Genomic DNA, 114,609 nt, shown 5'->3' on the forward strand with positions numbered 1-114,609 from the left:
CACATAGCTCTAGTCTGAAGGGGTCTTATTGTAGCTTAAGGAAACAAACCTAAAGACTTCATGGGATGACATATTGTGCACATTCCACATCCCACAGCTGTAACAGGACAGTTGGATGCAATGAAAGGTGGCTAGAGAGGGCATCTTTGGAGGCTTTGCAGAGTTGTTGCATCCCAGTGGATGACATTCCACTCACTGAGGTTGCTGCCTGTGGGTTTTATGTGCTCAGCGTGTTGAAGTGAGCAGGCTCTGGAGGTAGCAAGTCGCAAGGAGGAGATAGGAGCAGTTCATGCCTCCCCACCCCGTCTTTTCAAGCAGCACATCAGATCAACAAGATAGTTAAGGCACATACGTGTTTCCCAAATGGCTTAAGTCATTTGTCTTTAACTCAAACCTCTTTTTGTTTGTGGAATAAGGGATTTCACTTTTAACAAGATCACTTCAAACAAAACTGTTGGGAGCTGTGAGTGTGCATATTTTGATAGGGGCTTTCTGTAGAGTTGTTGGTAGGAACAACATAAAAAGGAAGGTTGTAGAACTGGTGCATTAGGTGGATTTCTTATGGAGGAGAGGGTATAAAGCTAAAAGGGATATTACTTTCCCCAAAATCAGTCCTCCCACATCCTCTCCCTTCCGATGGTCTTCAACTCGGAGCTGGCTGGTAGTGACAGTGTCCTTGCCATGGTGCCATGCTGTCAGGAGCTGTACATCAAACACTAGGAGAGCAGGCAGGAGACGCTCAGTTTGCCTGGTTGGTTCTGCCAGGACCAGGTCTTCTGCCCTGGTCTTCAGTTCAGGACTAACAGAGTTGGATGCTTTTTTCAGACTAAGAAAGCATAGTACTTCTATTTATCGTTGACACAGGAGCTTTCTTTAATGATTTTCTCGTCTTAGGGACTTAAAGGCAAAGGTCAGGACTCAGCACAGCACTTTATAAAGCCTGGAGCAGGGGACTGCTGACAGCAAGAGCTGTGATCCCTTTCAGGAGTCAGCTCTGGCAGGACAAGGAAAGTGCAAAGCTGGTGGAGTTTCTGCACCTCATCCCTCCCTCGTCCAAGGACAGTTAATTCCATATGGTTTAAAGCAGGGAAATTGAACAAGAAGCAAAAAGGCGTCTTAATTAAAACCTGAGGGATTCAGTACGGACTCAGTGCCACCCAGTGTCAGCCAGAGTTCCCATCCATCCAAGCTCAATTTCCTACAATTTGTTTCATCTCACCAAAATACTGCATAACAAATCACCTTCTCAGACAGCACGAGGAGATAAGCTGTAATTCCACAACACAGCACTGGCAAACAAAATGTTATCGAGGTCTCCTTGGGCAAAGAGCAACCCAAGTAGTAAGAAGATGACTTCTGGTGGTTTTCTTCATGAGCAGAGCAATTCATTTTTTTCATTAATCTTGCAGAAAGAGCAAAATACCGAACTGTTAACTTGATTGATACTAGCACTGTCCAGGCTGCCAAACATTTAGCAGCTGATAGCTAATTTGTACAGCTGCTTTCATCTGACTGATCCGGTAACTTTTCCAGAGTTTTAGGGGGGAACATGACCAGATCCAATTTCTATAATTTTTCAGGGAATTGACAGGAGAAACAAGCCAGATCAAACATGGCCATATCCTTTTTCTACACACAAGGCCAGGAGAGAGTGAACCACAGGAAAAAACATGAATTTTCAATGGTTTTAGAACTGGATGGTTCAGCTAATCTCCATCCAATGAATCAAGGGAAACAGAGAGGAGAAAATGTTTTACTACAGATCACCACTTCCATGGTGAAGACTTACTTCTGTGGGAGAAGAGCCACCTCACTGTGGTATTTGCTCATCTTCTCAAGCTTGGCCCCTGTGTTTTATCTGCTCACAGCTTCCTTGCCATTCAGGTCTTTCCACTTCTCTCTCTATCTGAAATTCAGAAAGAAAATATTTTTCACAGCTGAAGGCCCGTCTGCTCTGCAAGGATGTTTGTGTTTTGTACAATGTTAGAGGTTTGCTCTCCTCTGTGGTTATAACATTATTTACCCTGCACTTACCTGGCCACCATTCCCTGGTGTTATGTACTCGTACTTTGCAGGGGCAACTTGGATACACTTCGATGAAATCGCTTTAGGAGAATAAAAGAAGCAGTTTTATAATTCTCACTATTTCTCAAGACCAGTTGTGAATCTCCCCATTCCTCCCATGCAGGCAGAGACATCTTCAGACATAAAAGCTTTATAAGGACTTACAGATTTCTTTAGGTAGATTAAATAGACACAAAGATGAACTTTGCAGTGATTTTTCTGAGAAGCTGAGCAGTGGATGGGAACAAGAACCTCCTTACCAATTTGAGGTCTAATCATTTTAACCTCTCTGTGTTTTAGAGGCCCGGCCGGCAGATAGAGATGCTGGAGGAAAACCAGGCTATCCTAAACTGTTATGAGGGTCCGGTGAGTGCTCTGCCCAGTCTTCAGACGTTTCTGAGATCAGTGGTGGGACATAGGCTGGTAGGAGTCACAGCAAGGATTAGCCATGGTGTGAGGGACCCACAAGAGTTGCTACAGGCTGGAGGGCAGAAACTTTCAAGGTCACATCCAGGCTGCTCGCTGCCCTGCGAGGGATGGACGGGTGCAGGCGTGGGAGCTATTCACACCACCTACTGCTGGGGCTGCCAGACTATGGCTCTCCAGCAGTGAGATGTCAACTCCTTATTTAGGCAGCCTGTTATAAATGACTTATTTAAGTGCCAAAATAGCCTTTCTTTCCTTCACTCACCTCTTAGAAGAACACAAAGCAGCAAAACTAGCTGGGCCATGAGTGCTATGCCCTTCACCTTCACAGTAAAACCCCAAGTATGTGACAAAAGCAGCACTCGTCGGTTGTGATTTTGTTCACAATCACCTATCGCACAGCCTGGAAGCAAAGCCAATGAGTAATGGCACTCCCACACTCAGATGCATAATTGACCATCTATTTATTCCACACAAGAGGCTTGTGCACACATCCCCCCGCAGACCCCCTCAAAGCAATCTTCCCCATAGGTGTGTCATCTATACGAGTACAATTCGTTTCACAAATAAGCTTGTGTTGCAAAATATAAATGCTTGCTGAATGAAAAAGTCCATCTAGCCTGGTCTTTCCTCTGACACCGACAAGAAGCAGATTCCTGGGGGAAGAGGTAGGAAACATAGCAAGTACCGAGTTACCTATTGCCTGCTTATGCCATCTCAGCCTAGTTGCCTGTAACCAGTGCTTTAAGGACCGTGAGCTATAGGTAGCATCTGAACTATCTTATTTAATAGCTCTCAATGGATTTCTTTTCCCTGAGTTTGTCTAAACCTGTGTAGGCTTTTGGCCTCCACAACATCCTGCAGTAATGAGTCATGATTCAGTTATGCATTGTGTGAACAAGTACTTCCCCTTGTTTATTTTAAAATGAATCTGCTACTTGCTCTTGTCACTGGGCACCCTTCAGTTCTCATGTATAACAAATAATGTCCTGTTGTTCCTCAGCCACCTTCTCCACACCATTTGTAACTGTAAAACCCTCTTTATTACCCCACTTTAAACATTCCTCATGTCCTTCCCATTTATTGCTATTCCGTCCCCCTGGTATCAGGAGTCCAACAAGATCTGTGCCCTCAAATGCAATCCAATATTTTCTGCAGTATCACAGGGGCAGAATAGTCTGGTGTCACCTATAAATGCCAACAAGCTTGGAATTAGACAGTGGCAAATAGATTAGGCTGTTACACCATGAGATACAAGCTTGCTTTCAGTGCTCATTATGGGCAGAATAAAGCTGAGCATAAGATTTATTTGGCTCTGGAAGTGCCCTCATTTGAGGAGACCACCTCGCATTTTCCTGCCAAGAAGGATAAGACCTTGCCTGCTTTGTGAGCTTTTTGACTGGACCCCAAGTCAGACCTGTAAGCTGTTCTTCCAGTCTTGTGCTTCCTGAGGAGCATGCACAGATGCCTGAACCAATAATGATCCCCTATGAAGTGGATTGATCATTTTATGACCCAAAGGTAAAAGTACCCATGAAAAGATGAAAAAAATCACCAAACATATCACTTCAGGATGGTGAAAGACACATCTACTTCTAAATGCACCAGCTCTCATACTCCATTTTGCTACAGTAAGTTTAACCACAGCAAAACTGAGCTCAGCGGGGCTAATAATCTGACCACTGTGGACAGAACTGTGTCTCCTGGCTAAAACAAACCCACCTTGACTTTATTTTGTTCAGTAACAAATCCTTGGACAAATTAGTCCAAAGTACAGCTCAACAGAATTTAAAGGAGATGATTGATGCCCATTTATCACCAACTTGTCTCTGCTTGTCTTTGAGTCACATAAATGTAAGATTTTGGAAGTTTAAGGCGTGGAAATGCTATTGAAACCACACATCCCTTTGGGTTGTAACTGGAACATCCTTTGGCTTGAGGGTTTGCTGAAAGAACAGAATGAACCTCAAACAACACCAGAAATTGTTTACGGTTATAGAAAATTAGCTAATTATCCAACATGGGGCAAGGATTTGTTCATTAGAACAAGCAAATGCTTGCCATGTTTATTGGCATCTCATGACCGGTTAGCAAGCTGTAACGCTTTGCTTTCAAAACAGTTTGACAATGCAATTTGAAATGAGTACAAGTCATGGGACTGACCCCATCGGACTGGTGTAAGATAAGGTTATACCAAAGGAATCTGACAGAAGTGCAGAAGAAATGTCTGCCTACTAAGCGACTGTGTACGTGCCCCTGTGAGGTGGCCATTTTAACAAACCTGGGGTTTTTTTCTTACTTATTAATAGTACAGCCAGGCAGATGAAAGCACAAGTATAAAAATATGAAAATTTTTAAAAAGTATTTATAAATATTTATAAACAGTATTTATAAATACTGGTAGCTGTAGATGAGCCCTTAAAATAGTGTCAGAGGTCAGGTAGCATAATCTCCTAACCCTGATGGCCAGGGACTGACAGGCTCCAGGCCTGAAGTTTGGTAAAGGAATTTATTCTCCAGAAGTGATGGATTGAGGTTACATTTCAGCAGCAAGGTCACAGCAGTAAGATAAGGAAATACAAGGGAATCTGTTACTCATCATAGGTTTATCTCACTGGCCCGCATTGTTGCTACTCCTAATTTGCATCATCGCAAAGGTGAGCTGAAGGGGTTCACCGCGGTGTGAGTGCTTGTGTAAATAAAATGTGATGTGTTTCACCAGCTATGCCAACACTGAGCTCCTCTTCTGTCAGCTTGGGGATTCCCCGCAGGGGAAGGTCAGGCACAAGATCAGAAGGGATCTGTGGTGCCCAAACAGGTCTCCTGCTCCAAACAACGTGGGCTTTAATGGTGATGAGCCACAGACCGACCCACAGCACAGCCTGGGCACAGCCCCGCTCCCAGAGCTCTGTCCTGGTCTCTGAGGAGCCAACCACCATACCACAACTACAACCTGCCGGTGGTTTTTTTACCTGCCTGGCAAGCCATGGGTGAAATCCTCACTGGAGAGCTGTTCCTGGCACCTGCGGCCAGGCAGGCACCCAGTGATCCCATTCATGATGGACTGGGTGCTTGGGCAAGGGTGGGATTTCCCCTGTGGCTTCCTGGAAGGAACCAACTGAGTTCAGATGCTGTAATGATGGGTCAGCTGGAGATTCTCAGCAAAAAATACATTAAAACATATTGCCTTGCTTCACTCAGGGAAACAGAGTGAGTGGGGATAGAAAAGGCACCTAGAAGCAGAGCTCAGATGGTTTCTTCTGTAAGATGGTGAGACTTTCCCCAGAAGTGCATTGATTTCTACACTTTTTGCTCTCCAGCCTTCTCAGTTTTTCTGTGCCTTTCTATGCACTGTTAGCCTGTGGCTCTGGGCAGAGGGAGAGGAACTTCTTTAATTTTCCAAAAAGCAAGAACAGGCTCTCCCCAGTGCTGGGAACTGAGCATATTGACCCTGATCCTGTTCCTGGTGAAGCTGGAGCAGTTAAGGCCCATAAAGTAAAGACATATGCAACAAAAGCAAGGATGACTGAAATAGCACCTACTCTGGATTGAGCTAGAACTGGCGGAGATAAAAATTGCAGCTCCACAGCTTGAGCTGTGAGGCTGGCTATGAGAAATCTGCGATGGACTTACAACTCCTGCTCTTTAGCAATGGAGAAAGATGCCATGTTGGTGTTATGCTTGTATGCCTGCCATAGAGCGATCCCTTATTTCACTGCTCTGGTAAACTGCTGCCAGCAAGGGGTTTTGTTGGTTTTGTGTGTTGTTTTTATCTCCTCTCTGCTTTTTTTGGTGGGGAAAATAATTTTTCTCCTTTCTGAGTTTGGAAGTTTCTGGCCTTTGACCCCTGTCTGCACATGGAGCAGTTCAGGGTCAGCTCCCAGGTGAGGAAGGGGTCAAAGCAAGGGATATCAGGAGGATGGCTCTGGAGAGCATCATTCCAAACATTTTTGAAGGACACTGAAAAATTGTTCTTGTTATGTCTGGTGTGGAGCCACCACAGCCAAAGAAGATGAGCTCTCCTGCTAGAGCCAAGGGTATGGCAGGGAGCTGTCAGATAACGCTGCTCTACAACTGTGAGCCCTTCTACTCTCAAAGAAAAAAGGCCCTTTCCCTTTATTCCTCCTTTCTGCTCTCCTTGGCTGTCTGTCCTCATTCACCCAGATTGTGTGCTGAAGAGAGGAGAGAGAGGGCATACTGGGTTTGGCTGGCGTAGTGTTAATATTCTTCATGGTAGATGGTATGCTTGCTGCCTGCCAGGGTTAAACAGTGACGGGGGGAAAAGCAGCAGTTCCTCTTGCCTCCCCCTGCAGTCCCACACCCCTTCCAGCTCCTCCGGGAGGTCCCGACATCTCTGTTTTGCTGCTGGAGGAAGGTCCCCCTGGCAGCGCCGTGGGGTGGGATAAAGCACCTCACGCCTCCGACTCGCTGGGGCTGAGAGCAGCCGTACACGAAGAAGGCTTTGAGATGCTTAATTTTAAGTCTCCTCTGGGACCTTCACTGCTCTCACCTAAATAAAGCAAACGCTGGCTGAGAGCCCTGCTCCACCTGGGAGCTGAGACCCTGTGCTAGATGGGATGGAAAAGCCTCCATCAGTCTACACTAAGAGTATTTTCTTCGCTCGTGAAAAGTCAATGACCCGCGCAATCGTATTGATGGTGCTATGGGAAGAGCAGCTCTCCAGGAGGAGGGAGCTCTGACAAACCGGCCCTGAACGGTCAGCGCAGGCTGCTGTTCAGCTGAAGAGCAGCTCAGTAGGGTTTTTAGACCCCCACAAGTACACAGACCTATCTGTAATCTGGACAGTGGCATGGAGGGGTGGTAGGGTGGTGACCAAGCATAGGTGCTCCGGGAGGGATGTTTTGCTTTGTGGTCACGCTCGGGCAGCATCTCCCAGGGGACCATGGGTTCCCACGGTGCTCCCTTTCAGTGGCAGCTATACCCAAACCACCACGGGGTTGCGTTGGCCAGGACTTAGATGCATCTTGGATATTACCAATAGTGCTACCTGAATATTTGCTGTAGTTGCCACCTATGACTGACAGCTTCATGGGGGAGGAGGTTCCTCAGACCCACATGTGGTGAGGAGCTCTCTGTAGATGCATGAGCAGCAGAAGAATGAAGCATTAGGATTTTGCACACCTCCATATGTAACTGGCAGTGTCGGAGGGATGGAGGGTCGCAGAGCTCACCGCTGGGACTGAGGTTTGTGGGGGACACCAGGGTGTGGATGCGGCAGAGGGACTTGGTACACCTCCCCAGACAGCACCTGCATCCAGGCCAGACCACGGAGAAGCAGGATGCTGCGGCACCTCCGGCCAGGTCTGTGCAGACAAGCTGGCCCCAGCAAGCAGCCCCGGTGCTACTCACACAAATTGTGGTGCTTTCCCACAAGATCAGAATCAGTCCCTTCAGCCTTGCACTGTCATCTTGTTTGCTTGCTTAGCCTTTCCCTGTATATTGCACAGACAGTGCAGGGAAACGTGTTTTTTCTGGTATGGCCATGCCCATGTGCATCTGAGTAGGCTGACATTTTCCCAGCCTAAGCTTTTGCCATTCTAATGGCTTCAGGTTTAATCATAAAGCACTGTTATAAATAATGAATTGTGAGAGACGACGTCTTCCAGTAAATCCCGCTGTGTCTGCTTATGTTTGGATCACTGCATTATGCTAAAGTCAGCTGTTCAGAAGCTATTAATGTGGGGAGGTACGGAGTGGATGAGGGAGAAAGGGAGAGAGTCATTAATTTGCTTTGTTGGGTGATGATTAAGGGGCAGTGCCGGGGTGACTACTCTGATGCTCAGAGTGGCCTGACTGCTCCATGAGAAACCATGGGCAAAACTAAGGCTAAATCCAGTAGGAGCTGGATCAGACAGTTGTGTGTGCTTTGTTCCCAGTGTAAGGGGGATTTAAATCATTCATGAACTCATCCGGGAATTTTGATAAAGGGGTCATTTGACTGCCAGGTTAGGGACAGATTAGCAACCAGGGAAGCAGGGGAAGGGCAAGGAACTTCAGACAGGGATCAAAGGATATCCCCTTCCACTTTTACAATGGATCCATAGGGATTTCAGGTGGGATCTGCTAACCCCACAGTGGAAATGTTCATATTGCTTGTACACCTGGAACACACCAGTCCTCAGGACCAGGGTACACAGGATCAGCAGTAGGAGCTTGTCCTTGCTAGGAAATGTTTTACATTACACCGACTTTTCTCTGAAAACAATGTCATGATTGGACAAGGCCTGAATCAAATTAAACAAAAGTATTAAATGTCCAAGTATGCTGCCCAGCTCAACTTTGCAAGACCTGCATGACGCTGGTGACCAAGAGCAGACCCATCTGTGTGACAGACGCCGTGCAGAGCCCCTGAACGAGCACAGGCTTTGCAGGCTATAGGATCAGAAGCCGTACAGCTGGGTTGTAGCACTGCTGTACCCGAGGGGAGCATCTCCCAGCGAAGGTGGGCTCCCGGCCAAAGGATGGATGCGTGGGTCTCTCGTCTCCCTGCTCCTCTCTCTGCTCAGTACGTGCTGTGCTGTATCATGCTACCAGCCTGCCAGGCTCACTCACATTTCACTGTACAAAAATGCCCTGAATCTCCTCTTCAAAAGTGGCTCAGTGCAGGTCTCCACCTCCCAAGGTTTGCTCTTATAACACCCCCGCACAGCGAGCCATGGATAATTAATGCCGATGGAAACAAAGGACTTCACAAGGCTACCCAGAAATGGACTGATCGGAGAGTCCTGCTGCTCACTGACCTGTTTTAATGAACGTAAACGACGCTAATGAAATATCGTGCCGTGAACAACCGCATACTGGCTCCAGTCTGACTTAGCACAATTCCCAGGGCTCTCTCTGCCCTGCGTGGTTGAAGATGGCAGTCACACATCCTTGCCTCTGGCTGGAGATCCAGTTCACAGACCCTTTGTTTCTGGGATGTGTACCCTCAGCCAGGCCATCCTGCTGCCCGGCCATTGCCACCGAGGGGTCACTGTCCAGACTGGGGCTGGAGCCACAGGTAATGCTTCAGCAGTGCAACGCAGGGAACGTCTTGTGTCTCCAAATATCCCATCTCCCTGACTTTGACTCAGCCCATCCCCAGGGACCTCATGTGTTATAGAAATCTGGATGACAAATTTTGGTAAGAATCTGAAATATTGTCAGTAAGCAGCACTTCTGAGATAGGAGATTACTTTTTAAACAGCACAAGAGCTCTGGCTATTTATTTACTTGTTCAGCGCTCTCAATTTTTAAGAAAAACTTTATTTAGTTTTGGTGTAGAATGAAACATTTCCTGGTGTTTCAGGATCATTCACATTTTTCACTCATTTAGGTTTTGTGTGGCTGTTTCTCCTTCCCTGCTTTTCCATCCTGAATCCTCCTATCTGGCAATAACAGAACTTGGAGAAAAGGAGGGGAAGAAAGAAAGAAAACCATTCCCTTTTTTGTGTGTTAAATCACATTGAGCCGAAATGAGAAACACAGTTTTACTGCAAATTGGAAAAATTCCATAGGGAAAAGAAAAAAAGAGAAACATAAATTGTTCTAATCATCTACTGACTAAGACTGCTCCCATGTCCACCAGCTTCCAGTTCCCAAAGCCCTTGCTGAGCAGGCAGTCCCCGTGCCTGCTGGGGGCTGCCGCGGAGCACTTGTCTTACACTCCTGCCTGCAGCATTTCAGCCTCCAGCCAAGACGGAGAGTGCTGCAGACCCCAGCATTTAACCTCTCAAAGGGCTCCTCTGTCTTGGAGACACACCGTGCAAATCTTCTCTACTTAATGTGAGTTCTTGGCCTGGCCCTGAAGTATTGAGTGGTGATGGCAGAGAAAGGGTCTGTGATGAGTGATCAATTTAAGATGGTAAACAGGCTGTCAAGGGCTGTTCCAGGAAATAATTTTTTTTTGAGTCATTTTTATGTGAGAACATGAGGACGGTAAGTAGAGAAAGCTAACAAGTGTATTCGCTTGGAATTAATAACATCTGAGTGAGATACACAGGCTTCCCATTAGCTAGCAGTAGCACAGAGACATCCTGGAACCTAGATTTTAGGAATGGATAAAGAATAACAAATGCAAGTGACGTAACTACTGCAGAAAATCAGATTTTTTTAAGACATCATTCAACTGTTAGGCTGGTCATCTCCTTCCAGTTCACTGAGGCAAACTCCTGTTTGGGATGGCATTTTATTCTCAGGTCAAACCGTTCTGGGCTTGGAGAAGCTAGAGCCTCAACTGGTTCAAATCAGCACTATCCCCGTCACCACCCAAAGCCGGGGGAGTTAAGGCATTCACACCTGTGGAGTCTTCCTCTGGAGATCTGTGGGTTGATCTCAGGGAGGATGGAGAGCTGAGGAAGGGCTGGGCAACAGCAAAGGGTTTCTGACCTCCTGTCCTGACCCTGAAAGTTGCACCTAGTGTAAGAAAAACTAAGTGTTAATTTTGTTTCTCTCTCTCTTTTTTTTTTTCCCCTTACTTTTTCCCAGCACCAAGCAAATAGGTGTCCACAAGGGGCCTCCGAGCCTCCCCCCACACCCCAGGGATGCCTGGATCTTCCCTCATCCAGTTTCATGGGACTCAGCCCTTTCCTTAGGGCACAGCCCTGGCCAGCCCTCCAGCCACTGGAAAACAGGGGCTCTCCATCGCTTTTAACAGTGCTTTCTGGTTTGTCCTGGGTGAGAATTTAGCTCTTTGACTTTCATGGGAGTTGTGTGGCCCCCGGGTTATGCCTGAGAGCTCCTGGGCCTCTCTGGTCTTGCTATGGATTTGCTTAGGGTGGGCAAGCTGGTAACACCACTCCTGTCACAGGCTTTGTCTAAATACTGAAGAAGACCTAAACAGCTCCTAATATCCCTCCCATACTTGTTCTCTTTGTTTCCCGTGTTATTTCTTCTCTTGCCTTTTGCTGTGACTCAGTCTGGGAGCCTGGGACGAAAGCAGCATCTAACAGCAGCGATGGGAGTGGGACAGCACTGTTACCTGTTCACTTGGTCCCAGGGGTGACGATAAAATCGCTCTCGGAGGAAAGACACCCCAGAGCCCGTTAACCCAGGGATGACGGCAAGTGAGAGCTGCCCCAGGGCTGCAAGCTGCTGCTCATTTGTGTATCTGTGTGTGTTTAGTAAGTTGAGTTTGTTCAGTAATTGCTACAGTGAAAGCAAGCCAGCTATAATGCGATGTAATGTTCAGAATTATTTTACTATTTAATATTATCACAGGGAGATTTTCTCTTCCATTGACCCTTGAACACTCTTGCTCTTATCCTGTCATAGTTCTTTACCCTCTCTCTGGATTCTTCTCTTGTCCCTAGGTCATGTTTTCCCTTTAGTCCCCCACTCTCTCATATGAGTGCAAGTGTACTGCCTATCTCCTTCACCCTGACCTTGCTTTGTGCCATCTTCCACACCATCCCCTCCACCAGGAACATCATCTCCAAGGTGGGCTGGTAGTTCTTCCATGCAACATCATCACAACAGACCTGCATGCCATTCCTCACTCCTCTCGCTGGTTTGTGCCATGTTTCTCCTGTACTTTTCCCCCTCCATTTCCCTCCCTGTGCCCTTGGATGAGGTCAGTGCACAAGCCAACTTCTTTGAACTCTTCACCGCAATTAGGCAACGACAGAGCTCCAGGGAAAAGAAAGCTCTGGACCTCTTTGGTGAGAGCCAGGGTGCCCGTGGGCAGGAGTACAGGAAAAGCTGAGGGACCCACAGAGCAGCTCCTGGTCAGAGTGGCGCTGAGTGGTGTAACAGGGGGGCTTACTGCATAGGGTCTTGACTGCATAGCGTGCTTTACTCATCCTCCCACTTCCAGGCACTGGTATCTTTGGCTATGAGTAGTTGTGATAATGTTCTGTTCTATTCTAGTCATGTCATGTCATGTCATGTTGCCACACTTACAACTTAAATATACTCCTCTTGGATCAGAGCCTGCTGTCTGTTGGACATGACCCACCCATTGCACATACTCAGAAGTGCTAAAAAAAGGTAATAAAAACATATATGTCTTTTCCATCAGTGGATCTTGGGGTGCTCCATGAAAGATGCCTGGACGGTCTCCTTTGCATGAGAGGAAGCTGAGGCTGTTAAGGGTCTTGTCTGAAGTCACCCGGCAAGCCAGGATGCAAATCTAGGGATGCTACACTTCAGTGCAATGGTCTGTGTCGTAGGTCTTTAAACAAAATGGCACAAAACTCCTCTCCCTCAATTCTCACCTTCCTGGACTAACGAAAATTACTTTGAAGTCCCAGTTCACGTTTCACACATTGCCTGGTGTGTGTCTGCATCCACCCTCCCCTCTGGACTGGGACCAGGAGGATCGTTCAAAGCAGCACAAGAGACTATTCCACGGACAAAAGCCTCTAGCATGGACACACGAGGGTTATTGCGGGTTCAAAAGCCATGTGTGAGTTCTGCTGGCACAATCTGGGCAGGAAATTTTACAAACATGCCAATTTTCCTGTGTAACTTCATTTCTCCTGAAAGTATATGCATTATTCATTCAGGCGTATCTTTACCGCATACTTTTCCCATTCCTTTTCAATTTATTTATTTATTTTATTTGAATTGTGTCTCTCTCTCCCCTTTTCCAGAGAATGCACTGTCATTCCACCACTGCAGAGAAAAAATGTGAATTTTTTAAAAGTAAAGAAAAAAAATCATATTTCAATCTCTTTTTTGACTATTATGATGACAGAAATCATCATCAACAACCCGCAAGTCAGGAAGATCAGTTACTGCCACAGTCAAGCCCTTTACCTCTTATTTTTCTGTTTCTTTTTTATATCCTCATTTATTTTTATAAATCCTTCCTTTTACAGCCTTCTGTTCTTTATAAACACACCTTTTTTATACCTTCTGGATCACGTTGTGGTGTAGGTATGTATTTCTGCCTTCTTGGGGTTTGAAACTGTGTATGGTCTAATGCTTGGTATGGAGTTATGTGACAGCTAGGGGGTTATTAGCAACAAATTAAGCAAGGATTAATTCTTCGCCCACACATTTCTTGCAGCAATCCAATATCTGTTTAGTATGATGATCTGGCAAAAGATACAATGAGCTCTTGGTGTGTTTGTCTGTATGGCTAAGCAGCAGCTGTAGCAAAATGGCCAGGAAGGATTACGGGAGGTGGCCCAACAGCAGAAGACTTGCAAGTGGGACGTTGGTTTGGACAAGTGAAGCCTCAAGAGGTCTAAACAGGGTTAGTCACTTCAAAGGTATTTTTTTAACAGCCAGAGAGGTGACTAAAGGTGTAGAAGCCTTCCATGACAACGTCTTGTTTGACTGATTGCCGAAGATAGAAAGTTTTGCCACAATAATAATTACCGTGTATTGCCTAATGATTTTTTTTTTGGAGGTGGATAATGTCTAGGACTTTGCAAGGGAGAAGCAGGGAGAAGAGGGTTTGGAAAAAGAAGTTACAGCTCCCAAATACACAGCTTAGCTTACGCTGTCAGAAGGATGCCAGAGCATCCAACTGACCCTGGGGCCCGTGCGTGGAGCTGGACTCAGAGGACTGAGGTGCAGTACCTGGTGCTAACCTTTCGCCGCCTTCTGGCCAAGCCAGCTCCTGACTCAGTTTCCCCATTTGTAAAACAGTGCTAATTATATGTTTACTCCCTTTGTGAAATGCTTGGAAGCCTACTCATAGCAAATGTTACCTACAGGGCTGGTAATGGCTATTATAATGAAATTATAATAAAATCATATATATATAATTTGTATATACATCATAATTAAATTATAATTAAAACTGCTATTAAAATTTAATTTTTTCATGACTTGAGACAACATACACAACAGTTCTCAGTAAGCCAGAAGGTCACAATTTCTTTCGGTATAGAGCAAAACTACCATTAACTTGAAGCTGGAGTTTTAGTGTAAGCAAACCAACAAAGGAAAACCTAAATTAAAGTAAAGTATCAAGGGATTCCAGGATTGTTAGTATTCTACTGAGCAGTTAAGTTATTTAAGCAGAGGTGCTTTTCAACATCGTTTTGATAAACACATAAAAGTAGGAGTAACAGAGTTCAGTCCTCTGCATCAAAAGTGAAGATCCAGATCTGGTTTTGTCCATATTTTTGTTCTAAGCTCAGCATCCCTAATTCGTAATTCAGACAGACATGTTGACTTTTTTGAAACTGGCAAAAGGTTTGACTCTTCCTTAATTTAAGTGGCTGTTGGCTGCCAGTCAGAGGCAACTTTGCTCCTTCCCACTGGTTTGCAGTATAAGAATATTTCAAGCTTTGCATTAATTTGAAAGCTCTCTCCTAGAACTCCAACTTCCAGTAGTTGTTCAATTTAATAAAAAAAAATTGAAATGTAAGCCAGGTTGATTTATATATGACTCAAATTCCCTGGGAGCATGATCTCAAAAAAAGAAAAAGAAAAACATTAATATAATGCAACCAATGTCAGATGCAGAGTTCTCAGGACAGAGTTCTCTGACTGAAGATGGAGTGAATTACATTTCCAATTTACCAACACATCAGTCACCTTTGTTTCAGAGGCTCTGTGACATTTAATGAGTTTGTCTTCTTAATGGGGCACTGGATGCATTACAGAATTAGGGTTAGAGCCAGAAATGCATTTAGCTGCTTAATGCCCAATTCCCATTAATTTCAGTAAGAGTGAGGTGCAAAAATACCGCTGTGGGGTCCCTTTGCATTTAGCTGTGATGGCTTTATATGTTAGAGGAACGAGGAACAAAATGCAATCTTTTGCTTAAAGTGTTCAACACCTCTTTTGTTGCTTTGCTGTGGCAAAACTACCAAATCCCATCCCAGCAGTCCCCCTGAGTGGGTGACTTCCCTTCAGACCCCCCAAGCCTGTGAAGGACAGGGCTGAGGACCACAGCCAATAGATAACAGATTGTGGGACTCCCTTTCCAAGGTCACCATCTAAACATCCCCTCAGCAGTGACCCTTCTTCATCCTCCCCACCCAGACCGTCCCAAGACGTACCTCCAGATTGCAAGCCGGGGATTTGTGCAGAAATTGGGCACAGTGGATGGGAGGAGGATGACCGTGTTGTGATCTTGCTTTGACATCTGGGGTCTCGAGTTTGTACCACGGACTGCCCAGGCCCCAGGGCTGAGCCCTTCCCGTCTGGTGGATGTTACCTAAAGGATCTGGGCACATGAAGCCTCCAACAGCAGGCGGCAGAGAGAGCTCAGCTGGACTTGGCTGCCGCTCTCAGGAGCTATTTGTAACATACTTGGCGTGTTTAGAAAGACGCCCTCAGCTCGCCTGCCTTCAAAAGCCTCTCATTTTGCATACAAGTGGTGCTGTGAAATCATGCCAGTTCTCCTGAATTCTCAATGATGGCAACATGGTTCCCATAGTCACAGCCTAAGCGTTGCTCCTACTTCAGGAGAAACTCTTGACATGTTTGTCTCTTTGTGCTGAGACACTATAACCGTGGCTCTGCTCTATGGCTACATGATTCGATAAATTACTGTTTTGTGGAAACTACGCCTGGTGCACACTTCTAGTTCAATATCTGGAGGAAAACTAAGGCTTTATTTAGGCTATCTGCTGCAAGGAGATAAGGTGCTCCGTGCACTTCTCGCTTAGAAATGAAAGCTTTGCCATCATCTGTGGTTTCTGACTACTGTGTTGTGGTTGAAGATATGTTAGAGCCCTGAATCAAAACTGGAACTCTCCTTTGGTGGATGCTGCAGAGGAGACAGGCTCTGCCACCCAGTCCCAACATATCTAAATAAGCAAGAAAGTCATCAGGAGAAAGGGAGGACTGTACCGGCTGGGCCTTGAGGCAGAGGTCTTTAGGGCATACTGACCTACCTCAGTGGGAATTAGGAACCTGGATATTCGAGAGGAAGTTTAGTCTAAGGGACTTGCTGAAGGTCACACAAGGAACCTGGAATACAGTTAGGAACTAAAAGAAAATGCCAAATTGTTGGTCAGCACCTGGACCACAAGGAAATTATCTGATAATATCCTTTATTGTGCTTTTAGAACAATTGCACAGTTGCCCAAGAAAGACAGGCAGAGGGCTTGGTCTGGCATAACTCAGCTCCTGCCAGTTTTGCCCTGTGAGTATTTACCCTTTGGGACCCAAAGGCTTCCTCCTTTCCCTTATCTCTGCGGGTATCTTGGCAGCCATTAAGCCTGAGTAAGAGCTTCCAAGCTGTAATTTCTAGAAATATAGGTAATTATTTTTGCCTTGAGTTGCTTTTGTCAGCAACAGGTGCTGTTGGAGAGTTTTACCATGGCTCAGGTGGGAGAGGTTTCAATAGGGGAGAAGGCAAGGAGACTCCTGGGAGATCTAAAGGGCCTCTGGGCTGAGAGAGGAGTTTTTGAAGAAGGAGCAGAGAAGACTTTCTCTATGGGGAAAGAGTGTGAGCAGGCAGGAGCCATACTGCAGCAAGAGACTGTGGGTAACAACAGTTGATAAAGGGGCTTCATTCTGTTGAAACCTGGTTTATCTTGCTGAAACCCAGTCAGTCGGAAACACCACTCTGGATCTCAGTTTCTCATTCTCCTGTACAACTCCAAGTGAGCCCTTCACAGTGCCACGAGGTTAGTCAAGATGAATGCTTTCAAGGCTCATGGATACATCTGGTGTACCTTTAAAATGGAGAGAGGTCTTGCAAGAACTAGGAGAAATCAAGATTTAGCATGTGAGATAGAGGTGGAAGCTGCTTTAATTATAGATTCAGTGCACATTGCATTAAGGATTACTCAATAATGAGATGACCACTCAGTCCCCATATAACCTCATTAAAGACTGATAGGCTTGTCTTTTAAACATTTGCTCTTCACTGTGCCAGATCTTAAATGGTTCTCTCCCGGTAATGCAGCTGTACCTATTCAGCAGACCTAGCTTTTTTTAGGTTATTGAAGATGCACAAAAAAAATGAATCTGCAATGCTTCAAATCGGGGATCTTAAATGCTGACTGCTTAGCCTCTCAGAGGACCTGTGGAGCAGCTGCTGGACTTCTAAAGATTAAATTCTGCAACCAAATTCCATTAAGTTTTTAGCAACATCATCCGCGTCTGGCTGGCTCAGTTACCGGCCTGATGAGTGCTGCATTGGCAGCCCCACATGGTCAAAGGTTTGGGTCATGCCTCATGTCTGCATTTCAGTTTGCAGTTGCTTGCCCTGGGTCTCCCAGGATGTACAGAATCTTTCTTGGTGGTTGTGAAAGGACCACAGGGGATGTGAACCCGCCGGGATGCTAGCGAAAACTCCAAGGGGGTGGAGGAAAAGTGTTGGAGACTCACCATCAGACAATACCTGAGTGTTTCTGGCAAACTGTCACTCATCTTGAAATGAGCTTAGCCAGTTTCTTATAGGAGGAAAAAAGGTTTATACATCTAAGAGACTATCTGCAGTCAATGCCACCTTTTCCATAGATACTCCTGTGACTTCAGACAAGTAACTTATCTTTTCCTTGCCCCACTCGCAGATAAAATAATAACAAAATTTGCCTATGATTTGTCTCCATCCAAAGTTGAGGTAAGCCAAGAGCATCTCAACTGGAGTCAATGGATTTGCAAGGATGTAAAACCAGGTGAAATAATAGTGATCGATTACAAGTCTGCTTAGAGTCAAGGTGTCCCTGGCTGTGTTTACACCTCACTGCACGATGAGTATATAATAGTTGGCACACTATGTCACAATCTCAGCTGGAGTCATGAGATGATCCTATCTGATAATTAATAAACATGGCCGCACTCACTGTTGTTTAAATATGACATGCAAAACTTCAAACAGCAGAATAATTTTCTTTTGATAGTTTCAAAACACTTTCAGAACAATAGTCTGATTTCTACTTTAAAAATCTGTGCCTTTCACTGGTCTCATGGAAAGAAAACAGCCCCCTCCCTTGTCTCAGTCTAGAGAATGAAGGGGGGAAAAGCATTTATATGTCTTTGCATTCCTGCCAAAGTGATTATCAAAGTCTTTAACATTTACAGCATTTTGAAGTGAATCACCAGCCTGCATCTCATCTGAGCATCTATTTTTTCCCCATAATCTGCTTTTAGAGGGGCTTTTAACTGCATCAGACTTTTCTTTCCCATTAAAATGCTGTCTGGATGATTGGAAAATAGAATAGCCAGTCCTCATTGCTTAGTTTCCATAGTGAATGTCTGGAGCAAAGGTCTGTGGGATTATTCAATTACTGCAATAATGGCCTTTGACCTGGTAAAAACAATCCAAAAGACAGAATTCATCTATTGGATTATTTTTAACATTAATCATATTCTATTTAGAAATCACAGTAGAACAGCTAGCGTTCAAGACAGACTGCAAACTATTTGTGTGTACTTTATTGATGTGGCTTAAATTTTTATGTATATAGTTACACAAATGATGTCTTTAGGGATTCCCCTCCCCCCCCCCACATTTATATACTCTGCTAAATGTGCTTCACATTGCAAAGCCTCCTCTCTCAGCAGCACATTACCAGCATTAAATACAACAACCGGTGTGATCTGAGCAGTCTGTGTAGGTATTAAATTGCAAATAAAAAAGTGTTCTTGATCCTGAAACTGCAGAAGCAAGGCAAAGCAACAACACGTTTTGCTTGAGGCTGAACTGTTTGTTTCCATGGATTTAATGAAGAGTGAAAAGACTCAAAAAACTGCCCCCCCTTAACTTTCCCCCCTGTCCACATGTCATAACCTTCCCCATGATTCCACTTCTTGCAAGACATGACTTTGGAAAAGAGTAAATCCCTGCTCGGAAAGGACTTGTCCCTGGACAGATTCCAGGGAAAGATTCCTGGGATCCCCAACATGCGCACCACCTGGACACGCTCCCCTAATGCCCCCCACGCTGCCGACTGTAGCCACAGCAGAGCCGTGCCACCCCTCCCAGGGAAGGAGGAAAGATACAGGGCTAGCGACGGAGGTCTGTGGGTCTGTAAATCACGGCTAGGTTTTAAGTTCAAGTACCAGCTGAAAAACGCTCGCTGGTCTTGCAAACTAATATAGGATCAGATGCTCTTGCTGAAATTTCTGGAGGTTTTTGTTGGCACTACGCTACACCCATAGCAAGGATGCATTAAGGACACTGGCAAAACAAATAAACATCTGAAAAAGGAATTCGCATAGCAGTAATTCTGGCAACACGTGGCTTCCCACCCAGCCGTTTTAGAAACTACAAAACACATCTGCTTGGAACCCTGGTGACTGCAAGGAAGATGCACAGCTGACCAGGAGCACAGTGGCCTGCTTTAAACACCTTCATCCTACTGTGGGAAGAAATGGATTTATGTTTTGGCATTGGAGGCAGCGGTATCAAGGGCACCAAACCCTCCACACAGGCTCCCACGGGGGAAACCACCACCCGGCTGCTCACAGCAGGTTTGCTGGATGCCTGACGGACTTGCTTGGTACATCTTGCTGGTGGTATAACCATGCAGCAGCAAGTCGATTACTGAAAATCAGTAATCGACAGTAATTACAGTGGTCCCGCTGGGCTGATCGAGATGAAGGGATGGGAGCATCCTTCACACCAGTGAGACCTCCCTCGTGCCACATCCACTCATCCAGCAACCTCCTCTGGCCAAACACTGGCTACGCCTGCTGCTCCCGCACCACTGTGACCACCAGGACTCTCATGTGCTTTAAGTGGATGTTTCTTTTGTGTTGTCTCATGCCAACATACTCATTTCCAGTGAAAACCTCCCCATCAGGAATATATTTGAGGGAGACATGTTTGCTCTCAGATGCACAGTAAAACGAAACTTTTGCTTGTACAAAAGGATAGACATCTGCCCTGGAGCTCCTGAAATGCTAGGTGAGACAAATCCTGCAAATTGCCTACTAAGAGCAATTGTTATGCTGCAAAGTTGTGACTGTGAGGCTGTGCCTTTACACCAGGGCCAAGTCGAGTCCAAATGGATTTAGATGCTTGGTCTGTCCTGGCTCTGCCCCAGGGCTGGATGACTTTCAGAAGTCTGTTTCAGCCCTTATTTTCGATGATGCTCTGATAAAATTTGAGAGAATGAAGAAAAAGTATAACTTTTTTTCCCTTAAATAAAAATGAGTAATTTCTTAACAGAGGCATACCCAATAAATCACGAGTGCTCACTCCGACAGCAGGATATATGGCACCCTGTGACAGGTCAGTTATAAATGGCCCAGCAGAAGAATCTGTTTTACGCTGGGTGAAATCAGAAATAATTCAGTCAGAGCAAGTGACATGGCTTTGCTGAGGGGAAAATCAGATGCTAGAAACATGCTGCTGCGTGGAGGAAGAGGCTAAATGCAGAGAGCCGCTACCTGGAGGAAGAGGCTGAATGCAAAGGAGTTCCTAAAAGCCCAATTCTTCCCTGAGAGCCCTCCAGGTCCCTCCCAACTCGCTGGCAGCTTCCCTGCTGCCTCCTGCTTGGCAGGAATGTGTGTGTGTGTGTGTGCACATGCACGTGTGTTTCTCTGTGTGTGGCCAAGATGCACGAACGGCGTTGCCCTGGTTTATCAGTTAGCCTTACCACTGATAAGGCTCAGTGCTGAGAGCAGACAAGAGTGCTGACGGTGCTCGGCAGCATCCCTTTAGCCAGCAACATGCTGCAAGAGGATTTTCCTGCACCGAGATTTTGCAGCGTCAGTGATCACGGCAGGCAGGGAGGGAACAGGGACCCACCACACAGATGGTCATTGCTGCAAGGAGCACCGTGGGCATATCTGCTGCCCAGAGAACTTGCAGCACATGGGAGGTACGAGAGTGAGGTGCAGCCCAGTGTGGGGCAGTCTCAAGGAGGCAACGAGGATGGATTCACATGATCCCGGGGGATACATGCACAGAGCAAGGCTTTGCAAAAGGTGTTTGTGCTTTACCCCCTCAAAATGTTATGGGATGGAAAAAGCAAAGCAAATAAATTTGAAGCCCACTGCAAAGTGCTGCAGGGACAAAATCCAGGGCAGAAAGGGTGAAAGCGAGCCTGCGACATCACGTCCCTGCCTGAGGAAATGCCGCACAGGCTTAAGTGGTGCAAGGAGTGAGAAAAACAACCAAAGCGCCAGCGGTGGCTGGTACAAATGGAGTGCTGCCAGATGCCAGGCTGAGCATCCCTGGGATGAGCCCCTTGCTCAGCTGAGGATCGTCTTCAAAAACCTGCCCCTGTACAAGGGTTGTGTTGGTTGGTGCAAACCAGGGCTGTGCCCCAACCCATGGGGTGCAGACAACCCTCACAAATGGGGGTCTTCCAACCCCCCCAAAAAATTTGGGCCCCACAACAGCAGCCACATGCCCTCCTTTCATCCACAGGCTGCTTTCCAAACCCAGCTCTGAAAAGTAGACTTCTGTCCCCAGATTGACACAAGTGGGGTCTGAGCTGCTGAGCACTCTTGGTTTCTATTGGGTTCAGGGCTAACTGGGTGTTTCCATTTAGAGTGATGGTAACCCACTGGTCACGGGTAAAAACTCTTTATCTTAGGATTGGGAATTTCCAGTCCCCTGTCTGTCTTGGAGCAATGACTTTGCAGGTCCTCTGCCCAATTACGCAGCAGCACACCCGGCACTTTGGCCATCCAACTGTTCGAAGCAGTATGCAGCTAGCTGGAAAGAAATCAACGACTTCAATTCAGGAGATGTATAGACAGATTATAAAAAAGCAAAGCAAGCACACACTAGCACAGGCTTCTGTAAAAGTGGTGAGAGCTAATACATCTCGCTGTGTAAGTGCTGCTTTTGATAGGGCTCTAATTAGGAATTTTTATTCAGCATTGACTCTCTTTTATCAAGTCCTTGTCTGCACAAGGTTCTTCTAGGCATAGTAAAATGAGATTCATATTACCACCTTTCTGCTCCTCCAGGCATTTTCACATTGCTTTTCCCCTCTGCAGATGAAAAGCAACACAGTAATAAGGGCATTTCTGAGAATATAGTGCCTCTAGACACAAACTGCATTCACAATTACTTCTCCCTATGGGGAAAATAAGGCGACTGAAGACATAATGATAACAGTACCTTACCTTTGCTAGGCTGCTTTGATCCTGGAGGATCTTACAGAGTTCCAGGAAAATCTGATCCTGAAGCAATAAATCATGTGAACTGGGCCCAGCATTTCCAGGATTATTTTTTTGAATACAAACAATGGTCATACATGGACAATGCCTGAGACGTTCTGACTGTCACATCTCTCATGACAGCTTTGCATAAAAAGGGTGAGAGCGTATGAAAAATGCCCGTGGATTACCATACACCCAAACGTTCTGGATTTTCCTTAAAAACTGAGTCCCTTACTTGCATTTCCTAAATCATGGCCATGTGCTGTTGACTAGCAGGAGATGTGCAGGTAGGGTGCATGGCCATTATATGGATGCAGCTGTGATTCAAGCAAAGCAAATGGGGCTGGGCATAGCCCAGAGATCTGAAATAAAACCATTTTGTTTCTTCTGTGGCTGTGAGGGACTGGAGTTACACCCATCTAGCTGTGGGGAGACCTGGAAGCCCATCTCTGCTCCTGGAAAACCCTTCTCCCAAGTATCCTATAGCCTGGACGTTAGGGAACTACCCTGCTAGAGGGATGTTTGCATTGTACCATGTGGAGAAGGGCTTTGGGCATGTGTCTTCTATATCCGTAAGTACAAGCTCTCTAAGAGCAGCTGGAGCCCCATCCCTCTAAGTTCTTGTTTTCGGGGCACAGGCAGTCCTGCACAAACCCAGAAAGAGAAATGTATGTGACAGCGGGGATCAGATTAGGCAAGAGCTGAATGTCAGTGGCATTACACTTTCAAATGTAAGAGTCTCCATTTCCTTCAACCTAGCTTAAAGACAGGTGATGTCAAACAGGTGCTTTGCAGTCAAATAAGATGAGCTTAGTGCCTGGGGTATTCCCATGGTAGTAGTTTTAGCTGTAGTAATTCAGAAAACATCTTAGCTTGAATTACCTAGCCAAGGCACTGACCATACCTAGTATTTTTAAGAGTGAGCTGTAAAGCACGGTAGGGTGATTTAAGAAAAACGGTAGGGGCTCTGGCTCTCCGTATGTAATAAAATAAATACAGACGGCCTGTGTGTGAACAATACACTTCACACCCAACAGGAGCTTGTGACCACGGATTGACTCATGAAAGGTCATGCTAGCAGAGATGCAGAGACGCTGCATACAAATTCTGCCATCGGCAGAGCCACAGGTCCTAAAGCTTTCTTTGCCCTCACTCTGTGTTGGTGGAAAATTTTACTTCCAGTGCCTAGCTCTCAGGCAGGTTTCTTTTCAACTTGGTTCTAAACAGCCTCATTAGACCATTCCTTAGGTGACTTTGGTTGGTGCAGCTTGGCTTCCCGAGCCACCCGCTCAGGGACTGAAACTGAAATGAGAAGGGAAAAAACCAAAAAGTAAGACAGGATGGTTTTGCTTATCAGCTGCAAGTAGATGGTTTCACAGGCCTGACTAGGAAAGTCTTCCCAAAATCTGCTTTCATAAGCTCTCCAATCTGCCCTCCACTGGCTGGCTCACAGATACTTTGCTGGCTCGGTAATGAGCTGTTATAAGTGAGACTCCTGTAAATCAGATGACTCTGTAGTCATTTGATGCTTATATTTGGCATGCTGAGTCATAAGGACAGGGGTTACATCATGTGAAGTTAACCATGCAAAACGAATTACAGATGAAACAGCCAGCACCGGGCTGCGCACTGGGAAGGTGCGTTCATGCTGTACGGGTGGGCCCGAGGCACAGGAGCTGGCTGCCCTTACCCCGTCCACACCTCACTGTCGATGGGGCTTTGTCCCCCACCTTGGCTCCTGGCACAACTCTTCTTCCTCTGGTAGGAATATCTCCTGTAAACGCTATACACAACAGACCGCTACAAGGCCCCAGATAATGGCTGGTCACACACCTGGGTTCAGAGCAGGGTCAGACAGGGTGTCCCAGCATGGACTTACACAGAGGACACTGTATTTTTCTTTAAAACAAAAAAGCCAAACGATGTTATTTTCCAAGGCAGGGCTCCCTTTTAACAGCCTGTCCCTGACCCTGCCTGTTGGCTGTACTCTTCCCTCGCTGAGCTACGGCTTCATCCCTGTGGTCCCTCATTTTCTGCAACTTCGTGCCCCGAGTGGTCCCCAGCGCTGTGCCCTCCGTCTCCTTGTCCTCATACCCATGTGCTGACTCTCACTCTGTGATAAATGCTAGGCAACCTTTAGACTTCCTGAAGGTAACAATCTTCATTTGAGGGCTTAATGCAGTAGCAACCTCTCTCAGTAACCCCTTTGGATAATTATAGTCGCTGTTAAATACTGCCCTGTGCTGCAGTTGGATGTACCCACTTCTCGCATCGAGCTGTGAGATCTCTTTGTGCCTTTGGCTGCTCAGAGTTCACAGCTAAACCATTGTGATGGGTTGACCCTGGCTAGATGCCAGGTGCCCACCAAAGCCGTTCTATCACTCCCCCATCCTCAGCTGGACAGGGGAGAGAAAAATATAACAAAAAGCTTGCGGGTCGAGATAAGGACAGGAGAGATCATTCACTAATTACCGTCACGGGCAAAACAGACTCAGCTTAGGGAAAATTAGCTCAATTTATTACAAATCAGCCAGAGTAAGGTAATGAGAAATAAAATGAAATCTCAGAACACCTTCCCACCACCCCTCCCTTCTTCCCGGGCACAACTTCACTCCCGGATTTCTCCACCAAGCCCCCCCAGCGGCACAAGGGGGACAGGGATGGGGTTTACGGTCATCACACGTTATTTTCTGCCGCTTCACCTCCTTAGGGTGAGGGCTCATCACACTCTTCCCCCACTCCAGCGTGGGGTCCCACCCACGGGAGACAGTCCTCCACGAACGTCTCCAACGTGGACCATTCCCACGGGCTGCAGTTCTTCACGAACTGCTCCAGTGTGGGTCCTTTCCACGGTGTGCAGTCCTTCAGGAGCAGACTGCTCCAGCGTGGGTCCCCCACGGGGTCACAAGTCCTGCCAGAAAACCTGCTCCGTGGGCTCCTCTCTCCGCAGATCCGCAGGTCCTGCCAGGAACCTGCTCCAGCACGGGGTTCCCACGGGGTCACAGCCTCCTTCGGGAACCCACCTGCTCCAGCGTGGGGTCCTCCAGGGGTTCAGGTGGAGATCTGCTCCCCCGTGGACCTCCCTGGGCTGCAGGGGGACAGCCTGCCTCACCAGGGTCTTCCCCACGGGCTGCAGGGGAATCTTCGCTCCGGCGCCTGGAGCATCTCCTCCCCCTCCTTCTTCACTGACCTTGGTGTCCGCAGGCTTGTTTCTCTTACATGTTCTCACTCCTCTCTCCAGCGGCTGTTTCCCACTCTCCCAACTTTTTTTCCTTCTTAAAAATGTTATCACAGAGGCGTTACCACTATCACTGATTGGCTCGGCCTTGGCCGGCGGCGGGTCCGTCTCAGAGCCGACTGGTATGGGCTCGCTCTCTCTCGAACACAGGGGAAGCTTCCAGCAGCTTCTTACAGAAGCCACCCCTGTAACCCCCCCCCTGCTACCAAAACCTTGCCACATAAAACCAATACAGTATACCCTATGCTGGGTGGTAATACCCATGTGGCAATGTCAGCCACTGACAATCACTGAAGAAACCAGTGTGGTTAATGGGCCACTGCAGGTGGAAACCAGGAGAAGAGCAGAGGCCAGGTGGCCGGCAGAACCTCGCCAGCCGCTGGAGAGGGCTCTGTTCGAGCACACAGTTACAGTTTCTGCTTGAATGCTCCCAACTTCTGCGAGGCACAATGCTGTGCTGAGATGCCCTCACTTTCTATAGAGTAGGAGGGTGTTATTAGGGAGTCCAATTACCTCTGATGGTACAGGAGTCTCTCACCAACTGCTTATCCCTCCTCCAGCCACATACATATTTCAGTTATGCGACCACTTTTGTGTTTGGGATCATCTTTTTGCTCACAAGCAGAGTATTTTCCTAGGGAGATCAGTACAAGAGCATCACGAGTTTGATTTTCATCCCTATTCTCCGGAAAACAGCGCAGCCTGCCCGGCAGCATCAGGCGAACCAAGAAGGAGAAAAGCCATCTCTGCGAGTCCTCCTGGCCGGAGACGGTGCTGTGCCTGGTGATGGCTCCTGTTACTGGCAGTGCAGGAACGCAAATTTTTATGGCAGGCAGTAAGCAGTGGCTGCAGCTGATGGTGTGTCGTGTGCTGGTGGCACGGCCGTCCCTGTGTGCCTGGCTGAAGCCGTAAATCCCTTGCAGCAGCAGCAGCAGCTGAGTCACTCTCATGCTTTCCCTTTGCAGATGTACAGCACGTCTGAAATAAATAAATAGCAGCAGCCCTGCTGAAAGGCTCCCACCTTACCGGGGACCAGATGCAAGCTCTGGTGGGCAGCAGGATCAGCTTTTCTGAGTTTTTCCCTCCTCCAAGCTTTCTCTCCCTGCTCTTATCTGTGAGCAAAGAGGGGCAAAAATCCCACGGCCACAGCCAGCCCCCATCCTGGTGGGAGAGGGGATGCCTGGGCATGGAGGGGCACAGCTCTCGCTGCCAGGGAGAGGTGCAAAAGCAGAGCAAGGGCTGCACAAAACCTCCTTCAGGGCTTCAGACTTCGGCCTCTGTGCTTTTAAGCATGAAGAAAAATGCTCTCCCCTCATCCCTGGGATATCCCCCAGGGCGGGAAGGGTTTTGCAAACACTCAAGATGTGGCAGCTCCACCCAGAGAGATCAGCAGATGTCGGCCCCAGAGCGGACCAGAGGTTGGTCTACAGCAGGAGCGAGCAGAAAGGTGAAATCCCTTGCACACAGGGAATGGCGGCAGCGCTCGCTGCAGACCAGACCCTGGCCTCTGGGAAGCTGAGAGCACGCCGTGCTCTGAATATCCGATCCAGTGTGAGTCACGGCTCTCCCCGCTGCCATAATGCCTGGCGAGCTCAACAGCAAACAGCTCAGCCGCATGCTGCAGAGGTTGCAACACCGAAATGATCCTGCAGCGCTTCTCTGTATTGGGGTTTAATAACAGCCCTGGCCGTTTTCCCTCCTCACTCCCCAAGCAGAGCTACTGTGCAATAGGAAAGTGCTCAGGTTTTTGGAGAACACCATGTGCAACTCGATCTCCTGAGGATAAGTAATTATAACATTGTCTGCTGGTGCCTGTGGGGACCAGCAATGCGCTTCTTGGCAGCACTTACATGTTGTTCAAGGCAGATTTCCTGCATAGATCCAGGCACTGGCTGTCAGCCACAGGTAGGACAGAGACGAATGCGCCTGCTCAGGAAATTGATAAAGGAACCGAGCGAATGCTTTTGTTTACGAAGCTGCATCACTTGGAGAGCCGTGAGACCCCCTTCCAGAGGCAAAGGCAAAGCGTGGAAATCGGGAGCAGCTCCTAGCCTCGTGCCACGCGTTGGGTCTCGCTAGGTGAGCGGCGTGTGTGGTAGCAGCATCCCGGAGCTGGCCGTGGGATGGAGCAGCCCCCTGCCCCTCTGCTACTCCCACCCCTGCTGGGGGGGCCCGTCCCAGCCTGGCCACCGGTGGGGATTTGGTATCAGCACCATGAGCCACCCCCATGGAGTCACAGAGGGACACCACTGCCATAATGGGGTGTGTCGGGGGATCCCCAGCGGGAAGGACTGACCCCAGGTCTGTATTGGTTGAGGTTCCAATGCTGAGACCTCTTGTCACCTCAGCAGAGGAGTCCTGAGCAGGAATGAATTTTCTTCCTGATACCTTAACCATCAGACAGTTTTATCCTACATTAGCACTTGCCCTGGAAGCTACTGTCTTAAGCTGTAACAAAGATTTACTTGAGGTGTTATAGATATTTCTAGAATCCTCAGTCACAGAGGATGGCTTCTGATTAACTCAGATGTTAACTTTCAACAGCTTTTTGTTCTTTAGTGCACTTTTCTTCTGGCTTACTGGGTGCTTCTTGCCACCTGATAGGCACAGGCTAAGCGTAAATTGCACACATAGCAAACCAAACCCATCAGCCTTCCTTACCTGGTCACTGAGGAATTACCGTGGCTGCACAAACTGTGCATGCAGGGAGCCAGCATGAGAGCGTGGCAGTCAGCTAACACTCAAAAGGGCCTTAATTCATTGTCAATTCCTTTGGGAATCCAACTGATGGGGAAGGGAGATGGCCACAAGGATGGTGATCCAATTGTTATGAACTCATCTCTGTAAAAAGTAAAAGGCTTTCTTTACGAAGCCAGCCTTGGGAAATCAAGGCAATGATCTTGGCATGGATGAAGCCGAGAGAAAGAGAGAGCAGATGCAACAAAGGCTAATGGAGTGGTAGATACTACACAAGTGCTGCATAAATCTGCAGTAGATAGAGAAGACCTATTAGCAAAGATGGACTGGATGGATTTCAGCACTGTGGAGACCCTGGGGTTAAAAAGCCTTTCTCATGTGGGAGATTACTTTGCAGAGATGAGTCATGGATGAACTTTACAAATCAGGCACCCTCCAAGCCCACAAGCTCTGGAGCAGGGTCTCGGGCAATACCCAGGAGGAAGAGGTGCCCACCAGCCAAAGCATTTTCCCAGAGATGCAAGAGCCCAGTTCAAACACTTTCCCTGCTGGGCCGAAGGATGTTTTCATGTGGGGCACAGTGCCTCTGTTCTCCATGGTGTAGCCAATGCTTACAAAAGGCTCTTGTACAGTGAGAGGTCACCGTCAGACACCCTTCTCCAGCAAATGGAGGGAATTGCTCTTCAGCTTCTCACCTACCAGAGGACTCCTCCAAACACTGAGCTATTGTATGCAAAGGCGGACGGGCACGGCCCCAGCTGTGTTTTGTGACAAAAGTGTGGCTTGGACATGATCTCCAGGAAAGAGTCCATGGTTACAAATCCAAAGTGTGAGTAGGTACCTTTACAGCTCAGAGCTAAGTGACTATACATATTTTCAGGTCCCTGCTACTCTCCTTGCTATTTTCTGCAGGCTAACTTAGGTGATTGCTCCTTGTTGGCTTTGGTGAACCCGACTTGTACGTGCCCAGCTCTCCCAGGACTCAGATCAGAGCTGGATAGGAAAACATGTGAGGTAAAACCCTGAAATACTCAACCCTGTGGCAGCTAAGTCCTCTCATGGTCCTACCTCTATATCTATCTAGGTAACGCATGTCACCCGGGTACCTAATAGATCGTTACTTTTTGGCTGGTTAAAGGAGGAGCACTGATCTGACCACTGTGGAAGAAGAAGTCTTTCTGCACTGATATTTTCTCTTCAGCTGGGAAGAGAAGATTGGAAAACAGAGCTACAGAAAACTAACAGGTTTTAGATAACCAGTGGGCTTTTTTTCCAAGCTCGCAGTACCTCTTCATAGCCCAATGAAAATAACAATGAAAAATGTGTCCTTGTGAAAGAGAAGAAGTTTCTGTAATTGATTTTCTGGGACTCAAATGGCTGAGACAGAAGGAGAAAAATGAACTATCTTTAAAACTGGACAAGTCAGAGTGTGCAAGTAGTTTCATATAAAAATGAAAGCTTTGATATAGTTGAGGTTGATATATTTCACTCAGAAACATTCAGATATATTTCAATGAACCTTGCAAGGTTTTTTTCACAGAACACTAACTAAAAGAGTCTTTCTCAGTAAATTGAGCCATTGCACCTGTTTGTCTCAAAAAAGAGGCCTGAAACTGAGTGTATTTTACTAGGAATACCCGTACTACACTTTTGCATTACTATAGTTTGATGACAGTGCAGGAGACTAAACTGGGCCTAAGGCTTTTCCATGGTTTACAGCAGTGAAATCTCTTCTGCCCAAGCTTTGATCTCTGCCTAAAGGCTTATCAGGAGGAGGCTAAAACAGAAAGGAGAGAGGGGACTGTTGTAAAAGGCACAAAGAGCAATAGTAGAAATTCTAAAAAAAAAAAAGTTGAGGCACAGAGGACCCAGTTACAACAACAGCAAAAGCTGATGTCTTTACAAATAATAAGCATGGAGGGGATCATTCTCTACAGTCTCTACTCTGTCAGCCTGAGTCAGATGCTGAACTATACTGAAAAGTCCAGTATCTAAATGGCTTTGAACAGCTGGTCAGTGGAGCTTGGCATAAGGAATGGCTGAGTCAGGACATCAAAGCCTGACCCTACAGAGTCTCACTGGACACTGCATATTTTCCTCCTCCCTTGCCCCATGGATGTGCCGATACATACTTACATGTATGCACCAAATACACACACAGAAAAAAAAACCCAAAAAACAAAACCCCAAAAAACCAAATAACAAGATCCTTGAAAATCAAGACCAATATTCTGGAGTCTTTGCTCAGTCCAGCAAAGTGGTGTGGCCCCAAGTAACTAAGGCCCCTGGAAAAGATCTCAGGCTACAGAAAAACCAGCAGTGTAAACAGCTGGCCTAAATTTTCTTAGAACAGTTCCATTTTCATGCATCTGGACTGTGCAGGCTAAAGGCCAGTGCACCTGGGCTCCTTCAGCATCAGAGAGGCTGCAGCAGAAACCACGTGGTGTCTCGCATCTTCACTTTGGATGTGCACAGTTCCAACAGCTGAACAAATCATGGACATACTTTAAAAGGAGGCATGGGGCAGGAAGAGGAAAATTGAGAAGGCCTTTTTTTATTTCAGGCAATATATTTTAATTTTTTCTATTTTTTTCCATACACAATTATTAGCTTTGCCTGCCTGTAGGAACAGTTTCAGGCAACTTCTAAACTTGCTTCTAAGTTCTCCATCCTGTTCTTGCAGTACTGTTTAAAGTAGCAAGACTACAGGATGGCAGAAATGAGTGACACCCATTTGGCCCCAGTGAGCTGTGTTGCCTTACTTTCACATTGCATTTGTGCCAGAAAAGGTCTGTGCATCTGCGATGAGAGCAGCTCTCTAAGCAGATTTTTACCTCGGGGAAGTGACTAGCTGGATGTTACCAGCAGAGATTGTATAACTCAGCAGATCCCAAATCACAAAAGCCAAGTGGGAGAAGTCACTGGAACTTGTCCATGCCACATAGACTAGAACACCTGATCATCTAGAAAGTTAAGTAAAACGTCCTAGAAAAAAAGCACAGAGGCAGATATGACTGATAAGACAATAGGTAATTCAGGAGAAGTTGCAGGATCTTGCAGAATCTCAAATAGCTGAACTGGCCAGAGCATAAATCTAAGCAGAAGACATCTTCAAATAAGGATGGGCACACTTCAGGAGGCCATTGAAGGGGAGCAGGGAGGCTGGGGAGGCACTTGCTGGACCTTCTGTTGGACACGGCAGGATGAACAGGTTTCCCAGGACAACGGAGCTCCCCACTGGCCCTAACAGACCTCAGTGGAAAAATCTCCCGCCACCCATTTTCCATGTTTGCCCATGCAGTGGCAGCACCATCTGACGAATAATCAGGAACTGAGGATCAACACTAAAGAACAGAGGGACTCTCACTTTGAGGGGGAGGAAGACGAGAAGGAGGAGAGAGGGATCAGGGCCTTCACAAGAGCAAGGATATTAATTTGGCTGCTAGAGTGCAAACGCAGAGAGGAATGTAGGAATGGAGGCTTGGAGATAGTTGTGCAACCTGGGAAGTTAAAATGCAGAGTGACAGTGACATCCAGTCCCGTGGAAACGAAGGAGCTTCTCCCACTCCAGAAATGTACTGCTGCAGAGCAGCTGGAGGACTAGAGAAGACACTGCAAGTCTCACGCAGCCGCCCCCCCTGAGAACAGATGCCGGTGGCTGATCAGCCCTCCTCCAGCTCGAAGTTTCAAAGGCACTAGCTATGTTCCCCACATTTTGCCCATGTATTTGAGGATCAGGGAGGCATTCAGCCCCATTAACCTTTCAGTGGTATGAAAGCTGCAAAGCGAGAGGACAGCTGGGATTCTTCCTCCCATACGTACTGTTGCTGACCTATAGAAAAGTCATCTGAATGCACCGGTGTGTGGAGATGTGGTGAGGGCTGACCCAGCCGACACTTGGAGAAATTGCTCAGGATACCTCCAGGAAGAAGATTTCTAGCCCCTACTCTCCGGTAGTATTTCTATTTTTGGCAAGACTATGTTGTTATTGTGCAAATTGATGGGCTGGGGGAGGAGATCAGGTGTGCTGCAGCCAACACCGGCCGGCAGCCGGTCCGTGCCCTGCTCTCACCCTGCCGTTGTGCTCCTGCCCTCCTCCGACAGCACGGGGGGAACGAGGTGTGCCAGGCCAGAGCCATAAATCCTACGGGAAGAGCCTTACCTGTGAAACGAACTAGATCACACATCCAGAGAAGGAAGTTTCTAGCAAGAAGCCCAGTTAGTGTTGCTATCCAGTAAGCACGTACAGGGAGAACAGAAACACAAGCGCCCTTGAGGAGCTGTCTTCACCGGTGCTTCAGTGTTTGGAGAAGATGAACTGCAAGGGAAAGAGGAAATCAGACAAAAGAAGTAGGAATGAATGTAGAAAAATAAATAAGCAGCTCAGAACAATTCCAATCTACCAATTATTCAAATTGTCAAGATCCAGAACAGATGTGCTGACCAAGCTTTGACAATGTAAAACTGAAACTTCTTTGGCCAGGTTCAGTTGTCTGAATGTAGGCGAGTGGTGCTCTCTGAGACGACCAGGGTATCCTGCCTTGCCTTGGCTGGCCTCTCTGGAAGAAGACAGTTTATCCCGGTCCTGTGTCAGATCTGCCAGCCCCATGCAGATGTCTAGGGGCACTAAGGTGGCTGGATGGGCACTATGCTTCCGTGCATACGCAGGGAAATGGAGAAGCTGGGCTGAACCCATCCTGCAGGCTCCCTGTGCAGTAATGGAGAGGTGTGTGCTGTGTCTTCAGCTCCCGGCGCTGGAGATGGGGGAGGAATCTCCCCTCAGAGGTGCATTTCTCTTTCCAGGCACTGTAAAAAGATCCTTGAAAATTAACTTACACTGTACATGTCCCTCTTAGAAAACTAAAGACACTTCAGTTATTCCCTTAGTCACGCAAACATACTCCTCCCCAATACCTCACTTTTGGGTCTTTGTCGACTCAGTGGGAAACAAAGGGTCCAGAAATATCACACCACCAACCTCCTGATAGGTAATGACTTTGCCTCTCTCTGGGACATTGCTCAGTTTGTGGCCTGGTCAAGCCTTGCAGCTCTGCCATACCATGGCCAACTCAGCCTGGTCTAGGGGACTAAAGTCACGACAAGCAGAGAAGGGATACGGAGCAGCGTGGCTGCACAGCAGATGGAAAAAGGCCCCCGGACAGGCAGTTTTCCCAAACCACAACCCACCGGGGCACTTTCACCAGCGGCTGCTCTTCCCCCGCCACAACCCTTCTGGGGTACGAAATGTCAAGAGAAAGGTCTAATATTGTCTTTTTTATCTTATTCTTGTTTGCAGCCCCCGAGGGAGCATCAGCACATTGCGATTGCTTTTCCCTATTCTTCTGTCATCTGTCCATGTTTCCATGACACGCTTGCCCTGAGGCCACCAGACCCAGCTACCAGCCCTGAGGACACCTCCACCTGGCTAAACATAACGAGCAATGCAGAGAGGACGTTTTCAGAGGATGAGACATCTGGATTTTACAGAGAAAGGGCATGCTCAGAAAACTGTAGCATTAACTCTATTCACAGGCTGAAAATGCTTGCAGAGAGCGGCAGGAAGGCTGGCAAGAGCCTAGGGAGGACAGCCTGAGCTTTGTCCCTGCAGAGGTTGACCGGCAGGTCTCTCTATGTGGTTGTGCAGCTACAATAAACCAGCAGCCCGGCTCCACGTAGCCTGCATGTGCAAACAAAACATGCTGGAGTCCACTAATTGCAGCTGTGTGTGTGCTGTGCCATTTCCGAGTCCTGGTCCCCTCCATCAGCACCTCAGACAAGCCCATGTTTTAGCAGCGACTGCACTGTGGTGACACCTGGTCCAAAGGCAAGGACCTGCTGATTTCTCGCCATTTCTTTCATGAAGGAATTGTCCCTACCATGTCCCTTTCCCTTCATCTACATTCAGGAAGACTCTGTCTCATGGAGTGCATTCAACAAGCAAAAGGCACAGAGCTTTCATAATGGCCTTGAGAGAAAACGCTTTCCAGACCCAATGGTGCTGTTTATTCATGTTTCTCGTTCTTCTGAGATAAGGAAGATGTGAATCCAAACCCTTACCCTCGCAAAACAGACTGAGAACCAAACCCGGACCATCAGCATGCCAGGAGAGTGCTCCATGGACTGGAGTGTTATGATAAAAGTGGGTACCACCCTACACCACTGCAGGTGGAGAAACCCTGACCTGCTAGTGTGGATCAAGTATGCTCCAAGGACACCTACCAAAACATTTCTGGAGATACAGCGGCTCAGCAGGCTCAGAATTCCAGGTGGACTGAAAATTCTCCTATAGGACAGCTGTGGGCACATGTGGAAGCAGATCCAATCCCTGAGCAACACAAAAGAGATACCTCCAGAGTGTATTTGTGTTCAATACTAGACAGCAGCCCAAGCAGAGAGCTGGGGTGCTTGGCAGCACAGTGCTGGACTAATTTCTGCACACGTCATGCTTCAAGATCTGAAACCTCCTTTGAATCTAGTCCCCAACTATGGATCTCTTCCAGGTCCTGCCCTGCTGCTTCCCATGCCGGAGGGTGACATATGGGTTCATTCCTTATCATGCACACTTTCTGCGTTTTACAGGAATTCATTACCGATATCAGAAGCAAAAATAAAGCTAACCAAAAAAAGAACTGTTACAAGAGGTATTTTGGCTTTGTAGATGCAAACACATGGCTGAAATGAGTAAATAAGGGGAAGCTTCCAGCTGAGCTGTTCTCCTCTGTGTGTGTGTGCTTGCATCTTCATTTTTACTCGTACTGTTGTCATCTTCACTAAATACTTTACTATGTTCAAAAGCATAATTTTTAAAGGGTTGTCAACAGTAGGAAACAACACATGGGTTTTTATTTCTCTGCTGCACTAAGAATAATTTGCTTGTCACATGCCACGCCACTCTCCTGATCAGCTCCTTCTGCAAATAGAGATAAACCACATCCTATGCGCACAGAGAAACCCTGAGTCACCTCTCTCTCTTCTGATTCATCTTCATGTTTGAGCAGCGACAAGCTGGGGGCCTTGGACTGGCTCTGCTGTTCAAGGATTTATGCCATCAGGCATAGGTAACAGAATATAAAGCTTAAGAATATAGTACTCTAGCAAAATGTTTATCAACTGCCACTACTGCTCCTACTCAAGTGGTGTCTCAATAGACCACGCTGAGATGGTGAAAATCCTCTTTTTAAGTCCTTTTGAGTTCCAGGTGGGTGTAAGGGACTCACACAAGCAGAGCACTTGTGACCTTACACTGCCACCCTATAGTGAAGGCTGTGTGTGCCACAGGCACTGGCCCAGCACTGTGGCAGTTGGTTAATATGGGCTAGTGTATTTAACACAAACTTTGGTCTCATCTCTTGATCCTCTGCAGTAGGTCACCTCATCACAGGCATCTACAGTCCCATAGACACCTGCGGTGGCACTCCTCTCACCTAACTGTGGGTAACTGAAGGGTAGGTCTCTACACCTAAGCTTGGTATCTGGTCTCCCAGGGCGTTTGAAGGGGTCAAGGGTCTACAGTCATGGAGTCAAGACTGTAGGTTGCATGGTCCATACAGACAGTGAAGTCAAGAGCACAGTCTCTTAACAACCACATACGGTTGGATGACTACAGTCCTTTGACTACAATGGGACACAGTGTGTAAGCTTTTATTCCATAGACATCTGAAGCCATGGGAGTTGAACCCTAGCCTCAGAAGTCCACAGACCCTACTTCTGATGGGAGTCGGTTCTCCTATGCTCTTCTAGGCACCAAATCCCCACAGTCCTGGCTGGGCCCAGCTAACTGGTGTCATGGGGGTTATGCTCATTAAGATGAAGTAAGGGTTAGGTATGATCTAAGCTGGGTGCCAGAAGCAGTACAGCCACACTTGTTGCCTTCCTTGTCATAAATGCTGAGGAAGCCAACTCTAGCATGAAGCCTTGAAGTCCCTTCCTCCTCTGTGCTCCTTACCAATACCACTGCAATACTCACAATCAGAAAGCAGAGGTGACAGTATGGGCAAATTCCCTGCCTTTAGCAGCACATGCCTCCTGGCTCACACTGGTTGCTCTCATTTTCTCCTCAGGTCCCACTAGGATCAGGGAAACTCGTCCCATTGATCTCAGTGAGCACTGGATCAGACCTAATGCACATTCTTGTACAGCAGCTGGTTTTGGTCCCACGCTGGTTGCATGCGGAACGGGCAGAATGATTTCCATCTTTTGTAAAAATTACTAATGAAAGGCATAGAGGGGCTTTGGGATTTTTTTGTCTGATGTGCACTGCATAAAGGTCTGAGCGCTGTCGTAAGTACAATGCTGAAGACCTACGTATAGTTTATATTTTGCTGGTTTTCACCCTTGATGGTGTCAAGTAGCTGGCCACAAACTAAAGTTCACTCCTAGGATGTGTCTTGAGCCGCTTGCTTTGTTGGGTGACCAGGGTTTAAGTAAGTGTGTGATTTTTAAGGATTGGCAGGTGAGCAGGAATCCTTCTGCTGGCTTCAGGGCGGGTTTGGATCATCCCTGCCTCGCAGGGAAGGGAGAATCCCAGGGTCTGCTCCCCTTTCTTGCACGCCTCTCTGCGTTCTCCCAGGGCGGCACGCAGAAACGTTCCTCGCCATTTCTCCATCCCGTTCCCCCCGGGGCTCTCCTGGCTCTCTCCATCACTGGGAGGCTGCTGAGCTCTCCGTGTCAGCTTGCCCTCTCAACTGGAGCTGAGGGAGCGCAGCAGCCAATCGGGCAGCCGGGCAGCCCGGGTATCCTTCATCAATCTCCCTAAGTGTCTTCGGGCTCTGCTAGGAACATCCACATCACTCCTTTTCTCCCTCCGCAATGACCTGAAGCTCCAGCTCTGCAAGCAGTGATCAGTCAGGCATAATGCAATGCAGAGCAGCCCGGAATAATCTGGTTGGCATCCAAGGATGTATATTCACCGAGAGGCTAAGGAGTGTGTCAGCATTTAGTTTCAGTCTAGCTGCACTTTTCCTGCAGCACAGAATCACAAAGTCTCCGTCTCCTCCTCTGGATTGGGACTGATTCTGCACTGGGATCCTCTGAAAAGACAAAGTTTTCCTCTCTTGTTATTGCTGTACCACCATAATCTACCAAGATGTGTGACTGCTTTCATCTAGTTCTTCCTAACTGGCCAGGATCTCCAGCCAGTGGTGGGCTTACATTTTCTATACTTTTCTGTATTCTGCTTCTGCTTTTCTGTGCTCTGCTAGCTGCGAATCAACCTCCGAGGCAAACCCTGCAGCTTCTAGGGTGTGGCTTTCTCTGATGCTGCATGAATCAGATAAGGAAAAATAGAGTTAAGAAAAGCCTGTCGTTACCTCCTCTAAACTTTCCTCGGTGGCTGCATTATGTTGAAGCTAAGCTTTAGGAAGCCTTTGACTTTGTGTACAAATTAAATTCAGTTGTGTCTAAATTAACTGTTTCGGGTTGCATGCCTTAATTCACATGCTTGCCCTTCATTTCTCATAGCAATTAGGAAGCGACGAGCAGGATACAGTGCATGATACAATCTACCTGGCATTTACAATAGCTAAAAGCTGCGCTGTGTAGTGTATGTTTGCAAATTCAAGGTGTCCTATGCTCTGTATTCAATCTGTTGGCTGAACAATACAGCACTCTGGAAGAAGGGCTTTTTTTCCTGTGTTTCCCTACTGCAGAGCAGAAGGAAATTGGCAATTTAACCTCTTTTTTAAAGGGGAAAATATACACATTTTAATATAAAATATTGCTGAAGCAGAACAGTGATGACTGGAGGAATGACTCAAAAGAGTAATGAAAACCAGTTCTTAGCTGGCAGAAGCGTATCAATAAATTACAAATCTGCTCTTTAGTTTATGTACAGATTAGCCAGTTTTAAAATAAGCAACTCGTAGTCTTAAGGTTGTGTCTACAAAAATGCCAAGAATCTGAAATTTCTACAGTATCTTTTTTTTCCTTAAAATATACAAAACCTATGTTTATCTACATTCTGCAATAAATTTCCTCACTATTTATTCTGGTAGAAGAAGTTATAATCTACAAAACACAGTCTGTAAACACTTCGATAGCCTAAAAGTGGAGTGCTTTTTTTTTTTTTAAATATGCCTGATTATTTCTGCTTTTCTTGTGTAAATAGTTTAGGATTATATTTTCCACAACAATGGAAAGTCAGAAATTGCTTGTCAGACTCCCAGTCATACAAAGTAGCATCTTATTGCTTAAGTTGCCTTGTTGAAATCGAGGAGACAAGGAATAAGTCACTTCACCCAATGAAAAGATACAGTCCAACCCTCTGCTCATTACCTGGTGTTTAGATTAAGTAAATGCATTGGTATAAGGTTATAGCAAATATTTTAGGACTACGCCCAGACAGTAATTTAATATGATTTACTCAAAGTGTACTTGATATAAGTTTTGGAGGAAAGATTTTCTTTCATAAATATTACTTTTTCAGTAGTATCAGTTTTCTTAATGTTTGTCTGCCTGCACAGATATACTTGTTTAGCAAACAAACTAGTCATGTGGCTCTTCCGATTTTCCACATCAGAGACGTTGTTGGGACTTCTAGGTGCTACCTAGCAGAAACAAATAAAAAAGTAACACGAACAGAGCCCTCCAAATAACCACCCTCCAGGCTTTCTCCACTGCTTAGCAAAAAGGTTTGAGGGTGGTTTTTTTTTGCTAAGGAAACAAAATTCTCCCATGTCACGAACATGGGTCGTTCTCTCTGCGGTACCAGCTTTCTGGTGGTGTGAAAGGATACCGCGGTGGGTCACACGCAAGGGGAGCATCTTCTGCACCGGGTCATGCCACGGCACCAACCGGACGCCAGCGCCTGGCCTGGGAGGTGCGGAGCGGGAGCGGGGCCACGGCACCGACAGCAAGGTCCGTGCTGGGAAAGGACGTGGCAGGGAAAGCCGGTTCCACGTGAAACTTGACAGGCATCTATTTTCCAAACAGTTATTGCTGATGTTTCTTGGCAACGGGTTATCATCCTCCGAGGTCGGGGTGTGGCAGGGAAGAGCAGGTCTGTTTTTCTCAGACAGGTAGGCTGGCTGCCTGCCTGGGGCATGTGATACGCGTTTGAGAAAGCCTGCCAAGCCCAGGAGAAAGAGAGAAGTAATATTAGCATGGTGATGAGGCAGGCTCAGCTGAACGAGGGTGGGGAAAACCGCACCATGAATCCCACATCAAGAAGCACATATTAAATCCCTTGTTTCCTCCACAGCATGGAAGGAAGGCTTGTTAAAAATAGGCTCGTTTCGTAAGCTGCTGTCTCTGCTGGCTATATTCATCTGCCCTTGCTTTAGCTGGCTGTCATAATGACACAGGTGAGGAACAGATAAACAAAAATTTGCCAGTTTTCTTTATTAGCCAGGCAAGCACGAGCACGCACTCAGATCTGACATCTGGAGGATGCCGGGAGCATTTTGCAGTTGTTGGTGAACACCAAGACAATGTTTTCCATGGATAATTTTTGAGTCAGAACAACAAATAAGTAGGAGAAGAGAACGTCTGCCTCAGCAAACTGTGGCAATTGGCCAAATCCCAAAATATAAAGCTCTTTCTAACACATACATTTTTTAAACCTATTCTTTACTTTGCTTGGGGAGTAATCTAAATGCCCAGAAATTAATGGCAGTCTTTGAAAGACCCCATTCAGTAAGACACTTGAGCAAGTTTGCATGGCCTCCTGATTGCCACAGGGTTGGAGCACAGGGTCAAAACGTATTTTAGGACTTTGCCAAACGGGCACTTGAACTGCAACTTTGCTGCTTCTCAGCTGCCAGGTTCATCTTTGTGCTGTGTGAGAACAGCACAAAAGTGGGTTCCTGAGATCAGCCAGAGCAGCGAAAGTCCCTGGGCAGGACTCCATTGCAAGCTGGGACATCCAAAAAACGCTAAAAGCACGGTGGTATCCCTTCTCCTCTGTTCTTATCTGTGATGCCAAAGGCGTGACTAGGGCTGGGTGTCCATTCTGTCTTACGAGCTGCGGAACATGTCCCACAGATTTTGAGGATCCAAAACGAAATGCCAGCTGAGCTGCATTTTTTCTTAGAAATATTTTCTCAAGATGTTTGTCTACGAGTTGCAACAGTGTCTACTCCAGCCCCATTACAAGACAGAGATAAACAAAACCTGTAGGAGCCAGACTCCCAGCTCGGGTGAGGAACACCCTCCCCGACTCTCAGGGGAGGCTCTGACCTGACATGCCAGCATATTTCATTTTCCCTCTCTTTACTTCTTTCAGGGAGTATGATGTTAAAATGACACAAGCCGTTTCAGTTTCAGCAGACACTCGCTGTCTGTCCAGCAATGCTTCCCAAACATACGCTCGTCCTGCCCATGGTGACACCAAAATAACTGTGGTGCCAGCACAGACTGAAAGGGAATCTGATTCATCTGCTCTGGCAGAGAGCTCCCTGCCAGCACCGTGAATCAGGCTCAGTAAATTGCATCCCTCTGGCTTCTCTCTGTTCTCCCTCCCTCCAGAGTCATCTCCTTGCCTCCAGAGTTTTTATTTTTGGTTATTAGTTTCACACTTCTATTTCCAATGGGTACGCACGGGCCCTTTGGTGACATATGAGCACCAAGTGGAAAAGAAACATCAGCGTGACAGAGTCCCGCAGGCAACAAGGCTTTCTTTGTCCATCCACTGTGCAATAAAGCGGATTGCTGTTCTCCGTCTAACTGCAAGACACGAGGATGGTATGTACCCGTTAGAGGCATAGCACATTGTGTTTGCCACAGCTTCTGATTCATGTGAGGAAGGGACATACCCTAGGAGCAAACCAAAACCAGCTGAAAAACGTTGATTTTTCTTTACTGCTGCATTGCAAAACTTCAAGGAGGAGGAAGAACTAATAGAGATCTCAAGTCAGCTTTGGTAGAGCGCTTGTCCCTTAGCCATTTGCACTTGTGATGCATTTGCCCAGCAGTTTGTGCACCATCTGTTTCTGTCCAAGGCACTCTGGCTGCTCCAGCCTCTTTTCCAGGGCCCTTGTTTCTGTGCGAGAGGTGGAGGAATGCAAAGCAAAGGCCAGTGAGAGCCCCCGCCAGCGAGGGCCTCCGGGGCTGCTGCTGTTGCTACTCGCTCTGATGAGGGCTGCTGCTGCCAGAGATAAATGACACCCCCGGTTCGATGTGGGGACTCGCTGCCAAGACAAACAGTCAAACAAACAGCCAGGCTGGGCTCGTCCGTACAGAGGAGCAAAATAAGCCTGGATCTGAGCCTGCAGCACACACGGTCACCCAGTGCCGGTGTCCCACGCGGACGGACCCTGCGTTTCCCGGGAGCACGGCTCCGCGCAGCCCTGTCCCAGTCACGATCCCGTCCCCGGTCCGTCTTTCCTGTAGCGTCTGCCAGCGCAGCCGCCACGGGTAACCTGAATCCCTGGGGTGCTCGGGGCTGCGTTATTTAGCAGTGGGATATCCCTGTGGGTTTTGGGTTGGCAGTGAGGTTGCAGGAGGGTTCTTTTCCCCCTGGTCTGACGTCGAGCGCACCTTTGGGGATGATGTGGCAGTGAGGAGGTGCAGGGGAGGGGATAATGAGGAGCAACTAGGGCCAGTATTCCTGTCAAAGAAAAGGCACGTGGAGCTGGTCTTCTGCACGAGGGAGCTTCCTCCACCTTGGCCAGCCCATGCTAGAGCCCGTTCATCCTAGGAAATGAAGGGCACCAATCTATCAAACACCAAAGGAATAGCCATCTCTCAAGGATACATCCCTGCCTTTATGTCAACACAGACAATTACACAAGTATATTCAGTTAGGAGACACAGATGAGTTTGAAAATGCCCACAGGATCCTGATTTTTTTAGGCTTAACCCTATGCGCTTACTACTAGTAGCTACTGCTACTAAATAGTAGTATCTATGTACCAAAACTTACTGGTGTAACAGCTTCATTTTGTGTCGAAGTATCTTTGGGGCCATAAGGGTTGCACAAGTGTAACCTTTCATTCCTGTTTCTCCATTAGTTTGTTCCTGCTAGCCCATGTGCCCGCACAGAGCCTTGCCGTGGGGATAGCAGCCAGGTCTGAGGTTAAAGTAATTAGTCCTGGCTGGCCTTGCAGGGTTTTCTTTAGTACAATTGCACCATTAGATTTCTATCAGTGTGAGTTCCTCTGTCAGAACAGGCTGAAAAAAATCTGTCCAGTTGTTAAAATGACTGTGGGAGAAATATTAGTAAATTTATGCTGGTAAATTAACTGTAAACTATAGCAGGCACTCTTTTACCTGCATTTAATGCTGCATTCATAGAATACATAAGAAGCAAAACTGTTTAATGTGTCCTTCACTGCCACAGGGCTTTCCCTCTCACCTCAACACAAACTTTTTGTAATGAAACACACAGCTGGGATGGACCAGCAGATTAGCCCAGTGTTAGAACATGATGCACACCTGTGCAACAAGAAAAGAAGAGGAAATAGCCCTATCACCTTCACCTTTTTCTTAGGGCAGAGAAGGTAGATGAACTGCATAATCTGGGAATTTTTCCAGACTTGCTCTCTATTATCTTTAAAGTTCACGACACACAGCACGAAGCAGAATGCTTTAAGCTACTGTCGCATCACATGTTGTTCAGGAGAGGTGCTGTGAATGTGGACGAATACAGAACAGATCAGGTTCCCCACGCTTTTGTTTTTGAGGTCTGGCAGTACCAAAGCAGTGCTCAGCTTGGACTGATGATCAACAGCAGTAAATCCCTTTGGGACTCAGCAGTAGCGTGAAAGGGGTAAAACCACCCCAGACTCCCTAGGGACTGGGAAGCCTGCTGCCATGAGCTGGAAGAAGAAATGGGATAGCCCCCAGTGAAACCAATGCTATATGGGGTGGTTTCTCCCAGACATTCATATCCAAGTTCCCTCTGCCTCTATTTAATAAAACAACAAGAAAGGATTCTTCCACTAACCTCAAATTTGATACAACCATGCCATGGAAGACTCAGCACTTCTGTGGCACCCATTTTTTCCAGTGGGATCAATGTTCTGGTAGGATAGGGACAAGAGATGGGGACTCTTCTGTTGACTCCTATTGCTGACTGTGAGGTAATAAAATCAATGGGGATTTCACCGCAAAGCCAGGCTGGACCCTTGGTATGTGCCTTTGAGAACATTGCTGCCTTATTGGTGCCTCACCCTGAAAATGATTACCCTTGTCTTTATTGGGCTCCTATATTTAATTAATGGCTGAAAAGCATCTGGAGAAGGTTGAAGTAGGCAAATTATGCAACTTAAATCCAAGTCTGATGATTAGTATCACCTATTCCCAGACTACAGTCTCTCTTTGATATTGGGAACAACAGCGAGAAAGATGCTGACGATGGTGACATTGGTTTTGGCTCTAGCTGATGGAACGTGCAGTCATCTCGTATCTTATAAACCCAACTACACCAGCAGATTTACTCTGGATTCACACTAGCGTAACTGGAAGAGGTAGTTGGACCACAAAAAGCTTTAGTAAATGGGGGTTAAAGCAATGATTAGGAAAACAAGAAGGATTAAAACAGAAGGTATGGAAAAAGATGAAAAAGGCGAGTCTCAGCAGCAAAGTGTGAAGGAGCGGATCTCAAGCGGTTGTGAAGTATAGAGCAATTGGTGATCTGGCCCAGCAGTCAGAGTTTCTGAGCCTTCAACAGCTGTTCTCTACATTACAGAGAAGGGCCAGCAACCTGATGAGAAGGGAGAAGCAGGGTTGGGTTCCAGTCCCTACTTGGATGAGGAGGAGCAGGAGAAAATATGAGACTTGGAGAGCCACACAGATCCTGCATCACCAGAAAGGCAGCAGCAGCATTAAAGGGAGGAGGAAGGAAACAGCTTAGGAAAGCTTTGCCATGAATGATCATGAAATATGTCAAGCAACCTATAAACACTCTCAGGGAGAAGCTAAATAACAAGACTTTTCTTGCCTCCCTCCCTCCCTTCCCCTTTGTGTTCTCTCTTAATCCGGAGTGACCTTAGCAAAACAGCACAAGAATAGTTGGGCTCCACCTAATTCGGTCTAAGGATAATTTATCTCCTCCCTACCCTGTTTCTAGTTCTTTGCTTGACTTGTGCCACGTTTGTCTCTTACACTCTGATCTCTGTCCTGTGCCACAGCAGGAGTGAGTAGGGAAAGGAGAAACGATAACCTTTTCCTCAATAAGCAGAGCATGACTGCTATGAGGGGGAGCGCAGTGCCTTTGCTTGGCCACTGAATTAGTCAAGCAGGGGAAAAGCTGCCATTGGTGTGCCACTATCCTGATTTCCAAAAGGGAAAAATTCATAAAGGAGAATATGCTCCTCACCACCATCAATCTTGCAGTTTAACTGAACTTTAGCAAAATGTTTGCTGGGTTATGTAATAGAGATGGATTACAACAGCCTGCCACATGGCTGAAAACTGCAGTTTTAACCCCTGGACAGACCGCCTTGTGATAGATAAATATAAGCAACATCATGGGGTTGTAAGATTAGTCCAGCTCAGACAAACCTCTAAAACACAGTTTGAGGATCCATCTGAGAGAACTGCTGCAAACACCTGAGGCCACTTTTCCTCCTGATCTTCTTGGGTATGCATGGCCTTTCTGTCTCTCTTCTCACCTCATCTCCTCAGAGATCTCAGAGCAGGTCCTCCCATTCCCCAGGTGCCTCTTTCTCAGGCTTCCCACCCTTTCTAGCTGCTGAGGACCCCCTGGAGATGTTCCCTTGCAGCCAGTGAGGTTTTTTAGTGTCATCCTCTATGCCCCAGCCATCCCTCCTGCAACTGCAGGTGTTATTAGTTACCTCACTATTACCTTAATTCAGTGACCCGTGCCAGGACTGGGAGCAAAGTTGTGGTAGTTTTCGCCACACAGCACTGTAGAAACCAAGGCACGAACCTTATTATGGTCATTAACCCCAAGCCACCATCTCTTCTCTGATGTTGTTATGTGCATCAGCTGGATGAATCTGCTATAGGCAGAGCAGCACCTTCATTTTTCAGCATAGCTACAGCCTAGGCTTTAAAGTCTCTTTACATCTGATCAGCTATTATTTGGGCAGCACTTAAAAACTGGAGAAACTGAGTATTGTAGCTAATTAACTGAGCCAGAAAGACAAAGAACGTTTGAAACAGAAGAGAAAACAAACAAAGTCTTGGCCAGCATTCAAAGGCAAGGCAGACTGGTTGCAATTTGCTGCTCAACACACAGAGAAGCTCATGAAGGCTTACAGAAACATGGGTGAAGGGAGTTGCCTTTGGGAAGACCTAGCCGTGAAGGGCTCACATGATGCGAGGCGGGGTTTGGAGCCGAAACCGCCCCATCCGCCCCACCCTGGGACCTGGGCCCATGAATGACCCAAAGCACCTCATCCATCACGGTGGGGACAGCTGTCAGCCAGGAGACCGAGACCTGCTCACGGCTTCCAGGTAGGAGCTTACTTCTTGCAGCGCAGCTCTTGTTGCCTCGCCTCGTGCTGCCTTGCCGTCGCTGCCGCAGACGTGCGGGAGGAGAGGTGGCTGGTGCCCTCGGGAAGGTGCAGCTTCTTGCTTCTCTGATCACATACCACATCAAGAGCTTCTACCTGTGCGTTAGGTCTCTTCTCTCTCTTTTCCCCGGCTGCTGAGGTTTGAAAATCTTGCTGGATGTGTGCTAAGGTGATAAACGGGTTTTATTTCCCTTCTCCTGGTACTGCTGTCGTGACAAACACAGTAAAGTAGGGTACCCCCTGTTCTGACAGAGCAATCTACGTGTACATTTGCTTTCTTTACAAACGCCTGCAAAATAGAGAGTGGCAAGGAGCTTCTTGAAATGGTTATGAATCATTGAACTTAACTGGCACCCACCCAGGCCCCCAGATGGGAGAAGAGGAGCTTTTTCTAAGCCCTTCCCACATTCTTGTGCAAATAGAAGGGATGAATGATCACCATCCCCAATGCCAGACAGTTTTCTGGGCCAAATTCACACACGAGTCTAAGAAAGCCAAGGGGAACTGAAACTGGTGTAGCTCTCCCTTCCTTCCGCTTCTCGCAATGACTATATTTCATATGTTCAAATCCTTCTGGGATTGCTTAGACTGACTTTGTGTAATTATTTTCATCCTTGGATTAAACAGGCCAAATATGTAAGCTGGATCTCAGCTTGTTGAGATTTTATTTTACACCATATTTTGTCCCTTTGGCATATACGTTACACAGCAGCAGATTGGATTTAAGTAGTTTTTTCAGAATAAAAGTCTGTCTTTGCTTGAGGGTGTCAATTTTCTAGTAATTCTTGCTGCTCTATCTTGTATGGATATTTGAAAGGATCATGGAAAAGACCTAAACCAGGCATCTACCCACGCTGGCTCTGAGTAAACACTGTCTGACACCCCTCCAGACTCAGAGCATGCACAGATTTCTCAGACTAGAGGTTAAGGGGGAAGGTGTGACTTGGTGCAAAAGCCTGTAACTACAACCTTATTTCTACCAACTGTTCTTGTCCTTCATTGCCTGTGAGCACTGATGAGATGTGCAGATTCATGGACATGCCTAAACTTGGGGGATATTCCTATTTTCAGATTAAATACAGAATGGCACTCATTGAAATTAAAGACAAAAGGATACAAAGGCTGTGGAACCCCCAGGAAGGAGCAGTGGCTTTGAAATCAGCTTTAAGTTGCCTTGTTAGCTGCCAGTAGGTATAGAAGAAAGGGCAGACTTTCAGTGCATCATGCTATGGGAAGTCCTGAGTCCATCCTGCGTGGAGCGGTGCACTATTTATGCATTATGAAACATTTAACTTGTTTCATCTGCTACCAGGTCAGGGTCAACAGGTGCAGTCAAAATTAAAAACAGTATTTTTGATGTGCACCACCTTTCTTTCTGCTGGCAAAGTGCCACTTAAAAGCTTAAATCTTTCATGATTGAAAATTATTTGCTGAGCTGCCAGAGATTTCCAAGCTTTCCAGGGGAATAACAATAGTTTTGAAATTTCCAGCTGTGGGTCTTCTGTATGTTAGTCTTTGTTAACTTTTGCTGTGAGCATTTGGGGTCTAAAATGGGAATTGTGTTCTCTGGCCATCACTAGAGACACGTTGGCTAGAGAAATCTTACTGTCCAGTTTCTACATTACTATTAATACATGCTCAAAGTCTTCCTCTAGGCTCTTCCCTATGAACTTCAGTGCTAGAGGATTTGTGAAATGCAGTTGTGATGGGCAGAAAAAAGCATGAGGGGCAAATCCTAGCTACACACCTGAGCAGACTGTTTCCCACCAGACTCATCTCTCCAAGACTCCCTTCCTCCTTGCTCCACACAATAAATTCCAGCTTCTTCTGCACTGCTGGTATCTGTCTCAAAGAAGTCAGGAGGTTTCCACCAGGCTCCTTGCTCAGTCTAGGTGAAGATGTGCTCTCCTTGGCCAAGCCTTGACTAGGTCCAACCTGTATCTGAGCCTAATCCCTCCAGCAGGTATTGCAGTAATGTTTGCCATAGTTCTTGTCTGCTGTGTCCTCTCTCCAGCTCTACAATCTGTGGGATTGGTCCCAAGCAGGGGCTGATATGCTGCCAACCCCTCCTGCCCCAAGAGATGGATGTACTCAGCAGGGACATGTTTTGTCCAGAAACAGGGAAGTTTTAAGGCGGAACAAACAGGGCCACTGAACTAAGTCAGGTAGCTAAGAAAATCTTGCAGTGGTTGGGAAGGAAGGACCGCTTCAGGCTCCTGTCTGTCTCATGTTGGCTTTTTCAGGACACATACCCAACGGTCTCACCATCCTGGCTCTGGCCTGTTCTCCTGCTCTGCCTATTGCCTGGTCAGTCTGGTCTTCATAAAGTGACTGTTTCTTAAAATTCATAGGCGGTCTTGCTGGTAAGGCTCTAGGTGAAATCTGGTAGGATGACTTTTTCCTTTTTGCAGATCACTGGATGATGACCTTGAGCTGCTGATTCCCAAACCTGTTCTGGTTCGTAGGCACCCCAAGGACTGTTCTGCAGTGCTGCTCTGTTATAACTTGTTCCCTTCTTAAAAGTCAAAAGCTCCCCCAGTTTAAAAAAGTGTAAACTAAGAAAATGAAATATTAATGCTGTACCTGAAATGAATCTCTTTTCCAAGCTGTCTTTTAAGATCTCACTAAGGCTTCTCTGCCATGCAGTTACCCAGGACCAATTCATCCATGCCCTTGCCTCTCTGCCTCACAACCCTTGGTCCTCCTCTCTCCAAGTTTACTGTAAAGTTAGGTGGGTGCTACAGGGTGCAAATAAATCTTCAAAGCTCTTGCTGGCATCCTCACTCTCCCTCCTTCCTCCAAATCAGTGCAGGGAGTTAGATTTGCAGCTTGGTTGAGATTTAGGCATTTGTGAGGCTGTAAATAAAACATTGTTCGAACTTGTCTGCAGTATCCATGGTCGTCTGGATTTGCTGATTTTGCACTAGGCTCACGCTGCTGTTTAAAAGTGAATTGACTGCCCTGTCTCATCTCTTCCTGGATAGCATGACTCACATTAGAAAGCTCCTTATGGTTTTCTAATAACTTTATTATGGGGTTTGCACACACAACATCTTTTTGATGGTCTCGGAGTTTGTGAGATGTGGCTAGATTTTCACAGAGACCACACATGATATGATAATAAAACTGACTAATTGTGCATTTGGGATGTTTCACTCCATTCCTTTGCCAGTTTTAAAGTTTCAGGTTATTGCTTGGGGACTTCCCATTGCCTCGAAGGGCTTCTGATTTTCTGTGGTGCATGACCAGTTTGGAAATGGGGATGGTTAACGGGTCCTTCATTTCTTGCTGAAGAATCTTTAAGGAAGGAATAAAGCTCAAAATCCAGGAGAGGACATCCATTATTTTCCCCAGAGAAAAAAATCCATTTCTCTGAGTGAGAATTCTATATCTGAATATAAACCATGTTTCATTTGCTTTTCCCTGTTGAAATTTTGCTGTTCAGCAGAGGGATGAGAGAACCTTTTCAGCAAGGAGTGAGAGGATACTCAGGAAAGACAATCTTCAGCCTTTCTGCTGTGGTTCCTTGGCAAAATGGGCTATAGAAATAGTCTAAACCAGGGAAAGAATAGTCCTAGGCCACAGCATTACAGATGTGTTTCCAGAATTAGTCTTGAAAATGCTGAAAGCAAGGGAAGCAGAAAGCTTGTGTTTGAGGAGATCACGCTGGAAACACTGAGCACCCAATGTGAGGTGCTCAGTCCCTCCAGCTCCCTCCTGCAGCTCAGCAGGAGGCAAGGTGGTGACATTCATGTTTCTTACTGAACGCTGCCAATGAGAAGGGCTCAAAAAAGAGAGTGAAGGAGAAACCCTCTGAACTCAGTGTAACTGAAGATGAGAGGAGGAGGGAACACGAGACAGATCAAATCTGGTTAATTGTTGTTATGTTGTTGTGTTTACGTGCTAGGCAAAATCTGCTCTGCCATCTTATCCCCACGTTCACAGGGGTAGAACACAATTGCACCTCCCTCCGCCGCCAGCGAGAGCTGAAAGGCACCTGGGGAAACAGATCTGGTGAACAAAGTCTCACCCAGGGTGCACGTGCCATTTTTGCGCATGCATTTTTCAGGACTGAAAGAAAAATATTGTTGTTAATAAGCTAAATTATTACCCCCTGTAGTTGTACTTATTTCTACAGAACTACAACCCTACGCCCAGTCGAGGCCCATTTTCCACACAGCATGAATCGCTTGCTCGTTTTTTGTGCTCGCTAGTTTCACATTTTAATTTTCCATTCCTCTGGCTTTCTTCATGCAGATGAATAATGGACCATTTATAATACATCAACAATATCAGAGCATACGATTATGGCTTCAGTCCATGTAATCCCTTCAGACAGTTCGCAGAGCACGAACGCCTGTCGTGCAAAGCCACATCCTATTTGCACAAAGAAAACAGAAAGGGATGCCAGCCTGGCAGCTTCTCTCCTCTGCCACTCGAAATAGCTCTCAGGAGCTGAGTCACGAAGTGCAACCCAGAATAACGAGCGATTCCTTTAACCCAGGGACAATCATCAGCTGCGCTAACAATTACAGATGGAAATGGGCTTCAGGCAGTAGTTTATCGTAAGACACGCTGAGCCCTTCTATTGCTGTAAATAAATGCCTGGGTAAACGTTCTTCAAGTCCAACTAAATAAGGCTGTGTAATCGAACTTTATTCTGTTGCATTAGGGGCTGCAACATGTAGCTGTGATGACTCCAGTGGGTCGCTGCGCAGGGGCAGCCCCGAGGACTGAGCCCGTGCTCTTTCCCCGTGGCACTGCAGGACCTGTACTGGGTACTGGCACATTCAGCATCCTTGTCTTTCATGGTTAATGCTTTAAGGGTAACGTGCTTCTCTTCACGCATCCAAAGACCTTCAATAAGGACTAACAGCATGTGACAGATGCTAATTGCAGTTCTGCTCTTCTATTTCCTTATCACACCTTTTCCTCTGTCATGTATATGTTGAGTATTTGGAAAAGGAATACTTTCCTGCAGCCAGGGTTTTGAGTTTGGAAACCTGTAGTGCTGGTGCTGCTTAACTGAATCATGCTATACATAGGATGCAGTCAGCAGAAGGTGATGAATCATGTGTCTGTGTAGTGTGAAATGGGAAGCCTTTGCAGAGCTGCTTGTGAGCTGTCACATGTGTTTGCTGCCCGAGTCACTAATATTACTCAGAAACACAGGGATGCAGCAGGCGGGTCTGGTCCATGCAGGATCCTGCACCTGCCAGTGGGGCTCGGAGGGAGCTCAGGACCGTGTGAGCAGGAAGGATCGCCTGAGTGATGCCATAAGGAGCACTACAGGCATCCATTTTAGGTGCTTGAGCAAGAACTTAGCAGCAGCTAAAAACTACGTTTAAAAAATTCCCCGGTAACTTCTGTCTTGCCCAATTATTCATAGGCATACTTATTAAATAAGCAACTTTTAAGGACACTTTTTCCCTTTTTTTTTAAAAAAAGAAAGGTGTTTAAACAAAGCTAACATATAACTAAGCTGACCAAGCATGAGGTAGAAAACAGCAAAGCTACATCCCCTCTGCCTTCTTTTTTGCTGTTGTATTTTTTCACTGGTCAATCTAGGTGGTACTTGGGATTCTTTTAATTAATAACATAATTTTTGGTAACTTCCTATTTGAAAAAAAGATAAAGAAAAAGCTAAACTATCATTACTTCTTGATTTAGCTTTCCAAATACTTTAATGAACATTGTGGAAAAAATCTTTAAAATTCAGTTCTCCTCCTATTCCCCAAATACTTCCAAAACTGCCTTTTTTAAGAAAAGGAAAATTAGTTTTTCTTTCTTCACAAGCAAAGAAAGACTGAAAACACAAGCACTCATGTGAGATAACAGATTATGGAAGAATAGGACTCACTGCTGACAGTGTTCAGTTTGCTGTGCTCCCAGAGAAAGCGCTCTTCTCTGCTCCTGACCCCCCAGCCATTTCGGGCTCTGCAGACTTTCTTCTCAGCCTGTGTTCACAGAGATTGCATCAGAAACTGAAGAGCACTTCTGCTGTCAAAACTCCACAGTATATATAATGTCTCCTCTTAAAAAATGTGAGTTATTTGCTCTTGTTTCATTGATTCCTATCTATGGGCAAATGCAGCCAGAACCAACATAGCACCGTGTACTCTGCAAGACTGAACAGAAACTTTGTTTACCATTAGCATCATTAACAAATTAGGAGGAATTAATTATTAGGCATTGGGTTTGTTCGTTCAACCGAGCAGTTGGCAGCTGAACTCAAAGACATTAGCGCAGTGGTGAGGAAAGTCTTTTTTTTTCAATATGTCACTGGTACCAGGGCTCCTTCCTTCCCTCTACTTTGCACACAAATGCTACCTTGCTACCAAGTACTTCACCGGAACCTGAAGAAATCCTATTCATAGTGATCAAGCTGATTTTCTCTGTCAGTAGCATCAAATACAGTTTAGATTCAGTTTCTGGATGTGTATTGAGGAGTCGGGCAGCTTCTGTACTAACCATCAGTAATATTTTACTCTTCTCTGGCACTGGCCTCCTGAAAGGCAACATGAAGTATTTCTCACCCCTGACTGAGGTCAGTTCCTGTTGTTCCCCCCCGCCCTGTTTAGATGGAGAAAGTCAGGAATGAAGCATTAAAGGGCTCAGCCTTGCTCCCATTAAAGTCGAAGGCAAAACTCCAGCTGATTTTAGGGACAAAAAACAGGGGATGAAAAGGCCTGAATCTACAAAGCAACGAGATGCTAAGGTGCACCTTAATGCCCCGAGATTTCATTGCAAGTTTGAGGATGCTGAGAACTGCACAGGATGAAGCCAACGTTGCACCACAAGCACGTTGTGGAAGGAGCAGTCTTTTTCTTACTCCCTCTTGGCTGCTGTTTCCCACAGGCTTCCTTTCTGGGGCACCAGCGAGCCAGTTCAGCCGAGCAAACTGAAGTGCAGAAATCAGATAACTATGCAGATTATCTGATTTTTATTTACCCTGTACTTCTGGCTTTTCCCTTTCCAAGGGAAGGCTTATGTGTAATGGGATGTAGGGCTTTGAGGTGAATTACGTGTCATTGGAAAATCAGTCTCAGCTCTGTAAGGAAGCAGGAGACCACGGCCCCAGACGGAATTAACCAAATGTATTTTCATCTCTCAGGGATGTTGTTTACACAGCGCAAGCCAGTCCAGAGCGGTGAATGGTATATTTAAAACAAGGTCCTCTAACATTTGGATCCACCCCATCACTCGAATTAGCAGATACTTGATACTGATCAAGTGACTCACTTCATTAAGAAATAAGCCCTGCTGTGTTGCTGACCTGGATGGCAAACAGTGAGCCCCATTGTCATCTGCTGAGTCCTTTCTCTGTCCCAGCCCACACGCCCTGAAGATGCACACCGAGTCACGGGCACAGCAGCAGCAGCACTGGCCTTGTTTTTCCACGGTGGTGTGTGCCAGCCAGGGGCACACAGCAAACCCCTGTGTGCGTGAAATACCCTCGTTTAATCCCCTGCCATGGGAGGGCAAAACCAGGGTGATCGTTCATGATCTGGAGGGAGACAGTTTATTTTATTGGCAAGACAGGAGCTGGTGTTTGCGTGTTCCCAGCTTCAGGGGGTCCCTCCTGTTTTTCCCGTTCACCTGGGCTTCTTGCTTGTGCTCGACGGCAGCATCTGCCAGCTCCTGCCCACGGAGCAGGGGCCAATATTGGCCGCAAGTAATCCAATAACAGGTGGTATGCAAGATGCGTGCAAGGGCCTGGGTTAAAGCAGCCTCAGAAAGAAGTAATTGTAAGAAATGTGCTCCTGTGCCCAGAGCCACTGCTGGCAAACAGCCCTTTCCTGAGCGAGACTGCCTGGGTACAGCCAGGTCCCCAGGTGAATATTTATACCCCTTCTACTACCGAGGACAGGTTTCACCGGGACCCCGGAGCCAGAGGAAAGGGATTATTTCAGTGCAGTTCCCAGTTATTCCTTTATCTGCTCCGCTTCAACAAATGTGCTAATCGCTGGTAGTTCACTAAATGCCATGGAAACCCCAGGGCACATAGTGAGATCATCTGCCAGTACTTTTTTTATTTTAAGATTTTTGTTTAAGAATGGGTTTTAAGGCTTTGGGAAAAAAAAAAAAACAAGGGAGGGTTCACTGAGAATCATTTCCACAGCTGGAAATAGACTTTGTTATAAGCCCTGATCATACAAGCCCCCACAAAAAAGCAAGCGTTTATACCCCTCCATACAGTGAGTGGGAAAAAGGAAAAGAGCCAAAAAAAATCATAGTGAAGCAACCGAAATGTGCTTTGTTATAACAACTGAAAACTTTTGCTTTTTCCAATGGCTTCTGAGCTACTACATGAAATGTTTATACTTGCCTTTTATCAGCTTTTTAGATGAGATCTAGAAACATCAGTGGCAACATCCTTTAACTTTCAATTTGATAGGAAAAAAGTGTCTCGATCAAATACAGCAAATGTCCGACAAAGATTCTTAAAAGTACTGTTCTCTTCAGAAAAATCCAAGTCAGTAGGCAGTCACTTGAAAATACAGAGCTTGTGAACATTGTATTTGCAGTTTGGCAGGCTTTAGGGTTGTTTTTCCTGGATTTCCAAACTGAAGAAAATTTACCATCTTGGTGATAACTAGAAGTACCAAAACTGTGGCAAGAAAAGGACTTAAGGCAGCATAATGACATTGCAGAAAGAGAAATAATTTGGTTCAAATAGTTAATTTTTCAGAAATTTGAGCATTACTACCTAGTACAATCAGGTTATTCATGGGTAATTAACACCTATCTTTTCCAGCTTGAAAAGATGCTTTTGCTCTCATGGTGTTGGCTATTTGTCACTAATACTCACTTTTCAGGGAGTAGCCTGGTTCTGTTTTCTATCCAATGCCATAGGTTTTGAAATGGTAAAATAATAAAGGTCTAGGGTCAGCCAGCTCTGAACTCCAGTTGAGCAGGGAGTTAAAAACAGCAGAGAGAAGGGAATGAGATGGTTGGGGGGAACATGGAGTAAATATTAACTTTTAATTAAAGCCCTCCACAGCACACAGTCTGGAGATGGATCTCCGCCGGCAGAGGAGGAGGATGCTGGTTAGGTGACCTTCAGGCCAGGGTGTGCGAGCTGTTCTGCAGGCGATGGCTCTGCTCCGCTCTGCTCGGAATGAGCTAATACGCAGCTGATGGGGCAGGAAGGCAGCAACTCCACGAGGACCATGGTTTTCTGCAATTCCTGTATGGGCCTTGCTAATTATAGCAGTTTTCCCCCAGGTCTGTGGCCATGGCTGCATTGCCCCTTGGTCTGGTTGGCTCCTTTTTTCTGGCTCGTTCTGTCCGGGCTATTTTGGCTGCAGAAGGTCAATGCCAGCACTGTCAGGGCCAGTGGAAATGCATGGGGGGGACAAAGGGAGATGGAGCATATGCCCTAGGACAAAGTGAAAGAAACTGTCCAGAGTGAATTAGTTTCCTTTTTCTTGTCCTCCTGTTAGTGAAAGGATTGGTCTTGGAAATGTCTCATTTTGTTTAATTTCTAAATAATGCTTTCTCTGTTGTTGGTGGGGGTTTTTATTTATGCTGGTTGCGGATCAGCATTTTTAGCTTCCTTTTTTTTTTCATCAGCAAGAATATTAACCACTAAAGTGAAAAAAAATATGTATTTAGGAATCCTGGAAGAGAATATTTGACTTTCTGAAAACACACAACTCTTCACTGGGTTTGTTTGGGCTATTTTCCCTTGAGTTTGGCTTTTACTATTCCACCCCTGGATACTGTGGAGTTGACATTTGTTTATCTTCACAAAGGAGAAACCTGTTACTACATGAAATACTAGCCGTTGCAGCTTGCTGTCAGTGCAGCATGTGGGTAGTGTTAGTAGAACCTACCAAGAGCAGGTAGACACTGGAGCCTCTTTTGAGTAAATTCTCAGATGAAAACATTATAAAGAACACAAGACTAATCTATTTGGACGACAGACTCCAGTTAGGTTACAAGATACATGAATGACACCCATTCACTTTTTTGGGGGAGAATTAATCTGAATCGACTAACTTCAGAATGAGGTCTTTGAGTCCAACACTGAGGCTTCTTAAAAGAGGCAGTGATGAAACCTCATTTCCATACCTGGCTCTCTCTCTGTTTATGAGGTTATATGCCTACCTGCATCTGGAAGAGTTCTATGCAAAAAAATGTTGAAGCAAATCAATCAAATTAATGGCTTCTGTATTGCAAAAGAGAAGAAATTCAGAAGAAGTTTGTGTGGCTGGCTGACATACCTTTTTAGTTCAAACTAAATGATTGCAAAATATATAAATATATACATTTCCATATCTTACCAAAATGTGGAGTCATGGGAGACAAAGCATAGGAGATGTCTGTAAATTGGTGATTAATGTTATATTTATCTTTCTCTGGGCTTGATCTGAGAGTTGGTGGCCAGATCCCTCCACAGCCATCTATTAATTCCTCTCGTTGCTAGTCCAACATTCAGTTCCATCTATTCCTCTAAATCTTCTGTTCACACTGATCTCTGCTTTCCCTTGCTTTTTCTCTCCTCTGTGGGCCCTTCTCTTGGCAAACCATTTCTCTTTAAGCTGGGGTCTTCAATTTTTTTTAGCTCCTTTCTGAATTGTGCTGACAAGTTCACTCCTGTAGCTGGTCTTCTCTGCTATGGAGTCTTGTCTACATGCAGAAGTTTGTGGCCTCATATTTTTCCCCAAAATGTCTAAAGATTCATAATTGCTAAAAAGGAAAAAGAACAGAAAAGATCACCCTTGCATCCTCCACAGTAGCCTACAGGAATTTCTGTTTCAGAGCATGCATTACTATAATCGCAGTGAACGTTTTGTCTCTCTTCTTTGGACCAAAGAAAACACAAGAAAATTCCCGTTGTTTTTCGTCTCATTTCTTAGTTACTAGTAAAGCAGCACACCCTTATGAGCAGGCCTAACATCAGTCCATTCACAGGTCAGGGTGTGAATAACACTAATAAAAGAAAGCTTGTGTCATTTGATTGTGTGTTCTCAGCCTTACCTGTGAACTGAGTAAAGAAAACAAAGTTGTAATATAGGGAGTTGGGAAATGAGGTTAGAGGTGGGATGGAGAAATGTGAGATACAATGGTGCTCCCTGGCAAGGCAATAAGAGCAGAGAGGAACTTTCAATATTGCCTCAGCATAATTCAGAATTTCTCTTTTAATATTTAGACGTCTATCAAGAAAAGTAAACAGAAAGGGTATTTGGAGTATGGCCACTGAATAAGTCATCTCTGTTGTGCTGGAATCATTTGGAGAATTGGAAATTATCAGCTTGGTCGTATTTTTTTAATAGCTTGGTAGACAAGCAGTTGACTTGATAAATACTTTAAAAAAAGTGAAGCGAGCATTATGCATTCATGTCATTCAAATAATGTTAAAATAATTTGATAATCATAGAACTCCACCACAGTGGCTGACAAGAGGGAAGATTTTAGGCTTGAAGTTATGTGGGGATAACACTCCAACATAGGAGTTGCATTCGCTGGAGTTACAGCAGCAGGGCACTGCTCAGGCGTTAGGGCTTACACGTTCAGTTCCAAGATGAAACTGGAACAAAACCGGTGACAATGAACATAGATTTCCCAATACCTTGAAAAAGAATATAGTCATTTCTTCCAGGTTTATGGAAAAACAGTTGGCTTCTCTTGACTTAGCCAGGGTTTTGTCTCATGTGGGCTTTAAAAATTCTTAAAAGATCGAAACAACGCCCATCGATATATTCAGCAAAGACAGCTGAAATAAAGCATTGAATGGGGATCGAGCACGCTGCTGCTGTTACACCACGGTCTGTGCCCTGCTGAAGTGCTGCTCCTTGCACCGCTGGCTCTGGAGGTAGGAGCCAATTTTCTGCATCCAAACGAGCTGTCTCTGCATCCAACCACAGTGTCGGGTTGGGCTTCTTGTTTTGCATGTCTGTTTCTAAAAATATATGTTGTTTGCCAGGATGATGTTGAAAGATGGTTCAGAAAGGCTGGACCTCGGTATAGTCCCAAGGACTGAGCACAGAAATAGGGACGGCAGCAGAGCAAGCCAAAAACTAGCTATTAGAGAGGTGGTGTTCCCTTTCCCAGTCATCACGGTTTATTTTCCTGCTGCTGACCACACCTCAGGAGGCCTCTATTGCTTCTGGTCACCCCCATCCTTGAGGCAGCTGTGGCAGGTCTTGCTTGAAATGTCTCACCTTGAAGAGTCTCACATCCCCTGTGCTGATGCAGTCCCACCACCTCGTCTCCCTCCTTTGCTACCATACTTCCCTGCACTGGCTACAGCCAACGCATTTTTTCTTTCTTGATACGGATGCCACACTCACAAGATAGAGGTTGCATATGAACTGCATAGTGCTTCACATAATATTTATATTAATTATATATAATTATATATATAGTAGATAATCTAATCAAACATTATATATTATATATTTTATATATATACACACAATATAATCATATAATAAAAAGACACATTTTATGAGGAGTTAATTAGTTCATATTTAGACAAACTGTATATTAATTAGATAAAATTACACATAGTATTTCTAAATTAAACTATATACGTGATCTTATATAATTAAAATATAACGTATAATTAGATATAATAGTCTACATTACTCACACAACAGTCATTACAGAATTTGCTTTAATATAAGTACTATTGTTCTGTTAGGACCCAGCTTTCACAAAATGCCTGTGTTAAATATCCGCACAGGATGGAAACAGAGCTATACACTTGGTTTTCACTGTCAGATTTCCACATGCCCTCTGTAGAAACCTTGTGCACCCATTCTAACCTTGGGTCCAGAAATCCGACATCTATAGAATTGCAGGTACTGAAACATATTCAGAGCCAACAGCATAAAAATCCCCAGCACAACATCTGCCCCAACATGAAATGAGGCTGCTCTGTAAACACAGGGGTTTTCCTTTGGCTGGTGTGTTTTTTACCTGTTCACATCCTGCTCTGGTGTGTTGGCAAAGCAGTCGGAGGGACTGCAGGACACTCCCAGAGCTGCTTATGTGTTGTTTGCATTTTGCACCCTCTCTCACCTCACACCTATTTGACAGTGTGCAAACGAATGGCCAAATACTTCTGTGAAACAAGGAAGCCCAGACTGAAATCTGTTGCTGTGATTTTTTTTTTTTAAAGCTTCAGGGTGGAGGAATCAGAGGATCAGTGGAGTTCCTCAGAAAGGGAGGAATCAGCTGTATTACAAATCTTTCCTTTGCAGGGGGTAGAGAAACAGAAACAGGTGAGAGGAGGGGCTGGGAATTTTAATAAATTCATTTCTGCTGGCACTAAGCGGCTTTCTTCATGTGTTAGTATCAGGACACACTGCAAAGGCAGCACTAAGCACACTGGCACTCCCACGCTGCAAGCCATGATAACGCTTCATTTGGTGTAAGGTCTGTCAGCTCAGCATTTGAGGGTTTTTTCAGAAAAAATTAAGCTGCTGACTAAAAATGAAAAGGAAAAATGAACTTGGAGAGGACACTAGAACAGCCTTGAAACCCGTTTGAACCACGCTGTTGTGACAGACCGCATCCTCTTGTGTGTGCATGCCTGCATGAGAATTTGCTAATACGTATAATGTTAATTACCCACTTATGTCCTGAAGCAAGGCTGGGAATGAATTTCAGGAAAAGAGATGTTTGTTTTGTGCGGGCGCCCACATCCCATATACTTTCGGTCCTGAGGAAATTGCCCCGTATCTCCACCCTGTGTACGCTCGTGCCTGTAGCTGTAGGCAGTAAGCTGGGAGAAGAGACGGAGCTTACGGAAACCCGTGTATCCCCGTTCCTCCACGTCCCCCAGCATGGAAAGCCTGAGCAGCAACAAGCCCGGGGTCTCTCCGCTGCTCCCGCCTGAGCTGAAGCCGTACAGCTGTTGCCTTAGTAGAGAAAGGGATTGGATTTCACAGGCTGTGTAATCTGCGACAGCGCTCTTTGGCTTGGGGATAGCAACAAGCCTCACCCAGGCTTAGCCATCCCCTTTCTGCCCGTAGAGGAACGCCCCGGTCGACATAGAAGGAAAATTGTTTGCTGAATTTCTGCACAGCCCTCCTTCCAATTGCTGGAGAGAGAGGGGGAGTGAGAAAGAGAGAGAGTTTAAGGCAGGCTCTGCACTGGTGTTCTGGGCTATTTCAACTTCAGGGCAACTTTAGAGAACTTCAGTTATTTTTGGTAAGTTCTTTTAAAAAAAAATCCAAACCCTCCTCTTTCTCTCTCTTTCTTTCTTTCTTTTTAATCTCTGATGCAGATTGCACAAGTTTGCAGTAGATGATGGACTTTTAAAATTGCAAAGAGATGTGGGCGTGTGTGTTTTGCGTCCTTTGATACAGAAACTGGACATTCTGTTTATAAAGACATAATGTCGCCAGCTGCTGTACTTGATAAGCGAAACCTGAAGATGATGTGCGTTAAGCGATACCGCCGGGGAAAAGTATGGCCAGAACGTCAGCCAAGGTGCATCCCACCTGGCGTAAAGCTTTGTCTCTTTCTTGTGTATGGGAAGAAGTGAGATCAGGGGTGAACGAACGAGTTCAGCCTGCTAAAAAGTTTCTGATCCACATTTTTAATGCAGGGGTTTCAAGCTTGTGCACTAAGCCTCCCAAAGCTTTCAGAGGGATGTTGGTTCTCAGTCCTATACACACCCCTCCATTCAGTAATCTCTATTCCAGATCATGCACGTTGTTTTTCTTACTTCCTCTGTCTGTATACTTAACCCACCGTACGATCTCAAAGATAGTGAAACTTTCTTTTGTAGTACAAAGAGCCAGTCCCGGTTGTTGCAATGAATTGCAAGGTGCAAGCTGCGATTTACTTACAGTGAAGTTGGTTTCTGATGAATATGAGTTTTCTGTTATTTGTTTGCCCCATAGATATGTTTGGACTTTTATAGTATCTGTGATTCTACGCAGAAGGAATTCTATTTGTGTGGGTATTATATCTCAATAGATACCATTTGCAACATATATATCACAATATACTGACTTGGCACTAGGATCTCTGTATGTTAGTGGTATTTGAGACTAAGATTAACCTTGAAGCATTTAAAAAACAGGTCCATAACCTTGTCAGTAGAAGTGGGATCCTCTGTGTGTTCCCTGTGAGGCTGCTGAGGCTAGTTCACAAAGTGCTAGGAAATATGCTTGGTAAAATTATTCTCTCTGCCTGTCTAGGTCCTTTGCCCCATCCATGTACCTTAATATGTTTCTGAACACATGAATACAGATGATCAGGAGTAGGACTTGCATCTGTAGCCACCTGCAGGGAGAACGCAAAGTACACGTCCTTAAGGCTTTGATAGAAAAGAGAAAAAACATTACTCACATGAGAGAAACCCCCCAAAGTCTACCCCTCTACAACAAAAATAACCATTCTTCTTTATAATTTATGAAACAATAAACACGGAAAGTTGGAAGGTGACTCTTAAGATATACAGTACTTAGTTTATGATCACCTGTTGCATGCACGAGGGAAAACTTCTCAGTATTGCCTTGCTATATCTCTTACTATAATAAAGAAAAAGTATAAGGAATTTTGCAGATCCAAGCAAATTAGAGGAAAAGCAGTTTACGACAGCCAATTTACTTCCAAAATCTGTCCTAACATAGGTCTAAAATCCAGCATGAAAAAGTTCAGATGTTTAACAGCACAGGAAAACTTATAACATCTCAGAATTTATTGGGTTTTATTAGCTATGTTTAAAAATGATAAGCGTGACTGGAACTTTTAATTGCAGTAACTCTATAACAATGGAGTTAACAATAACCCTTCAGCAATAAACTGAAAACTATAAATCTGCGCCAGGCGCTCTGCAGTGCTGACATGTTCCATGATGGCTGTAGCTTTTCTGTAGAAGTATGTAGATTTGTTAGCTAAAATTGCATTTTACTATCTTTGGTGTGGCACTCTTGTAAAGTAAACTCTACTATTATATTACAAGACTTGTGTAAATCTCTGACTGAAGTCGGTTTGACTCTAGTCAGTGCTCATAAGCAATCCGTCGAGGATGGCTGCCTTCCAACCTCCTCTACAGTGAGTGTTAACGTCTTTTCAGTTGGTCGGGGCAGCGGTAACTTCTAGCACTGATTTGCCAGGGGTTTGGAGATGGCACGTATTTTCTGCTTTTAATTGTCTTGGACGCTCAATCTGTATTCACAACTATGAGGTCAACATACCTCTATTCACTTTTGGCTGTACTTGAAGCTCATCAGTGAAACAAAATCCAACAGTCTGTAATACATGGTCAGGGGAATAGCTATGATCTGAGTTAACCTCCTGTTGACTTCAGTGGGTTCAGTGCCCTGTGCCCAGAGGCATCCTCCACTGGGAAGCCATGCCAGGAACTTCACAGGCACTTCATTTAACGTTGTCACTGTGAGCGGAGGGAGTAGGATGTACAGCATCGGGATCTTGCTGAAGTGTCATGTCATGTATGTAGCCACAGGAATGTATATTCCCATGGTTTGAACCTCTAAAGGTGCATAGAGCTTTGGGTTGGTTTTTTCCTCTCATTCTATGCAAGTATAAAACACTGAGGGTTTTAAATGAGATTTTTTTCCAGGATTCCTCACATCAGGAGACCTAAATAATCAGAATATAAGGCAATGTATTTGAAAGCTGTGAAAGCTACTGGCTTACATTATGAGTAAATATTTGAGTAAATAGATTCAATCTATTATTTACATCCGGCTATTTTTGCATTCCATAATGTCTCTCACATCAGGGAGCAGCAAAATATGCACTGGAAAAATCAGGGTTTCCACCTCTGGGAAAACATCTCACTGTGTTCCTGGGCTTTACATTGCAGGTTGAATCTAAACCAGTAAGGTTTTGAAAAGCCTTGACATTAGCCCTGCTCTGAGCGAGGAGGGGGTCTGGCCCTCTGCACCGGCCCAGGCAGACCAAGCAAGGGCGAGCTTTTGCTTTCAGGCAGTTTGCCACGTCCCTGAGCCCTAGTGTGCTAAAAACCTGTTTTCCTGACAACATCATCTAACAACTACTGCCTTTCCTGCTTCCTTCAGCTGTAACTTCCAATCTGCCCAGGAGGCCTTTCCCTCCAAAGCCAAGTGGTGGAGCAGCACCGAGCGATGTAGGGGATTCAGCTCCTGACGGGGCTAAGATGAAACCCTACCACGACTAGGTCGTCATCTCTCCACATGCGACAGAAATCAAGACAACACTTTTGTGGCAAGAAAGATCCTTTGGATGACCCTCAGCTGTGCCTAGCCCCGGTGCAGGAGGATTACAGCTGCACCTAGGGAAAACTTGCTAAATCCACACATTTCCTCGTCTCACTCCGGGTTTTAAAGTCAAGGCTGGAATTTGTTATTTTATATTGGAAAACAAAACTTCAGGCTAGGAGAGGACTTTTCATGTACTAAATACTTCCTACCAACATGTTTACTTCCTGAAAGGAGGCTATAGGTAGCCAAGTATCTGGAAGTAACTGCTGACTTACTGCAGAGAATGGGTCTACAGTTTTCTATCAGAGAAGGGGAACCCGTGGGTTCACCATCCAAATCTGACCGAACATGTAGTCCAGAGTGGCTGGAGCAAGCCAGAGTATGTTACGGTTATTATGGCATGTGAGTAAAAAATAAGCCAAGGTAACTGATAGGGGACCCATCTGCTCCCATGGCATAGGGACGGCAGCTCTGCAGGGAGCGAGTCCCAGGCCACGGTAACAGCCCAAATCCCAGCGAAATTCCATGGAGCAGGAATGCAAGTGCCTGAAGAAGAGCAGGCACCGAGCCCACTTCATCTGCCTAATAAAGATAGCAGTGTCTTCAGAGGGCAAAGTTATCTGTTTTTCAAAAAACACAAACAAGGAGATAAGGTTTATGTGATTTCCAAGCCTGCTGATAAATGCTCGAGACTCCAAAGACACAGTAACTGTTCTTCACTGTTGGGCAAATGTTATTTCTTCTCTGTAGTTAAGAGAACAAACACCACTTGCTTTTGATAGCAGTGCACTGTGGCTGACATTCGCAGAGTCAGGGGAGCAGCTGTTATCCATGCAGCCATCTGATTTTAAATACCTTTCTACCTGCCCACTGACCTCTCAGCTCTCCCTCCTTGAAGAGTGGTGTGTTTGCAGCCTCAGTCAACCAGCACTGAAAAGCAAAGGTTTCAAGCTGCATGTATTTCTTCCCATTTCTACAAGTCCTAGCTAAATAGTCTAATAAACTACTATAGATATAAAATCTTCCACCTTGCAGTGAGTCCTGAAAGCTCACGTTTTACTAGTCCAACTGTCCCTATTTTTCCTAAGTATCCCATACTCTGTACCAGCTGTAGAAAGCTAATGTCATTTAGCTTTCCACAGGTCACCTCTTCCTTTACTTGCTGTGTGGTTTGCCCCCGCACCCAGCCCTTTGACTGTCAGCCAGGCAAAACGCTCTACTTTTCCCTCAAAATATGTACATACATGAGCTTTTGTTTTCCTTGTCATTTCCATGTCATTCTTATTTTAATGCAAAGATCCAGTCTTAGCAGAATTACTTGAAAGAGTGAATTCCAAAGTGGAAATTTTGGCATGAAGAAGAAACTCAAAGGACATGCATGCAGGAGCAAAAATTAGAGTGTAGTGGCAAATGGGATAATAACTTTTCTACACAGCAAAAACTGCTTTAACTGATGTTTGCATTATATTCTGAAGGGAAAAAATGTCTAAGTGGGATTAGGCATCTTTATTTTGAAAAATAGATAGAAATCAGCTTTTGGTGAACCTCAGAGAAGTTAGCAGCTCTCCCTCAGATCAAATAAGCATCCAAAAGGTTGGGCTGGTTTTTTGTTTGAAATGTGTGCAGGTTTATTGGAAGGTATATGAGCCAAAGATCTGTGAAACTATCATGAGAAAGCTAGTGGTTTCGATTGCTGATATTTCCTGGTGTGAGCTGAGCTTTCCCTATTCCTGCTTGTAAAATCAGCTGAAAGCAAATAATTTACAAGAACACAAAAATGTCATTAAGCATTCCCCAAATATTTTCCTATATGTCAGAGCTGATCAGATTTATGATTTAGTGAAAGGTTGCATTGATTTTTATATGAACTGTGTCTTCACACTCCTTAAGGTTGACTTTTTCACATAATGGGCTTGATTATGAGAAAAAAATGATTTGTGCAATGAATAGCTCGGACGACTCAGTGCCTAATTAAAGTAACCAGTTAGTCAGAGCCCATTTTGGAGGCAAACCGGGCATTTTTACATGAGAATGATGACTACAAGTGGCATTTGTACTTGTGGTCGTGGATGGCTACAAAGACGAGTGATGCGTGCAGCTGTGATGTTAACTTATTAACCAGGCTTCCTATGAACAGGCAGTGCTAGAGCGGTCATGAAGGGTAATACAGTTTTAGGCTCTGTTATCACTCTCGTCTTTTGGGGCATGTGTCGGACTAGAAAATGATCGACTGTGTAAAGTGGTGTAAAATAGACTTTTGAAAGTTATTTCACACCCAGGTATTTATAAGGGGACATTTCAGTGATTTACAGGGCTGGACGGAGGCAGGACCCCCCCAGAACTCTTATGAAAGGAATACATTTAGTAATGGCACTGTGATCTTACATCTATATTTGGATTATATGTCCACAGTGGATTTAACAACTGCTTCAGTCAGTCTAGGAGGAATCTGTGAATGAAATGGTTTGGATAGAGATAGCAGGAGAGACAATATTTTTCTTTTTAAAATTATCCTTCCTCCGAGGTTAAAAAGAAGCTTTTGGAAAACTGCACTGGGTTATGCCAGGAAAGCTCATCACAGAGATTAGGGCATTAATTACCTAATTATAATGTATACATTGCATGCTTCACCAACCAAATATATAAACCTTATTTATTCTAAATAAACCCTAAAGCCCAGAGAATAAGCCTAGCACTTGCAGATAAGCTCAAGAATGAATGCAACCTCTCCTAAATATACCAGCTTGTTTCTTAGAAAGAAAACAGGGTGCTCAGTGCATGTGACAACAAATCATCCCTGGGTCTCATGGTGAGGAGATCAGAGCAGCTGTCAGGAGTCTCTGAGGAGCCCAAGCAAACTGTCCACAGCACATTTTCCTGGGAGCTCTGCCCTGTGCTTCCCCCTCCTTCTCTCCCTGTCTCCCTTTTTCTGCTTTGCTGCTGTGGATAAACAGTCCCAGTCCTGCAAGAACCGCTCCCATCCCGACCATGTGGCCAGCTCTAGTCCTTGGGGCTCCTCCTGGAGACCTGGAGCATTGCTCCCCTTCTGCTGCTGCTGAGCACAGCAGGACTGAGAGCATGGGCTGGTACTTGGATGCATGGGGTATGGCTATTCAGAGACCAGGCTGCTCAGCGAGTATTGGAAAATACAACGTCCCAGAGCGGCAGGATTCTCAGCAGCTGTAGGTAGGGGGAATTTGGTAGCACAAATGTTGTTTGGAGGGCAGCAGTGTTTTGTTGTTTTGGGGCCAGCGTGCATAACTGCATGTGTCAGCAGCATTTACTGTATATCCAGTCAGTATGTGGCAAGACGACATCCCATTCAAACTATGGGTCCTGGAGCACGTTGCCGTACAAATGCAGAAATGTCTTTCTCTCTTGATTTAAGAAATGATGCAATCCCTCTCTTTCAGCATAAGACCATGGCTTGCCCAGGAGACAACTGCGCAGTGCAGCAGCCCGGAAGGCTGTGGCAGGCAGATGGCAGAGCAGATGGGTTGATGGTTCGGCAGGTGGGGTGTTTGCATGCAGGCAAATGGTGCTCAGCCCAGCAGCGTGATGCCAGGGGCATTCAGGGCACTCATCACTGGAGGGACGCAAGGTGTTCTGAAACAGAGGGGCTGAAGTAGCTGAGTCAGATTAACTTGTTGGATGTGGACCATAGCTGATGGCAAGGCTTGGGTAGGAAAACCCGTGGAAAAAAAAATTGATTTCCTATTTTCAGTTTCTAGAGTTTTTTTCTGAAGAAAAGTTTAAATTCATATAGCACCCATGAAAGAAGCTTGTGACAAGCCCACCTTGAAGCCCTTCCACAGGCTGGTATCTGTGGGGTCAGTCCAGCTGGCAGAGGCAGCGTTGAGAGAAGATACCCTGGCATAAAGACAGGTTTGGGAGCAGAGGACCCCACAGCACGCCCTGCTGCCACAGCCCACCGCCTCAGCAAGACTGCCTAAAGGCGCCTGCAAACCCTCGTGATGCAGTGGTGGGGTCAAAGATGACCCCAGAGCACGGACAGAAGCAAGTGACAGGGAAAGAAAACCAATGATTTTGGATTATTTCCCAAGGGCACTGAGAAAGCAGCCAGCAGGGCCACACACGCACACGTCCAGCCACAAAACAGTGAAAATCAGCGTGGGTGAGACAACCCCGTGCAGCAAGACCCCCTCCTTGCCGTCGTGGGCAACCACAGCCTTTCCAGCCCAGGAGAAACACCTTGCAGGTGTTGCATCAGACCCAGGTGCTGCATTGGCACGTAAGCAGCGAGACGCGCAGCAGTCCTCACAGCGGTCAGGGTGTCCGGGGTGTTTCTGCTGACCGCTGCCCCAGCCATTCTCAGCTGTGTTTTATTAATTTATTTGCATTTCTTTGTGTTTGGGGCTCGTTGCTGCTTCATGTTCAGTCTCTGCCCTGCTTTGAAAAATGGGGATTGGAGTCAGCAGATCTCCACCCTGCCATGCGATAGGGAAGCAGCGCTTTTGCAATGCTCTGCCGAGTTCTGACATGCATTGAAAACTGGTCTTCTGCCAGCAGCCCTCCGTGTGGGGAACTGCAGGTAAATTCAGGTGCTGCAGGAACACCTCTCCACTATCACACTGTCATTTCATGGCCCGGGCTAACAGAAGTCAGGCCGCTGGGCAGCACACACAGAGACAGCCCGTGAGCCTGGGGCTGTCATTTGCACCAGAGCAAAGGGAGGGCAAAAGAGGTATAAGAAGCCATGAGCATTTTCTTTTTCCCACAAATCCTTCTCTTTTAAATGCCCAGTAAGGGATGGAGAGGGAGGGAAAATCATCATCCTCTAATCCAGAACAGGAGCTGGCTGTCACATCAGCACAAACAGACCATGCTAACTCCTCCACTAACTCGGTTCTTGTGAGGAGACAGAGATGGACTGCGATAAGGTTTTGGCTCTTGGACACACGTGGAACTACGTGCAAGGCTAGCCAGAGCCTGCGAGCTCAGGGGAAGGGAGCTGGGACTTGCTAAGTTGGCACTGAAAATTGCAGCAAGGAGCAAAGTCCTTGACCTGGCTGCAATAGCTTTGAGGAGAAGGAGTGAGAATTTCCTGCTTTGCAGAGGCTCTGCAGAAGGCAATGTCTCTGGCATGCAGGCAGACTCGAATCTGTCAAACTTACTATTGTTGCACAAAAATGGCACAGCCCAGCCACGTTTGTCAAGACTTACTCTTGTCGTTTATTGCTGCTGCAGTCTGATGGCAGATTAAGGTTCCCACCACGTTAAGTGATATATAGCCATCTACCCGGACGTGCCTTGGAGGACTTACAAGCTTTATATCAAGCAAGTTGAGCAAAACAGAGGTGGCAGTATTGAGGAAATAGTGGAAACAGTTTTACAGAGAAAGAAGGAAGGCTTTTTTGGGCTGTGTTTTGGTTTGTTTCATTGTCTAGAAGATCTCCAAAATTCTCAGTCATAACAAATCCCTGTTGCCTGGAGCAAAGCTGTGGATGCAGTTATCCAGCATATGGGTTCGTGCAAAGCCCTTGTGGTGCAGGCACCTAGTATGACTGAGCATGAGCACTGCGATCTTGCTGTGTGTTGGATCTCCTGCTGCTCTCCTGCGGAGGGGCAGAGACCTCTGCTTGGAGATCTGAATGCAAAATGTTGCGTAGATTTGTTTTCTAGTCAGGAAAAATGAGGGAGTTCTGCAAAGAGGAGATAAATATTTTAGGCAACCTTCAGCTGCTAAAGTTTTTGTTCCCACTGTCATGCCTCTTGGGTGTTTGGGGGAGAGAAGGGTATAATGTGCAATGCTGCATTTCTTTTTAACTTCTGTCCAGCTCCCCTGAAGTACCCTTCGGTAGCCAGAGAAACACATTGCCAGTGGAGTTATAGCAACAGCAGCACAACACCTACAACTCCCAGCTGGATTTTTATGATGACAGGCAGGAAAAATGGAATGGCATTCACTTCAAGGGTGAAAAAAAAAGGCAAGTAAGAGTGTGTTCAACCACTCAGAGACATGGACTGACCTTGGGCTGACAGCAGTAAGGATATTCTGCTGACAGGACATGATGTATTCCCATGGAAATGAGATTTACATTGCTTTTGGAAAATACATGGAAGTGGCCCTCCACACAGACACCATAGATAGCTTAATGAGAAAATTTTACATATTTGGACATTGTAGTCACAAAATAAAGTAAGGGAAAATTAATGCTAATTAGCCATCAGTCTTTAAGCAGACCCGAGTGGGTTCAAAGCAAGAACCATCCTGACATACCTTCCTACCTTTTGACAAAGTAAAAAGGCATAGAGGCTTGTTTTAAATCTATACTTGGAAAAATCATGATGCAGGTTTTTGGTTTTTTTTCATAGTAGTAGATCAGTCTATTCTCTGCTCAGCTGAGTTACAAAAATAGTATTTTTGTAATTAGTGGTTCTTTGCAAACTCATGAAATATATATATACACATACACAATGCCTATCTGTATAAAAGTAGTATGTGCTTAGATGAGTTTTGCACTGATAGGCCAGTTGGCAAAGAAATTGCTTTTAGTTGTCCATTAGGGCTGGATTCAATAGAAATGTTGGCTGACTTCACCGCAAGCCTTGGAAACCATCGGAGTATTCAAGGCTTAGGCAGTCAGATGCCTGCTTTAATTTCTATTGACAAAGGAAAAGGAGGGATGAGTAAATGTAAAACATTTCCTTCCAGCGTTGAGCTAAGAGAGGCAGCGTGGTGCAGGGAGGAGGTGGAATCCAGGACATCTGGGCTGTATTTATTGCTGGCTCTGCTGCCAACTTGCTTTGTGACTTTGAGCAAGTCATTTTTTTGCTTTGCTACCTTACTTTCTGTGAGGCAGAGAGAACTCACCTGCTTTCATGTAGTGCTCTGGGCAGGTGCAGGGACTTTCTTGGTGACCATGACTAAATGCTGCAGTTGCCAAGCCGGCATATTCATATGCTCCAAGCAGTGCTGTCTCAGTGATCGATACCCCAGAGGATACAAGGGGTAGCTATGCCCTTTGAGAGCCCAAAGAGAAAGATGCTCATTAAGGAGCACTGTGCCTGCATAAGTACGTATCCATAAGTACTGGTAACCAGTGCCTTCTGCTGCTGCAGATCAGAAAGTCATTCAGAGCAGGAGTTGGGTTGGGAACCTCTTTCCCCTATACTTACGATCCCTTATTTCATTTACTACACAACTCCCAGGGAAGAGCAGTTGCTTTGGGGCTAAGTCACAGGGAATGAGGTGGCTATTTTGAAATGGTCTCTGTATGGTGCTCCCAGTACCCAGAGCTCTTTTCAGGCTCTCAACGTGGAGGAAAGAAGCCTGGCATCTTTTTTTTTTTTTCTTTTCTGTAAGATGCACTTTCTGCCAAATGTGAAGAACTGAAAAAGCATGCGAAAGCAAAGAGAGAGTCATATACGGCCTTCTGCATGTCACCAGCAATTGCTCTGTAGTTCAGAAGTGATATTTAGGCTATAGCTGGAAAACTTCTGCCTATATCTTATTTGCCTTTGTTTTTCAATATATACAACACTGACATCATAATGCTACTTGCAGTATACATCAGTTGAATCCATGGCTAATCTACAAAATGCTTGCATTTTTTTCTGAAAGTATTTTCTCTTAGAAGGATGTAGGCATGATTACTGTGTGTGGTGCTGTGTGGTCTGCTGGATTTTACAAGATGGAATCAAAGCTGATCTCAGTCCATGTCACAGTCTGAATTACAAGATGAATGTAATGTAGCATGCCATATATCAGTTTCATTGAGGCCAACAAATATCTTGCTTGAGTAGGCACACAATGAAATCTCAATACTTTGAGATTTGATCCCATGGCACTAAATGACCAGCAAGTAAGATCTGAGTCGTACAGATTTTTATAAGCTTCCGTTTATGGCATTGTCCTGTTTATCCTACTGATGGGTCAAGATGTCTTTCATGAACATCCCTTTGGAAATAACTGGAACACTAGAGCTTGGGCAGACCTACCTCTCCACAAAGCTGTACACAATCTCTAGACTCTCTGTTGAGTGTTGGGATAGATGATGGAAGAACTTGCCATGAATTGTGATAATCATATACTTTTATGTACGGTACAGATCTGTGAATAAAGATGCAATATGTAGTCTACAGCCGGAGTAATTAATATCAATAGAAAACATTGATGGAAACTGATCTGTATTTATACACTATACAGCAATACTCCTTTATTTTTTTTAACTCATGAAGGAAAGGGGTTATTAAGAATAACAGGGCAACATCAGTATAAATTTTGCCTGACATAATGTAGCTTTGTTGTAAGCTATCCTAGTTTAGGAATCACTTTAGCTGTATTGATTTTCCCTCCTCTGCAGGGTACATAATGTATTCTTCTCACATAACATATTTGGCAACCTGAATCAGTCAACTGAACTGGGGTGCAAGACGCTTGGGTTCAACCTCTGATTTGGTGGGTGGTGCAGTCACGTCGCCTCTCTGTCTTTGCCTCCCAGTCTCTCTCTGTCCATCCTCCTCTCCCTTTGGCTCTCCCCGTTAGTTTGACAGAAAGCTCTTTGGGGCCGACATTGTTCTCCATTGTGTATTTGTACAGCATAATGAGGTGTCAGTCTTGGGACAGGCTCTTGGAAACTACCAAAGTATGAATTGTAATAGAAATAAATTAAGTGAATACCAGTGTCCTAGGTGTCAAGGCAGAGTGTAAAAATGATCTCGAGTAAAGTGGTCTGAATGTTTTAAAGTGTGATCCAAAGCTTCTTCAGACTTCAGAGGCTTAAATCCATCCCTTAACATGCAGCCAGGACTTCCTGCAATGTAGTCTAGTCCTGCACAGGCAACTTGGAGATGTGAAATAAAAGATGTACTTGAATCATCGTGGGTTAAAGCCAGTTATTCCCACAGTTCCCATTTCCTAATGTTTTCCACTCATGATGTTCTTCTTTTTTAATGTTCATAGTAACTTGTGCCAAAAAAGGTGTTTCCTATCATGTTCTCCTCACATTGTGTGTTGTGGTTTTGTTTTTTTTTTTATTATTCCATATTTTTAATCCCCAGAGAGCTAAGGTTAGTCATAAACATGCTTTTGGCTATCAGATTCATGTGTGGTTTGCTATAGCAACAAACAAAAGCATTAGTCAGAAACTGGCATGAAGCTATAAACACATATTTTTTTGTGATATTACCCAGAGTTAGCTTAATTTATGTGGTACACTGTTGCCACAAAAGTGTATCGTAGTTAGACTATTGTGCTTGTTGAATAGGAACTTCATAGAAAACCCGAAGAATATATTACAGAGAAATAAGCAAGTCTGTTAACTGATGTTGTCATCTGAAGATCACAAGCCAAATTCTGCTATTGCACTGGTATAAATCCAGCTGAACTCCTTCAGAATACACATTTAGATCAGAGGACAAAATCTGAATCTATATCTATTGAACAACAGGAAAATTATCATCATGAAAACAAACACTCACTTTGCCTTTGCTGTTTTCACCTCCATAATTTTACTGCAGCGAAATGATTAGAGGTAAGCATTATCAGATTGCGGTAGATGGTTTAAGTTCACTGCCAACACACTTGGAAAACATTATCTGCAGCATGGCAGGGAGAGCGAGGCTTAGTTAAAGATAGTCTCTCTCCAGCTGTGCCTGTGCAGCACTGGGAAGGTGCAGTTTGTGCAGAGCTGGTGTCCTTCCAGCCTGTCTGGGGAAGGGGAGGGGTGGCTTGTGCAGCAGGGACTGACTTTCCTGGGGAGTTGGTTGGGTTTGTACAGCATTCACTGAAATCCCACAGCTAGACAGCTACTGGTCCCTGAGCCAGCTAGTTTAAAGGTTGCTGTGAAGGCTCTACAGAAGCGGTGATTTTTGCCTAGGCAGAGTAGGCGCATTTCTGTTAATGTTTTATTCCAACCATTTGTCTTCTCTTCACTGCACCTTTTCAGGAACATGAGCCGTCCTTTTTTTTGACAGCTGCATTTAATAAAAAACACATACATGAAAAATGTGTTTTCCAGTATCCCTGAGCTGGCACTGCTCAGTGAGGAGAACTTAAACTTCCCTAGAAATTGTTCAGATACATTTTCAGCCCCCTCTCTTCAGTTGTATAGCTGTGAAGTGTTTGTGACCTTCCCTGCTGCAGAGGTGTGCAGAGTAACGTATAAGTCATATACACAAAACCCTCAGAGCCTTCTTGTACCTACCAGTCCAGAAGTTTTTAACTGGGCCAGTGGTTCCAGCTGCAGAGGATAATCCCGCAGCAACATGAAGTTTGCACATGCGGGCAGAGGCCTTCTGAGAATGGGCTTTTGAAGTCCAGGGATCAAGAACAAGTCCTAGCACCAAGCATTGGCCAAGCTGTGTTCCAAAACCAAAGAGTTCTTTTCCCAAACCGAACCTGTAAGCAGAAGAACATGCCTCAGGAGATCCTACACTTTAGCTCTGGCTCTGTTCACTGTGCTTTGCTTAGTGTTGTTGGTTCTGGGTCCTACGTACTTGAGACCCTCGTGTCTTTTCAAAACCTTTTGAGATAACCTCAACATGGTAGATTTACCTGGTGTGGAAGTGTAAAGGGCCTGGTTTTCAGTTAGTAGCTGCTGAAGTAGGACTTACTCTGGCTACACGTGGGTTATCTTTGCCCTTTTCCTATGTGGGCCCAGTTGCATCAAGCCCTGCATTGAAAGATGTCAAACACTTGATTTCTCTGAAAACAGGAGAGCTCTGGCTGTTTGTTTCTTTTTCAAAGATCAGCCCAGTGCTTTTCTGTTTCCTTTACTCCCTGTTGGTCAAATGGGGACAGACCTTCCCCATAAGAGTGTTCAAAGTGTGATTAAGTAGTGTTCAAAGTATTTGCAATGAAGAAAAACCAGTGTAGATGCAGAATGCTGTCAAAGCTGACCCCAACAGCACTATATAGAGCAAATATTTCAGTCATTGCTAAAATGTTGTTGACATCTCAGTTCATGAGGACTTTGGGACTGTAGTATTTAAAAATGTCACAGTAAGGTGGTGGTGGAGCTTTTTGTTTGTTGACAGTAAAGTGAAAATTATTCGACCTTGTAAACAGCAGACAGGATAATTTTATGGTAGCAATCGTTCTCCTTTTCTGGCTTTATTGACTGCAAGCTCTGTGTGGTGGTGGGGCAAGGAACGCAAACACACCTTCCTTAGCAGACAGCAATAGTCTCTCTGCTGCACATGATGAACTGCAGCGCACAGACAGAAAGCAGAGTCCTCGCTGGGGCCATTGGATGAGGCAGGGTACAAGAGAGCATAAGTAGTAAAACACCATTGGTTTTAAAATACTCTTTGCAAGGATGTGCAGAAGAACCTACAGATGGACTGAGGGGCATCTCCAGGTGCCTCCCATTTTATCCACTTCCACTCAAACTCTCCACAGCTCTGCAAATCGGGTGGTTGTTGCCATTCTGCAAAGTGGGGACAAGCCACTGGATTGTCCTCCTGTTGCACAGATTTGAATTACTCTAAAGAAGCCACCTGAGAGAAGAATCAGATCCACCTACTTGCAGTAGATCTCAAAGACTGTAACTGAAGCCCCGGGGTCTTCCTTTTCCTTATGCTAGCTTTGTAGTGGTACAAGTCTGTTGATTTCAGTAGAGCCCTTGATCTAGCTAAAGGTCAAAATGTAATTTACTCTCCCTTATACATTAGCCTGAATCTAGTGCAGCTGTTCATCGAGAAAATCACTACCATGTGCGTTCAAAGTGAATGCATCCTCTTTTAACTGAGTTAAAGAATATTGAACTTGTGTGTGAATAGACCATTATGATAAAGAAACAGTTACTCATCTCCATAAGATATCATTATTTTCTTATGACAGAGATGCTCTGAATGTTTGGAAATGTTATGAATCAGCCTTAGGGTTGATAATCAAATCCAAGAAATAGTCATCTTAGTGCTTTCAAACAACTCCACCCAGATCAATTCATTCACCAGCTACCACATGGACGAACTGCAGTGTAGTTACTTTCTCCCCACTTGAGTGTTTAATCAAAAAGAAATCCAGAACTGCAGTAACGAGTCTTCAAAAAAATGGTTTCTCCCTATCATTTGTGCTAGCCTCTGTGAAACCTAAAACTGAAAAATATTTCCTTAACTAAACTGTGTTTTCCTCTAATCTATTAGGCAAGCATGATGGTTTGTTATTTTTGGGTGCCTCAGAACTGGCTAGAAGATGCAGAGAGGGAAAATGAGCACTGAATCATTTAAAAACCACATGCAAAGATTCAAATATTCTTTTTTTCAAAAATACAATGTAACAGAAGTTTGTCATCTTCAGGTTTTCCTTCTGTAACTTAACATGCACTTAAAATTCCAATGCTTTTCAGTCTTACATATCTAATTATTTCTAATGTCAAACAGTAAAGATTAAGTTCACAGATTTAATTTGTAAAAGAAGATAGTTATCAAATGGCCAGTTTAGAAAATGCTGGGATGAGGTATACATCTGCTAGGGAAAGACGTTCAAAAAAGGTGAGAACCAATGAACCGAAATAAGGAGACATCATTTTTGAAAAGAATTTGGTAGGTCATCTTTTGAATTCTTTAGAAATCTGACTTTTTTTGGACTGAAACCCAAGTTTATAGTCCATTTATTCAGATCTGAATTACATTGATATGAACAGAACTGTACTAATTAAATTATTTATCTGACTCGATGGATTAATTTATCTGTAAATGAGCTTTTATGCTTTTGTAAACTCAGTCTGCATCCAGAAATTCTCTCTAATTTTAAAGGGACTCTCTTACACCACACAAACAAAAGAGAAAATGAGCTGTGCCAAATACTATTTTGCTACCACCACTGTTTATTGACAGAAAATATTTTTATCTTAACAAAGTGAGGGAACTGCTAACTTTATCTTTGACATAAAATATTTTCCCATAATAATTTTCTGTCACCTTTTTCCCATATCTCTTGTATTACGTATACATAAAGGAATTTAAAAGCTTAAAAGATATTTTCTTCTGTGGTGATTTACATCCAAACAAGTTGCCCAGGCAATTTTCTCTCAAACTGAAAACCTGTTTCCAAGGGCAGATGTTTATATAAAAGCCCCCATAAAAGGTTGTGGAAAAAATACAAGGTTTTTGCTACATTCCTCTTTTGAGAGGGCTATGCCCAGTATACCAGAGAGAGGGCCAAAGTAACATCACTCCATTAATATTGCTGCATCTGGGCACTTAATTTTGCACTAAATTTTATCAATGGAGTAAAGAGAAATGAAAGTCTTCCTAGACCATAAGGATCTTTAATGTGAACTCTCTCTATATGTACATATGTATATGTTTGTATTTATATATAAATACAAAAATTTTTACTGCGCATTGATTCTGATGGGGATATTTTTAAGCAGTGGTTTGGAAGAGCAGTTTGGGCTGAAAAGTCTGTTTGTGATTTGGAGTGGTAAGTGCCATTTCTATAAAGCCTGTATCAGTTGCTTTGGGCTTTTTGTATAATGTTAGTAGATCCTCTATTCTTATCTTAAAACCTATTCTTAGGGGACAAATGTGCTCTCTACTAACAGCACCAAGAATTAGCATCTTCCTTTAATGTGTCAGAGAGAGGACAAAGAGTAGTCAACTTCCCTTGCTACCTCTCCGGGTCAGTACTGGGCTCCCTTAAGAGACAGCTTGGGGTTACGGCCACTGCTTCTCAAGCAATACAGACTCTGCGGCCAGAGAAATTGAGTTTCCAGGGCTGCCAGTCAAGCTTACATGGGCAGAACGATCATTTTTAATAAATGTATTCATTTGATTCATTTCTAAATCTGAGCAGGGCTGTGCTTTGGCAGTGGAACAAGCGATCTGCTCTGGGAGAAGCCTGGATTCTTGGGGGGTTGAATCAGCGAGGAGAAGGAATGTGGGAAAGTTAATTTTCATGAGCTTTATGGGCCTTATCTGCAATAGGCACCCACCTGCCTCTGCTTCTAGGCAAGTCATGATAAGAGCTGAGTTCACAGCTATCTAACAGGGAGGATAGCAGGAATCAACTGCCCCTGGCTCTGAGACGAAGGCAGCTTTGCATTCACTTTCCAAGTCTAGTTTGTTATGTAGGTGAAGGGATTTCTTTCAGAGGGAAAAAAGCTGCAACATGCCTAATCAATGTATTGGATAACCAAATAACTGCAGAGTAGTTTCTATGGGGGTTTCTGAAGCTGGTAAGCAAGTGAGAGCACTTCACTTGCAACATGCCCCTGAAGCCCTTCTTGAAATCCAGACTATCCAGATGGACAGTGACACCCTAGGACATTTTAGCTGGGTATCCATGCAACTATTTACAGCACTGGTAGAGACTCAGTCGCAAGTAAAAACAGTGTATCTCAAGAGATAAAACTGTTGAGGACCACAGTAGATTAGACCAGTCTTTATGGCTTTATTTGGCTATGAATCTTTAAATCACTTTTGCCCCATCCAAAAGGGTGGTAAGCAATTTTTGTTCAGACTGGGAGCTAGGACATATATAACAACAATTGCTAAAAAGTGGTTCCCTTCCCTTACTGACTTTGTGAGAATAGAGGACCTGCAGTCCTGGAAAAACCATAATTGATAATTATCAGAGAGGGTCCTAATGTCACATCATCATCACAATAATTATACACCAGAACACCATGGGAATTCATGCAGGAAGTAAAACACACATTGGAAACCCATTCTGTCACGTAAAACCTCAGAGAGGAAAATTCCTGCCTAAGACAGGCAAACACAAAGACACGGGGCAGGACATTACACCTACCCTGCAGGCAATTGATAATGCAGAACTTGTGCTTCTGAGAGAGAACCATTCAGTAGGGGAAACAGCACTGAACTTCTGGTCGTCTGGTGGGTGCCATGAGCATTTCTCCAGCTGCCTTTTCCACCCTGCCACTTGCAGCTGTATTTTAACTAGCGAGAGGGGGGGAGGGACCAGGAGAGAGAAATTCAGGTATCAACCACTGCCGCTTGCTTTTGCTGTCTCTTTTGGACATCATTCTAATCATGTTCTCACAACAAACTTTGGTTGAGAGCTTATTTTCAAACACTGTGTTATTCCTATGGAACATAATTCTTTTTTAGCAACAGGTGAAATATTGGACTAATAAAATATTTTAGTAAATATTTTATTCTTGTACCAGAAGAGTTATGTGGATCTGGCCAAACTACATTTCCTATATAGCTAAGTAACCAAAAAATGGTGATAGCTGGATGAAACTCATTAACCCAGGATCTGGGAAATTTCAATTTGACAATTGCAAAAAAAATAGTCCCCTGTGCTTTTCATGTTTAAATATGACTCAAGCTGAGAAAGTCTGTGCAGAGCCCCACCAGGGTGATTTATGCTCATGCTCTGAAAGGTCCTATGGATTCTATTAAGTTTATCTTTACCATCAGAGGAAAGATGGACTGCTGTAAGAATAAAGAGCTCCTTTCTGATCAGTCTCACTAAAGGTTTTGCTCCTATTGTGAAGTGTAGCAGGCATGCTTTTAATGGTTTTAAATCTGTGGGCAGAGCTTATCAATAAATACACACTCACAGGAAAGCCATTCACTCTCGTTTGCATCTGGGGGCTGTTAGTTTCTCTTTTTATGGTAGTGTTTATATCTGTTCTTAGTTGCTAGCGCTCTTCCACATCCTCCTTGATATTAGTCAACCTGTAGAAAATGCTCTATAAAATCCTATAGAGCTCAGTATGGTCTGCAAGAAACCTAAATTCCCTAGACATTTCTCTACTTGGATGTACTTTGCAGAGCAGAGTACCGTTCCTTTTGATAGAAGTAGGAGCTAACTTCACAAACAGGTCTCCGGCCAGGCAAGGAGACTGATGATTGTAACTTACGTATATTTTCTCTTTTCGGGAGGTTTTGAGATGAGATGATTTGAAGGCTGTTAATGAGTACTCTAACTGCCGACAAGGGCAGCTTAACATACCAAGGCATTGAATCAAAACATCTTGTTCATGCCTTGAATGGAAGGAAACTATTCACGCATTGGTTATTTGGGAGTAGCTGCTCCTTGAGCTCTGCTGTGCTACAAGCCCCTGCTTTTGGCTCAGGAGCCTGAGCGACATTCGTGGCAGTACAAGTATGCAGCTCAGTGACAGAGTGCAGCCAGGGGGCATTGCCAAACCAAACGCAAAACAAAGGCGGGAGGACAGCTTAAACGCAGGCCTAGCTGGTTCTGATAGCATCCTGCAGATAACAAGGCCTGTTAAACCCCTTTAGCAGCGAAATCTTTATCTTCGTGCCACAGGCTAGTCCTTTGCCTTCATCCCAGAGAAACAGTTAGGGAGACCAGAATTTCAGGGCTTGGTGGGGAGGGTCCTACTCCCAGCACAGGCAGAGTGTAAATGCTAAAGGAGAGGTGCTACTCCTCACTTCATCACTTTTTTTTCTGAGGCAGAAAGGCTACTTTTTCTGCTGTGGCAACCGTTCATTTCAGAGCTGACAAGCTGGTTCGTCTAGGTGGAGCTACTGGGTGCCCCCGCTGTCCCGCTGGCAGTGGTTCAAGTGAAGTAACATTACATTCCTGAGATGGAGGGCTGGGAGAGGCAGCCTTCTCTGTGTCAGCGCGCCCGCATCTCCCCATTGCCATGGATCCTGCCCGGATAGAGTGACAGGCACAGCATTCCCGCTGCGGTCCTGCCGTGCCCCAGAGCCCTGCCCAGCAGTTGTTGTAACTCAGTCCGTGGGATCTTGCAGGACAATGGAATGAATCCAGGTCTCTGGAATGTGCTAGGAAATCTCTGTAGAAGATGAACCTCTTGATTTTTCGCTGATGGTTTTCCCCAGCATTGTTGGAGCTGCTTACTGGGAATGCCATGGGTGTGCTGGAGCTCATGGTCAAGCCTACACAGACTGTGCAAGAGTCTGTGCCATGAGCTGTGCTTTAAACCTCGTGGCAGCTTCCTCAAGAAACATAGTGCATGCATGAAAGAGTGTATTTGCAGACGCTTTCGGATTCTTATTTTGCCAACTGATGCTCGCATGATCGTTTTCCTCCAGCATTGCTTGCTTGGAAGGACGTGACTCCTCCACCAAACTGCCCAGGAGGATTTGGGTGGTGAGGACGATTGCTCAGAACTGCCACAACCAAGCCCCTCACCCTGCTACACTCATGTGTTCCTAGTTGTTCTTGTTCACGGCCTTTACACTTGTTACCTGGCACGTACACTTAAGGAAATTCACAGCGGAACCCAAGGTGCAGTGTTAGAGCAGATGCTCTTTGCTGTGTAGCCTCCAGACAGCAGTCCTGGACAACAAATCTGCCATGGTTTGTTTCTTTTTAACAATAGACCTTGAAGCACTGCAGTATCGCTAGGCTTTTAGTCCTCTTTAATGTAGCATTAGGTCACCACTTCTTGAAGCACTGCAGTATCGCTAGGCTTTTAGTCCTCTTTAATGTAGCATTAGGTCACCACTTCTATTTGTGACTTGAGCCTGGGAAAAAAAACTCGGGGGGAAACAAAGAGAAACAGTGAAATATTTCAGGCCGCTGCTGATACTAAGTAGCTATTTTTGTGCTTGTACATATCATTTGCACAACATTTTTAGTGGGATCGGCAAATTCTGTCCTGTCAAGCTAACTGATGCAGTTAACAGAACACAAACATCTCCTTGTGGATTCAGAGATCTTTAGCACCGCTGATTTTGGAAACTGGTGAACATAGTTCTGTTAAGTGCCAAAAATTCATGTTTGTATTCAGAAAATGGTAGCTGAGATGGAAAAGGTGGTCCTTTTGCTGTCATTGTAACTTTGTCTGTAAGGGCTTTTAAAAAAAAAAATCTGATTTAGGTCATTTTTCAGTCATGGGACCTTTAAGAAAACCAAACCAAGAATGCAATAGCTTATATGCTTGATGACACTGCCTAGCTGAAGTGATGTTTTAATTAGCTGGTTGATCTACATTTATTTGTCAGTCACCAGTCTTCTGGGATATCCTGGGAAACCCAAAGAACCCATTGCAAGGTGCATTAATTTAATAACTCATCAAAGCAATAGAGACAGTGGATTGGGATGGGTATAAAAAAGACGCAGACATGGAAACTGAAGCACTGAGGTTGCCAAAGAAAAAGTACAGTGTTTGAATTGCTGCCTTTTTGCCCATAACCTCGAAGTGAAAAATTTCTCTTAGTAAACTAAAGTCAGGTGAACTTACCTATCTGAAAAAAGTGCTCTTGAGAGGCCAAGATGAATGCCAAGCATATGCATAGCGTTCCTATTATCAAGTGCTTTCCTGAACTGGGACCCACGATTTTAAATATTCTAACTATTCTAAATATTCCCTATTTCAAATAGAAGAAGTGAATCAGAAGGGGCTGCGGGGCTTCGCAGCAGGACTGCTCAGGAGGCTGTGAGAGCTCTGAGGGAAGAAAAGGAATCCCAGTAATTGCAATACCTGCAAGAGAGGGAGAACAAGCTGTGGGAAAAATATCAGGCACACTACCTGTTTTGAGAAAGGGATTTAATTTAAAAAGCAGGAGGAATTCTGGGACAGTACATTAGCAGTGACTAGCCATGCACGCATGAGAAGTAACAGACCGATGACAGGGTGCCAGAGGGCACAGGGACAGACAGATCAGCAGGTACAGGGACTGAGGGTTGCAGGAGGAGAGGTCTGATACAGAAGCCAGCTAAAGCTGTCCGTGACAGCAGCGATGCACAACCTTGTTTGCAACAAGGCGTAAGCACATGAGGGAGCACTGTGAAAACTGCTGACCTACATGTATGAATTCTTTGCTGGGTCAAACACAGTGCCAACAATGACAATGATACTAAATTATTATTGTTGTTGTTTGTCTTGCACCTGTTCACTCCTCCTTCTTCTTATTAATAATACAAATCAGGTTATGTGCCCAGAGCGTGCTTTGCGCTGTCAGGCAAGACCTGATCTAATGATGGCCCAGCCTTGCCCACACGTCAAGGCATGAGTCTTCTAACTGGCTATGGGCTCAAAGCTATTATTTCCACAATACTGCACAAACAGGACTGCTTGTTTCTTATCATAGCTGAGAAATGGTATCTAGCAAACATCAAATCCTAGTACAGAAAAGGCACAGGTTGTGACCTTCGTATATTAACAAATAATAATAAATGAGTGAGCAAAGCATGCATGTTTTCACCTGTGGACAGATGTTTACCACAGATCAGGTTTCTGTCTGTTAAGAGAAACTAGTTGTTGAAGTGAAGTTAGATAATTCATACCAGTCAGTACATGGCAAGAAGGAACCTCTTCTCCTGGTGAAGAATTTACTTGAGAATGAGCAATATTTAACCTGCATCTTTGTAAGAAATGTGTGCACTGCAACCATTGCTACTCTTGTCAGTTTTAACTGATCTACATTAAAATCCCAGGGAAAACAACACGACAACAGCATTTTAGTTCCCTCTGACAAAACAGAACAAAATTAAATAAAATCGAACAGAACAAAGCCACTTTTAGCAGGAAAGATAATGCCTAAGAAGTTGATGCAAGGAAAAGTTATATGCTTAAAGATAAGAACAGATTACTTAAATTCACTACATCCATATGCAAACATAACTTTACTATAAAATCTTAAAAAGCAGAAAGGCCAAATCTAAGAATTGCAGAGACAGTGATATAATTTGTAAGCAAGGAAGCTAGGATGATCGGCAAAGGATGTTATTGTTTCTTTTTTAACAGCATCTCTGGAATTCTCATTTGCTGTTTTATTTGATGTTAAAGTGTACAGATTATGGTAATTTTATATGCCAGTGTCCCAATTAAAGTTAGGTTTCTCTTCAGTTTATACAACAAATTAAAGCACAATTGACTTGAATTCAATGACACTGTCACACTTGAAATTGATTATAAAATCTCAAATGTGATTTTGGAGACTGTTACCCACCAAATGTGAACACCAAAAAAATAACCTGGTTTTATGTTTTTGTGGTTTTACCCAAAGCAGTCCAGCTGAGTTGTTAGATTAAAGATAAAATATTTTTTTAAAATTGCATTTAAAAAAGCAAATACACTTTTCAGTCATATGATATGAAAATGTTCCAGACTATATAACTCCTACTGCGTACTTTCAAAAAATTCCCTTGTTCTGAAGTCAGTTCAGTGGCTATTAGAAGTAGTCACTGATGTAAATTCCATCTTGTTTATGAAAACATTTTGAACAAAGCATTGATTGTCCAGGGTTTATAAAAAAAGTTAAAACCTATAAAATGTTGGCATCGCTGCTATTTGGGGCATGAGAATGACATGCATATAAATCATAGTTTATTGGCACAGTCTTTTATACACAGAAAGAAGGCTTTGCTGGAAATGGAAATCATCAATGTACTGTAATTCCCCTCTTATAGATTTGCTTTTAAAGTACTCTGAATCGGGAAAAAATCTGAAGCAAATCTTAATCTACAGTAGGAATCAGGGGCACAAGAAGGCTTTTATGACATGGGTTAGCTATGGTAGAGGGGCAGAGTAGGCAGAGTTTGAGGAAATCAGGGTGGATGGAAAGGTTTCGGTGTGGAGCTTTGGGAGGGAAGGTCATTTGTGTAGCTGATGTCCCTTCATGCAATCTCAGCCACATCTCTATTAGCCCTGGGAACAGTAATCTGTTGCTCCATTTTGTAGGAAAGAGTCCAACTATCACTATTTTGGAGAGTTAACAGTTTACTAAAGGCTTTCACAGGAGGACTCTGTCCCTTCGTACCCATCATGAGGTGGGTGAAAGAGGCCTTTTATGCTGACAGTTTTTCCTTTTAACAGCAGGGGATTTTTCTGGTGACATTTTGGCAAACCTTGATCCGCAGCCCCTCTAGCAAGGACAAGGAGAGCAATTGCCTGCCAATACTTGGCCAAGGATGTGAAGCCACCCTTGTGCCTCATACACCACTGCTTTGCTTGATCAACAGCTGGTGAAAAATACGAAACTTCTCTCCTGGTCCAGGCCCAGATGAGGTGTCATCCAGGCCAGGTCTATCTCTCTATGTCCATGCTGAACAAGAATTGACAGGGTCACTTGTTGCTTTAAAATGGCATCCCAATGGGAAATAGGTGTTCGGGTCTCACTGCAGGAAGTGATCTAATTCTCTTGGATTTTGTGAGTAGCCCGGTCTTAGGAATGGCAAGATTTTTTGAAGGTGTTGGTCACCTAACCATTCAAAGAATCCTTTGTTTAAAACATCTGGGTTTAAAAGTTTCACCTCTGTTAGAACCCGTAGGATAGCTGCAGTACCCTAGACTCAAAGGATATGCCCCACTGGATGGTGAAAAATCAACAGCACAGACTATACAGGACCATTCAAGTCCTGAGAACGGAGCACCCCATACTTGCATTGCTTCTGTTCTAGACAACTAAAATGGCAGTGAAGTTACACCAGAGTAAAACAAGAGAAACAGCAGTGAACCAGCCCAAGAATTCTCCCAGATAATTCTTTCCTTTTTCTTTTCCAGTAGTAAAATTATTGGCAGCCACTAGGGATCAATGCTGTCATTAGCCTTGAAGTGCTGCACTGAAGAGCAAATGCTCTAGCGATCCAAGCAATATTCTGTTAAGTCATTCTACTGGACTGCAGGGCTTGTGGGTGGGATTCTCCCAAGTGAAAAACACAGCAATGCCACAAGACTAAGTCCTTATTATTTCTTGGAAATTTAGTAACAGCCATAAAATTCACTGTTGGCACCTGAATTTTTAGAAGCACTAAGCAAATTAAACAATCAAGTCTCAGTCCTGCAGCTCTTCTCCTCATATGATGCTTATTAAAATATATGTGGTAAAGAGATTCATGAATGGATTCCAGATTTTTCAAGCAGAAATGCCTAAAATCAGATTCATAAATCCACATCTAAATTTTTTAACAAGGTTATGCTCATTTCACAATTTTCTTGAGCTTCTGAAAATTGCATATACTAGAGTTTTTTAAAAATAGTCAAGCCAATTTATGCAGGTCTTTAGTCTGAATTAGGGTCTGCATTAAGACCATTTTCTAGAATTGTCCATCATAGGCATTGGGACTAGTCCTGTGAAGGCTAAAGGAGGCATGGTCTGGCAGCCCTGATGTATTCTGAGTTGATCCTAGTTCTCTAGAGCTAAAATACCACAGGAGAGTTGATTAAGATGATGTACATATGACTAATGAGGATGCCTTCTAGTCTATCAATCAAGTTTGGAAACTTGGCCCACAGACTGACATGGGATATTCCCACTGGAAGTACACTATTTCCATTCATCTTAACGAAGTGGTCCATCACTGATCACGTGGCATAACTCTTTCAAAACCCTGCCTGTACTAAATAATTTCATCTTCAAAAAAGTCAATGAAAAAAATAAATGTAAGAGATCAGAAAACTATGAAGAAAGGCTAGCAAAATCACAGCCATTTTAACAAGAGCTTGGTAACTTGTGTAAGTTAGAGTGATTTCATACATGCATCAGTCGTGCCAGCTTGTCTTCACACACAGCATGTAACATCCACATCCAGAAATGTTGTGTTCCATCCCAAGGATTCTCCATTTAATGTCGACAATGAATGAGTTGCACAGTTCTGCTTGCAGTTGTCTTCTCTAGTGTCCAAGCATATTTTTAAGCCAGAGGATCTGTTTAGCAGAGCCAAAACTATGTATACGAGTGGCAGTTGCAGAACTGGCTGTGGGAGAGCTAGACAGCCTGATGGCTTGAAAAAACATGGAGCATGGAGACAGGAGAGACAGAGTTACCAGGACAAGGACTGGGGCATGTATTAGAATAGCCTGTGTATCAGGGAATGTGTAATTCAGCCACACTGTCCTCTACTGGATAAGCCTGGTTCTCTGAAAACGATGATGTATTCATGCTGTTTTCATTCTTCAGTGCCCAATTCAAGGCATTCCAACAGAATCATACCTTCATACAGCCCATCTCCTTCACCTCATCTCTCTCTGCCCTCAATACTATTAAAAAACCAAGAAAACAGTGTTTTTATGACTATCAAATGTTCATGATGTTTACTCTCTGGCTCTTGTCTTAAGACCTCTGTCAGAAGCAAGGAAGAGTTTCAAGATGGGAAATTTCAATCAATTTAATTTATTGCCAATCAGTGAACTTCTAATTACTGAGTCTGATATTTTTAAAAAAATGAAACCACTCAGGGAAAAACACCTCAGCTCCCCTCCATACACCTCCTCTCTTTCTGGTCTCCCATCCCCTCACTGTGGGCTACACTCAGTCCCTTTGAGGAGGTAAGGGTTGGTGCAGGAGCTGGGGGGTCAGCAGATGGTGGGTGCTTTTATTTTTCCACTCCTTGCTTCATGCTCAGTTGTCCCAGGGCAAGTTCCTCCACCAGCCTCCTCCTTTCTGCCCTTGCTCAGGCAGCTTTTCTTCCTCCAGCCCCAGCTTGAGATCCTATGTTGCTCCAGCATTTCTCCTGCTCTGACATCTCTCCTCTCTCCTCCTGCTCTGGTATGGTCTTCTCTGTCTTTCTCCTCCTGTAGTGGTGTCGCCTCTTTTTCTCAGTGTTTACCTCTCTTTCTTAAACACGTTTTCACAGAGGTGCCAGAAACTCCTCCGATCGGTTCAGCATTGCAGGTGGAGCTGGCTGTGAGTGGCTGCGTCCAGCACAGGGTGGTTCATGGCCTCCTCCCACAGAGACCACCCCACAGCCACACTGCTGCCAAAACCCTGACAATCCTGCCCAATACACACCTCAAGCCCTGCTTGGTAATAAAAAAAAAAAAAAAACCAACCAAAACCAAAAAACCCACCAACCAACTCTGGCTAACTTCTAGTTGCACATTTTCTCCAATCTGGGGATTTTTTTCCTTCACAAAAGCCTCTACATTTCTGGATATGAGTATTTCTGGTATCTTTGGAAAGATTGGCCTGATGAGATCTGAGATAAGGAATCTAAATGAAAGCAAGCCTTTCTACAGCCAGCCCGTGCACGTCCCCCAGGCATGCTGCTCTGGAGGGCTTCAGCTTGCAAGCTGACCGCTCTGTGCTCTGCGTGGCTCCCACAGACCCCAACAACCTGTATGCTGCTTTCAGGTTCTGGACGACAGCTGAGACCAGCCGAGCCTCCAGGAGATGCTGATGCTGATGTGGATGCAGAGGATGAAGATTCTGTGAGTTTTTTTAGAGTGGGATTTTTTTTGGAACGGGGTTTTGGCAGTTACTTTGTTAAAATGGGATCCTAAATATTTCATTTACAGCTGGGTCTTGCTGGCAGTTTTTTTCCCCATCAAAAATGTTGTATTTCTGCTTGGGATTCTCCTGCCAGCTGAAAAGCTGGTATGATGCTTCAATATAAGGTGATCTGCTCTTTGCCATGATTCACCATTAGCAAACTATTACATGGCTGTTGACTACAGTAACTTTTCCTTAAAGCTTTAGCCGGTTTAGGTTCCCTATCATTTGACTCCAAAAGGAAGCATGCCAAGCACTTGTCAGCAGAAATTCCTGCTGGGACTCTTCCATGGTTTGCTTGGTTATAGAGGGCAATAAAGTTTGAAGCTGCAGGATGCAAAGGTTAAGTGTGCAAATAAAGCAGGGGAGTGAATTTTTATTGCCTTTTTCAATTATTACTAATTGATCTGTCAGTATTCTCAGTCTGTTTAGCCCATAGATGCATACAATACATATAAAGGAAACCAAAATCAGCATACCATTGGTTTTGTCTCTCAGGAGTCTGTCCCTTGTGTTCTTGAGTAATATCCTTAAATGAGAATTGCATTTATTCTTGACCTAAGGAAAGAGTTATTGGTTATTCTACATCCACCATTACTAATGAAAGATTTGTACACAGAAGATTATGACCATGTAGAAAAACTCTCCTAAAAAAAAATGCGTCATTGTTTAATGGTGGATGTTCCTTTCCACCACTCATTTCTTTTCCACAGGTTAATGAAGTGGCAGTAGAAGACATCCGTCCAAGGCCACAAGGATCCTCTCCAGTTTATGAATATTCCATAGAAGAAGAATATTTAAAGGCAAGACACTGAGTTTTCAGCACTGAGTTTTGATGCAGGCATGGTTTTACCAAGTTCATTCAAGAGGCTTTAGCTCCTACAACTAGCCGAGACTCATATGTCATGTAACAGGATGTTGCTGCAGCAATATTGTCTTCCTGTCCCCACCAAAATCAAGGCCATATTCACTGATGGTTTTATATTGTGCTGGACTTGTTGTTGGCCATGTTCTTGTTTCTTTGCAAAAAATGCATTTGACTTCATTCCTTAAAGGACCTGGGGCAGAGAGTGTCAAGAAATCACAATTATTTTCTATTAGAATATTTAGCTGGCTTGAATCTAACTAATATGTATTTCAAAATTGCCTGCACGTCTTGGTTATTCAAAGGTAAAGATGTAATTAGTACAGTCATGTTAAGATAATCAGGCAATAGTTTGAAGTTCATGCTGAAGTCAAATAAATGAAAAAAGGGTACATTCACAAAGATGAAAGCATGAGAAATGTGCTGCATAAGTAACACAGAAAAGCTCCCAATGTCTTAATACAATTGGTCTCTGGAGTTCATTTCATGCAAATTTTGGTACAATGCAGGGAGGCCTTCGCATCTAATTTACTACTGGGAATAATATAGTTAAATCATTCACATTGTACATTGCACTTGTAGATCCCAATTTTGCTCTGTTGCCATTAAAGACAGCCTCAGTTCTTAGTCTAAACCAGGCATTTTAACTGGTGTAGGACTTCTGTTGTACTTTACAACAACAGCACGACTTCTGAACACTAAATAATTGCAAATTATTTTTCAGCTTCAAGAAGAAAACAAAAAACATTCTACAGACAGATCAAAACAGAGTCATCCACAGGTCAGTCTAAAAGCGCTCAGTAGTTTTAGGCATGTGGTTTGCAAAATAGTAAAGTTTGTTACAACACACAGACATGGATGGGTGGACAGAGGGAAGGACAAATAGACAGTCACTTTAGACTTGTTTTGACCAGAAACTTCACAAATTGCCTAGCTGTGGCACAGGCATGAACACTTACCTGTCCTACCTGGGGTCCTTCTATATTTTTTTTAGCATTCTTTAGCCTTCTCCAGTTTGAGTACAGTACAGCATTAGCTCTTTGACTTTTCCGGACCATTGACTCTAATTCAGGTGCTTAACATCTTCACAGAAAATACAATCTTTCAGCCCTAAAAGTTTCCATATGTTTCATGTTTTAAAATTACAACCTATTTTCTCTATGGCCCTGATCCAGCATAACCCTAATGCATGTGCTTAATTCTTATTTAGAGCAGAATCAAACCCCCACAGAACAAGTACATTCTCTATTTTAGATAATCTTTCTTGAGCTACTGAAAATATACCTGAGGAGACTCAACTTTTTATTGTAGAATAATGTAGAACACTTTGATACAATTGAATAAAAATTGTAAATTCACACTTTTTTCTATATCTAGGAGATAATGGAAGTGACCCTGAAAACAGAAGTGGAAGCTGGTGCTAGTGGTTTTAGTGTGACGGGTGGAGGAAATGAAGGAATATTTATTAAAAAAGTACTTAAGGAATCTCCTGCTTCAAAAATATTTAGTCTGAGAGAAGGTACAGTCTGATTTTCTGTTGTTTTGTTGTTTGGGTTTTTTTTTTAATATATCATAAAACAATCAGGTATGTAGTTGTGTGTGCATATAGATACCTACCTGATCTGTCAACTCTTGGTAATAGAAATAGTAGATCCCAAACCAACTAATATTATGTGTGAGCTTAACCTTTCCATATTAATAATTTCAAAGATCAGTTTCTTTAAAAATAACAAAATTTGATTTTTTTTTAATGCCATAAAAAAAATTCTAATTTTCACTGCAACAGTAAAAAAGATACATAGAAAGTAGTGTATACACAACTAAAATGAAAAAAAAAACCCAAAACCCAACTCATAACATTCATGAAGAACCTGCCTTTGATTCTTTCACAAAAGAGTATGCTGCAAAACTACAATAAATAATGATTTAAACAAGAACAAAAGTCCAGAGTCGAAATACTGAAAAATATAGGAAAAAACCTTTGTTACTGTCAGGGTGGTCAGACACTGCAACAGGTTTTCCAGAGAGGTTGTGGAGTCACCATCCTTGGAGATATTCAAAACCTGACTGCACGTAGACCTGAACAACTGGCTGTAGCTGATCCTTCCCTGAGCAGGGCACTTAGACTGGATGATCTCCAGAGGTCCTTTCCAGCCTTAACTATTCTATGATTCTGTTATGTGAACAGAATTTCATATTTTAAATAAATAGGATGTGGTAATTTTTTTTGGGGGTGGGGGTATTAATTCAACAGCATTTGAAAAAGTGCAAGAAAACACAAACTAATTAAAATGATGTCTGATTCCACTTGCAGGTGATCAGCTTCTAAGTGCTACAATATTTTTCGATAATATCAAATATGAAGATGCACTCAAGATTCTCCAATATTCCGAGCCGTACAGAGTCCAATTCAGCCTCAAAAGAAAAATTGCTGGGAAAGAAGAGCTAGAACACATTCACTCTACAGCCCACTACAAAAAGGAAAGAATAAGCCAGGTAGATATTTGATTTGTTTACAAAGTTTGGATAACACTGTAGTATTGTGCTGTGTGGAAATAGACCAGAAAATACACACTAGTCTCTTCTTAAGACTTAGGCATGTGTTTAAACTTACTAACATGAATATTCATGAGAACAAAAAAATCCCACACAATATTTGCAGCTTTTTAAATATCCTGGGCAAGACTATAGGTCTCGGATAAAGTCACAATCTTGTGTTAGGGTAGAAAAACATTCTCTAGCAAGTCAGCATTTTTTGTTGTTGTTAAGTATCCACTGATAGAGCAGGCCCAGATAAGCTCTGTAATATATTAAAACATCAGTAAATATTTTTCTCAAAAGATCGCCAATGAAATTTTCTCACAAAAATATGTGTTTAATCACTGATATTTCCATAGACATGATCTGCTCATAGGTCTCCATCACATTCAAAATTATTTTTCTCTTCATATACATAAATATATTTGTACAGACGTGTATAGAGAGATACAGATACAAGCCTCTACTTACTTACTGCAATATTTTGCAAAGAATGTAAATCTCCAGAAGTCTACTTATTACAGTCATATAATCCATTTGTTTTATGTAATTTCTGTCTGAATTATATACACCATTTTTAGGATTTTTTTATATAACAAGTAGATAGTCTGAATAAAAAGCATGTTTTTCTACATGTTTTATAGTATGTATTTTATTTTGTGTTGCATCTGTATTTAGTTTACTTTTAGTCTTCTGACTACTATTTGTTCTTTCAGGAAAAAGAACTCAGTGAGAGCATTCCTGAAGAAACACTGCATGTTTCAGGAAAAGCCATTTCAGAAGAAGACAGGGAAACATTAATTGTAAGCCAAAGGGTAGGAAGGAGCAAGAGACCTAAAAAAGATAGACTGTCATGGCCAAAATTCCAGTCAATTAAAAATAAAAAGATACTGGGGCACAGAAGATCTCATAGTACATCAGATGCATATGAGCCTGCTATACAGGATATTTCCCCTACAAGCACAGACACAGAGTCTCAATTTCAACAAGAAGTCCATATCAAAGAAAAAAAAGGAAGCCAAAAGAAACTGAAGTTCCCTAGCATTGGATTCAAAATGCACAGATCCAAACCAGAACCAGCAGACAAGCAAAAAAAAGAAATAAAAACTACACTGTTATCTGAAAGAGAAAAAATACATAAAGAAGATATCAGCCTGGAAAATCCCGAAATCCTAACTGTTGAATATACCACATCTCCTGCTTATGAAATTAAAACAGGGGAGGTAACTGAAACTTTAACAAAAGACTTAAAAGATATGAAAAATGGCATTCCATCCCATGCAAAAAAATGCCCTGAAGTTGAAATAAGCATTAAAAAAGAAAAAGACAAGGAATCAACATCAAAACTTATTGTACCTGAAGTACCAGCTATAACAACACAGATACCAAAGCCCAGTTTAGAAACACCTGATCTGAAAGAAATCCCAACTAAACAAACACCGCAAGCCTCATCAAAATCCCGAAAAAAGAAACAAAAAGGAACAGCAGATAAAAAGGAACGAGGAAGTGGAATTAACATAGACATGATGGGTCACACAGCACAAGGATCTATACAAGTAAAAGGTCTAGAAATAGGCACTGCTAAAGCAGAATTACACACAACATCTGACACACTGCAAACAGGAGAAAAACAAGCAGAAGATGACACACAAGTAGGAACACTTCAGAAAACAAAATTTGACATTTCAGTGCCCAAAATAAAAGAGACCGAGACTGAAAACACCAAAATGGGCAGTGATGTTCCATATTCAGTACGAGAAAAAACAGCTGATACAAGTTCAGAGGAAAGCAGGAATTTGGATGTGAAACCTCACATGCCTGATGCAGAATCAGAAGTATCTACTTGGAAAATACAAATGCCAACATTCAAAATGGCCAAAACACCTAAAGCTGACATGAAAATATCAAAAGAAGAAATCACAGCTGAATCAGTAGATACTGTAAAAAAAGCACAGATAGAAGAAGAAGGCATGTCAACAAGTGATAAAACCTTGAAGATGGACATTGGCATGAAGACAGGAGAAAAGGAGACAGAGGGAAAAGAAAGCAAATTCAGACTCCCAAAGTTTAAATTGCCTACATTTACCTGGGCAACAACAAGGGATGAAACAGGGCAAACTGAAGGTCAGATAAGTGAAATGGAAGGAAAACTGCCAAATTTAGAAGCAAGTACAAAAAAGCCGGAAGGGCTGGAAGGCGAGGTCAGCCTGCCCACCGCAGAGGTCGACCTCCCCTCCGCCACCGTGACGGCCACAGGGGAGGGCCCCGCGCTGGGCCTCAAAGCCGACGTCCCCGGCGCCAAAGCCGAAGGGGCCGGCTGGAAGCTGGAGAAGCCCTCCCTCAAAATGCCCAAAGCCGACATCAAAGCTCCCAAGGTGGACATCAGCCTGCCGTCCGTCGACGTCACCCTGCCAAAGGCCAGCGTCGACCTGCAGGCGCCCGAGGCGGCCCTCACCCTCGAAGGGGAAGCGAAAGGCCCAGAGAAGGAGGCCGCAAAGACCAAGGACGGCAAGTTCAAGATGCCCAAGTTCGGCATGCCTTCCTTCGGCTGGTCCAGCAGCAGAGAAGCCAAGGCCACCGTGGCCGCCGAGGCGGACGTCAGCCTCAAGGAGCCCCAGGTGACGGTGCCCTCGGGAACCGCCGAAGTCGACGTGACCCTGCCCGCGGCCGAGATCCAAGCGCCCGGCGTGGAGGTGACCGTCGAGACGGCCGCCGGAGCCGACGGCGAGAAAGCTCGATTCAAGATGCCCGACGTCAAGATGCCCAGCGTCAAGCTGCCCAAAGTCAAAGCTCCCCACGTGCAGGTCGGCCTGCCAAAGGCCGAGGTCTCGCTGCCCAAAGCCCAGGCTGAAGTCCAGGAGGGCGAACTCGCCCTGCAGGGCCCCGACGCCGAAGGCGGCCTGGAGGTGGCTGCCGGCAAAGTCGAGGGCGGCGGCATGAAAATACACATGCCGAAAGTCAAGGTGCCCAGCGTGGTCTTCTCCAAGCCGACCGTCAAGGCCCCCAAACTGGACGCAGACGTCAGCCTGCACAAAGTCGACGCCAGCCTCCCAGAGGCAGACCTCAAGGCCGGCGCCGGCGACGTCAGCATCGCCGCCCCCGACATCAAGCTGCCCTCCGTCGAAGGCTCCCTCGAGATCCAGGCGCCCGAGGTAGACCTCAAAGTGCCCTCTGCCGACGCCTCGCTCGGCGGGGCCGACCTGGACGCCGCGGGCCTGAAAGGGAAGCTTAAGATGCCCAAGTTCGACAAGCCCAAATTCGGAGTGTCGCCCCCCAAGGCGGAAGGGCTGGAAGGCGAGGTCAGCCTGCCCACCGCAGAGGTCGACCTCCCCTCCGCCACCGTGACGGCCACAGGGGAGGGCCCCGCGCTGGGCCTCAAAGCCGACGTCCCCGGCGCCAAAGCCGAAGGGGCCGGCTGGAAGCTGGAGAAGCCCTCCCTCAAAATGCCCAAAGCCGACATCAAAGCTCCCAAGGTGGACATCAGCCTGCCGTCCGTCGACGTCACCCTGCCAAAGGCCAGCGTCGACCTGCAGGCGCCCGAGGCGGCCCTCACCCTCGAAGGGGAAGCGAAAGGCCCAGAGAAGGAGGCCGCAAAGACCAAGGACGGCAAGTTCAAGATGCCCAAGTTCGGCATGCCTTCCTTCGGCTGGTCCAGCAGCAGAGAAGCCAAGGCCACCGTGGCCGCCGAGGCGGACGTCAGCCTCAAGGAGCCCCAGGTGACGGTGCCCTCGGGAACCGCCGAAGTCGACGTGACCCTGCCCGCGGCCGAGATCCAAGCGCCCGGCGTGGAGGTGACCGTCGAGACGGCCGCCGGAGCCGACGGCGAGAAAGCTCGATTCAAGATGCCCGACGTCAAGATGCCCAGCGTCAAGCTGCCCAAAGTCAAAGCTCCCCACGTGCAGGTCGGCCTGCCAAAGGCCGAGGTCTCGCTGCCCAAAGCCCAGGCTGAAGTCCAGGAGGGCGAACTCGCCCTGCAGGGCCCCGACGCCGAAGGCGGCCTGGAGGTGGCTGCCGGCAAAGTCGAGGGCGGCGGCATGAAAATACACATGCCGAAAGTCAAGGTGCCCAGCGTGGTCTTCTCCAAGCCGACCGTCAAGGCCCCCAAACTGGACGCAGACGTCAGCCTGCACAAAGTCGACGCCAGCCTCCCAGAGGCAGACCTCAAGGCCGGCGCCGGCGACGTCAGCATCGCCGCCCCCGACATCAAGCTGCCCTCCGTCGAAGGCTCCCTCGAGATCCAGGCGCCCGAGGTAGACCTCAAAGTGCCCTCTGCCGACGCCTCGCTCGGCGGGGCCGACCTGGACGCCGCGGGCCTGAAAGGGAAGCTTAAGATGCCCAAGTTCGACAAGCCCAAATTCGGAGTGTCGCCCCCCAAGGCGGAAGGGCTGGAAGGCGAGGTCAGCCTGCCCACCGCAGAGGTCGACCTCCCCTCCGCCACCGTGACGGCCACAGGGGAGGGCCCCGCGCTGGGCCTCAAAGCCGACGTCCCCGGCGCCAAAGCCGAAGGGGCCGGCTGGAAGCTGGAGAAGCCCTCCCTCAAAATGCCCAAAGCCGACATCAAAGCTCCCAAGGTGGACATCAGCCTGCCGTCCGTCGACGTCACCCTGCCAAAGGCCAGCGTCGACCTGCAGGCGCCCGAGGCGGCCCTCACCCTCGAAGGGGAAGCGAAAGGCCCAGAGAAGGAGGCCGCAAAGACCAAGGACGGCAAGTTCAAGATGCCCAAGTTCGGCATGCCTTCCTTCGGCTGGTCCAGCAGCAGAGAAGCCAAGGCCACCGTGGCCGCCGAGGCGGACGTCAGCCTCAAGGAGCCCCAGGTGACGGTGCCCTCGGGAACCGCCGAAGTCGACGTGACCCTGCCCGCGGCCGAGATCCAAGCGCCCGGCGTGGAGGTGACCGTCGAGACGGCCGCCGGAGCCGACGGCGAGAAAGCTCGATTCAAGATGCCCGACGTCAAGATGCCCAGCGTCAAGCTGCCCAAAGTCAAAGCTCCCCACGTGCAGGTCGGCCTGCCAAAGGCCGAGGTCTCGCTGCCCAAAGCCCAGGCTGAAGTCCAGGAGGGCGAACTCGCCCTGCAGGGCCCCGACGCCGAAGGCGGCCTGGAGGTGGCTGCCGGCAAAGTCGAGGGCGGCGGCATGAAAATACACATGCCGAAAGTCAAGGTGCCCAGCGTGGTCTTCTCCAAGCCGACCGTCAAGGCCCCCAAACTGGACGCAGACGTCAGCCTGCACAAAGTCGACGCCAGCCTCCCAGAGGCAGACCTCAAGGCCGGCGCCGGCGACGTCAGCATCGCCGCTCCCGACACCAAGCTGCCCTCCGTCGAAGGCTCCCTCGAGATCCAGGCGCCCGAGGTAGACCTCAAAGTGCCCTCTGCCGACGCCTCGCTCGGCGGGGCCGACCTGGACGCCGCGGGCCTGAAAGGGAAGCTTAAGATGCCCAAGTTCGACAAGCCCAAATTCGGAGTGTCGCCCCCCAAGGCGGAAGGGCTGGAAGGCGAGGTCAGCCTGCCCACCGCAGAGGTCGACCTCCCCTCCGCCACCGTGACGGCCACAGGGGAGGGCCCCGCGCTGGGCCTCAAAGCCGACGTCCCCGGCGCCAAAGCCGAAGGGGCCGGCTGGAAGCTGGAGAAGCCCTCCCTCAAAATGCCCAAAGCCGACATCAAAGCTCCCAAGGTGGACATCAGCCTGCCGTCCGTCGACGTCACCCTGCCAAAGGCCAGCGTCGACCTGCAGGCGCCCGAGGCGGCCCTCACCCTCGAAGGGGAAGCGAAAGGCCCAGAGAAGGAGGCCGCAAAGACCAAGGACGGCAAGTTCAAGATGCCCAAGTTCGGCATGCCTTCCTTCGGCTGGTCCAGCAGCAGAGAAGCCAAGGCCACCGTGGCCGCCGAGGCGGACGTCAGCCTCAAGGAGCCCCAGGTGACGGTGCCCTCGGGAACCGCCGAAGTCGACGTGACCCTGCCCGCGGCCGAGATCCAAGCGCCCGGCGTGGAGGTGACCGTCGAGACGGCCGCCGGAGCCGACGGCGAGAAAGCTCGATTCAAGATGCCCGACGTCAAGATGCCCAGCGTCAAGCTGCCCAAAGTCAAAGCTCCCCACGTGCAGGTCGGCCTGCCAAAGGCCGAGGTCTCGCTGCCCAAAGCCCAGGCTGAAGTCCAGGAGGGCGAACTCGCCCTGCAGGGCCCCGACGCCGAAGGCGGCCTGGAGGTGGCTGCCGGCAAAGTCGAGGGCGGCGGCATGAAAATACACATGCCGAAAGTCAAGGTGCCCAGCGTGGTCTTCTCCAAGCCGACCGTCAAGGCCCCCAAACTGGACGCAGACGTCAGCCTGCACAAAGTCGACGCCAGCCTCCCAGAGGCAGACCTCAAGGCCGGCGCCGGCGACGTCAGCATCGCCGCCCCCGACATCAAGCTGCCCTCCGTCGAAGGCTCCCTCGAGATCCAGGCGCCCGAGGTAGACCTCAAAGTGCCCTCTGCCGACGCCTCGCTCGGCGGGGCCGACCTGGACGCCGCGGGCCTGAAAGGGAAGCTTAAGATGCCCAAGTTCGACAAGCCCAAATTCGGAGTGTCGCCCCCCAAGGCGGAAGGGCTGGAAGGCGAGGTCAGCCTGCCCACCGCAGAGGTCGACCTCCCCTCCGCCACCGTGACGGCCACAGGGGAGGGCCCCGCGCTGGGCCTCAAAGCCGACGTCCCCGGCGCCAAAGCCGAAGGGGCCGGCTGGAAGCTGGAGAAGCCCTCCCTCAAAATGCCCAAAGCCGACATCAAAGCTCCCAAGGTGGACATCAGCCTGCCGTCCGTCGACGTCACCCTGCCAAAGGCCAGCGTCGACCTGCAGGCGCCCGAGGCGGCCCTCACCCTCGAAGGGGAAGCGAAAGGCCCAGAGAAGGAGGCCGCAAAGACCAAGGACGGCAAGTTCAAGATGCCCAAGTTCGGCATGCCTTCCTTCGGCTGGTCCAGCAGCAGAGAAGCCAAGGCCACCGTGGCCGCCGATGCGGACGTCAGCCTCAAGGAGCCCCAGGTGACGGTGCCCTCGGGAACCGCCGAAGTCGACGTGACCCTGCCCGCGGCCGAGATCCAAGCGCCCGGCGTGGAGGTGACCGTCGAGACGGCCACCGGAGCCGACGGCGAGAAAGCTCGATTCAAGATGCCCGACGTCAAGATGCCCAGCGTCAAGCTGCCCAAAGTCAAAGCTCCCCACGTGCAGGTCGGCCTGCCAAAGGCCGAGGTCTCGCTGCCCAAAGCCCAGGCTGAAGTCCAGGAGGGCGAACTCGCCCTGCAGGGCCCCGACGCCGAAGGCGGCCTGGAGGTGGCTGCCGGCAAAGTCGAGGGCGGCGGCATGAAAATACACATGCCGAAAGTCAAGGTGCCCAGCGTGGTCTTCTCCAAGCCGACCGTCAAGGCCCCCAAACTGGACGCAGACGTCAGCCTGCACAAAGTCGACGCCAGCCTCCCAGAGGCAGACCTCAAGGCCGGCGCCGGCGACGTCAGCATCGCCGCCCCCGACATCAAGCTGCCCTCCGTCGAAGGCTCCCTCGAGATCCAGGCGCCCGAGGTAGACCTCAAAGTGCCCTCTGCCGACGCCTCGCTCGGCGGGGCCGACCTGGACGCCGCGGGCCTGAAAGGGAAGCTTAAGATGCCCAAGTTCGACAAGCCCAAATTCGGAGTGTCGCCCCCCAAGGCGGAAGGGCTGGAAGGCGAGGTCAGCCTGCCCACCGCAGAGGTCGACCTCCCCTCCGCCACCGTGACGGCCACAGGGGAGGGCCCCGCGCTGGGCCTCAAAGCCGACGTCCCCGGCGCCAAAGCCGAAGGGGCCGGCTGGAAGCTGGAGAAGCCCTCCCTCAAAATGCCCAAAGCCGACATCAAAGCTCCCAAGGTGGACATCAGCCTGCCGTCCGTCGACGTCACCCTGCCAAAGGCCAGCGTCGACCTGCAGGCGCCCGAGGCGGCCCTCACCCTCGAAGGGGAAGCGAAAGGCCCAGAGAAGGAGGCCGCAAAGACCAAGGACGGCAAGTTCAAGATGCCCAAGTTCGGCATGCCTTCCTTCGGCTGGTCCAGCAGCAGAGAAGCCAAGGCCACCGTGGCCGCCGATGCGGACGTCAGCCTCAAGGAGCCCCAGGTGACGGTGCCCTCGGGAACCGCCGAAGTCGACGTGACCCTGCCCGCGGCCGAGATCCAAGCGCCCGGCGTGGAGGTGACCGTCGAGACGGCCGCCGGAGCCGACGGCGAGAAAGCTCGATTCAAGATGCCCGACGTCAAGATGCCCAGCGTCAAGCTGCCCAAAGTCAAAGCTCCCCACGTGCAGGTCGGCCTGCCAAAGGCCGAGGTCTCGCTGCCCAAAGCCCAGGCTGAAGTCCAGGAGGGCGAACTCGCCCTGCAGGGCCCCGACGCCGAAGGCGGCCTGGAGGTGGCTGCCGGCAAAGTCGAGGGCGGCGGCATGAAAATACACATGCCGAAAGTCAAGGTGCCCAGCGTGGTCTTCTCCAAGCCGACCGTCAAGGCCCCCAAACTGGACGCAGACGTCAGCCTGCACAAAGTCGACGCCAGCCTCCCAGAGGCAGACCTCAAGGCCGGCGCCGGCGACGTCAGCATCGCCGCCCCCGACATCAAGCTGCCCTCCGTCGAAGGCTCCCTCGAGATCCAGGCGCCCGAGGTAGACCTCAAAGTGCCCTCTGCCGAAGCCTCGCTCGGCGGGGCCGACCTGGACGCCGCGGGCCTGAAAGGGAAGCTTAAGATGCCCAAGTTCGACAAGCCCAAATTCGGAGTGTCGCCCCCCAAGGCGGAAGGGCTGGAAGGCGAGGTCAGCCTGCCCACCGCAGAGGTCGACCTCCCCTCCGCCACCGTGACGGCCACAGGGGAGGGCCCCGCGCTGGGCCTCAAAGCCGACGTCCCCGGCGCCAAAGCCGAAGGGGCCGGCTGGAAGCTGGAGAAGCCCTCCCTCAAAATGCCCAAAGCCGACATCAAAGCTCCCAAGGTGGACATCAGCCTGCCGTCCGTCGACGTCACCCTGCCAAAGGCCAGCGTCGACCTGCAGGCGCCCGAGGCGGCCCTCACCCTCGAAGGGGAAGCGAAAGGCCCAGAGAAGGAGGCCGCAAAGACCAAGGACGGCAAGTTCAAGATGCCCAAGTTCGGCATGCCTTCCTTCGGCTGGTCCAGCAGCAGAGAAGCCAAGGCCACCGTGGCCGCCGAGGCGGACGTCAGCCTCAAGGAGCCCCAGGTGACGGTGCCCTCGGGAACCGCCGAAGTCGACGTGACCCTGCCCGCGGCCGAGATCCAAGCGCCCGGCGTGGAGGTGACCGTCGAGACGGCCGCCGGAGCCGACGGCGAGAAAGCTCGATTCAAGATGCCCGACGTCAAGATGCCCAGCGTCAAGCTGCCCAAAGTCAAAGCTCCCCACGTGCAGGTCGGCCTGCCAAAGGCCGAGGTCTCGCTGCCCAAAGCCCAGGCTGAAGTCCAGGAGGGCGAACTCGCCCTGCAGGGCCCCGACGCCGAAGGCGGCCTGGAGGTGGCTGCCGGCAAAGTCGAGGGCGGCGGCATGAAAATACACATGCCGAAAGTCAAGGTGCCCAGCGTGGTCTTCTCCAAGCCGACCGTCAAGGCCCCCAAACTGGACGCAGACGTCAGCCTGCACAAAGTCGACGCCAGCCTCCCAGAGGCAGACCTCAAGGCCGGCGCCGGCGACGTCAGCATCGCCGCCCCCGACATCAAGCTGCCCTCCGTCGAAGGCTCCCTCGAGATCCAGGCGCCCGAGGTAGACCTCAAAGTGCCCTCTGCCGACGCCTCGCTCGGCGGGGCCGACCTGGACGCCGCGGGCCTGAAAGGGAAGCTTAAGATGCCCAAGTTCGACAAGCCCAAATTCGGAGTGTCGCCCCCCAAGGCGGAAGGGCTGGAAGGCGAGGTCAGCCTGCCCACCGCAGAGGTCGACCTCCCCTCCGCCACCGTGACGGCCACAGGGGAGGGCCCCGCGCTGGGCCTCAAAGCCGACGTCCCCGGCGCCAAAGCCGAAGGGGCCGGCTGGAAGCTGGAGAAGCCCTCCCTCAAAATGCCCAAAGCCGACATCAAAGCTCCCAAGGTGGACATCAGCCTGCCGTCCGTCGACGTCACCCTGCCAAAGGCCAGCGTCGACCTGCAGGCGCCCGAGGCGGCCCTCACCCTCGAAGGGGAAGCGAAAGGCCCAGAGAAGGAGGCCGCAAAGACCAAGGACGGCAAGTTCAAGATGCCCAAGTTCGGCATGCCTTCCTTCGGCTGGTCCAGCAGCAGAGAAGCCAAGGCCACCGTGGCCGCCGATGCGGACGTCAGCCTCAAGGAGCCCCAGGTGACGGTGCCCTCGGGAACCGCCGAAGTCGACGTGACCCTGCCCGCGGCCGAGATCCAAGCGCCCGGCGTGGAGGTGACCGTCGAGACGGCCGCCGGAGCCGACGGCGAGAAAGCTCGATTCAAGATGCCCGACGTCAAGATGCCCAGCGTCAAGCTGCCCAAAGTCAAAGCTCCCCACGTGCAGGTCGGCCTGCCAAAGGCCGAGGTCTCGCTGCCCAAAGCCCAGGCTGAAGTCCAGGAGGGCGAACTCGCCCTGCAGGGCCCCGACGCCGAAGGCGGCCTGGAGGTGGCTGCCGGCAAAGTCGAGGGCGGCGGCATGAAAATACACATGCCGAAAGTCAAGGTGCCCAGCGTGGTCTTCTCCAAGCCGACCGTCAAGGCCCCCAAACTGGACGCAGACGTCAGCCTGCACAAAGTCGACGCCAGCCTCCCAGAGGCAGACCTCAAGGCCGGCGCCGGCGACGTCAGCATCGCCGCCCCCGACATCAAGCTGCCCTCCGTCGAAGGCTCCCTCGAGATCCAGGCGCCCGAGGTAGACCTCAAAGTGCCCTCTGCCGACGCCTCGCTCGGCGGGGCCGACCTGGACGCCGCGGGCCTGAAAGGGAAGCTTAAGATGCCCAAGTTCGACAAGCCCAAATTCGGAGTGTCGCCCCCCAAGGCGGAAGGGCTGGAAGGCGAGGTCAGCCTGCCCACCGCAGAGGTCGACCTCCCCTCCGCCACCGTGACGGCCACAGGGGAGGGCCCCGCGCTGGGCCTCAAAGCCGACGTCCCCGGCGCCAAAGCCGAAGGGGCCGGCTGGAAGCTGGAGAAGCCCTCCCTCAAAATGCCCAAAGCCGACATCAAAGCTCCCAAGGTGGACATCAGCCTGCCGTCCGTCGACGTCACCCTGCCAAAGGCCAGCGTCGACCTGCAGGCGCCCGAGGCGGCCCTCACCCTCGAAGGGGAAGCGAAAGGCCCAGAGAAGGAGGCCGCAAAGACCAAGGACGGCAAGTTCAAGATGCCCAAGTTCGGCATGCCTTCCTTCGGCTGGTCCAGCAGCAGAGAAGCCAAGGCCACCGTGGCCGCCGAGGCGGACGTCAGCCTCAAGGAGCCCCAGGTGACGGTGCCCTCGGGAACCGCCGAAGTCGACGTGACCCTGCCCGCGGCCGAGATCCAAGCGCCCGGCGTGGAGGTGACCGTCGAGACGGCCGCCGGAGCCGACGGCGAGAAAGCTCGATTCAAGATGCCCGACGTCAAGATGCCCAGCGTCAAGCTGCCCAAAGTCAAAGCTCCCCACGTGCAGGTCGGCCTGCCAAAGGCCGAGGTCTCGCTGCCCAAAGCCCAGGCTGAAGTCCAGGAGGGCGAACTCGCCCTGCAGGGCCCCGACGCCGAAGGCGGCCTGGAGGTGGCTGCCGGCAAAGTCGAGGGCGGCGGCATGAAAATACACATGCCGAAAGTCAAGGTGCCCAGCGTGGTCTTCTCCAAGCCGACCGTCAAGGCCCCCAAACTGGACGCAGACGTCAGCCTGCACAAAGTCGACGCCAGCCTCCCAGAGGCAGACCTCAAGGCCGGCGCCGGCGACGTCAGCATCGCCGCCCCCGACATCAAGCTGCCCTCCGTCGAAGGCTCCCTCGAGATCCAGGCGCCCGAGGTAGACCTCAAAGTGCCCTCTGCCGACGCCTCGCTCGGCGGGGCCGACCTGGACGCCGCGGGCCTGAAAGGGAAGCTTAAGATGCCCAAGTTCGACAAGCCCAAATTCGGAGTGTCGCCCCCCAAGGCGGAAGGGCTGGAAGGCGAGGTCAGCCTGCCCACCGCAGAGGTCGACCTCCCCTCCGCCACCGTGACGGCCACAGGGGAGGGCCCCGCGCTGGGCCTCAAAGCCGACGTCCCCGGCGCCAAAGCCGAAGGGGCCGGCTGGAAGCTGGAGAAGCCCTCCCTCAAAATGCCCAAAGCCGACATCAAAGCTCCCAAGGTGGACATCAGCCTGCCGTCCGTCGACGTCACCCTGCCAAAGGCCAGCGTCGACCTGCAGGCGCCCGAGGCGGCCCTCACCCTCGAAGGGGAAGCGAAAGGCCCAGAGAAGGAGGCCGCAAAGACCAAGGACGGCAAGTTCAAGATGCCCAAGTTCGGCATGCCTTCCTTCGGCTGGTCCAGCAGCAGAGAAGCCAAGGCCACCGTGGCCGCCGATGCGGACGTCAGCCTCAAGGAGCCCCAGGTGACGGTGCCCTCGGGAACCGCCGAAGTCGACGTGACCCTGCCCGCGGCCGAGATCCAAGCGCCCGGCGTGGAGGTGACCGTCGAGACGGCCGCCGGAGCCGACGGCGAGAAAGCTCGATTCAAGATGCCCGACGTCAAGATGCCCAGCGTCAAGCTGCCCAAAGTCAAAGCTCCCCACGTGCAGGTCGGCCTGCCAAAGGCCGAGGTCTCGCTGCCCAAAGCCCAGGCTGAAGTCCAGGAGGGCGAACTCGCCCTGCAGGGCCCCGACGCCGAAGGCGGCCTGGAGGTGGCTGCCGGCAAAGTCGAGGGCGGCGGCATGAAAATACACATGCCGAAAGTCAAGGTGCCCAGCGTGGTCTTCTCCAAGCCGACCGTCAAGGCCCCCAAACTGGACGCAGACGTCAGCCTGCACAAAGTCGACGCCAGCCTCCCAGAGGCAGACCTCAAGGCCGGCGCCGGCGACGTCAGCATCGCCGCCCCCGACATCAAGCTGCCCTCCGTCGAAGGCTCCCTCGAGATCCAGGCGCCCGAGGTAGACCTCAAAGTGCCCTCTGCCGACGCCTCGCTCGGCGGGGCCGACCTGGACGCCGCGGGCCTGAAAGGGAAGCTTAAGATGCCCAAGTTCGACAAGCCCAAATTCGGAGTGTCGCCCCCCAAGGCGGAAGGGCTGGAAGGCGAGGTCAGCCTGCCCACCGCAGAGGTCGACCTCCCCTCCGCCACCGTGACGGCCACAGGGGAGGGCCCCGCGCTGGGCCTCAAAGCCGACGTCCCCGGCGCCAAAGCCGAAGGGGCCGGCTGGAAGCTGGAGAAGCCCTCCCTCAAAATGCCCAAAGCCGACATCAAAGCTCCCAAGGTGGACATCAGCCTGCCGTCCGTCGACGTCACCCTGCCAAAGGCCAGCGTCGACCTGCAGGCGCCCGAGGCGGCCCTCACCCTCGAAGGGGAAGCGAAAGGCCCAGAGAAGGAGGCCGCAAAGACCAAGGACGGCAAGTTCAAGATGCCCAAGTTCGGCATGCCTTCCTTCGGCTGGTCCAGCAGCAGAGAAGCCAAGGCCACCGTGGCCGCCGAGGCGGACGTCAGCCTCAAGGAGCCCCAGGTGACGGTGCCCTCGGGAACCGCCGAAGTCGACGTGACCCTGCCCGCGGCCGAGATCCAAGCGCCCGGCGTGGAGGTGACCGTCGAGACGGCCGCCGGAGCCGACGGCGAGAAAGCTCGATTCAAGATGCCCGACGTCAAGATGCCCAGCGTCAAGCTGCCCAAAGTCAAAGCTCCCCACGTGCAGGTCGGCCTGCCAAAGGCCGAGGTCTCGCTGCCCAAAGCCCAGGCTGAAGTCCAGGAGGGCGAACTCGCCCTGCAGGGCCCCGACGCCGAAGGCGGCCTGGAGGTGGCTGCCGGCAAAGTCGAGGGCGGCGGCATGAAAATACACATGCCGAAAGTCAAGGTGCCCAGCGTGGTCTTCTCCAAGCCGACCGTCAAGGCCCCCAAACTGGACGCAGACGTCAGCCTGCACAAAGTCGACGCCAGCCTCCCAGAGGCAGACCTCAAGGCCGGCGCCGGCGACGTCAGCATCGCCGCCCCCGACATCAAGCTGCCCTCCGTCGAAGGCTCCCTCGAGATCCAGGCGCCCGAGGTAGACCTCAAAGTGCCCTCTGCCGACGCCTCGCTCGGCGGGGCCGACCTGGACGCCGCGGGCCTGAAAGGGAAGCTTAAGATGCCCAAGTTCGACAAGCCCAAATTCGGAGTGTCGCCCCCCAAGGCGGAAGGGCTGGAAGGCGAGGTCAGCCTGCCCACCGCAGAGGTCGACCTCCCCTCCGCCACCGTGACGGCCACAGGGGAGGGCCCCGCGCTGGGCCTCAAAGCCGACGTCCCCGGCGCCAAAGCCGAAGGGGCCGGCTGGAAGCTGGAGAAGCCCTCCCTCAAAATGCCCAAAGCCGACATCAAAGCTCCCAAGGTGGACATCAGCCTGCCGTCCGTCGACGTCACCCTGCCAAAGGCCAGCGTCGACCTGCAGGCGCCCGAGGCGGCCCTCACCCTCGAAGGGGAAGCGAAAGGCCCAGAGAAGGAGGCCGCAAAGACCAAGGACGGCAAGTTCAAGATGCCCAAGTTCGGCATGCCTTCCTTCGGCTGGTCCAGCAGCAGAGAAGCCAAGGCCACCGTGGCCGCCGATGCGGACGTCAGCCTCAAGGAGCCCCAGGTGACGGTGCCCTCGGGAACCGCCGAAGTCGACGTGACCCTGCCCGCGGCCGAGATCCAAGCGCCCGGCGTGGAGGTGACCGTCGAGACGGCCGCCGGAGCCGACGGCGAGAAAGCTCGATTCAAGATGCCCGACGTCAAGATGCCCAGCGTCAAGCTGCCCAAAGTCAAAGCTCCCCACGTGCAGGTCGGCCTGCCAAAGGCCGAGGTCTCGCTGCCCAAAGCCCAGGCTGAAGTCCAGGAGGGCGAACTCGCCCTGCAGGGCCCCGACGCCGAAGGCGGCCTGGAGGTGGCTGCCGGCAAAGTCGAGGGCGGCGGCATGAAAATACACATGCCGAAAGTCAAGGTGCCCAGCGTGGTCTTCTCCAAGCCGACCGTCAAGGCCCCCAAACTGGACGCAGACGTCAGCCTGCACAAAGTCGACGCCAGCCTCCCAGAGGCAGACCTCAAGGCCGGCGCCGGCGACGTCAGCATCGCCGCCCCCGACATCAAGCTGCCCTCCGTCGAAGGCTCCCTCGAGATCCAGGCGCCCGAGGTAGACCTCAAAGTGCCCTCTGCCGACGCCTCGCTCGGCGGGGCCGACCTGGACGCCGCGGGCCTGAAAGGGAAGCTTAAGATGCCCAAGTTCGACAAGCCCAAATTCGGAGTGTCGCCCCCCAAGGCGGAAGGGCTGGAAGGCGAGGTCAGCCTGCCCACCGCAGAGGTCGACCTCCCCTCCGCCACCGTGACGGCCACAGGGGAGGGCCCCGCGCTGGGCCTCAAAGCCGACGTCCCCGGCGCCAAAGCCGAAGGGGCCGGCTGGAAGCTGGAGAAGCCCTCCCTCAAAATGCCCAAAGCCGACATCAAAGCTCCCAAGGTGGACATCAGCCTGCCGTCCGTCGACGTCACCCTGCCAAAGGCCAGCGTCGACCTGCAGGCGCCCGAGGCGGCCCTCACCCTCGAAGGGGAAGCGAAAGGCCCAGAGAAGGAGGCCGCAAAGACCAAGGACGGCAAGTTCAAGATGCCCAAGTTCGGCATGCCTTCCTTCGGCTGGTCCAGCAGCAGAGAAGCCAAGGCCACCGTGGCCGCCGAGGCGGACGTCAGCCTCAAGGAGCCCCAGGTGACGGTGCCCTCGGGAACCGCCGAAGTCGACGTGACCCTGCCCGCGGCCGAGATCCAAGCGCCCACTTTTGATGTTGTCATAGATTCGTCTTCTGGAAAAGGAGATGAGATGGGTAAATCTAGAAGTTCTCTGTTTAGAATGCCTAAGGTTTCCCTTTCCAAAATTTCAACACCTCAGGCACAGAGTAAGTCCAAAGTTGATGTTTCTGTGTCAGAATCTCTTTCCCGTTCTGTAACAGAGGAACCTACTGCTGTTCTTTCAGGCAGTGTCAGATCTAAACTTCTTCCTGACACTACGGGAGATTTGGGCTCTAAAAGTGGTAAATTCAGAATTCCTAGTTTGGGTTTCTCCAGCATTGATATTGGGTCTTCTAAAATTGAACAGGATTCCCCATTACCAAAAGCGGATATTACTCTTACTAAATATCAAATGAATATTTCAGACCCCGAATCAAAAATATCATCTCTTGCTGACGAGAATCTTTTAGTAACAGATTTTGAAATTGTAAATGAAGATGGTTCTTTGGAGCAAAGAAGTCTGAAGCCAGGAGGGAAAACAGCAGCTGCTGAAATACCTATGTGTGACACAGAGGTTACAGTTAAAATTCCTAAACTACGAAAACCAAAATTTGGAATTTCTTGGTCTAAGGGAAAACCATCAGAAAGTGATGTTGGTTCCAAAGTGGAACCTGAAATTTCCAGGGGAAGGATAACATCTGATATGACAGATAGTGATACTGAAAAACTAACTCAGATCTCTGATGCTGAATTAGGTGTAAAGCTGTACAAACCTTCACCTGAAGTTGTTCTGGATGCACCAGTGTTGGATGTCAGTCTCCCATCAATGGAAGTTACCAAGCCAAAATTAGAAGTGGAAATCCATGGCCTAGATTCAGAGTGCAAGGCAGAACAGGAAGTAGTTTCAGGAGAGAAGGACACTGAGGAGAAAGAAAACAAATTTAAAACGTCAAAATTCAAACTGCCTTCATTTAGTTGGTCACCAAAGAAGGAAGCTATTGCTCCTTCTGATGTTGAGGGACAACTGGAAGAACCCACTCTGTCTACTTTATCTGGAGACACAGCATCTGAATTAACATTTCCTACCCCTGAGAATCAATACCTTCATGCGGACTTCGATACATCAACAGAAAAAGATGGTGAAAAGGGCAGAAGCAAGAAGTCCCAATTTATTATGCCAAAGATCTCATTCCCTAAAATTAAGGGTCAAAAAGTCCAGGTCTCTCTGCCCATAATGGAAACTGATGTTTGTGGTCCCAAACAAGAAAAAGGTGTTTCTGTCCAGAAATCTGAGAAAGGGAGTAGTGGAGAAGGGGCAGGAATGGGTATAAAAATGCCCAAAGTTACAGTCCCAAGTTTGGAATTTTCCAAACCAGAAGTCAAAGCTCCCAAAATAGAGGTGGATATTAGCATGCCTACAGGTGAGGTCGTACTTCCTACAGGTGAAGAAGGTGACCTGACATTGAAATCAGCTGCTGCTAATGCCAGCCTCTCCACCTCAGATATTAAGATGAAAACTGAAGGCTCACTCGACGTGAAGAGTCCTGACACAAGTGTTGAAAGAACATCAAGTGAAATTGTTGTGGGTGACGTAGAAATAAAAACTGAAGGTCCTGAAGGGAAAACAAAAATGTCTAAATTCCAAATGCCAAAGTTTGGAATTACACATTCTAAAGGGAAAGGGTCAGAAAAGGAGGTCAGTCATACCAAATCAGAAGTCAAGGTTCCCCAACTAAAAGCAATGGTAGAAATAGATGACATTGCTGTTGAAGCACCAAATTTGGAGGTAGAATGCGGTACAGGAACAGAAACTTACAGCCCTAAAGTCAAAATGACCAAAGCTGACAATAAGGCATCAGAGGCTGATGTTCATCTCCCACCAGCTGACATTTCTGTTCCAAAAACAGACAGCGATATTCGGGATTCAGATGCAGCACTAAAAATCAAAGGGGAAATAAAACAAGATGGAGATGGAGAAGGGAAAGAAGGGCATTTCAAAATGCCAAAATTCAAACTTCCATCCTTCAGCTGGTCACCGAAGAAGGAAGCAAGTGTTAAGCTGGGTTCTGGAGCAAATTTGGAAGATCATAAACTTGCTGTAGTGTCAAGCAGAATAGACACAGAAGTGAGAGGAACTGAAGCTGATGATCAAGGTCCTGGGCCAGACCTTGATCTGGAAATATCTGCAGGAAAAGTTGAACAAAAAAGTCCAATTAAAAAGCCTCAATTTGTCATGCCTAAAATTTCACTCTCCAAGATAAAGGTTCCCAAATCTCAGACTCACTCACCGAAAGTTGAAGCTGATGCTACTATTCCTAACACAGAAAGAGAGGGTGATGATTCAATACAGATACCTGACATAGAAAGAAGTCATTCCAAAAGGACAGAAGAGGGGGCACAAATAAGCATAAAACTGGCTGATGTTAAGATCCCTGCTCTGGAGTTTTCAAAAATAGAAACTGGAGCCTCCCAGACTGAAATGGGAGTCAGCTCAGCAAAGATTGATGCTGCTCTGCCTCCCTCAGAGGGGAGTTTTCAACAGGTTGTCCTAAAATCAAGTTCAGTCAGTGAAGATACCATGCAGAAAACAAGTATTAAGTTCCCCAAAGGAGAAGCTTCAATTGAACTGAGGAGCCCTGAAATAGAAAGATCTTCAGTGGTGGATGGAAGAAAGATTAAATTGGAAGGTCCTGAAGGGAAGATTAAAATGCCCAAATTCCAAAAGCCAAAGTTCGGAATCTCCCTAACAAAAGGGAAGGGCCCAGAGACAGAGATCAGCTCTCCAAAAATAGAAGCTGAGCTACCCCAGCTAAAAATGACAAATGAAATTGCTGACATTGCTGTGGGAGTTCCAACATCAGAACTTACATCTGATATGTCAGATTCTGGAGTAGGTGTTTGTAAGATAAAAACACCCCAAGTTCTGACAGCTGGCATTGAAGCTCCAAAGGTAGACATAAGCCCCCAGTCAGTGTCTAAACCAATGACAGAGGGAGCTATTGAGAGCCTTGAGGAGAAAGAAATCAAATTAAAAGAAGAACATGAAATAAAAGCTGAAGACTTTCAGACTGAAGAACATCAGGGATGGTTTAAAATGCCAAAATTCAGAATACCTGCATTTGGCAGTACATCCTTAAAGGAAAAAAAAGGTGATGCTGATACTGAAAGAAGTACGGAAAAAGCTCAGGTAGGCATTCCCTCTGTCAAAGTACAAACTGAAACAAGTATTCCTGAAACTACCTTCTCATTACCACATGCGGTTGCTGAAATTACTATTGGAAAAGAAAGGATTCCAAAATTAGGAGTTTCTGAGAAGACTTCTGATGTTAGCTTGTCAAAGATGGAAGGAGATATTTCATTATCCACAGAAATAACAGATAGTAGAGTGAATATTCCAAAACCTGAAACTTATGCAGACATAGTTAAGCGCAGTGCTGAAGGACAAAAAATGCATACTTCAGAATTCACAGTGTCTTCAACAGAATTCCTAAGCACTTCAGAAATTGACCAAGACAACAGTTTAATGAACAGGTTTCCTACTCTGACTCTTCAAGAGTGTAAAGTCAAATCACAGGATATAGAGGTCCAAAAGGTAGAAAGTTCCACTAAGTTAGAGATTTCAGGAGTAGGATGTAAACCATCATTAGCTGAAATTACTCTGGATGCAACACAGGACAAAATAGATGTTAGTCTTCCAAAGGAACAGCTAGATATCCAAAATCAAGAGGCAGTAATTAAAAAAGGAAAGAAAAAGGGTGAGATGAAAATTATAGGAAAAGACATTGAAGGAAGCCAATTAAAAAGGCCTACATGTGAATCGTCAACAACAAAGAGATCAGAAGATGGTGCTTATGTTACAGCTAAGCTGGAAGATCTAAAGGTAGAAGTTCCAAGAGTGAAGATGGATGTTAAAATTGCTAGAGTAGATCCTGAAATGAAATTTCAAGTGAAAAGTGTTGAAAAGGACATGTCTGCAGGGGTGGAAGTGCAAGTAGAAGATAGAGCAGAAACAAGTAAAATTAAAACATACAAGTTTAAGATTCCAAAGTTTGGAGTGTTGCATTCAGAAGTGAAGGATTATGAAGATGACATCAATTTGCCAAAGTCAGAAGGTGATTCAGTATGTAAAACCGAAATAGGCACAGCAGAAATGCAGTTTCAAAAACCAGAAGAATCTATTGGCCTGAAAAGTCCAGCTCCAGATCATATGGAAGCATCTGCCAGAATAGCAGGGGAAACAGTGGACAAATCACAAGGTGGCCCAGAAGTAAATATAAAAATTCCTAAACTAAAAATACCAAGATTCACTTTCAGAGCTCTCCCAATTGAAGCTGATGTTTCAGTATCAAAAGTGGTAACAGATCCAAAGGGCTCTAGTACTGATATTGAAGTAGTGCAACTGCAAGCAAGCTCTGCTATCCCTGAGGAAACACCAGAGGCTCCAGAGGGTGGTATTCAAAAAGCAAAAAGCAAAATTCTAACACTGACTGAACCTGACATTAAAACAGCACAGATGACTACTACCATAGAGTCCTCCCTTTCAAATGCAGGGCAAGACATTCATTGGTCGTATGTAGAGGGCCAAGAAGTGAGTGAGAAAGTAGAACCTGAACATGTTGCTATTGAAAGGTGTGAGATTTACACTACTGAAATCCTGAAAGAATCAGAGATTCTCTCATCAGAAGTCAAAACTGCAACTTTGGGATTCTCATTGCTCAAGGTGAAGTTGCCCGAATCACATAGCAACTTAGAAGTGCTAGTCGAGCAGCCATCTTCCACAGAAGGTGTATCAGTGAGCAAACCTAAATGTACTGATGAAAGCTTCGGAGTAGCAGCACAGAGAACTGGCAGTGCTGAGCTTAAACTATCTGACAAACCACACAGCGAGACTGAAGAATCTAGTGGAGGAGTAACTTTGCCAAAGTTAAAACCATATGCTCTTGAAGTAAAGCCTTCCAGTAAACTTGAAGAGAGTCTTCCTGATAAGTCACCAGAGGGAATAACTGCAGGTCCTCTCTCTAAAGATGAGGATGTAGCTGAAGCACTAGAAGATGAAGAAAAAGACATAACCAATGAAAAAGAAAAGACTGATAGTAAAAGATCTCCTGGAAGATTCAAATTTTGGCTTCCAAGTATTGGCTTTTCATCTTCTGGTGATGAAACAAGTACAGATTCAAAAACAGAAGTAAAAAAATCAGTTCCAGAACATGTGAAACCTGCTGACACATCAGATAATGATTCTTCTAAGCAAACTGAAAAAACTGGATGGTTTAGATTTCCCAAGCTTGGTTTCACATCTCCTTCCAAAAAGGCTAAGGCTGTTGACAAAGAAGAGATGACTCATAAAGAGGGAAGAATCTCAGATGAAGATAGCCCATCAGATAAACCTGATGTATTTTTTGATGCACAAGAAAGCTTATCACCTAAAGAAACAACAGAGAGTGAAAAAGTTGAAATTGATGGGGCCTCATCTAATGTTCCAGTTTCTCGAACTATCGTGACATCTTCAGCAAGAACTGAACTAATCTTGTTGGAGGAGGAAAAAGATAGTCAATCTAATATTCCTGGAGAAACAACCAAATGAAGATTGTCTTTTCTCAACCCTCAGTGAAAATAAAATCATCTACATGTACAGAAAAAAATGTTTTTTTAATTTTCTAGTAACTGAAAATTAAACAAAACCCAAAGCTGATATTCATGAAAACAGTTGAACAGAATTTACCACATTAATTTTCAAGTACATGGATGTGCTATATTGTGCACTAACAAAAATACCAATTTCTTCAAATCTGCCCCAAAGGCAACAATTACTACAGGTACAGAGGAGCCCATGGTTTTAGCAAAGTCTGAAAAGACACCTGAACCATGAAAGTAAACCATTGAAAGGCTCAATGACAGCAAAAAGACTTGTTAAATAGGCTTCTCAAAAACACACCAATTATGTTTAGATTATAGATTATTTCCAGAATGGAGTATAAACTAGTACTATGAGAACTATACTTACCTGTTTAGATTTTGGACCTTTCTGATCTACTTTTGCTTTCTTATTAAAATATTTTTCTTTTTTTCAGCTAAGGTGATATGTATATTCCACAAACATTTTAAAATGCCAAATAAAAACAAAATACTAGTGTAGAGAGACTAACACTTTACCTCTTCCTCTCTTCTCATTTTTTGATTATTGTGGTGGGTCATATTTAGCCTTAAAAGAATTTTTAAAAAAACAACAGAATAAATTCAAGACCAAAAACCATATAACTAATTCACATTTTTAAGATACCAAAATAAAACATGCTGACAAAGAATAATTATTAAAATGTGGATAAATAAATTTTAATGTATATATTTACTGGATAGTTAAATGCACAGAATGATCTGCCACACTGGTGGAATTGCTTCAAAGATTTTCTGGGAAAGAAGATGTATATAATTATTTGCTTCTCTGTTTACATTAATGCTTCTCTCAAGAGCATAACAAAAACCAGAGTGCATATGTGACAGCCTTCACATGTATTATTAAAACACTGTCTGTATTCTTAAACCACAATAAACTCACCATATGAATAATAACTTGAGTAGTGTGAGTTACTGATAGTGCTGTTAGCATGTTCTTATTCTGAAAATCCCAGCTTAAATTTGTAAAAGGTTTGAGTATACCCCACTATTTGCTGAAGTGGCTGCTTAATGACAGCACAGTTTCTAAATACAGTGGTAATGGAGACATTTCACTCATTACAGCCCTGAGTTTTATAGATTTGCCCGTGCAGACATGATTTGTTATAGTAGTTTTCTCATCCTGTATTTTCCTTCTCCATATTCTGCTTGGTACAGGGAAAGCAGACACAGCAAAACATTTAGAAACTGGGTTGTAAAGGAAGTGTACTTGGTTGTCTAACCATCTGTAGCTTGAGATGTTCTTCATTTCTATATCTTTGCAGTAGGCTTAAATATTCTAAAGAGAACTGCTGGCAGTTATTCTAAAGAGAATGCTAATTATCTCTGAAGAGACTGTTCACATAAGTGTTAGGCACATAGCATTTATTTGGATTTTGCAGCATTTCCCTGAAGTTCCCCTAAGTATATTAGTCATTGTTCAATAGACCCAAAATTATCACATCAGACAGCAATGGCATATACCAGGACTGAGGAAAAAGATGGAAAAATTGAGTCCAGAAAAAGGTAATGTATGTAATAAAGGACATCCCATTCTAACAGCAGCTCACATCTGCCTGCAAAGCAGCCTTCCCATAAAATGTTTCTCAGGTAGTGTCCATTTACTTAGGGCCACAAGTAGGTATCCACCTAGACAGTACTGAATGTAGGAGTCTGTTGCAAAGGTGACAGAATCAAGTCAATTAAAATCGAGCTCTGAGACAGCAATGACCACAGAGCAATAATCACTATGATATTTTTAAAAGATGAATGAAATAGTTAAGGGAAGAGCAGTAGAGAAAAGAAGCAGCAATAAAACAATAAAATCTTCCTCCAAATAGGCTACTGTCAGCTTTGGGAAAGGTGAGGGTTAGCAGAAAAGCAACCAGGTTAACAAGGTATTACCCAAGGGTCTGACCACAGGAATAGCTAAGAACAGAGCTCAAAAGCGTGCAAGGATCACAGACACAAACCTGCAGAACATAGGCATTTTGTGAACAGGCTGATCCTGACCCCACCTGCATACTTAGTTTGAGATGCTCCGGTTGTTCTTTTTAACTGTGGCAGGTTTCCTTGGTTACTGCTACTTATTTTTTAATATCTGAAAAAGTGGGCTGTTCAGCTAAACATCTATGTACAGTCTCCAGCCAAACAAGCCTACAACTGTGATTTGACATGCAAAAGAAGGTATACATGCACTAAAAAGAAAGACATTCCCACCTCAGTAATATCTTCCATAGTTAAGACATGAATACATCTCTATTGTTTGGCTATTTTATTGTTACATTTGAAGCAGGACCTCTCATAAATTCATAGAATCATAGAATCATTTAGGTTGGAAAAGACCTTCAAGATCATCGAGTCCAACCATCAACCATTCCCACTAAACCATGTCCTGAAGTACCCCGTCTACTCGCTTTTTGAATACCTCCAGGGATGGTGACTCAACCACTTCCCTGAGCAGCCTATTCCAATGTCTGACAACCCTCTCAGTAAAAAAATTTTTCCTAATATCTAACCTAAATCTCCCTTGCCTCAACTTGAGGCCATTTCCTCTCGAGGAATTCCAAAGGCAAGACAGCAAAAACTAATCCTGAATGAGATAATACATATGAAGAAGAATGGAATGGAATAGAAATAGAATAGAA

General features: G+C 46.8%; 1 protein-coding gene across 2 annotated transcripts; it reads left to right on the forward strand.

The window, feature by feature from the left end:
* The first annotated feature begins 45,673 nt into the window (after positions 1 to 45,673).
* AHNAK2 (AHNAK nucleoprotein 2) lies at positions 45,674 to 112,876 on the forward strand. Of its 2 annotated transcripts, none has more exons than XM_075029695.1 (7): positions 45,674 to 45,766; positions 86,955 to 87,031; positions 87,806 to 87,895; positions 88,682 to 88,738; positions 89,335 to 89,476; positions 90,272 to 90,453; positions 91,212 to 112,876. In XM_075029695.1, exons 1-7 carry the CDS (start codon positions 45,691 to 45,693, stop codon positions 111,891 to 111,893), a joined length of 21,306 nt encoding a protein of 7,101 aa, XP_074885796.1. In that variant the 5' UTR covers positions 45,674 to 45,690; the 3' UTR covers positions 111,894 to 112,876. The 2 variants fall into 2 exon arrangements, with proteins under 2 accessions (XP_074885796.1, XP_074885797.1); XM_075029696.1 differs by lacking the exon at positions 45,674 to 45,766 and adding an exon at positions 59,850 to 59,991.
* Positions 112,877 to 114,609: the final 1,733 nt, after the last annotated feature.

This window comes from Buteo buteo, chromosome 6 (genome assembly GCF_964188355.1).
Source record: "Buteo buteo chromosome 6, bButBut1.hap1.1, whole genome shotgun sequence".
In the NCBI taxonomy this organism is placed as follows: Eukaryota; Metazoa; Chordata; class Aves; order Accipitriformes; family Accipitridae; genus Buteo; species Buteo buteo.

Bases quoted from the DNA above. Each gene is read 5' to 3' on its own strand.
- AHNAK2 (XM_075029695.1), top strand. From the start codon at position 45,691: ATGACCCAAAGCACCTCATCCATCACGGTGGGGACAGCTGTCAGCCAG. The intron at 88,739-89,334 runs GTCAGTCTAAAA...TTCTATATCTAG, and splicing joins CAAAACAGAGTCATCCACAG to GAGATAATGGAAGTGACCCT. The intron at 89,477-90,271 runs GTACAGTCTGAT...TTCCACTTGCAG, and splicing joins AATATTTAGTCTGAGAGAAG to GTGATCAGCTTCTAAGTGCT.